This window comes from Mesocricetus auratus, unplaced genomic scaffold (genome assembly GCF_017639785.1).
Source record: "Mesocricetus auratus isolate SY011 unplaced genomic scaffold, BCM_Maur_2.0 Super-Scaffold_100008, whole genome shotgun sequence".
Lineage (NCBI taxonomy): Eukaryota > Metazoa > Chordata > Mammalia > Rodentia > Cricetidae > Mesocricetus > Mesocricetus auratus.
The window spans coordinates 58291625-58433123 of record NW_024429192.1 but is presented as its reverse complement, the minus strand read 5'-3'; the positions used below and the strand labels follow the sequence as shown (position 1 = coordinate 58433123).

At 47.0% G+C, this 141499-nt stretch overlaps 3 protein-coding genes, 3 long non-coding RNA genes and 2 pseudogenes across 23 annotated transcripts; 4 read left to right on the top strand and 4 right to left on the bottom strand.

Annotated features, from left to right (window-relative positions):
* Window positions 1–5843: 5843 nt before the first annotated feature.
* Window positions 5844–12718, bottom strand: LOC121141963. Its single transcript, XR_005878948.1, has 2 exons — window positions 11410–12718; window positions 5844–6080 (listed from the first exon to the last, which is right to left on the bottom strand). It is a non-coding gene; the product is annotated as an uncharacterized LOC121141963 (long non-coding RNA).
* A 32-nt stretch (window positions 12719–12750) lies between these two features.
* Window positions 12751–26428, top strand: LOC121141962. Its single transcript, XM_040750922.1, has 5 exons — window positions 12751–12913; window positions 13108–13190; window positions 17404–17751; window positions 19588–19807; window positions 26229–26428. Exons 2-5 carry the CDS (start codon window positions 13183–13185, stop codon window positions 26379–26381), a joined length of 729 nt encoding a protein of 242 aa, XP_040606856.1. The 5' UTR covers window positions 12751–12913; window positions 13108–13182; the 3' UTR covers window positions 26382–26428.
* Window positions 26429–33341: 6913 nt separating this feature from the next.
* Window positions 33342–33596, bottom strand: LOC121142059 (annotated as a pseudogene).
* A 17099-nt stretch (window positions 33597–50695) lies between these two features.
* LOC121141961 lies at window positions 50696–57308 on the bottom strand. Its single transcript, XR_005878947.1, has 2 exons — window positions 56915–57308; window positions 50696–50843 (listed from the first exon to the last, which is right to left on the bottom strand). It is a non-coding gene; the product is annotated as an uncharacterized LOC121141961 (long non-coding RNA).
* A 61-nt stretch (window positions 57309–57369) lies between these two features.
* Tfrc (transferrin receptor) lies at window positions 57370–79867 on the top strand. The gene is made up of 19 exons (XM_005071554.4): window positions 57370–57508; window positions 61998–62056; window positions 62746–62947; window positions 63500–63695; window positions 64973–65113; window positions 65315–65417; window positions 66297–66410; window positions 66746–66844; window positions 67141–67280; window positions 68495–68652; window positions 69825–69944; window positions 70892–70977; window positions 71159–71222; window positions 72024–72091; window positions 73034–73092; window positions 73244–73325; window positions 73895–74116; window positions 75388–75528; window positions 77127–79867. Exons 2-19 carry the CDS (start codon window positions 62021–62023, stop codon window positions 77367–77369), a joined length of 2274 nt encoding a protein of 757 aa, XP_005071611.1. The 5' UTR covers window positions 57370–57508; window positions 61998–62020; the 3' UTR covers window positions 77370–79867.
* A 9993-nt stretch (window positions 79868–89860) lies between these two features.
* LOC121142058 lies at window positions 89861–90412 on the top strand (annotated as a pseudogene).
* Window positions 90413–95522: 5110 nt separating this feature from the next.
* On the bottom strand, window positions 95523–97148 carry LOC121141960. Its single transcript, XR_005878946.1, has 3 exons — window positions 96763–97148; window positions 95825–96000; window positions 95523–95618 (listed from the first exon to the last, which is right to left on the bottom strand). It is a non-coding gene; the product is annotated as an uncharacterized LOC121141960 (long non-coding RNA).
* A 3198-nt stretch (window positions 97149–100346) lies between these two features.
* Tnk2 (tyrosine kinase non receptor 2) lies at window positions 100347–140354 on the top strand. 18 transcript variants are annotated; one of them, XM_021228044.2, is made up of 17 exons: window positions 100347–100991; window positions 114227–114364; window positions 122379–122559; window positions 123663–123733; window positions 125689–125910; window positions 126349–126501; window positions 126947–127224; window positions 127781–127907; window positions 128242–128388; window positions 128484–128578; window positions 132273–132467; window positions 134796–134887; window positions 135494–135538; window positions 136165–137513; window positions 137606–137701; window positions 137851–137978; window positions 139602–140354. In XM_021228044.2, the coding sequence occupies exons 3-17, from the start codon at window positions 122397–122399 to the stop codon at window positions 139606–139608; spliced, it is 3168 nt and encodes a 1055-aa protein (XP_021083703.1). In that variant the 5' UTR covers window positions 100347–100991; window positions 114227–114364; window positions 122379–122396; the 3' UTR covers window positions 139609–140354. The 18 variants fall into 18 exon arrangements, with proteins under 18 accessions (XP_021083703.1, XP_021083704.1, XP_021083702.1 ...); XM_021228045.2 differs by lacking the exon at window positions 114227–114364 and having other exon boundaries at window positions 100347–101000; XM_021228043.2 differs by lacking the exon at window positions 114227–114364 and having other exon boundaries at window positions 100349–100991.
* The last annotated feature ends 1145 nt before the right edge of the window (window positions 140355–141499 follow it).

The following is a 141499-nucleotide window of genomic DNA, read 5'->3' as shown; positions in this document are numbered from 1 at the left end:
TCCGCATCCTACAGCCCAAGAAAAAGGTGCAAATGTGGTCGGAGGCCTTGGCACACACCTTTAATCCAAGTCCCCGGGAGGCAGGCAGAGCTCCAAGAGTCACAGGCTAGCCTGGTCTACAGAGTGAGACTCTAAGAAAGGGTTGGGGGATGGGAGAGCAAAGGAAACCAGCAGCTGAGGAAGCTAGTCCAAAGTCACACAGTCTGGCTAGCTCTTAACCACAGCACCCTTGATCTCCCTTCTGCCCACACCACCACCCACCCCAGCAGGGTGAGATGCTGTCAGAGGTTCTGCAAAGCAGGAAGGGAGAAGGCAGTCTCATGGGCTCCCGGGCCCCTCTAGCAGACGCTTGTCACGTACCTAGAGGAGCAACATGGCCTCCTGGGTTGGAACGACAGGTTCTCTTCAGAGTTGGGAAGTCTTAAGGAGACAGGGTGTTACTATTTAAAAAAGAAATGGAGGAAAGGAGTCACACCACACAACAAGGATCACATGGGAGGTTTATTGGAAGAAGAAAGATAAGGAGCAGAGAGGGGTGCTAGAGTCGAGTCCTTGGGGACAAGAGTGCCAGAAGAGAAAGAGAGAGAGAGAGCAAGAAAGAGAAAGAGGGCAAGGCCCACCTTTTGAAAGGGAATGTAGTGAGTGTAGACAGGAGGTGCTGTCAGTGGCTGCAGCTGAGGGTGCATCCTGCCAGGACCCCAAGGGCAGGCCAGTACAGATGCCTGAATACTAACACAGGGAGAGGAATACTATAAGTGTCTTGAGAATACACGCTGAAGTCCTGATCCTGGGTAAAGTGTTTGATTTTGTTTGTGAATAAGGAGAAACTCATACAGGATTAGAGTGAGCCCCAAACCCAATAAACAATATCCTTGTTAAAGGAAGAAAAAAACTGGACACAGGTAACTTTATAGTGTGTTTCCTATTGCTGTGATAAACACCATGACCAAAAGCAACTTGGGGAAGAAAGGGTTGGTTTTATCTTACAGCTATACTATGCTTCATCAGGAAAGGAAGTCAAGGCAGGAACTCAAAGCAGGACCCTGGAGGCAGGAGCTGATGCAGAGGCCATGGAGGAGCGCTGCTCACTGTCTTGCTCATCATGGCTTGCTCAGCCTGCCTTCTTGTAGATCCCAGGACAAGCAGACCTATAGGTGACACCACCCAAAGTGTGCTGGACCCTCCCACATCCATTGTTAATCAAGTCTTGCCTATAGACAAAATGATGAAGGCAATCTTTCAATTTAGGTTCCTTCTTCCCAGATGACCTTAGTTTATGTCAAGTTGACAAAACAAAGCAAACAAAAAACCAAAACCACCCAGCACAGGGACTCAAGGAAGACAGAAGCCATGTGGAGCTGGAGGCAGGGTTTGAGCCATGAGACTGTGACTGAGAAACATGGAGGATGGTCAGCAGGCCACAACAGAAAAGGCAAGGGAGGATTCCAAGAGCACAGCTCTGCTAATGCTTGACGTAGGACTTCTGGCTCCCAGCACTATGAGAGAACGGATTCTTGTTGTCTTAGACCATGCGTCTTGTGCCGGGGAGCTATTTGGTTGAGTTGCTTCAGAGGTTCTTGGGCAATCAAAGCCAGGATAGTAATTACTGTCAACATGTCATGTGCACCCGGTAATGGGCCGATGGGTTTTATCTTTGACCCTAATGTATTTTTATTATCCTCTTAGATAATAATAAAGCCTGCCAGTCAAATTAGTGAGCTATGTAAAACCCAGAGAGGTTAGTAATGAAGTTGGAATCTATGCAAAGACACCTTGAACTGCAAAAGTAGGCTAAACTTTGAAAGTCGCAGCTGAACAAGGACAGAGCCCTTTGTTTAGGTTCAAAGAACCAATTGTCTGATTGCAGGATTTCTCACCCTGGTGATAACAAAGGGCACCGCCTGGGCACTGAGTGGATACGTTGCAGCCATGGGAAAGGCAGGGCTTCATAGTCCACGAGACAGAAAACTGGTATCTCAGGAGCCTCTGGGCTGGCCAGACCACATCTGGAGCTGCCTTCAGCCCTTGGTGCCATACATCCGGGACTCTCGGCAGGAAAGTGAGGACTTCATAAACTGCTGTGTAAGGGGCAGTCGGGACACTGAGGCTGTTTCTCCTGGGACGCCATGGGAAGCTGGGACATATTTAAACACCGAGAGCCTTTTTGTTTTGTTGTTTTTGAAGCAGGCTCTCACTGTGTAGCTCTGACTATCCTGAAACTCACCATGCAGACCAACTTGGTCTTGAACTCACAGATAAACCTGCTCCTGCCCCCCAGGTGCTGGGATTAAAGGCATGTGTCATTATGCCCAGTGGTGTTTGTGAAGCAATGGGGACAGGCCAATTGTGTAATACTCAGGAGAAAATGGCTCAGTGGTTCCAGGATGGGCACAGCTCAGAGTTTGCCAGTTAGAGATAAGGGCTGTGTTCCCAGTGGCTGTAGCTGTCAGTTCAAAAACAGTCTTTTTTTTTTTTTTTTTGAGATCCAAACCAGATCAACTGTTATCCATTGCAGGCATTTGGCTGTACCTAGCAGGAAACCAATCCTTCCCTAGGTGTCCCTACACTGCAGGATAGAAGCCTGCAGCCTTCAGAGGGCGGCTGGCTGCAGTGAATTCACATAGGAGATGGAGACATGAGGTGGAGACAGAAGGTCCTTCTGACACTACGTGCAAAAATGTCACAGCCAATGTTTATTGCACAACTTCTAAATGTGGAAATTATGGTAGATTTTAATTTAGTGAGTGTGTGCGTGCATGAGTGTGTGTGCGTGTGTGTGCATGTGCGTGCGTGTGCATGTGTGTGTGCGCGTGCGTGTGAGAGTGTGTTGGCAGGTCTGTATGTGCACCACATATTTGCAGTGCTTCTAGAGGCCAGAAGAGTGCATTGGGTCCATTGGGACTGGAGTTCCAGGAGGTTTTGAGCTGCTCACTGTGGAACTTTATTGACTTTTTGCTCTGGATGACTGGATCTGGCTTTTAGCTTTCCCTGTCTCCACTACACAGAACATTTCCTGTCTCTGCTTCCTCTTACCTTAATTATGTTGTAATTTTATTTAGATCAATATTCTCTGTTTCTGCTTTAGAGCCATGGATCTCAACCTGTGGGTCATGACTCTTTGGGGGTCAAATGATCCTTTCACAGGGGTTGTATCAGATATCCTGCATATCATCTATTTAAATTATGATTCATAACAGTAGCAAAATTACAGCTACGAAATAATTTTATGTTTGGGGGGGTCACCACAACATGAGGAACTGTATTAAAGGGCCGCAACGTTAGGAAGATTGAGAACCACTGCTTTAGAGCATCCCAGAAGGAATGGCTTTTCCTACACAATGTTTTTATTTCCCTACAGTTAATAACTCTCTTCCTTTTCTTGCTTGCTAGTGTTCTGATGTCTGTTACTAGCTCAAGCCCAACCCCTCTTCCATTTGTATAACCAGAGTCAAAACACTTAAGCCCTTAGGATCCATCTTCCTGAACCTTTGTTCTAGAACCTTTCAGTTTGCTTTGGTCTAGACTGGTACTTGCCAGACCCCAGCCACAGCAGCTTCCTGAGGGAGCCTTTTCCATCTGCCTCAGCTTCAAAACGCTCTTGTATCAGCTCTTGATTCCTGGGACCCATTTCTTCTCTGGGTTAGTGCCGTCATTTTGATAGAGCACATTATGGCTTCCTGGGAGAAGTGAGTGTGTGAGAGGACAGAATTCTTTTTACTTCATGGTTTTGAGACAGCGCCTTGATATAAATCCTGGGCTTGCCTCGAACTAGCAATTTCTCTGCCTTAGCCTCCCAGGAGTTCAGATTCTAGGTATGTGTCACAATGCTTGGCCTATTCTGCCTGCCTGCCTGCCTGCCTGTCTGTCTGTCTGTCTGTCTGTGCTCCAGATTAAGCCCAGGGCCCCTTACACATGCTAGGCAAACACTCCACCACCGACACTCCAGATCAGGAGGAACCTTTTGTAAATCTTTTTACACTTAGGCGTTGGATGTTGTTTTTCCCTCACAGTGATCCACCTGCCTCTACCTCCCCAGTGCTGGAATTAAAGGCATCCACTACCATTCTCACACCCTGAGCCTCCTTTTCAAAAACGTTCTCAAGCCTTGTCAGAGCCTCTCCTTGTTCATTTGAGCTGGCTCAGCACATATGGAGAAGAAGTCACAGTGTCCAAAGTACTCCAAGCATGGTAGAGACACGTGTATTGTATCGGTACAATAGACCATCCCCACAGAGAAAGGCTTGGAGCAGCGGACACTTGCTTCATTGTTTTCTTGCTGTGCTGAGGATGTAACCTGGGTCCCCTTGCATGCTGGGTTCCTTCGTTAGGGTTTCTATTGCTGTCATGAAACACCGTGACCAAAAAGCAAGTTGGAGAGGAAAGGGATTGTTTCCCTCACAGGTCCACATTGAAAGAAGTCAGGACAGGAACCAGGAGGCAGGAGCTGATGCCGAGACCATAAAAGGGTGCTGCTTTCCTGCTTGCTCCCCTGTCATTTAAGAAAATGCCCTACAGCTGGATCCTATGGAGGCATTTTCTCAGTTGAGTTTCCCCCTTTCAGATGACTCTAGTTTGCGTGTCAAGCTAATATAAGACTAGCCAGCACACTGGGCAAGCACTCAGCCATGGCCGCAGTCCCTGAACAATAATACCTCATGGGTGTGTGAAGCAGGAATCTGCTGGATGCTTCAGACTCACTCCATTGGAGTGGTGCTAGTGACATCTCAGAAGTTTGGCAGGGCAGAATCTCCTGCTGAATTCACTGTTGGGTTACCTGTCTCAAGTCCTCACTAGAGGTTGGCAAAATACATCTGTCCCCTGAGCCAGCCCACTCTGAAGTAGAGGGCACAACCCAAGGAGAAGTGCCAAGAGGCCTGGACAAGTTAGTAAGGGCACAAGGCTAACTGAGGTGCTCATTAACACATCAAAGCGAAGCTGGCCTGTTATAGTCCTGACTAGTCCTCAAGACCGCTTAGCTCTGCCCCCTACCGTAAACTTCTCAAGCCGGTTCCCTCCCCTCCCTTCCCCTCCCTTCCCCTCCCCTCCCTTTCCCTCTCCTCCTCCTCTCTTCCCCTTTCCCCCTTCCCCTGCCCTCCCTCCCCTCCCCTTCCCTTCCCTTCTCTTTCTCCAGCTTCTCTTTCCTATATAATTCAGTCTCTTGGCCTCCTGGTTCTCTCGGTCCTCATTCTCTTGGTTCTTCATCCTCTCCTGGTCCCCTTTCTTATCCCTCTCTCTTTTCTTGCCCCCCCCATCCTTTCTCATGGCACAGTCTGTTTTGCTGGCTGTGTTCAGTCTAGACTCTTCTGGATGCCTCTGCCTGTTCTCTCCCTCATGTCTACAATAAAAACTGTCTCCTCAACCTTACCTAGGTGTAGTGATGTCCACACTCTCATTCAAAGACCACAGACAGCCCACCTGCTAACAACAGGCAGATGGGCTGCTCAAGCACTTGTGTTGATGAGAGCTGAGTACTGGCTGTCACAGCTGCCACCCTCTGCCCGAGGAGGGTAGCCCGGTAGCAAGCGTCTATCCTTAGAGGATAGGTGCTAGTAACAGCCCAGGCCCTCTGCAAGAGCAGTAAGTGCTCTTAGCCATTGAACCATTTCTCCAGGCCTACTGAAAAACTTTTAAAAAGTTTTGTTGTTGTTGTCTGAGACAGGGTTTCTCTCTGTAACAGTCCCAGCTGTCCTGGAACCCTCCCCCCAGAAAAGCATGCACCATCACTGCCCAGCTTGAAAAACCCTTAAAAACTACAATAGTAAATCTTATGTGCATATTTTACCACAGTAAAAAGTGTTAATTTTAGAAAATAAGGAAATGGGCAACTGCATAAAGAAGCTTTGTGTTGAAAATCATTTTCTTTTTGGTTTTTGTTTTGAGATCATAGTCTTGCTACGTAGTGTAGGCTGGCCTGAAGGATGAGTGGAGATCCTGAGGGACCAACTGGCGGGAGGCTTCTCACAAGAGAAAGGAGTTACAGAAACTGCAGTCGGGAAGAGCAGGTGAGTCTGAGAACAGTGTGGCTGGAGCAGGAGAAGGGGTGAAGGTAAAGCCGGCTCTGTCCGCAGGGACTTCCAGACCTGAGGAGGAGAGGTCAGTGGGGGAGCAGGACGGATGGGGCTTGTGTCGCAGTCCTTTTCAGTTGCTGGGTAAGTGGCAGGGGAGGGGTGGAGGACACAGTGATAAGGTGGTAAGGGTGGTGGGGGAAAGACAGATTGACAATAGGTAACTGAGTGGTAACTCCGACCCACAAGGCATCCGTCTGTAGGATGGGCCAGAGTAAGTGTGTGGGCAAGAGGACTAATTTCCATGGTGAGAAGACTCACTCCACGGATTCCTGTTTACTGGAGGGCGCTTGGCTCGGGAGAACTGTGCAGTTATCCTGAGAGCCTGGGGGAGATGTTGACTGCCACTTGGGGTCCAGGAGGTCCACCTCTGCACCGTGTACTGTTCTTGACCATGCTGCTGAGATGCTTCCTCTGTGTCTGCATTCATGGCTCAGCCTCAGGGCCCTCCAAGGGCATCTCAAATCCTCCCCAGGACTCACTCCACCAGTCTCTTCCAGAGCCACACTGGCTCTCACCCTTCTGAAGTTCATGAAGACCTTACGACCTTGAACTGAGCCCGTGCCACATCCTCGTAGTCTTGGTCCTCTCCCCTGTATGTGACCACAGTGTGAGCGAGCCCCTTCATTTACATAGAGGAGATGGGATCTCTGCTCCCCACAGTCTCTGCCAGCGTCATCTTGCAGGCATTCTGTCGGCTTCTGCAGGCTCCGGTCTGTTTCTATAAGGATTTCACATTCCTGGGGGTGGCCCATTTTCCTCCCCTCCTCTGCCTGGGCCTGCCCTGGGGGCCAGCTGGACTTTGATAAGCTCTCCTCCTCATCTTAATTCTGCAAACCCATTGTTAGATTTGGTCTTGTTCCAAATGAGCACTTAGACACTAGGGCTTCTGGGTCCTGGTCTAAGACCTTCCCAGCACACCATGAATCATTGACTGGACAGGGTCTTCTAGAAGTCATGTGGCCCTGTTCTCCTCAGGGCAGGAGTTCATCTGCTGTTGTCTTTGAGTAGAGGCACCGGGGGAAGCGTCACAGGTTCAGGGTGAGCTCTTGCCTTGCCCAGCCTACATGATGCCTCATTCCCAGATCTAGCCCGAATTCTCCAGGGATTCCCGAGCAGAGATGGAGGACTGTAACACTCCTGGGTGGGGCAGGCAAGCCTGGTCTGTCTCTCTCACATCCCTCAGAGACCCGGTCTGACTTCCGGGAGGGAAGGGAACTCACTCTCTTACCTCTGCCCTCTTTGGCTACTCCTTACCTGCAGCCCACACCTTGGACCACAGCTGCAGTTACCCTTGGCACCCAGAGGCTGGGGATGTTTTACATAACAGAACTTGGCCAGACATTCTGGTTTGGCAGGTACAGCCTACAAGTTTAAAACTGTTCTGAAAATGTCACGTAGCTGCGGAAACACACAAGGTGGAGAGGAGGCTTTGGGGGCAAAGGCCACAGTTAGCAGGGGTTGAGTGTGCCACGGGGACTTTGGGCTCAGAGATCTGACTCCAAGAGAGACAGCAAACTCAGTTATTTCTGTTTTCTGTTCGCTTCTCTCGCGCCACACACCTGTCTCCCGGAAATGGGTTTTGTGACCTACCACCTTCCAGCTATGTTCTCTAGAAGCAACTGGGCCTCTGCTGGCCTTGGCTTACTGGGTTCGCCTCTAGTCTGCTCCGCCCTCTGTTCCATACCCTGACTGCCTCTGAGGGATGTGAGAGAGACAGGCCAGGCTCGCTTCCTCCACCCAGTGAGTGCAGGGTCTCTTTCCTGTTTTCTGTCATTCTGTACACACACTTTAGACACATCTACCCTCCGATTTTGTTCCTCTTCCTCCTTGTTCTCCTTTTCCTGTCTGGCCTCTTTACCCTCTCTAGGTAAACCCTGTGTCTTACTTCAAGCCTCCGGTGGAGGGAGACAGCCATTAACCCCTCCATCTGTGACCATGGGCCCCCAAGTTCTCTGTCAAGTGGGTCAATAATATCCATGTCCTTCTGCCTCATAAAACACCTCTGTCCACAGAAATAGGAACCGTAGACGTCATGCTGCCCTCCGTCCCCCCACCGCATGCAGGGTCTCTGTGTCCCAAGACCAGTCTGGAGGGCCTCAGATAGTTCTGAATGCCCTAAACCCATTGCTCTTCCTGCCTCACCCTCCTGAGGGCTAGGCTTTTTCTCTTATTTACAATAACTTGCTGGCCACTGTGGTTGGATCTGGGATTTATAAAGAAGAACTAGGAACTAGGCAGGCGGTAAAACACTTGCCTTGTAAACATGCGGCCTGGCTTCAGATCCCCAGCACCCATGTCTGAACGGTTCAGCTTCCTGCAGTCCCAGTCTTGGGAGGTGGAGATGGGATTCCTGGGGCAAGCTTACTAACCAGACCAGTAAAACCCTGAGCTCTGAGTTCATGGAGAGACCCTGCCTCAATACGTAGGTAAAGAAACCTAGAGATGGCTCAGTGAGTAAAGGAACTTGCCAACACCGTTGACCTGAGTTTGACCCCAGGGACTCACAGGATGAAAGGGAAGAATCAGCTCCTGCAAGATGTCTTTCTCTTCTCCACATGGGCATCAAGTCATACATGTGTTCCCCCATCACACACGCACATAAGTAAACGTAATAAAAATCATAAGACAGTACGTGAACAAGGATACCTCCACCTCCCCACATTCTCTCTCACACACATGAATGAACATGCATCTCTCACATGAGTAAACATGCACACACATGTACACACCACCCACATGCACGCACACTCTCTCTCATGAATGAACATGCACACACATGTACACACCACCCACATGCACGCACACTCTCTCTCATGAATGAACATGCACACACATGTACACACCACCCACATACACGCACACTCTGTCTCATGTGAATGAACTTGCGTACACAGTGCACATCACCCACATATACACACTCTCACATGTATGAACATGCATAGACACGTGTACATACTCACATGTGCACACACATTCACATGAATGAACAGGTATATACATGTGCACTTATCCACATGCACACACATACTCACACTCTCACATGAATGAACATGCACACACACGTATGCACATATCCACATGTGCACACACACTCACATGAATGAACAGGCACATATATGTGCACACACATACCCTTCCTCTCCCTAAAAAAAAAAGAGAGAGAAAAACAAAAGCAGAACAAAGAGGCTCACAGAGTGGACCCTACAGAATCTTGTGGGCTTCGAAACAGAGGAACTGCCAGCCCTCCATTTGAGCCTGCGAAGGTGGGTGGAGGCCTGGCTTCTCTGTGGCTGCGGTGTGGTGTGAGGGAGAGAGGAAGGAGCTTGATGCTGTGGGGAGCGTGAGGATGTAGTGCATCTCTGGAAAGGACTGGGGGACAGGGGTGGAGGCCAGAGACAGGCAGGCATCAGTCTTCCTCCTGCTTCTTGCCTGGCTCTGCCCACACACAGCTGTTCCCAGCCTGGGCGGTGATAAAAAGGAGCCACAAAGGAAACACAGTAGGTGTGCCCATTTCTGCGCTATGCAGGCCTCCCTCAGGAGGGGTTCCAAGGCAGCTTCCTCACACACCTGCCCTGTTGGCTGTCCACAGACTCCTCAAAAGTAGTCCTAGGTTTTCTGTTTTATACACGGTGCACACACACACACACACACACACACTAATCAAACACACATATAGGATTTGTATAATTTCTTTAAGTATTGATTTGGTGTTCTGACATTTGGACACCTGTTCCTGAAATTTTAAGGTTATGCTCATTAAGAAATGACTAGTCACTTAGTGGTGGTGGTGCAGAGGTAGGCAGATGTCTGTGAGTTCAAGGCCAGCCTGATCTACACAATGAGTTCTAGGACAGCCAGGGCTACACAGAGAAAGCCTGTCTTGGAAGAAAGAAAGAAAGAGAGAGAGAGAGAGAGAGAGAGAGAGAGAGAGAGAGAGAGAGAGAGAGAGAGAGAGAGAAGGGAAGGAGGGAGGGATTAGTCAAAACTAAAAACAAAGCTCTAATGACTCCAACTCTAGTGATTTTGCATACATATTTTAAAAATTTGTTTTGTTCTGTCCTTTTAGATTTTGAAACTTTTTTTTAATGTGTAAGTGTTCTGCCAGCATGTATGTATATGCGTCACCTGCAAACTTTGTGTTCTCAGAGGGCAGAAGAAGGAGTTGGATCCCTGGGCCTGAAATACCAGATGGCTGTGAGCCACCATGTGGGTGCCGGAATATGAGCCTAGGTCATCCTGAGAGCGGTGGATGTCGCCCTCCAGCCTGGTGTACCTATTTTTAAAGCTCCAAGTGTCTTTTAGGATGACAGTGGCCTGTTCCCATTCCTCCTCCCTGCTTCAGCGTCTCTTTTATTGACTTCAAAGCAGAGGAACGTTAGTAATTTTCACCTGTATTCTGGACTAGAGAGATGACTCAGCCAGGCATGGTGGCGCATGCCTTTATTCCCAGCACTCAGGAGGCAGAGGTTGAGTTCTAGGCCAGCCTGGTCTACAGAGTGAGTCCTAGGACAGTCAGGGCTACACAGTGAAACCCTGCCTAGAAAAACAAAACAAAACAAGAAGAATCAGAAACTGCTGAGGAGAACATGGACGCTACATGGGACCCTGAAGTGCTCTCATGTCGGTAAGCTATCACAGCAGACCGGGCCTTGAGAGGGTGTAGAATGGAATGAGTGTGAAGGAGATGCCTGAGGCTGCAGGACAACCGAGCCTGGGAGGCCCCCTGCCTCGGAGCTTCCACCTTAGGAGAACTACGTAAAAGTGGAGCAAATGGTGAAAACAAATCCCATACAGCCATGCCCCAGCCTCAAGAAATAGTCATGACATCTTAGCCACTTAGCCCCCCTCCCAGTTGTCCCCAGTTTGCTTGACGTTTTTACTAGCAAATTTGAGAATCAAGTCAAATTTTCCATAGACATTTCAGCAAGCATGCTAACTGGTGAGATTTTAAAAGTGCGTGTGTGGTCACCTTCTCATTTTGTTTTGGTTTTCGAGACAGGGTCTCTCTGTTATGTATCTTTGCCTGTCCTGGAACTCTAGTTGGTCTTGGAACTCACAGAAATCCACCTGCCTCTGCCTCCCTAGTGCTGGGATTAAAATCGTTTAAAGGAGAAGTCAGGAAGTGGGTAGAAATTTGGAGTCGTATAGAAATATACCCTCACACCATTCCCTTCCTCTCCTGAAGTCAGGTGCCCACGGACCCTGGTTCGTTCTTCCCTGCTCATACCCAGGAGAAAGGAGGTAAACATTACAGTCAGAACTCGCAGGTCCTGGTGCCTCGTGCTGTAGAAGCAGTCAGGCCTATGACCCCTGTCCCATCGGAGCCCTTTGAAAACCTTACCTCAGTCTTACCCTCCCCATAACTCAACGGATCGGTGCTGTTGTCCACATTTTCTGGATTTGGGAGCTAGGAAACTGCCCTGGATCACACAGTAGGCCTACTGCAAAGGTAAGCTTAGATCTCTGTTCTGCGCCTCTATGTTCCATTCAGTGCTGGGTTCTCTGGACAACTCTGCCTTGAGACTTACTGTGCAGTAGAGTGCACTCCCTCTCGGCAGTGCAAACCTGCCTAACTGTTGCCGTGTGCCAAGTTCTGCCCTACCTCTGAGGACAGGTATAATACAACAAAGCCTTTTGGCTGTTGACCCAGAGACTCACAACTGGGTCAAAGTGCAGAGATTCAGTGTCAGTGGAGTGCTCAATCCACCACAGCCCCTTTCCCAAGGCCCTGGGACCATCGCAGAAGAGGGAGCAGAAATATTGTAAGAGTCAGACTTGGGGGGAGACTGAAAGAGCCCTCTCTGGACACGACCGCACGCTGCACTCATGAACTCACAGTGCCCTTGGCTGCTGCACAAGATCGAGCTAGTCCGCATTCCAACACGGAGAGGGGAGAGGGAGGCTTAGGAGCTGAACCCTTATGCCTCAATGAAAACCAAGTGACAGTTGATGGCTTCTAGGCAGGGAGAGTCAGTTTTCTTTAAGAACGTGGCCCCTGGTAGGTCTGTTCCAGTGGCTGACACCACATCCATGTGTTTATGGACAACACAAATTGAACCAGGTGGGTGAGGGGGAGCAGGGAGGAAGGAAGGAAACAGAGAGAGAGAGACAGAAATTGAGTTGTGGGTGGGGCAGTCTGGGAGAAGATGATGAACACGATCCAGATACGTCGTATGTGGGCATTAAAGTCTCAAAGAATTAGCTGTATATATAGTTATACATATAATCACACTCATGCGCACACACACACACATATGTATATGTCATACAAAGGGAGAGACACACATCAACAGAGAAGTGTTGCATTCAACAGGTACACCCTGGGCCATGCTATTTGAAGTATTTATTTCTTCACATTCACTCACTCCTATTGCCTTGTTCTTGCTTTATATGTTTAATCACTCGATCTTTGTTTTCACAAGTTCCTCAAGAATGGGCAGTTTTTCTTGTCCAGCTCTGTGTTTCCAGGGCTTTGCACCAAGCACACACTTCCTGATGTGGCAGGTGCTGTAGTAAATCTCTGTATAGCAGCGCAGTGCAGGAACCCAGAGAATGAGTTCGGAAGGAGGAGACGGAAGCCTCGCCTGGGACACTCTGAGAAAGGTGGCGTGGCAATGCACAATGCTCCTTTATGTTTTGTTTCCTTTTGTTTTGTTTTTCCAGACAGGGTTTCTCTGTGTAGTCCTGGCTGTCCTAGAATTCACCCTGTAGACCAGGCTGGCCTCAAACTCACAGAGATCCACCTGCCTCTGCCTCCTGAGTGCTGGAATCACACCCAGCGGCAGTGCACTTTTATTGGCAAGAGGTCATGAAAACAATTAAGATTCTTTGACCTAGGAAGAGAGGTGAGCGTGGTGATGGAGTTGCCGTTAGTGGACTCAGAGGTCCTGACAGCAGCCCCCCTCAAAGGAGCAGAACAGAGGCCACAAGCTCCTCTGGACGGGCCCTTCACATCCCCAGCTCCTGAGTGTCACAAGGCACAAGACAGGCTCGGGGATAATAGAATTAGAAACACAAATTGCTTTTATGTCTGTTTCAGGAGTATCACTCTGGGGAGAGATTGACACACCCCTCCAGTTACTGTGGGCCCTTCTAGGCCCTGGGACATCTGTCCATGCTGAGGTAAGAAGGGTGGCGGGCCCTGTCCCCTGGGGAGTCTTTTCACTCCCCACCCAGGGAGGTCTTCCTTATGCCAAGCCAAACTTCTGCCGTAATACTTACAAATAGAATAGTTTTGTTGTTTTCCTTTCATTGCAGAACACTAGAAAGATAGAAAAATGCAGCTAGGTGTCCTTAATCGTAGCACTCTGGGGCAGTGGCAAGTGGATCTCTGAGTTCAAAGCAGAGGTCTACAGAGGGAGTTCCAGCACAGCCAGGACTATGTAAAGAGACCTGGAAAGGGTGCTAAGTTGCCCAGGGCAGCTTGACCCAGTCTGTAGCCTAGGCGGGCCTTGATCATTAATCTTCCAGTCTCGGCTTCCTCACTATCGGGAATTACTCAGGGTTTGGCTCCATGCGCTTCCTCTTGTGCTTTTTCTCTACCGTGACTTAAGTGTAGGTGTGATTGCTTGCACTCTCCATCCCAGCTCCAAGGTCCCTGAAGGCAGGCTCCACCCCTTGTCCTGGGTCCAGCATTTTACTCCTGATTAGAGTAGTCCTCAGAAGAGACACGGGTCTCCTCCTCCTGGCCGTGGGCTGTGCCAGAAACCCCTGGAGAATAGGAGCGCCTTACATGTGGGACACAGGTGCTCACGGGAGGAGCACTTCCAGGGAAAGACAGGGAACTAGAAGGAAGGTTCATTTGGAAAGTCCCTATAGCCATGTATTTCATAGTGTTGATTCGTGTAACCAAAACAGCCTCCCATACCACAGTGACAGCTACCACACTGTCACGCTTCAAGGGAGGCAGCAGGCTCTGTACCACCTCGGAGCAAATTTCCCAGGATCCTCCTCACCTGAAGTTCCAGTGTCCCAGGAAGACTGTTGAGATTAGAAAGACATCACCACCACAACTAAGTGCTGGACATGGCAAACGGCACCCTCTCTTTCTGTTTAAAAAGATTCAGTTTTCCTTGGTTGTTTGCTTGCTTTGGTTTGATTTTGAGACAGGGTTTCTCTGTGAGTAGCCTTGGCTGTCCTGGAATTCGCTCTGCAGACCAGGCTGACCTTGAACTCACAGAGTCTGACCCTGCCTCCCAAGTTTGGGCCACTACCACCACCAGTACTACTTTTATTTAATTAATTTATTTATTTAAGTTTTTGTTTTGTTTTGTTTTGTTTTAGAAAGGGTTTCTCTGTGTAGCCCTGGCTGTCCTGGAACTTGCTCTGTAGATCAGGCTGACCTCGAACTCAGAGATCCACCTGCCTCTGCCTCCAGAGTGCTGGGGATCAAAGGTGTGTGCCACTGCTGCCATCAGTTTTACTTTTAATTGTGTGTGTGTGTATGTGTGTGTGCCTGTGTGTCTGTGAGGGTGTGTGCATATGAGTGTGGTTGTCTGTGGCTGCCAGAAGAGGCTTTTGGATCCTCTGATTCTGGAAGGACGAGTGGTTGTGAGCATCTGACGCCGGCACTCAGAACCGGGCTCTGGTCCTTGCAAGAGCGGTGCTGCTCTTAGCTGCTGAGCCACCTCCCCAGTCCCGAGGACTTTACTTTTGATCAGGAAGGTGCACTGGAAGAGTCAACACCTGAAGACGGGAAGTGAATTGGGTTTTCATTCTAACTCAGGTGGTGGCTGGGTCTTTTCTATCCACTGAGGTCTAACGTCAATCTCACTCAGTTAGCACAGGAAACGAAGGGGGAAGGGAAAGAGTTCACTGCACCAAAGAGAAAGGGGTCACTTAACATTCTCAGAATGGAGTGGCAGGCCTTTGTGTAAAGGAAGGTTTCACTAGACAGGGAGGATTAAAACCTTTCGTGAAAGTCTTACCAGGTCAGGGAGATAAAAAACATTTCATTTTCTTGTCCCCTTGGGCTTTTTGAGACAGGGTTCTCTGTGGCTTTGGAGTCTGTCTTGCCAGCTCATGTAGACCAGGAAGGTTTCGAACTCACAGAGATCCGCCTGCCTCTGCCTCCCAGGTGCTCTAAACCCAAGTTTTATGGTATACTTGGTATCTGTTACACTTTACTTGGCTTGTGCCTGGCTCCCATTCTAAACTCCAGATGGTTCTGATGCTTGCATCTCAGTAAACTCTGATGGGTGGGTGCTGGATGTTAGGAGCCTTGCTTAGCTTTGGAGACCCGAGGGAGGGAGGATCAACCTCTGTCCCCATCCTGGGGCTGCCAGCACATGCTGTCCAAAAGAGGCACATGTCAGACCCACCAGTCCAGGCTCTGTAAGCCCAGCAACCACCCTGTGATCCTACAGAGGCCAGGGCCCTTCCTCACTGTCTCTCTATGTGACCGAGGCTGCATTGCCCAAGAGTCTCCTCCAGCCATTTTAACACTTACACGTTCACTTTCCAGCTGCCCCTGCATAGCATCCCAGGAAACCCAAGATCCTTGTGTAAGCTGCAACATCGATCAAAACCTCGAAATGAGAGCCGCGGGTGTGACTATTTCTTTCTGTTTTGTGTGTGGTTTTATTTTTGTTGTTGTTTTGAGGTGGGTTCTTTCTATTATGTAGCTCTGCCTGTCCTGGAACTCACAGAGATCCACTCACCTCTGACCTGTGCTGGGATGAGAGGTGTGCACCATGCTCGGCTTTTTAAAACCTGTGAAGCTTTATTATTTTTAGATGTGTGAGAGAGAGATGTGTGTGAGAGTATTTGTATGAGTGTGTGTATATGATTGTGTGTGTGTATTTGTATGAGTGTGTGTATATGATTGTGAGTGTGTGTGAGAGTATTTGTATGAGTGTGTGTATATGATTGTGTGTGTGTATGTGTGTGTGAGATATTTGTATGAGTGTGTGTATATGATTGTGTGTGTGTATGTGTGTGTGTGTGAGAATATTTGTATGAGTGTGTGTATATGATTGTGTGTGTGTATGTGTGTGTGTGAGAGAATATTTGTATGAGTGTGTGTATATGATTGTGTGCGCACCTCAGTGCAGGTGCCCGAAGGGGTCAGAAGAGTTGTCAGAACCTCTGGAGCTGGAGTTACAGGCGGTCGTGAGCAGTCTGGCAGGGATGCTGGGAACTGAACTTGGGTCCTTTGGAAGAGCAGTACCTAATCACTGAGCCATCGCTCCAGCCGCCATCACTTTCTTGATGAGGTCCACTTTACCCTCACTCCTGACATGCGGTCCACATTCTGTCAACACTCCTTCGTTGCTCACCCTGCTGTATACTTTGGATATGTTGCATAATTAACTCACCTACCATGCCTACTTTAGCATACTCCTCTCCAGCAGAGTGCCAGTCCCAGGAGGCACCCCTGGCTGTTTGTTCTTTTATATATAACAAGGGTTTAGAATGGGGCCCCCACAAAGTACGTGTGTAGTCAACAGTTACCCAATGAATGATGAGCTAGTGAAAGGCATTGATTTAGAACTGGCATGTAGAAGAAAATTCCTTGGGGGAAGGTGTTTATGCACTAGAGGCTAGAGACGGAAATTATGTGATCACGTATTCCTGACCCCAGCTTCCAGGGTTAGGAATCCTCTGCTTTTTCTCTCGTCCTGTCCATTATGGAAAGGAGAGAAAGTGCTGTGTGTGAGCAAAGTGTGTCTTCCTAGCATCCAGTGCCTTTCAGGACATTTCTAAAACAAAGGGACAGAGATGCCCATCCATGATCCTTGTGATGGGCTCTACAGAACTGCACTGTCTCCCTGGACTCAGTGGGTAGTGTCTGGCCATCAACCAATACCCAATAAAAAAAATGAATGACTTGAATATATTCCCAAAGTTCATGAGGACAGAACGTGGTAGAAAGAGTGTAAGCCTTGCTGGGAGGTGATGGTGCATACCTTTAATCCCGACACTCAGGAGACAGGGGCAAGTAGATCAGAGAGAGAGAGAGACAGAGAGAGAGAGAGAGAGAGAGAGAGAGAGAGAGAGAGAGAGAGAGAGAGAGAGAGAAGAGAGCCTTAACTATGTAGCCCTGGCTAGTCTGGAACCCATCATTTAGACAAGGCTAGCCTCAAATTCACAAAGATTGTCTTACCTGCCTCCAAACTGGGGTTAGAGATGTGCGCCACCTGGTTACAGCAGCGGTGGAAACTGAATGCCTCGAGCCTCTGTTTTCTCAGCTGTGAAATGGAAGGAAGTGAGTGTCCGCCTGCTGACTGGTAGCCGCAGGTAAAGGCAGCCAGAGAGTGGCGTGAGGCATGAGGCTGGAGTTGCTCTGATTGAGTGTTCCACTCGCTAGCCAGAACAGGCTTATCTCTCTTCCCAGAGTGAGGCAAAGAAGAAAACACTCAACTGACTGCTTGGTACACACCAGGATGCAGGGAACGTTCAAGAACTGTGGGGAAGGTGAACAGGTTCAGAAGAGCCCTTCACTCTCTGTTCTGAGAAGTCACGCAACCGTTGCCAGACTCAAGATGAAGGGAGGCGGCTTTGGGGTGAAGATAAAGCCTGGTCCTCCTACACGAATTCAGAAGCAGAGAAACACGCCAGGGACACCCTATGCTCCTTCAGACTGGGTCCCTTCAGATGCTTCATGCACGGGAGCGATCTCCACACCTGCCAGCAGCCCTCTTTCTGCTCTCCCTCCTTCTTTCTGTTCTGTCCTGGTGGGCAGGTGAGTAGGGGACTGGTAATTGACCTCACACGGGACATGGAGGATACAGTGCCCTACGCTGAACCCAAAAGCACCAGGGACTGCCTGTTACCAAATTATCTGCTAAGAAAGCGCAACCCCAGAGGTTCCAACTCCAGGCTAGGGGTGTAGCTCTGAGGAGCTCAGCATGGGCAAGACCTGGGGCTTGATTCCCCCAACACTGTGAAAACAATACTGCAAAGCAGGGGCACTATGGTGGTCTCCACGCCTTAAGGAGAGCCAAGAGCCACACATGTGGTTGACTTCGAAAGTGGGCCGGGTGCCATAACTTGTGTCCCACTCCCAGCAGGCGGCTCCACTTCCCTTGGGAAACACAAGCAGTGGTGGTGGTGCACGCCTTTAATCCCGGATTTGGGAGGCAGAGGCAGACAGATCTCTGAGCTCAAGGCCAGCAAGGTCTATAGAGCGAGTTCCAGGACAACCAGAGCTACACAGAGAAACTCTGTCTCAGAAAAGTAAAGCAAGCAAACTTAGAGGTCATGGAACCCAAATCTTTTGTCATACACTTGGGGATACTGGAGCACAAATGGAAGAATCTTCCATCACACAGGATAATGACACCTCAGTCCCTTTTTCCTGAGCGGAATTCACTCTATGCACCCAAGCTGGGGCCAAAAGCAATTGTAAGTCTCAGACTGGCCCCAGCCTCCCCATCCCCCACAGTAGTTGCAGTTTTAGAGCTTGGCTGGGCCCAAGCATCCCGTTTATTGGGAGCCAGATGGGCTTATCACAGAGGTAATCGGCCTCCTGAGGTCAAGTAAGAACAGCCATACTTCCAGACATTCATTCGTTTATTTATTATTTATACCACACCCACTTCCAAAAAAGTGTTTGAGGTGGCTCACCATAAAAGCCACGAAAACAGTGGCATTATTCAAAAGCGAATAAATGTCTAGACGGCTCATGATCTCAGACTCCGGTGGAAATTCTGTTGTTTTGTTAAGGATAAAAGAGGGGTTTTTGCTTTGTTTTGAGACAATATATAACCCATGCTGACCTCAAACTTGAGATCCTCCTGTCTCAGCCTCCCAAATACTGGCACCTACAGACTTGTGCCACCAAGACTGGCCCTACAAGGAGCCTTTGATCTCAGGTACTTAAGCAGGTCAGCATTTGAGTGTGACCATTGAGGGGACCCGGTCATTTCAAGTAAAGTGAGGGCACTGGCAGAGTGGACACATAGGTACTGAAGGTAAGAAAAAACCCAAGAACAAATGTTTGAATTCACCCCCTCTTCCCACCTTAGCCTGTCTTCTGTTGCTGTAACAAAGTGCCCGAGACCAGTAGTTTACAAAGGAAAGAGATCTAGCAGGATATGGTGGTACAGACCTGCAATCCCAGTGCTTGGGAAGCTAACCAGGAGAAAAAAAAAAAAAAAAAAGACCAATTTGGGGGCGGGGTGCGCTGGAGAATGGAAAATGTCACTGATGACTCAGGAAACCTGGCAGATGACACATGGTGGAAAGCAGAAGGGAGGCAGGTAGATGTGAAAGACACAAAACCCAAGGCTTTGCCTCAGCTTGCTAGCACCTACCTGCTCCTGCAGATTGAATCCCACCCCTGGAGTCGGGGGACACACCCCTGTAGTTCCTCTTCCGGGCCCCATCCCAACCAGCGAGTACCAACATGCATTTCACTAGGAGAGGTCCTGATCATATGCTTGAGGCCCTGGGTTTGATTCCCAACAACAGAAAAGCAAAGCAAACCTGTAGCATCATCTACTTAAGCAGCACTATTCAGGTCAACTATGTGCTGGGCTCTCCACGGAGATTATTAAAATATAAAGCCTCCTTCTAGGAGTGAAGAGGGCTGCGCAGGACACAGCCCCTCCCTGTTTCCCAGACTGCACCTGGAGCACCAACGGAGCAGCACATGCAGCCTCCCTTCACCCACCCTGGCAGCTGTTGGCCCTGGTAGAGCCGGTCTCCACAGGGCTTCCTTTCTGCCTCCTGTGGCAGATGTTGCCACGCTGCTGCCAAGGCCTACCGGTTCTGGCTCCCTGATCCTTCGGACACTGGTAAAGTACCCTACAGCAAGACATAAGATTGATTTGGCTTCAAACAGAGCAGAGTATGGTTAATTTGGTGGCTCAGTCTTTGATGGATGGGGAGATGGTGGTGAGAACCAGCAGAGAGGCCAAGTTTCCCTGTTTCTTCTCTGCACAGATACCAGCTGCGTCTCCTTACATGCTGCCGTCATGCCCTCTTTCCCCCTCCCTTCCTAGCTGCACTTTAAGCCCCAGTAAAAGTACTGGTCCCTGAACTTGACTCCAGTCCCTTCCCCCTTTTCTTTTGAGACACGGTCTCACTGTGTAGCCCTGGATGACCTGGACCTGGGGGTCACTATGCAGACCAGGCCGCTTTCACACTCGGAGATCCTCAGCCTTTTTTTCCCCCGTGTTGGGATTAAAAGGGTACACCTTTTGGGTGTTTGGGTCTCTTTTTTAGGACAGCCCCTTCAGACTGGAGATCTTACCTGATTGCTGAGGCACAGGGTAAGGCCCGAGGCTGCACTGTGCCGAGTTCTCAGTTGACATCAATGCTGCTGGTTCAGCAAGGCAGTCTAGGGGCAACAGAACCAAGATCCCTTCCTAAAGTTCATTCTGTCTCATCTCTGGACAGAACACTGATGGCTCTGTATTTGCCTAGCCTGGGGGTGGGGGTGGGGATGGGATTCACACTTGCTAACACTTTCTGAAAAGGAGAACGATTTTGAAAAAGAGACCATCCGGGGTAAAGGCAATGCCCCTTTCCTTCGTGGATGCTGCAGGGAAAGTCTGTGCTATTCTTAGCTGGAACCACAGGCTGGGAGGGGGCTCAGTGGGTAAAGAGTTTGCTGGGCAAGCATGAGGACCTGAGCTTGGTTACTCAGAACCTATTTGAAAAAGCCAGGTGTAGTAGAGATAGCCACATCCCAGGAACTCCCTGATCAGCTGCCTAAGTAAAACGCTACTCCAGGTTCAGTGAGAGACGTGGTCTCCAAACAAGCAAACAAAGAAACAAACAAGCAAACATAACAGAGTGGAGACTGTTGTGGTTTGAATGAGAATGGTCCTCCTAGGTCATATATTTGAATGCTTGGTCACCAGGGAATGAAACTCTTTGAAAAGATTAGAAGGATTAGGAGGTGTGGTCTTGTTTGCGGAAGTGTGTGAGCTGGGGTTTCAAAAATCCATGCCAAGCCAAGTGTCTCTCTCTTTCTCTGCTTCCCTGCCTATGCATCAGAATGTAGCTCTCAGCTACTGCTCTGCCGCTTGGCTGCATGTCCCAATACTACCCACTGTGATAACAATGAACTAACCCTCTGAAACTGTAAGCAACCCCCCAATTAAATGCAGTGGTCATGGTGTCTCTTCATAGCAATAGAACAACCAATAAAGAAAGATACTCTGAAGTCAACCTCTGGCCACATGAACAGGCAAGGGCACCCAACACACACACACACACACACACACACACACACACACACACACACACACACACACGAGAGAGAGAGAGAGAGAGAGAGAGAGAGAGAGAGAGAGAGAGAGAGAGAGAGAGTTAAGGATGACCTAAGGAGGAAGGTTCTAAGTCTTTGGTGACACAGTTGAGCTGTCAAACTAACCCCCAAGAGTTCATGGTCAATTGCTTGACAATTCAATGTTCCTATTGTTTAAGCCATTAATAGGCAATGGGTCACTTGTTCTCAAAAGCCTCCAGGTGATAAGATGACAGCTGCAGAACACGATGAGCAAGAAGTCAGAGACAGTGAAAGGACAAGCATGGCCTGAAGTCACCTCAGCAGGCTCCTGCCATGCAGGCCTCCTTGGAGCTTGCTTCGCAGGCCAAGGGAGAAGGGGACCTCGGCGGTGGCAGAGAAGGTGAGGTGTGGAGAGCAGAGGGAGGATGTGGGTTAGAACTGAGAGGAGACAGATTTGGGGAATTAAGGAGAGCAGAGGGTCCAGGAACCAAGCAAGGAAGTCTCATGGGTTGAGTGGGAATTAGGGGGCCAATGAAGGAGGTGCAGCTAAGGGAGAGAGGCCAGCCCAGAAGAGGTCAGACAGGATACAAATTTCCTGTTGAAGGGTGGGGCTTTGTGGTAAAGTACTTGTCTGTCATGCCCAAGACTGCAAAATAAATAAATAAATGAATAGATAGATAAATGAGTAAACAACATATTGGGCTGGGGAGATTGGTCAGCAGACAAAGTGTTTGCCTTACAAGCAGGACACACATTAGAACCCTGGATAAATCTGTCTCCTCTCAGTTCTAACCCACATCCTCCCTCTGCTCTCCACACCTCACCCGAGGTCCTAGAACTGGAGAGGTGGCAGCAAATCAGCCAGCGTCGCCTATTTTGTGAGTTCCAGGCCAGTGAGAGTCCTATCTAAAGAGACAAGGTATGTGGGAGGGCAGACAGGAGCAGAATGGCTCAGCAGGCAAAGGCACTCGCTGCCAAGATGTGCTACCTGGGTTTGATCTAGGGAACCCACACCGTGGGAGAGAGAACTGTTAGGAAGCACCACCCAGCCCCACTCCTCTCATTCCAGAAAGCCTGCCATTGGTGGCTCCTCCCCTGGAACTGTTCAAGACCACCTTCCTGGCCTTAGATCTGCTGTGTGCTCTCCTGTTCTCTCTCTTGCCTCCCTGAGAGTCCCCCAGGAGTGTTTGCTTCGCTTTGCTGATTAAATCTGGACATATTAATTTGGTTTGATTTGGCTTATTGCATCGGCAATGGAAGAACCCAATAACCGGGGATCCAACTCTTGAAAAATGTTCTCTGACCTCTACTACTGAAGTGTGGCATGTGGGTCATCCCATCCTTGCAATGCACAGACAAATAAATGCAACTAAAAGTTCTCATTTGTTTTGTTTTTAACAAGATGGATGACATCTTGTGATGGGGCCAAGGTTCTTCATCTTGTTCCTGTTGTAGCCATCTAAGGTCTGACTCAAAGATGACACACATAGATCTCTTATGGAAAAGTCTATTAGAAAATTACCCAACGCTGTCCCAGGGACTTGAGATCAACATGCCCCAGCTAACTGCTGATTTTGCTTCTGTTATACTGCTTGCTTGCTCTACTTCTCCCTGCAACTGCCAACTTGGATATGGTTTTTGCCTTTAAATGATCTCTGTAGAGCTGGGCAGTGGTGGTGCACCCCTTTAATTCCAGCACCTGGGAGGCAGAGGCAGGCAGATCTCTGTGAGTTCAAGGCCAGCCAGGGCTACACTTAATGCTTATGAAATTGGAGGACTGTGTGTAGCATTAGGAGAAACCAGCTATTTCTATGCTAATCAATCAGGAATAATTAAAATCTTGCCATGGCTAGAAAAAGTATCAAAAAGAGAAAAAACCAGAGACATAAAGCAGACCACTGGTGCTAGTCTCTGGGCCTCTAATTCTCTTTCTCATTGGCTTAACATAGCACCTTGCATCTTAAACTCAATGCACTATTTTGTAAAACAGAGGGTTAATTTGGCCAACTCAATTGTCCTTAGGACAAGCTACACCATTTCAGAGCAGGATGAATCTGATTTGACTAATTTTCCTTAGACCAGTGGGGAATGTGACAGGGCCACTAAGGTTCCTCCATCTTGTTTCCACAACAGCCATCCAAGGTCTGACTCAGAGCTGACTCTCCCCTAGTACCCATCCCAATCTCTCTCTCTCTCTCTCTCTCTCTCTCTCTCTCTCTCTCTCTCTCTCTCTCTCTCTCTCTCTCTCTCTCTCTCATCACACACACACACACACCTCTATGAAAAACTTAGAAAATTACCCAACCTTGTCCCAGGGATTTGAAGTCAAAATGTCTCAACTAACTGCTGATTTTTGCTTAATAAAGGCTCTCAAATTCAGACTGTTGTTTTGTGGCCCTTTGGGTCTTTGCCACCATGACAGTTTGAGAAATGAGACACCCCAGGTTGTTCTCTGACTTCCACACACAAGTTTGTACATGTGTACTCACATAGATATGAACATGTACACATATACATGTACATGCACACAACAAAAAAATGAATAAAAACAAAACAAAACGGATGATTGGGCCACAAGAGGAAAGGTGAGTAGTGAGAACGTGTGTGTGTGTGTGTGTGTGTGTGTGTGTGTGGAAAATGGAGACATGGGATGACCCAGATGCAAAAGGAGGAAATCTGAGTCAGTAACAAGGCTTGCTCAACAAGCATGCTACAACGTGGTTTGGGCTTTCTCTGGGGACTCCTTGTCTCTTTCTGCATGGCCAACAGAGAGAGTCACTAGCTGTGAGGAAAATCTAGGCAGAGAGCACACCCTTCATGGCACAGATGAGGGAGCTGAGGCCCCAGGAGGCCTGAAGTCATGCCACAGAGTGAACTGGAGGCCAACACGTTGAAACCTGGAAGCTGCACCCCACTCCTGACCCCCACACTCAGCCCCCACCCCTGTATCCCCAACCCCTGCAGTCCCTTTCAGAACCACAGGTGCCAACAATCAAGCAGGACAAAACAAAAAACCCCTGGGCCTACCTGGCTAGTACAGCCTCCAGAGAAAAAATGAGCCAGCGGTGTTTGTATCAATAGGGCCTGTCCCCCAGAGTGAGGAAGTTAGAGATAAAATTCCTTAAATACTTAATGCCTTGTAACAATCTTCCAGAATTCCCAAGAAACTAAACTTTAATTTAGAATAAATAAATACAGGCCAGCTTTGAAGTTGTTGGAAGTAAGGGATGTTTTATGGGCCACAGAGGTGAAGGAGCTCTCCATAGTTTGAAAGGATTTTCACAATAAGAATTTTACAAACTTGTTACCACTGAGCCAAGATGACTTACTCTAGCCTTGGTCTCCCAGGTGGCCTGGGTTCAAATCCCAGCTTCATCTCTTACCTGCTTGGGAATGTCTCCAGAGCCTCTTGGGCTTTAGATTCCTCGTTTGTAAATAGAGCAACAGCAGTCACCTGCTCCCAGGGCTCTTGTGAAGACTAAATGACATTGCCTAATGTGGGCAGCCCTGGCTTCCATCTCTAACACACACACACACACACACACACACACACACACACACACACACACACACACAAAATAGTCATAGAATTAAGTGAGTGCCCCAGGCACAGAGTACTGGCAGCTACCCCTGTAGACCCAGCCATCTTGGTGGGGGGAAACAGCCCCCCTCCCCAGCGTGACTGGGCCTCCTTGCCTTTAGGTCACTCTTTGGGTAAATGTACATACACTCTTGCTCAGAAATGTGGTACCTAGCTGTCATGTGGGATGGTTAGGAAGCTGAATCAAGGCCCGCCCAAACCTACAAAAGCAGCATCCTTACTCTAAAAAGATTCCTGGAGGGAATTCTGGCCAGTGTGAAAGTCTAGAGAATTCTGGAACGGGCCGCTGAGAGGCCTCTGACGCTCTTCATTCCCTTAGCAGCCAGAACCCGTCTTTCTGTGGGCTGTCTTCCCAAGCCCTTGCCTTCGGTAGGACTGTGTGTCATCTACTTCTCTGGCTCCTGTTTGCTCTGGCAGGTATAGGCCCAGGGGAGACCCCGGCCTTATCCTAGGGTGACCAGCAGCAGGGAACTGGTGGTACATCTTTGGTGAGGTCTCAGCTTTGCCCTCTGTGTGATCCTCTCCAAATCCCTGTGGTTTACAGCTCCAGAAGACCAGCTCCCCACCAGAGCCGGTCACGGGGCTGGCTGTGAGTGACTAACTCTCAGCACCCAGTTCTGAGAAGCTGAGATCGGCTAACCCCTCAGTGAACCAGGGGAGGCCCCATCCATTTGTTGCTGATAATTCTCTCCACTGACAGTTTTTCTAAGTGACAGGACTTACCAGCATCAAGTGGCCTGTATGCTCTAGAAGCTTAGGGAAGTCTCTATGTTGCCACTTAACAAGTCCTTGGCATCTCTGGGCTCTCATGGAACTAGATGGAAAGTGAGATGAGCTCTCTATGGTTTCTCTGCTTAGGATAAGCATGCCTGGTCAGTTGGAAAGAAAGATCTGGAAGGTCAAGCTGGGGCATTCAGACTTGGTGCTCAAACTTCTACTAAACCAGAAACCCTATGAACCCTTGAAGTATGCCAGCAAAGATCTGAGTTGTTCTCAGAGTATAAAATGCACAGCACATTGTAAAGGCTTCAGAAGCAAAACAAGGAACAACAGCCAGGCAGAAGTGGCGCACGCCTTTCACCTCAGCACTTGGAAGGTAAAGGCAGTGAGTTTGAGGTCAGCCTGGTCTACAGAGTGAGTTCCAGGACAGCCAGGACCATCCTACAGAGAAATCCTGTCTCAAAAGCAAGCAAGCAAACAAACAAACAAACAAACAAAAAACAATGAAAACACTGCAAATCAATGTTAACTGTCTGTTGAAATGGTAATATTTTGGACACATTGGGTGAAATAAACTACTTCATTAATCTTACTGGTTTTTCAAGAAACAGTATTTTTATTTTATTTTTATCTGTGTTTACTTGTGTTTTACCTGCAGGTATGTCCGGGCACTACATGTATGTCTTGTGCCCTTGGTGGCCAGAATTGGGTGTCAGAGACCTATGAAATAAAGTTGCAGACAATTATGAGCCACCATGTGGTTGTTGGAAATCAGACCTGGGTCCTCTGGAAGATAAGACAGTCCTTTTAACCACTGAACCATCACTCTACGTCTTGGTTTATTTTTATTTTCTTTATTTATTTTTGGTTTCTTGAGACAGGGTTTCTTTGTGTAGCCCTGGTTGTGTTGAAACTCAATCTGTAGACCAGGCTGGCCTCAAACTCATTTGTCTGCCTCTGCCTCTGAGCACTGAGATTAAAAGTGTGCACCACCATCTCCTGGCCCTGGCTTCTTCTAAAAAAAAATTGAATGTGTCTCCATATTTAAAATATACTAAAATACACTGGCATTGAAAACTTCTCAAAGAGTATAAGGGAAGAACTAGAGGGAGATATAGTTTTATTTTGTTTAGAGACAAGGTCTCTCTATGTACTACTGGCTGTCCTGGAGCACACCATGTAGACCAGCTGGCATCAAACTCAGAGAAATCCTCTTGCCTCTGCCTGCAGAGTGCTGGGCTTAAAGGCACTCTACCACACTTGGCTGAGATGTAGTTTGGATTGCTGCTCTGTTGGGGTCACAGATTCACCCTCAAGGAAAGAACTCACCAAGGAAAACATCAGGAATAATTCAGAGGTTTTTGTTTGTTTGTTTTTTTAGAGATCTCTCCAGTTTTCAAGGCTGACCTAAGATTTCTAGACTTGAGAAATCCTCCTGCCTCAGCTCCCAAGCAGCTAGAACTACAGACGTGTACCACTGGGTCTTACAGGTTTTGCCTGTAGCCCCCAACTAAGGGCAGCATTTAAGTGTATCACCTGTTGAACAACAGTTATTTGGGACATGACTTAGGGTTTGTTTTAATCCCAGTTAGTTGAGCCCCAAGCCCAGGTCTCTGTGGTGTAAGGATTATTCTTCATGTCCTACTTAAGTCACATGACAGAAAGATAAATAAAGGCCCAGAGTAAAGAGACACGGTAATCCTGAAAAGATGTTGCAATATGTTTTCCCAACACTGTGAATTTCCCCCATGGCTCAGAAAGCTTTGTTCATGTGGCTTAATGACTAGATGCTAAAGAGAACATTAGCAATGGCGGACAGGAAGAAAGCAGGCCCCTCTTCTGTGAATGGGCTTCCTCCCATGGAAGCCTGCAACCATTGGCCGTGTGGGTTTGGGGGATGTGGGTGTTCATGGTTTGATTGCCAGTCTGGCTTCTGGTGACTTGCCAGCCAAGTGGACCCAGTTCTGTTGCTGTCTCCCTTGAGTATGTCCAGCCCTTGCTCTGACCAGGTGTCTGTTTAGGCAGAAAGCCAGGATGACAGTCAAAGTGAAAAGGCACAGGGTTGAGTCACTTGCAAGAGCTTGAGCTCTGGGCTTCCCATGGTCCCAGCAGCAGCCCCACGACCACCCATTGTTCAGCAGCTCCAGAGGGGTCTCTACTCTAGGATTTGCGGTCCAATTCTCTTTTTGACTGTGAGAGAGGGGCAATATGTCATCATCCCAGAGTTCCACTCTGTTAGCTATGTCCCACAGTGCATGGCCTGTGTCCTTCGAATGGATGTTGCCTGAGCTGTCTAAATAATCCACCCTGTTTAGTGTTTTGGAGAGGGACCAGACTTCCTTCCCCTAAACTCTCACAACACAAGCAAACAAATCTCCCCAAAGCCCTAGCATTAAAGGGACATGGAGAGGAGGAGAGATGACCCAGTGGTTAAAACACTGGCTGCTCTAGCAGCCACATGGCAGCTAACAACCATCTGTAACTTCAGTTCTGGGGCATCTGACACCCTCTTCTGGCCTTTGTGGGCACTGCACACACAAGGTGCATATACATGCAGGCGAAACACCCATCCACACAATAATAATAACCATAACAATAATAATAATATGTTGATGGTGATGGTGATGAAGATATACTTTTGGAATGAAAAGTTAAGACACTGGATCTGTTAAGACACTGGAACAGTTAAGAACATGCTTATCTTGGTATGGCAAGGCTCACTGAGTTTTTTAATGGAAGCCTCTTGGTTCTGAACTTCTACTAGGCAGGGGATCTGTGTCAACTCTTCCCTGGGAGGGATCCTCTGCCAAGAGTCCTGGGCTTTCTCACCTGATCTGGACTGAAAATAGGTTTGCTTACCCCTATATTAGGTTCTTCCACCAATGCAATAAGCCAGATCAAGCCTAATTAAAAAGACTAGGTTTATTGGGTCAAGCACACCTGGATGTCTTTCCAGCTCCCAGAGGTGAGGCGGTGGAAGGGAGCAGGAGAAATCTTTTCCCCTGTCCAGAGGAAGGGGCTTAAATGCCCCATAGGCACCATCTTGAGTTTCAGGGAAGGAGCCTGGGCTCTTGGCAGATTTTCGGAGAGGGTGAGGTCTGGAGAGGGAGGAGTGGGGTTAAGAGGAGTTTCCGGCCCCACACTGACCTGACGTTTTAGACTGATTTCAGCCTCTTCATCGAAGTTCTTTGGGAGCAGGGGCACCAATCCTTTACTTTCTATTTTTTATTTTACTTGATAGTGGAATTAAAAGAGAAAACAATTTAAGAACATGCCTATAATTTGGGGGAAATTTCATGATCTAATTGTGTTTGGTATTAAGTTTCTGGTTTCAGTATGGAAAAGTATTGGGGGGGGTCTAGTGAGTTGTTTGTTTGTTTTGAGACAGGGCCTCACTTTGTAGCCCTGGTTGGTATGGAGCTTCCATGTAGACCATGCTGGTCTTGAACTCACAGTGATTCATCTTCCTCTGCCTCCGGAACACTGACTGGCACTAAAGTGTCGTCCCCCCCCCGTGAGGTTCCTTCCCATCTCTGGGTGATTCTACACCTCCCTCTGCACTGGACAGTCTTGCTGAATGTGCTATCTTCTTTGCGATGGCTCAATGTCAGACAAGTACAATCCACAGCCAAAACTGATGTTCTTATGTAATGAAATGACTTGGGAAATATGTGCATTTCCATGGCACTAACTCTGCAGTTTTTAGCCACAACTGGATATGAAGAACTACATCTGTGGTTACTAGGGAATGCCAGCATTTCAAGCTGTAGTTTCTGTTACACAGCAAAGATAAGAAAACCATCAAACAAAGAGACCCACAGCTTCAGACAAGGCAGACGTCAGGACAGCCCATGAAAACAGCTGCTGCCTCCGTGAAGGAAGGACTGCTGGTAAAACCAGTGATAAGACTGCCAGAGGCACCGGACCCCAGCTTGGGGACCAGGTGTGCTCCTGTTGGGGAACCTGCAGGATGCACTGGGCAGCATTAGCCATGTCTCTGCTGGCTGCACTGGCCAGAAACTCTCTTTGAATCGGAAGACACGCTGCTCTGGGCTTCATTAACTACTGTAGGGCTCTCTCCAGTGCTAGCCTCTGGTCAAGGTTACACGGATAGAGAAACTAGCCTCTATGCAATACGATCCAGCTCAGGTAGCAGGCGAAGACCTTGGCACTGACGAACTTCTTTTCCTGGCACTGTGCTGTTGGATGCGGGTCATGGGCTAGGCTCCTCTCCTGCTTCTTCTCTTCCTGGAGGTTGCTGTGGCAGAGGAGGAAGTAGCAGGGCTTTTTTTAAAAATCACGGGTTCTGAGGATCAAACTTAGGTCCTCATGTTTACAAAGCAAGCACTTTACCTACTGGATTACTGACACCCCCTCCCCCCACACACACATCCCCCTTTTTACTTTTTAATTTGAGATAGGGCCTCACTAAGTTCTCCAAGCTGGCATTGAACTTGTGACCCTCTGGCTCTAAAGTAATTGGGATTACAAACCTACACTACCAGGCTCAGCTACATGATATTCTCTGTTGTTTTTTTAAAAAATAGATTAATAGTCTAGCTTTTCACATTTGTATCCTTAAACCACCTATAATTCTGTCTTGCTTTGTGTGAGGTAACAAGGGGTGGTGTACCACTTCTCCGCTACCTTAGTTATAATGCCTGTACTACACAGACAAACAACAAAGCTTATTTCTTGCTTTTTTCTGTCTATCATGTATGTATGTATGTATGTATGTATGTATGTATGTATGTATGTATCCAAGGTCTCTCTATATAGTCTTGACTGTCCTGTTAGTTGACATGTAAAACAGGCTGCCCTTGAACTCGCAGAGATCCTCCTGCCTCTGCCTTCATTCCCATCCAGCTTTCTCCTTTCGATTTCAAGTTACAAGATTTCATTTAGCATCTACTGTGGGTCTATCTAGAAGGATGGCCTAAATAAGAAGGAGTGTGTGGGGGAGACATAGGAGGATGGTGAGTTTGAGGCCAGCTTGGGTAGTTCCAGGTCAGCCTGAGCTACACAGAAAGACAGTTTCAAAATAAGGAAAGAAAGAGGAGAAGAGAGGAAACAATGGGTTGATAATATTTTGGATCGTGACTAAAGAGTGTTCTGTTGAGGAGACTGCTTATATGGTAGCTTCTGTATTCATTGTTTTCTCATATAAGGGAAGTTTACCTGAGTTCTGTGAGCTGTAGGGGATTCCCACATTTACTTCCTCAGAGCTGAGACTACAGAAGGTTCTCACACTGTGCTGAGGTGAACCTCGGCCTCTTGTTTTCATCTTATTTTGTTATTCGCCCTCCACCTCAGGGCTTAAACGGTTTACACACATTTCTCAAGATCTTACAATGTTCCTCTACTTTAGTGCAAACCCGGTGAATTGTCTAAGGACAAGGACAGAAAGCACATGACCAGACATGGGTAAACCATTGGGGCCACTTTTGAGTGTCTAAGCCCAAGGTCTGGCTTCCAGGAGCCTGATACTGTCTCACTCTAGTTCCACTCAGCTCCACAGCTTCTCACACTGGAATCTGGAGAGCCAGTTATGGAAGTCTTTTTTTTTTTTTTTTTTGTCAATATGAAAACTTCTTCTTTTTTTTTTTTTTTGTCAATATGAAAACTTCTTCTTTTTTTTTTTTTTTTTTTTTTTTTGGTTTTACGAGACAGGGTTTCTCTGTATTGTTTTGGAGGCTGTCGGTCCAGCCCTGCCTCGAACTCACAGAGATCCATGCGCCACTACCGCCCAGCTGAAAACTTCTTATTTTAGAGACACTAGTGCATAAATTTAATCAGAAGTTCCTAAAATCTCTTGCAGTTCCACAGCACCAGATTCCTATTGTAATAATAATAATAAAAAAGACATTTTAGCCAGGCATGGTAGCACGTAACCTAAATCCCAGCACTCAGGAGGAAGAGGCAGGAGGAGCTCTGTGAGTTTGTGGCCAGCCTGGGTCACAGTGAACTCCAAGAAAGCCAGGAATACATAGAGAGGCCCTGCCTCAAACAAAACAAAACAAGATATTTTTAAAAGTATATAGGGCAGGGGTGTAACTTGGTTGGTAATGAGCTTGCCTACCTAACATGCCCTGACCCCTGGGCTTGACCTCTAGCAACAAACACACAATAAATCTTTAAAAAAAAATCTTAAGTGTCCTTTCAGGAATACGTTTAAGATTATGCAACTAGGTGGTGATGCATGCCTTTAATCCCAGCATTTAGGAGGTAGAGGCCGGCAGCTCTCTGTGAATTTGAGGCCAGCCTGATCTACAAAGCGAGTTCCAGGACAGACAGAGCTGTTACACAGAGAAATCCTGTCCCCAAAACAAACAAACAAAAAAAGAATATGTGCACATGAAACTGTTACTGTCCATCCCTATAATAGAAATGTGATAATATTAAATACCCCATCTTACAGCTTGCTTTGGAAAATTGTGCCATAATTTATACACCACAAAGTTTACTACTTTTTTTATTTGATAAAAGCGTATGTGTGGAGGTCAAGGGACAACTCTGTGGTGTCTGTTCTCTCCTCCCACCTCTGCGTGGGTTCTGGGGATTGAGCTGGGTCCCAGACATTTGTAGCAGGCGCTTTCCCCACGGAGCCATCTCACTGGCCCGTTGGCTTCTTGTTTGTCTGTTTGCTTGTTCGTAACTGGATATACCCTGAATGTGACAAGTTACCAATGCAGAGTTCTACGTCATTCTATTTTTGGTTTATTTTACTTTGTTTCTTGAGGTAGGATCTCATATTGTCCAGGATGGTCCTGAACTCCTGATCCTCTTGCTTCTACTTCCTACGTGCTGGGATTACAAGCATATGCCATCATGACAAGCTTTCTATTAACCTGTCTGTTTTTTAATATTTCTTTCTTTCTTTATTGGGTTTTCCAGACACGGTCTCTCTATGTATAGCACTGGCTGTCCTGGAACTTAGCTCGGTAGACCAGGATGACCTCAAACTCAGAGATCTACCTGCCTCTGCCTCCTGAGTGCTGGGATTAAAGGCACCACCACCCTGAGATTTTTAATTTTTAAAAGTACATCTATTGGGGGGGAGAGATGTCTCAGCAGTTATGAGCATTTGCTCCAGAGAACCTGAGTTAGGTTCCTAATATCCACATCAGGCAGCTTATACCCAAGCATTTGTAATTCCAGCTCCAGAGGATCCCACACTTCTGGCTTCCAAGGGCTCTTTACATGTTCACACCCCATGTCCACACTTGTGCATACACACACCAGTGGTGTACAAATGCTCGAGAGACCAGAGGTATCAGGTTCCCTGGAGCAGTTGTAAGGTGACTGATATGAGCACTGGGTCCTGTATAAGAACAGTGTGTGCTCTTAACTGCTGAACCATCTTTCTAGTCATTGATCAAATAGTTTATAACCGTTGTTCTCAACTTCCCAATGCTGTGACCCTTAATACAGTTCCTCATGCTGGGGTGACCCCCAACCATAACATTATTTTCGTTGCTACTTCATAACTGTAATTTTGCTACTGTTATGAATCATAATATAAAAATTTTTTGGAGATAGAGGTTTGTCAAAGGGGTCGCAATCCCCAGGTTGAGAGCTATTGGTTTATAGGATCTCTTTCAATTGATCTGTCTGATACTTTTCTCATTAGCCTGGGCTTAGAGCTGGAGAGAGGAAAACCACAGGGGTAAAGCACTGTTTGGTCTCATTATCTCATCTTCATCAAGCATTACATAACATGCTACATATAATATAACATACTGCATATTCCCCTAGCAGAGGTAGATGACCATTATAGAGGAATATTTTCCATTAGCCCAGAAAATGCTCTCCTTAATGTTCTCCAAGCTTCCAAACTTTTGGACACATAGTAATAATTGCCACCAGACTCAACTATCTCCTTCCATCAAAGCCCATCTGAATGGCAGTCAGGCAACTCTTTCTTCCTTTCTCCATTAGTGAACTTGTGGGTATAGGCAGTAGTCACCCGAGGGATGAGCAAACACACACCTGTGATACCCAGTCCAGGGAGAATCTTGAACCGCATTTCCACACAGTGAAACAGACTAACACCCTATCCTTAAGCTTTTCAAAGCTTTGGTTCCCATCCAGAGAGGCCTTGCTTGGAAAACTTCTTTACCAAAGACATGTCTATTCTTCATTTATTTATCTAACCCATCATTTATTTATATTAGTAAGGTCTCATTTGCTGTCATTATTGTTTGTTTTTTGAGCACAGGTTTCTCTATGTAGCTATGGCAGGCCTGAAACTATATGTAATTGTACTACAAAAGCTATACCACCAACTTAGACACTATCTTGTTGCTTAAAGAATGCTTTCCCTTTTGTTTGGTTGTTGTTGTCTTTTTTTTTGAGACAGGGTTTCTTTGTATAGACTTAACTGTCCTGGAACTCTGTAGATCAAGCTGACTTTGAACTCACAGAGATTCACCTGTCTCTGTCTCCCTGAGTTCCTGGAATTAAAAGCCTATGCTATGCCCAAAAATAAACATCGTTTAAATTGTCAAGCCCAGTTTAATTTTGTGTAACATTTAGAAAAGGAAAAAGCAAAACAAAAATAAACACAAACAACAACAGTCAGGAAAAAATCCTGATTTTGTTAATACTCGATTTTTAATTAGTTATCTTAAATTAGACATACACTTTTTTTTGTTAAGTTAATCACTGTAAATATCACCTAGAGCAGACTACTAGCTTAAGTGAACTCAATTGACCAGGAAGTAGAGGCGCACGCCTTTGATCCCAGCACTTGGGAGGCAGAGGCAGGCAGATCTCTGTGAGTTTGAGGTCAGCTTGCTCCATGGATCTAGTTCTAGGACAGCCAGGGCTACCCAGAGAAACCCTGTCGAGAGAGAGAGAGAGAGAGAGAGAGAGAGAGAGAGAGAGAGAGAGAGAGAGAGAGAGAGAGAAATGTGAAAGTTTCTTGGCTGGCTAGGTTCTGCCACCCTTCTCTGCCCCAATGAAGCACACAGACATTATATTAATTATGGAACTGTTGGCCATTAACTAAGGTTTCTTATTTGCTAGTTCGGTCTTAATTATTCACCCATTTTCTAATAATCTATGTATTTCCACATGGTCTTCTCTTATCAGAGAAAAGTCCAGGGACCTCTTACTACTCTGGCATCCTACATATCGACTTTTCAGCATCTCAGCATTGAAGAGAGAAGAGAGAGAGAGAGAGAGAGAGAGAGAGAGCAATTTCCTGTTTGTCCCTGCTTATATTCTGATCTGTCCAGCTATGCCACTTCCTGCCTGGCCAATCAGTCAATTGGTGTTTTATTCATTAACCAATAAGAGAAGCATATACACAGAAGGACTTCCCCATCATCTCCTCTTTTCTTTCTAGATAAAAAGAAAGGTTTTAACTTTAACATAGTCAAATTATATATAACAAAACAGTTATCAAGTAAGAACTATAGTTACAATATTTAGTTCATTAACCTTTAGCAAGATTTAAAGAAAATATTCTATCATTTATCCTATCTTTGTGAGTCTAAAGTCTTATATGTAACTTACCTTTTATCATAACTAAGGAAAACTATAATCATGATTATCTGTGTTCAACTTCATCAAAGACCACAAAAAGATAATATATAAAATCTAGAATTGACAGAGACAACTCGCTGCCTAATCAGTCACCCGATGCTACTCTGTAACTTTGGGGCATCCATCTTTGGCCCATAGTGTGTCTCGCAGACTCCTCAGCAAAGTATTTTAAACTGTCTGCCTGTATGGGCAGTTTGTCAGTCACTTTTCTCTGTGTCCTGCAGAATGTCTAGCAGACTCTTCCATGAAGCAGGAACCCTTTAGGACTTTCCCATCAAGTTCAGCAGTTACTTTCCTGAGGGTCCTGCATGTCCAGTTTATACAGCAACAGCAAAACAGTCTATGCAAGAGCAGTTTCTTGCCAAAATGGTTAGTCTTGCCATATTGAAAGCAAACGAGTTTCTCTGATGCCCATTTTCCTCTCAGATGTAATTGGTGTTCCCAGGAGCAGTTGTGTCTCACTGTCATGAAAAGCCCTAAACCATTTTAAATGCCATATTCTGAAGGTCTTTGAAAGGTCTGAAAACTATCCATTTGAAATATCTCTTTATATCTAGAAAAATCTAGCTAACATAAGTTTGACTATTATAGATGACCATCATCTTATTTAATTATACATTACATTTTTGGTTGTGAACCTAGCCTTTAATGGCTGAGCCATCTCTCCAGCCCATAAACGTTACATTTTTAAAAGAGCTGTATAAACACAATAGCTAAACAAGAGGAGAAATACACATATAACAAAATTGACCTTAAATTTGTATCAATAAATGAAGATCCATGCCAATGCAAAACATTCATTTCTGTATTGAGAGAGAGAGAGAGAGAGAGAGAGAGAGAGAGAGAATTTATTGTGTCAGCTTTAAACAGTAACAACAACAAAATCATATCTGAGAAGCTGAGAACCTAGTAGTGGGTCCTTACAGCTGGATGCCTGAACAGTGGGAGTGGTCCCACAACAGCTGTCTCTCATTGAGGGGTGACAACTAGCAGTTACTCAGCCCACAAGGTGGGGTGCCTCAGTAGTCCTAATCTAGCACTGGAAGTCAGGAAGGCTCCTGGGCAGCAGCTGGTCCCTCGTCTAAGATGAAGACTGGAAATGCAGGTTCTGCTATCAACAAAGGAATCAGCAGCATCAGCAGCAACAGGGCAGATTAACTCTGAGGGAAAGCCAAGCAGGTCTTTGGAATTACCCTTTTTATGTGGGCTGCTACCAGAAGGTGAGTCCACATCAGTCAGTAACTGGAACACTTCTTCAGGTTAGGTTCCCTACACGGTGATTCTAATTTGTGGCAATGTGACATTAGGTCAACCATAATACTGATATAGGAGATGCATTGACCTTATCATGTGGCACTGTGGCCTCCCAGAACACATTACAGACTCCTTCTTGAAAAACAGCGTCTTAGTTAGGTTAGCACAGATGTAGCCAAGGACAATACATACAAGACAGGAGAGAGTGGCCAGAGGTGTGTAAGAAGGAATTTCATAGTCTCAACCCAAGGAAGGTGTGCACTTATTCCTTACCACAGGGTGAAGAGAAAGGAACTCCAACTGTAACTGAAAGCACCAAAGGATGGTCACTGGGGTCCCTGAACCATCCCTCAGCTTCCGGGGTCTTGGTTTTGCAGGCTGTTGATAGGCCAGAAGCCCAGGAGAGAACTCAATGGGAGGGATGAAGGGTGCCCAGGATGCATCTCTGCTGGGAAAGAGAAAGAATCCTACAGAATGGAGGACTGATGGTTCTGATGACAGAGCAAGTCCAATTGTTGTTTGAACTTTTCTAGGTCTTTAGGAATTTTAAAGTCAAAACTACTGCTTTCAGGCCAGAGGCGGTTGTTTATCAAAGTTATTTTGGCCAAATGGCATTACAAGAGGGAATAGATTTTTAAATCTGATCTCTCACTTCAAATAGAAAAGTTCAAGACTGTGAACAGGTTGCTCAAGTGGGGAGGAATCCTTACATGGGCAAGACTGGGGAAGAAGCGGCCCCAGGAAAAGGGACAGATAATAGACAAGCGTCATTGTGAGCCTCGGTCTATCCTTTCTGAGATGGGTAAACTCTGAGGTTACAACTGAGATCCTAACATCTTAAAATTAGGGGCTCATGGTAATGGGCTCAGATCTAAGACTAGTGGGGAGTCCCCATCCAGGGCTGGGAATTTTGGCTCATCAACCAGTGAACAGGGGTCCTGCAGAAACCAGGGCCCTAAACCAGGGAATGAAGAAGCCCTGGGGAGGGCAAGAGCCTAGAAATGGGGGGGGGCAGAACCCCAGGGGTCAGGCAAGAGCCACTAAAGGGGGGCCACTAAAAATCCAACAGTCTGAAAAATGTAGGGATAGGTCAGGGAAGGAAATGGGAACCTGTGGGGCCTTCAGAGCTGGCAAGCAAAGAATGGGGTGGGAGAGCAGTTGAATAGGAACCGGAGATGAGCTGTCAACAGGAGGGACAGGGGAGGGTGTGGCAGAAGTGGCAGGAGGGCTGAATGTTAGGGCCAGGCCTGCAGAGGATGGAGGGATAAGATAGAGGAGACAGAGGCAGGGAAAGGGACTCCTCATTATGAGGAGGCGGTAGCAAGAGAGGGGTCTCAGCAGAGACAGGCCGATCTCTGTGAGTTCGAGGCCAGCCTGGTCTACAGAGTGAGTTCCAGGACATGCTCCAAAGCTACAGAGAAACACTGTCTCAGAAAAAAACAAAAACAAACAAACAAAACTTTTAGTGGAAAAATTGTGGTGCACACCATTAATCCCAGCACTGGGGAAGCAGAGGCAGGCGGATCTTTGAGTTTGAGGCTAGTCTGGATTATAGAGTGAGTTCCAGGATAGCCAGGGCTACACAGTGAAACCCTGTCTTGAAACGCCCCCCCACAGAGAGAGAGACAGAGAGACAGAGAGACAGAGAGACAGAGAGACAGAGAGACAGAGGCAGGGAGGTCTCATCTGCAGGATCACAGTGGGAAGAGGAATGTAAATTAGGAGCGGGTTGGATTTGAAAGGAGGGAGATGGGATTTGGGAGCCTGCCTGGGAGGATATAGATAGGTAGAGGACCCAAGGGTGAGAGCAGGCTAAACAGGAAGGCAGGATGGAAATAGATGAAGGAGTGAATGGTCCTCTTCCCGCTGCCCTGGAGAAAGTTTCCAAGGTCCTCAAGAATGTGGAAGTTGAATGCACCAGTTTGGGGCCAGCAGTGACTGTTGTGGAGGGAGGATCATGGTGGCCAGGCCAAGTGACAGTAGAACACAGAACATCATTTGTTTGTTTTGCTTTGTTTTGTGTTTTTGTTTTGTTGTTGTTGTTTTGTTTTGTTTTGAGACAGGGTTTCTCTGTGTAGCCCTAGCTGCCTTGGAACTCACTCTATAGACCAGGTTGGCCTTGAACTCACAAAGATCCTCCTGCCTCTGCCTCTTGAATGCTGAGATTACAGGCTTGTGCCACCACTGCCTGGCTAACATTTGGGTTTAATAGAACCTTCTGGTCTCCAGGCTGATAAATTTGTAAAGAGATATGAAAGTCTCTAGGCATTCTAGAGGACTGTTGGTCTATGACTGGGGAGAAGTGGGAAAGCAGGTCTTTTTCCCTGGAAAATGGAGCACTGGGCACTGGACCTGCTGGAGTCACTGCAGGGGAAGGGGTACAAGGAGCTAGGAGGATAGAGAGGAAGGAACAGAGTGGAGATCCCATGGGCCGGACCACACCCTCACCCCATGACTGCCAAGTGTAAGGTAGGAAGGGAAAAGACAGACAAGGAGCAAGTGACTCAGCTATGACACAGGCTGAGAAAGGGGAAAAGAACTAACAAGGGGTCCCCGGTGTGACAACCATTGTCGTCTGCTTCTGGGCTAGGGTAGTCCTAAGGCAGAAAAGGAGAAGGAGGAACTGAATGTTTTTCCTTTTGGCCTGGGGTAGCTAGGGAGGTAGGGTGTGTAGTGGGCTAATGAATGTCAGGTGACTAATAAGCATCTGTGTGGTGTGGGGGCCATTACTAGGGTTGGTGGGACAGGGAGGCAAGAATCTAGGAAAAACAACTTGAAACCAAGTTACTTTTAGTTTGGATAATTACCATTGTTTAACTGAAATGGAGAAGCATTACAAAACAGCACGGCTGTTAGGTTTCAGGAGCATTTAAAAACACAGAAGTCAGACAGAGACCCTGTTCTGACCTCAACAGGTGAGACTGTGTATATTAGCACACACAGCAAAGGGGGTGGCCTCTCCCTTGGGAAATGGAGGGGTCTGCAAAGGGAAAGGGCCGACCGGAACCCTTTGAAGGGGGCAGCTGAGGGACTCGGGAATGAGGACATTGTTGCAGCCACAGGGGGCTGTGTGGGGGTCTGCAGTCTCTCCCTCATGAGACTGTTTGCCTAAGGCAAAGGCAGATTATTTGAGGAGGCAGACTGTCTCAGTGGACATTCCCTTCTGGCTGGCCATCATGGTTGAGCAAGGTCAGCTGTAGTCTCATAGGAATCCTATTTTTACAGCTGAGACACTTTATCATTCCATACTCTGAAAGTATAGAAAAGGGCGGAGAGTGGAGGCACCAAAAGGAGCAGGGATCAGGGCGACAACTCTTTCTTAAGTGCTTCAAGCTGACAGGGTCCTTCTTGCAGGGGGCCAGTTCTGGGTCTGTTGAAGAGCGGTCCTCCGGTAATTCTGCAGAATTTTCACTTAGTCAGCTGTGATGAATCATACAATTGCCACCATGCACTCTTTGTTTGTTTGGGACAGTGTCTCACTGTGTAGCACTGGCTGTCTTGGAACTTGTTCCACAGACCAGGCTGGCCTCAAACTCAGAGATCCGCCTGCCTCTGCCTCCTGAGTGCTGGGATTAAAGGCGTGCGCCATCTCTGCCATACCCTCCATCATGCATTTTTTTTGAGACAGGGTTTCTCTGTGGCTTTGGAGGCTGTCCTGGCACTAGCTCTTGTAGACCAGGCTGGCCTCGAACTCACAGAGATCCACCTACCTCTGCCTCCTGAATGCTGGGATTAAAGGCGTGCGCCACCAACGCCTGGCTCCATCATGCATTCTTAAAGAAACTTTTGAAAAATAATAACTAGAGGGCTCTAAACAGGTGGTTTTGTTATAGATAAAACTGAGTGGTTGCCCAGGAAGGTGGAAGAAGGGAATAAAGGCGAGAGACAGAGCGTGAGCCCAGGAAGTGGGTATAGTTAATTCAGAGAGACGGTGACTAGCTCCACTACTGTGACCTAAATGAGCAGAGGCAACAGGAGCTGCTTAGATGGACCCCCTTCCCCATTTTTTTTTTTAGTTTTTAGTTAGTATACCCAGAAAACCCTGAGGTCTCTGCCATGCAGTGGTGGCCCAAACAGAGAAACCCTGTCTTGAAAAGAAGGAGGAGGAGGAGGAGAAGGAGGAGGAGGAGAAGGAGGAGGAGGAGGAAGAAGAAGAAGAAGGAGGAGGAGGAGGAGGGAGGAGGAGGAGGAGGAGGAGGAGGCAGCGTAGTGGCACACTTCTTTAATCCCAGCCCTCAGGAGGCAGAGGCAGATCTCTGTGCATTTCAGCCCAGCCTGGTCTGCAGAGTGAGTCCCATGACAGCCAGGGTTGCATAGAACGAAAAGTAAATAAATAGGGCTGGAGAGATTGCTTGGTAATCAAGAGTAGTTACTGTTTTTCCAAAGGACCAGAGCTTGGTTCCCAACACAGTTCCAGGGATCCAAGGCCCTCTGGCCTACTTGGGCAGCATCCACACATGATACACATAAACTCACATAGGCAAAGACACATAAATAAAAGTAAATGGAATATATATATATATTTATATATATAATTAACTCTTAAAATGTCAGCAGCAGATGACAGGACACTATCTATAGGACAAGACTGTCCTATATTTTTCTCAGATCTCCAATAGACAATTATAAAGCACACAAAGTATTTTTTTAACAGCTATCAGTATCTACCCACTATACATTTTAAGTGCCAACTGATTAGTCTCCTTTTTCAGCATCCTGAGGTCTCTCTACCTTTGACAAAATAGTTAATGGATGACTGGGAAAGAGAAAAACAAAAATTTAAAACCTTAAAAAGAAGCAGGGGGCCCAGAAGGTGGTGGCACACACCTTTAATCTCAGCACTCGGGAGGCAGAGGTAGGCAGAGACCAGCCTGGTCTACAAGAGCTAATTCCAGGACAACAGCCTCCAAAGCCACAGAGAAACCCTGTCTCGAAAAACCAGAAGAAGAAGAAGAAGAAGAAGAAGAAGAAGAAGAAGAAGAAGAAGAAGAAGAAGAAGAAGAAGAAGAAGAAGAAGAAGAAGAAGAAGAGATTGTCCTATAAAACTAGTTCCAAGACAGCCAAGGCTGTCTCAAAAAACAAAGATCATTCATTCCTCTGTGTGTGTGTGTGTGTGTGTGTGTGTGTGTGTGGTCATGTGCCATTGTGTGCACGTAAATGCTAGAGCAGGATATCAGACACCTTCCCCTATACTGCTCAACCTTATTGCCTTTTGGCAGGATCTCTTTCTGGGCTAGATTTTAGGGTTGCAGGCACATCCAGTCATGCAGACTTTTACCTGGGTGCTAGGGATTCAAACTCAGATCCTCATGTTTGTGGAGCTGGTGCTCTTGTCCACTGAGCCATTTCCCAGCCTTGAAAAAAACAAATTCTTAAACACATTTTAGGCATCCATCATCTACACTTTGAAATTTTAAAGACTGAATTACATTTACCCTTTAACCTACAAGAACTTTCTTGTTTGTTTTGTTTTGTTTTTGTTTTTATTAAGACAAGGTTTCTCTGTGTAGCCCTGGCTGTCCTGAACTAGCTCTGTAGATCAGGCTGACCTCGAATTCAGAGATCCACTCGCCTCTTCCTCCGAGTGCTAGGGTTAAAGGTGTGCGCCACCAACACCTGGCCACTTACACTACACTTTTAACACATTAACATTTTAAAAGTAATCTTGATTGCCTGAGAGTTCTAAGATGAACTAACCCCTCGGCTTCCCCACGTTGCTTTTGGTCACGGTGTTTATCACAGCAATAGAGAGCAGCATAGCACAATTTATCAGCTAATCCTAGAGTCCAAATTTATGACTCTTTTTAATCTTACTCTTTCCTGTGCTAATGGATCTAAGGTCATGGGAAACTGTAGAAAAGTAAGGGTGTGGCTGAACAAGAGATATGGACCCTTTAATTTCATAAACAGCAGCACTGAAATTAGACCAAGGACAGCCATTCCTTTCTTCTAACAGTTGTAGGGATGAAGAGGTCTTTCTTCACTAAATCGGTAATGATAACATCTCTCTCTCTCTCTCTCCTCTCTCTCTCTCCCTCCCTCCCTTCCTCCCTCCCTCTCTCCCTCCCTCTCTCTCCCTCTCTCTCTCTCTCTCTGGCTTTTTGAAACAGGGGTTCTCTGTGTAGCCCTGCCTGTCCTGTAACTCTCTCTGTAGACCAGACTGACCTCAAACCCACAGACATCCACCTGTCTCTGCCTTCCGAGTGCTGGGATTAAAGGCGTGCACCACCACTGTCCCACTTATTTCCATCTTTTATAATATATTTATACTAGTTTAGCCTGGTCTACAGAGCGAGTTCCATTATAGCCAGGGCTACAAAGAGAAATCCTACCTTGAAACAAAACAAAACAAAAAAGATCCATCTGTGATAGGAGCAAATAAATATGGTGCTGAGATTTATGACTTTAATGAGATCCCAATGATTGACAGGTGTTGAGACAAGCATGAGGAGGGAGATAGAACAAATCACACTATATTCTGATTCAATGGCCCTACTCAAACTTGTGGCCGATCAACTCTGTCCATTTCACAGGTAAGAGTTAAGCAAGACTTCAGGGCTAAAGTTGTGCTCAGGTCAGTACCTCCAAGGCAATTAGAGAACTTAAAATGAGTTTCCAAACTAGGCTCCTTTGGTCCCAAAGCTGCCTTGAATACCTTGTCAACTGCAGGGGTGGGCGTTGGTGGTGGGGGCTAAATCCTCGAGGCTGGCCTCAGCCTCCTCCTCAGACCACAGCCTGTGTTCTACAGAGAGAATCCATCACACAACACAAGCCAGGCCACGTGAAGCCTGGCCAAGCCAATGTCCTTGCACTTCTCAAGAAGTGACCTGAGATGACAGACAGGCTGAAGTATCAAAACAGGATGTGCCAATGTCTCATTTCCTTTTGTGAAAGTGGGAACCCTCCCCAAGAGAGTGAAGATATTGGGCTCTGTTGGATGCTAAACACTAGTGGCTTCCAACCTTGTGACAGTCTCTCCCTTCAGGGCCTCTGATCTGAAGAAGTTACTGACCAATGAGCTTGTTTGACTTATCCCAGGCCACAGAAGCTCCATTCAAGAACCATTTATTGAAAACCTAGAGATGGCTATGGGGAGAGACTCCAGGATTGTAAAGATTGTCCCCTAAACCTGCAAAACATGGATGGAAGCAGAAAACACAGGTTGTAGGTGTACCAGCCTTGGTAAGCAGGATGTTTGGCTGTCTTTTGGGGCAGGTTGAATTTGACTGGGTCACCAAGGCACCTGAGAGTAAGGCTTTGGAATTTAGAGAAAGACACCAGAGTCAGAGAATCCCATATGCATCACAGATCTGAATGGGTCTTGTGGTATCTGGCTTTCAGCTCATCACATGCCTTCCCTTAGGCAATGCATGGTGTCTGTACATCTCATGACTAGTTTGTTTCTACAAAAGCTCTTGGAAATAAGTCATTATAGGAGATGTTCGTGGACCTTCTATCCGGGCCGTTTATCTATGACGTCTACTCATCAAACAAGAATGCTTCTCTTAATATTCCAAATGCTTCTCATGCTGGACTAGAACGGCACACTTCAGAAAGACCTCTCCCCTGTAGGAACTTGATGGACACATCGTCAGAGACAGCTGAAGGGTTACTCGGGAGAAACTTGATTTCTAGTGCTCAACATAGCCTGCTGCACTGTAGACACCTGATGGCTATTTTACCCAAACACCAATGAACAAGAGGGAAGAGGATGGGGGCATTGGCTATGAAGGCACAGTCATTCTCAGGCATAGAGTCTATTCTGTGAACAAGTGGAAAATCAGAGGCATCCCTGAGACAGGAAGTAGGGGCTGGACAGATGGCCCCAGAGCAAACTCCAGTTTAGGAGCAGGGTGAGGCAATACAATCTCTACAGAGGCAGTGATCCAGTGCACACAAGCACTGGGCAGGTACCCTCTGCCACTCAGCATAGATTTGGATGCAGCCCAGTGACTGTGATCAGCATCCAGAGAGAAACTGGCCAGGGCCAAAGACTGGACCTTCAGAAGCTAACTGCCTAGAGATACCCAATAGGTTGGAGTGGTATCTGTAGATATAGTTCTTGGGAAAAGTTTGGAGAGAGGGAAGGCTGCTGATTGGAGTGTCATGAAAGGATTATCTTTGAGTCTGTGCTAGGCAAGAGCTGATTGGTTAGAAGTTCTAGCACCTGCCCTCCCTACCTGAGTGACTGTTTCCTCCCTCCCACCCTCCCTCCCTCCCTCCCTCCCTCCCTCTCTTCCTTCCTTCCTTCCTTCCTTTCTTCTCCCCTCGCTCCCTCCCTCCCTTCCTTCTTTCTTTCCTATCCTTTCCTTTTTTGTTTCAGAGACAGGATTTTCCTGTGTGCATCCCTGGCTGTCCTGGAACTCACTCTGGATCTACCTGCCTCTGCCTCCCAAGCACTGAGATTAAAGGCAAAGGCTTGCACACACCACTGCTCTGGACTGAATTATCTTGCTTGGAATAAAGAACTGGAAAAGAGGAAGTGGGCCAAGTCTGGTGCTATACTCAAGGAATCTTTAACCAGACTCTCAGTCAAAGTTCTCCAAATGTGCACTTCGAGATCTGTTTCCTTCTTGTCTTGTGACTATATAAGTGGGTGGGGGCAGGGAATAAAGATTTTTGTATTTGTTTCCCAGTAGGAGTTTTGGTGTTGTTGCTATTTATTTCTTTGATATTGGGACATTGATGGTATTTGCTTTAGAAAAAATCCTACCCTAGCTCTAGTCCATGACCTGTCTGCAGGAGAGGTTCCAGAGCGGGGCTGTGGGGACTATCAGGTCAGCAGCCATTTCCTGGGCTCTTGATGGAGTTCACAGGTTGTTCCTCTGGTTTATAGGGCATGGAACATTGACTTGTAAGGCCACTTTATTGGTTTATACAGAGCAGAAGAGAACCAGTGTGCTCTTCAGAATGAATCGGGTGTCTTCTCAGGAGGGAAAATCCTCACAAGAATAGGACAGGTGCATTGCTGGGTAATTGGTACAGCTCCAGCAGAGGTACTTAAGGCTTTTTTCACTTAACTTTGGGTGGGATAGCCTCAGGAATTCTCAGTGTCATCAAAAAACATTGTGGGATAATAGACCACACAGCTACGGGAAAACAGCTGCCAGGCAGCTACCATGCCAGCTGGCCACACAGTGTGCCCTGTCTGGGGAGGATAAGGAGCAGCTAATGTAACTCCCTTCCCCTGCAGCCCAGCAGCCCAGCCATCACCCATCAGCTGTGTTATAAATGCAAAGTCATCCCCTACAGCTTAACCTTCTAAATCAGAATCTGCTTTTTAAAAGCTCTACATGCACATTAAAGTTTAAGAAGTTCTGGGCTGGAGCCAAGGCTCCTGTGGAAAGGGACTTTCATCCTGACTCCTGTGGGGAAATGTGCTCTCTTGAAGTCACGGTGAGAGAGCTCCGTCTTAGCCCCAGGTTCTCCTGGAATGAAGAGGGCAGGGGCAGTCTCAGTAGGGTGGGCTCCTATCACAGGTTCTCATTTCAGTCTCGCTGTTACGATCACTCACACTGACTTCTGGATTTGACTTTATTACAGAAGTGAGGGTTATAAACAAAGCTTCAGATCTCACTGGAGCCGTTTCAGAAGCTGCACTTTTTCTTGCTTTCTTTTTCCTTTCTTTTTTGGGGGTGGGGTGGGGGTAGTTTTTTCCTTTTGTTTTGTTTTTTTGAGACAGGGTCTCCCAGTAGCTATGGAGCCAGTCCTGGAACTTGCTCTATAGACCAGGCTAGCCTCAGACTCACAGAAAGCCACCTGCCTCTGCCTCCTGAGTGCTGGGATTAAAAGTTTGTGTACAGCTCAGAAGCAATACTTTTTTTTTGGTAGGGTTTCTCTGTATTATTTTGGAGGCTGTCCGTCCAGCCTGGCCTTGAACTCACAGAGATCCGCCTGCCTCTGCCACCACCGTCCGGCAATACTCTTTTTTTTTTAAAGATGACTTATTTTTAATTTTTGCACATTGGTGTTTTGTCTGCATATATGTCTCTGTGAGGGTATCAGATCCCATGGAACTGGAGTTACATGTGGGTGTAATGTGTGAGTGTTGGGAATTGAACCCCAGTCCTCTGGAAGAACAGCCTAAAGACAGATTTTCCCACTAGGTCCCAAAGTCCTTTAGGCCCAAATAAATACACAGAGGTTTATACTAATTGTAAACTGTTTGGCCAATGGCTCAGGTTTCTTATTGGCTGCCTCTCTCTTAATTATTAGCTCATTTCTATTAAACAATGTATTGCCATGAGGCTATGGCTTACCGGTATCGTCCTGGCATGTTACCCATTTGACAGCTACATGGCATCTCCCTGGAAACTCCTCTGTGTTCCTTTTCCCAGCCTTCTAATTTGGTAGCCCTGCCTATACTTCCAGTCTGGCAACATCCTGCCAGTCTATTGGCTGAAACAACTTTATTCATCAACCAATAAGAGAAACATATTCACAGCATACAGAAGGACTTCCCCCATCTACATCCAGCTTTTTTGGTTTTTGGGGTTTTCTTGTTTGTTTTCGAGACAGGGTTTCTCTGTATTGTTTTAGAGCCTGTCCTGGAACTTGTTCTGTAGACCAGGCTGGCCTTGAACTCACAGATATAGAGTTCTTCCTGCTTCTGCCTCCTGAGTGCTGGGATTAAAGGCATACGCCACCAGTGCCTGGCTCACATCCAGCATTCTTAACCTCTGAGCCATCTGTCCAGTCTCCAGAAGTAATACTCTTATGCAAGCTGGGTGTTGAGTTGTTATGCTTATACTTTAGGTTGACTGCTTTTAACCATGGTTTGGTCAGGAGGCATGAACCTTCAGCTCATTAGTCAAGCTGATTATAAATCCCTCTGCAGTGGAGGCCACTTCTAGGGAGCATTTGGGAGAGTAACCATAGGCACACTTTTGACCTGTTGACTTGGGTTTTTTATTGTTGTTGTTTTGTTTTTAGGAGGAGCTTAATTGTGACCTTGTCATCAAAATCCCAAGATGGACAGTTATAAAGCTCAGGAGCCTAGGTGTAAATCCTTCTATAGTGAAAACAAAGCTTCAATCTTTTTTCTTTGTTTTTCCTTTTTTATTTTTGTTTTTTTGTTGTTGTTGTTGTTTGGGGGGGAACAGGGTTTCTTTGTGTAACAGCCCTGGCTGTCCTGGAACTAGTTCTGTAGACCAGGTTGGCCTCTAACTCACAGAGACCCACCTGCCTCTACCTCTGAGTGCTTGGATTAAAGCAAAGCTTCCATTTTTTGTCTTCTAAATTATAATTTAAATAATTCAGTTCCCAGTATATAGTGAAAAGTGGTTTTAAGACAGAGTCTCAAGACTTCAAAGAATCTTAAAGTTGGGCTCTGCTGTTAAAAGTTTTGTCACTTGTAGCCAATTATTTGTCATCTTCATCTATAGAATGGGTAGACTTCCCAACTTACAGAATTGTTGGAAGCCAGATAAGAGGACATATACAAGCACCCAGCTTTGAATCTGCATAGTTTAGGAACTCGGTTGACTTGAGATGACCCTGGGGCCTGGGAACCCCAGCCATGGAATACAACTTTTCCCACATTTAGGACTCAGGTGGCATGAACTAGAGGAAGCCAGGCCAGCCCTCCCAGATGTGACCACCATAAAGTTGCCTTTTGACCACATTTCCATGTCTAAGAAATGAAAGTTTGGGCAGAACTGTTTTTCCAAACAGGAAAATTCTGTCTACTATGCATATTATGCCAAGAAGACCAAAAAAATGATGATTTGATATTTTCCTGCATGTTGAATTTGCTGACTTGGGATTATTTTTCCTTGTCTTCTTGTAGCCTCTTCGTGTGTGTGTGTGTGTGTGTGTGTGTGTGTGTGTAACAATTTTAATCAAACTCCGGCAGTCAGGATTGGCAGCTAGCACCTTTACATATTGAGCCACCCTGCTGAGCCAAGTGACTTCTTTCTTTATACATTTGTTCATTTTCCCATTATATCAACTGCTACAAAGTTCTTTTCAAAGGCCTCTTCTTAATCTAAACAAATAAACAAACATACATGCAAAACCACGCTCAGCTTAGTCAATGTTTGAGCACATGCTACACAGTTTATCAAAAGTATTGGACATCAGATCTCAATTATGGAGGCAGAAAAATTCAGATAGATGAAAGAGTAGATAAAAATGTGAAAAGCTAAAGTGGCTCACTGACATTTTAGAAACAAAATTAACATAATTCTTTTAGTTCACTGGCTGTCCTCAGATCCTGGGAGTGTAAAGAAATCAGCTGTCAAGGAAGCGGAAATAGGGTTGCATGAGGTTGTCAAATGGGACCTTTTGCAAAGTTACAATGCAAAGTTGAAGTTTTTTAGAATTATCTGGCCCAGTGGGTAAAGATACTTGCTACTTCTCCTGATGATCTGGTTTTGATCTTAGAGTTCCTCATCATGGAAGAAGAAGGGGGTCTGGACACTCAGCATGAGAAGGATTTCTAGGGACAGCAAAGCAATCTTCAAATAGCATCCAGTTTACTGAAAATAAAGGAGGGAACACAGCTCTGGAGAGTTAAGACCCTTCTTTGGTGTGTGCTGGTTAATATCTCTGCCATTGTGACAAAATATCCAAGAATGACTAAAAGAGGACCTATTTTAGCTCCCACCATGGTCACCTGGTAATCTCTTTCTAGACTTGTGGTGAGACAGCACATCATGGTCAAAGGGCACAGTGGAGTGAGGCTGGTCACCCCACAGTTTTCAGAAAGCAGTTTCCTCTAACTAGCCTCACTTCCTAATAACCAAATCAGCTGTGAACATTAACAAGTTTTATGCGCCCCCACCCCCATAATAAGTTCCTCTGCTGAAGCAGAAAGCCTGATCAAGTCACATTGAAAAAGTGTAGCAAGAGGTTTATTTGAGCAAAGCAACTCCTGGGTGTGTGTGTGGGGGGGGGTTTTCCAGTGCCAGAGATTGAGGCTGGAGATTCTGCACTTCCAAACTAAATCAGGGAGACTGTATAGGTTGTAGGCAAGGGGTGATAACGTGTCTGCCATGAGCTGGGTTTGTACCCAAAGATGGTCAAAAGTTGAACACTTTAAGCAGTGAGGTGACTTGGGCAGCTGGCAGCTTTGGGGAGGAAGCTACAATGACCGCCAAAAGTGTGGAACTGGGTTTTTTGATGCCTTTCCTTTGTTTGGAGACTCTCTGAGCAGGCAGGGTTTGGAGAGAGAGAGAGACAGAGACAGAGACAGACAGAGAGACAGAGACAGACAGAGACAGACAGACACAAAGACACAGACAGAGAGACAGAGACAGACAGACAGACAAGAATGGTGCTTTCCAGAATCATGCAGGAGTGAGCTGGAGGTTCCAAAAAAACAAACATATGAATATATTCACCCAATAATGAACTTAATACACTATCTAATCACCTGGCAATAGTATCACCAGCCAGGGACCAGGCCTCCAACACAGGATTGGGGAGCTTCATACCTAAACAACATAGTTCAAACTACCCAAAACTCTGAGACGAATTTTCTCTCTGATTGGGGAAGTAAGAGAGACCCTAGCCACTTATTTGAATAAAGTAGTGGTATTTAATGAATCTACCTTTCATTTACTGAGCACTTACTAAGGTCAAGGCCAACAAGAGTTAATATTGCTCCAAACTGAAAATTCTATTATGAAATTAATTCTGTCTTACCCAAGTGTGACTAAATCTCATGCCTAATATCTTCACATCATTATACTGGTGGGTATAAACATCCTTATAATTAACTATAAATTAATTACCTTGCTTTCCCCACCTAAATAACCTTGGACTTTGCTGTAAAGTGGGGCAGACTCCTTCCTATTAGCTTGGATATTGCTTCTGTTCTATAATCTTTTGTGAGTTTACCTTTTGCCCTGGGGAAACAAGACCATAATGTGGCCGTTAGTATAAGGACAGAAAAACAAAGGGCTCCAAGTTAGTATCGGAAGAAAAAAGGAGATGGGGAAATAGTACCACCCTGGAGAGTATGAGCTGCTCTCTGGACCCCATCCTGCTCCCAAGCACCAGAGTTTCACATCTTAGTTTTATGAGTCTGGATCTAAAGTTGTTTCCCTGGGCTTCGGTTCCACAGAAATGAGAAAGGAGACAGCATGTTACCCAGGCGCTGTGGTCAGAACTCACTGTGGGTGAGAGTGGTCTAGAGGCCTCTAGGAAGACCTGCTTAGCCATCACCAGCCAAAGCATGTGTCACCACTTGAGAGCCTTTCAAAAGGCTTCCTGCATCTGTCTTTCTGCCTCAGCCTCCAACTCAAAGCCTAAATCAATATTTGTTCAAGTGCAGCGTGTAGAGAGTGGAAGCAATGGGCAGAGGACCCAGGAGAAACCTTCACTTTAAGTAAGTCCTTTATTCTGCTCACTGGGAAGGTTTGTTCCCGAGAAAGAGGGCCTTGAAGCTCTTCCTTATGCTTTCATACCCAGGTCACACAGCCCACCAGGAAGTCAATCGAATGGATTCAAAGCAGCATTTTATAATCTGGATCATGAAGAGAGTAGGAAACTTCAGTATGTTTGTACATAGTATGCATATTGTCATGAAACTCATGTGCGCGCGCACACACACACACACACACACACACACACACACACACACACACACACACACGCACGCACGTACTCACACGCTTTTCCATGGTGCACAGTTAAAAATGCTTGAGAAACACTGATCAAAGGGACTCTACTACTGACTTGAGCCACACACAGTACTCCATAAGGAACATTTATTAAGTGAACAGACAAATGCTATTTGTGTTTGGTTGGTTTTTTGGTTTTTTTTTAGTTTGTTTGTTTTTTGAAGGGGCAAGAAGGTGTTGAGACAGGATCTCACTATGTAACCCTAGCTGTCCTGGAATTCACTCTATAGACCAGGCTGGCCTTGAACTCACAGTCTTTCAGTGCCATCACACCCAGCCTGTTTTTTTATGTAATAAAATAGAACAACAAAAACATATTAGTGTTTTAAAATCTCAAAACTAGGCCAGGCATGGTAGCACATACTTTTAATCTCAGTACTTGGTAGGGAGACAAAGGCTGGTGGATTTCTATGAATTTCAGAATAGCCAGAGCTACATAGAAAGATTCTGTCTAAAAAAAAAAATCAACCAGTTAAAACAAAACAAAATACCCAATAAATCAAACAATAATGAAACAAAGCCAAAAAACAAAATGAGACAAGGACAACAAAAAAACCAAAATTCCAAAATCCCAAAAGCTCAAAGCCTTTCCCCCCTGTGTGCCATCACCTGGCAGATCTGTGTTCTCAACGCTTCCCCTACCCAACTTGGTTGCTTTTTGGTACCTAGTCTGTAGCTCACATGAGATGTGTATTAGGACTTTGCTCTCTGAGGGCAGGGAGTAAAGGTCCTTTTTTAGAGCTGGGGTTGAGAAGGAGAAAGTATTTTCATTCAGTTTTACTTTCACATTAAAAACACTGAGGGCTACAGAGATGGCTCAGTGGTTCAGAGCATTGGTCTCTTTTACAGACGACTCAGGTTCAGTTCCCAGCACCCACTTGATGGCTCACAACCATCAAAACTCCAGTTTCAGGGATCTTACTCTCTCTTCTGACTCTGAGAGCACCAGGCATGAAGGTGATACACAGACCTACAAGCAGGCAAGACACATACACAAAATCAAAAGATAAATAAATCATCAACAAAAACATTGGAACTGGCCAGATGTGGTGATGCTTGTCATTATCCCATCATTCAGAAGCAGAGGCAGGAGGACTGCCAAGTTTGAGACTCATTTGGTCTACATAGCTAATTACAGGACAGCCAAGGCTATAAAGAAGGACCCTACCTCAAAATAACAAAGACAAAATAAAGAAAAAAAATAAAAACACCCCTTTCTGGCCTCGTTTTGTACAGACACATATTAACTACAATCTACGTAATCATTTGGAACCAGATAGAGCCACAGATGAGCCTCTATGAAGACAGAACAAGTTTTTTAGTTGGTGCATTTGGCTGTCACAGACTGTTGTTTTTTTTTGTTTGTTTGTTTTGTTTTTTTGTTTTTGGTTTTTGGTTTTTACAAGACAGGGTTTCTCTGTATTGTTTTGGAGGCTATTGGTCCAGCCTGGCCTCGAACTCACAGAGATCCGCCTGCCTCTGCCTCCCGAGTGCTGGGATTAAAGGTGTGTGCCACCACTATCCTGCCAGTGTGTAATGTTTAGATCAATTTAAACACTAATTTTGTCTTTATGGCAAAGCATTCAAAATATTTTCTAGAAGCTGATGTCACAGGTTAGCTTTGAATTCCCTGCGTAAATCAGACTGGCCTGGAACTTGAGATTATTATTATATGAACCTTACTGTGAGAAATCACACAGGAACCCCTTGCACCTATATCCTCTTAAAACACTTTCTCCTGTATATATGTAGTGTGTGTGTGTGCATGGGTGTGTTTTCATGTGTATGTAGATGCACGTGAATATGCATGCCTATGGGTGTGAAGGCCAGAGATCAACCATTCTCCACTTGATTTTCTGACAGCGTCTCCCACAGCACCTGGAGGTAGGCTCTCCCACTAGTCCAGCTTGCCCCTCTGCCTCGGGAATCCCATCTGTGCTCCCAAGAGCTGGGTTCACAGAGAGGCCACATGCTCACCCAGCTTTCGTGTGGGTTCAGGGATCTGAACTCCACTTCTGACCTCTGGGTGGCAAGCGCTGTCTTCTCAGCACTTCTTGTTGCTGCCTATCTGTCTCTCGGTTTACTGATCAACGTTTTCCCACTCCCTTTCCTCTCCTCAGACTCGGTGTCCACCATTGTACTCCCAATTTCCATCATCCTGTTGCAAATGACAGAATTTCTTTTTTTTTTTTTTGGTTGTTATTTTGTTTTTTCAAACAGGGACTTTATATGCAGCCCTGGATATCCTGCAACTTACTATGCACACCAGGATAGCCTTGAACTCAGAGATCCTCCTGCTTCTGCCTCCTCAGAGTGCTGGAACTAAAGGTGTGCACCATGTCTGTCCTGATAGGATTTCATTTTTCATGGCTGAATAGCATTCCACTGTTATACACACTCACTTCTGTCATAGTTGCTCTTTAAGTACATATTCTGCTGTTTGGCTTTTTGGTGCTACAGACCCCCACCCCATTCTTTGCATATCTTTTCCCATCATACAGCATTACTCAATACATAATAATGCTGTTACCTCTGTCAACACAAGACCCGGCTCTCACTTCAAAGGAAAAATGAGTTTAGTTTTGAACCGAATATGAGTGGCCATGGCCCAAGGAGTGAAGATTCTAATTGTCCCAAATAACACATTCCTCTGAAAACAACTCTGTGATATTTTTATAGTTATAGAACAATAACAACAAATAATAAATGAAGGCATCTTTTACAAATACAGTGGTGGAAACAAATAGGTGGTAACAGTGGAATTTTTAATTAATTCACATTATTTTAAAATTCTTTTCTGAGTATTTACTTTGTCTTTATGTGTCTTGAGTGTTTTTGTCTGCATGTATGCATATACCACCTGAGTGTCTGGTGCCAGAGAAATTTAGAAGACAGATCTTCTAGAGATAGGAGATTGAGAGTCCCTTGTGAGTGCTGAGTGCTGAGAACTGAGCTAGGGTTCTCGACAGAGCAATAAGTGTCCTCAACCACTGAGCCACATCTTCAGCCCCATTTTATTTATTTATTTTTTTTAAATATTTATTTATTGTGTATACAGTCTTCTGCCTGCATGCCAGCAGAGGGCACCAGATCTCATTCAAGGTGGTTGTGAGCCACCATGTGGTTGCTGGGAATTGAACTCAGGACCTCTGGAAGAACAGTCAGTGCTCTTAACTGCCGAGCCATCTCTCCAGCCCATCCAGCCCCATTTTAAAAAATGTAATGTTTATGGTGTTTTGCCTGCATGTATGTCTGTGTGCCAACTTCATGTCTGGTACAGATAGAGGAGGTCATAAGAGGGCACTGGATCCTCCAGAAATGGAGTCACAGTTGGGTGTGAACCTCTGTGTAGGCAGATGCTGGGAATCAAACAAGGGTTCTCCAGAGGAAGGACAGTCAGTGCTCTTAGCAGCTGAACCAACTCTCACCCAAGGAGTAGAATTTTAACCTGACACTAGTCTCTACTCAGAGTGGAGCTGCGCTCTGACTGGTCTTCTGCCTCCCATGATAAGTTTCTCTGCTGATGCTGTAAGCCAGATCAAGTTCAATTGAAAAAGTATAAGAGGTTTATTTGAGCAAAGCAACTCCCAGGTGGTTTCTCCAGTCCCAGAGATTGAGGCCAGAGGAACTGCACCCACAAATAAAAGCAGGGAGACAGTATAGGTTGTGGACAAGGGGAGATGATGTAGTAGCTTCCAAGAATGTGGAACTGGGCATTGTGGAGTCTTTCCTTTGTTTGGAGACTCTTTGAGTGGACCAGGTTTGGAGACAGAGGAAGGGAGGGAGGGAGGGAGACATCGAGCAAGAGTAAGGAACTGGGCTTTCCAGATCCTGCAGGGTTGAGCTGGAGGTTCCAACCACTCTCCAATGGAATGTCTTGTTCCTCTCCATGAGTTCAAATCCTACCTAGTTCTGTAGACATCTTCCAAGTCTGCCTCACCCAATACACCCTGTAAACTGCCTCCACCTATGCTGACCTAGAGTCTACAATGTGCCAGTCATTTTCAGTAACTTTTTCTCCCCAAGACAGGGTCTTTCTGTATAGCCCTGGCTGTCCTGCAACTCCATCAAGATCCGAAGTACGATCCCAATTGGTCTTATCAATAAGAACCGGAGTCAGTTATAAGGGAGTGAAAGCTGAAAGATCACAGAAGGAAAGCAGTCAGCCACTACAGTTCTTAACCTACAAAATCTCAGACTTAAAGGGCCAAAAATCCTGTCTCTGCCCTGCCTTATCACTTCCTGTCTCCTCTGTATAGACCTCTACACCTCTATGGTAAACTAGTAGCTAGCTCCACCCTCTAATCTCCAGACAAGCTTTGTCAGAACACAAAATATCTCACAACAGAGATCTGACTGCCTCTGCCTCCTGAGTCCTGGGATCAAAGGTCTGAGCAGCCACATTCAGTTTCAGTAGCTTTTTACCTGCCTTAGCTTATTAAATCCACAGAAAGGAAAGCTCAAGGCTTAAGGCAGTTGAGAATTCCAGCATTTGGACCCTCCAAGCTTTAAGCTATTAACCCCCAAACTCAAACTCAAGGTTATGGGAATTTTTTTTTTCCTTCAGCATGCTGAAATTAAAGGTGTGTGCCACCAAGCCTGGTTTCAGTAAATTTTGTGAAAATTCTAGTACATGTGACATTATGTCTATGCACACTTTTTGAGGAACTGTAAGAATTCCTTTGTTGGCTTTTATTTTAAAAGCATTTTGTGGAAGGTTGACTTTTGAAAATGGATAGTTTAAATAAAAATTACCCAACCATGTTTAGTCTCCCCCACATCCCCACCCCAGACATTCTTACTATGTAGCTCTGGCTATCCTGGAACTCATTATGTAGACTAGGCTGGCCTTGAACTCACAAAGAGCCACTTGCCTCTCCCTTCCAAATGCTGGGATTAAAGGCATTGAACATTACACATGGCTAACCAAATCATTTTTCATTGTAAGCTTGTAAGCTACTGAGCCTCCTGAAGTGGGAAGAGAGAAAACTATTAGTAATGATAACAAGGCAATCAATGTTTGTATGGAATAGGAGGCAAAGGAAAATTGTTTCTTAGTATAAATAGGCTTTATAACAAAGAAGAATGAATTCACATTTATTTTCTTAAAGTTTCAGGGGAGGAGGAGCCTGCAAATCTCCAGTCAAAAGGATTAATAAAGGATTTAATTGCATCGAGTCCCCTGTCACTAATAAAGGCATCAAAAGAAAAAAATGACTTCCTCTTTGGTGTTTACATTATTGTTTCATGTTAATTAATATAAAACTATTATTTGTAGCTGGGCAGTGGTGGAGTGAAGCTTTGGTCCTATCACTTAGAAGGCAGAGGCAGGCAGATCTCTGTTATGAGATATTTTGTTTGTGTTCTGACAAAGGCTTAAAAATGGTGAGCAACTTAATGCCTGGTTTATTGTTTGAATTTCAAAGAGATCCCTTAATGGCTAGCGCAAGAAGTTGATCTTCTAAAAATTTACAGTGGTGCTCCAGATTATAAAGTTATTATATATTTTGGGAGTGGTACATTTTGGACACGAGTACGTTATAAAGGGACCAGCAGTTAGCAAATCCTAAATACTTGTTGCATTTTTAGAACAGATAAACCAAAGGCCGAAGCGGTGGAGGCTGAGAAGTAGCACTTTTTAAGACATTTCCAGGGCCCTAAGGACTCTACCAGGGAGTCCTTTATCTGTAATCCTTTTGTGGTCTAGGACACACTCTCCTTGTAAATTCTTTGTAAATTTATCTCAGGCTGGACAGTAAATTACAGATAGGAAGAAAAGGGTGTGAATGTTTGCAGTTTTAACGGAACTCCTTTTATTTGCTATGCATTGCAACAATCCTCTAACAGCAACAATGGCGATAAACATACTAGTTAATCTACAATCTTATCATAGGTTTCTATTTTCCCCTCTCACCGGCTCATTTTATTAAGCGTGGGAAGCTCTTTGCTGGGCTCAAGTGCTGCCTGTGAAGATCTTCTTTTTAAAAAAACCTGCATTTTACATAAAAGTACTTCCTTTGTAAAGCATTTCGAGGCTGCAAAACACGATATGGTTTCAGCGGAGACCAAAACCTGCATTTCACCGCCTGCAGGAACGTTTTAGAGTAAAGGCTAACACTTCTGACCTTGAATGGCGTGGCCGACGGTCGGTCACAGTTGGGGGGGAGGGCGACCCGCCAGCTGCGGCGACACCGCGGGGGAGGGGCGCGGTGGAGAAAGGCCTAGCCAATCGCGGGCGCCCTCCCGACACCTGCCGCCTTGGCGCCTTTTCCCTTGAACGCCGCGGGCACGCACTAGCTGCGCGAGCGTCTCGCTTCCAGTGGTTTTTTTTTTTTTTGCTTGCAGCGAGCACCTCGGTAGGTGTACGTGCGGCCGGAAATGGCGTAAGCCCGGAGCGTGCAGGCAGTGGGCGGGGCCGGGCTATAAGCGTGGCTTGGCAGGCAGTTGTCCCTGCAGAAAGCGCGTGGAGCCCGGGCCGACCCAAGGCCGACTGCGAAGGCGCCTCAGCGTAAGTGACTCGCCTGTCAGTGGCGCGGCCCTTCGTTTTCCGCGGGCTGCGGGCGGACTAGAGCGAGAGGTCAGGGCCCGCGTTCGGCGTGCGTGGAGGCTGCGGGGAACTGCGGAGCCCGGGCTGCAGGTGCAGAGGGGTGGGTGTGGAGCCGCCGTGCCCCGCGCCCTCCGGATCGGCGCCGCAGGCCGGCCCTAGACCGCGGGTTCGAGAGTGGAAGGGCCACCACGCCGCGGCGCAGGCTCGGTCCGCTGGGAACACGTGGTGGCGGCTCCAGGAAGTCGCCCCAGGGAACGGCTGTTGGGGTGCGTGGGTGACCTTGGGGCTCCTCGCAGGCGGGCGTCAACTGCTGAACAGGTCAAAGCTGTGCTCTATTCGGTTACTAGTGTCCTGGGCACTTGGCGGGTTTCCAAGACCCGCACATTGGAACTGCGGCACCACCTGGGTCGTTCTTGCCAGGCTCTCCGCCTCTTGGCCCTGCGTGTGGAATCTCATTTTCCAGGGCAGAATAGATCTGACGTTGCAGGTGACTAAGAAGGTCGCTAGCGGCCCTCAAGCTGAGAGACTGTAGGAATAAGTCGTCTTTGTAAGAGCTATTTAGAAATAACTGTAGAAAAGTCACCGTGCTCGCAGTGTTGGACAGCTCTCTAAAAGAGAGATGGAGGATAAGAAAACCGTGTTTGCTAACTCGTCACTTAACACTTAACAATGAAATGATCTTGCTGCATTATTTATCCAGAGGACTGGACTGTTTAGTGTCTTTGGCCTTTTTTTTTCTTAATATGAGGATTGAAATGGGAAATAATCGTGTTGCAGAAATTCTCTCGGCTGCCTGATACCTTTATTCTAGGATTAGATGGATTTGGAATGCTAGGTGGCTAATGCAGTTGGCTCTGAATTATGAAATATGACCTCTTTGAAGACATTTAAGCTGATTCAGGGCTTTATCTGCAAAGAAAATGGAATTTAGCCTCTCCAAAGTGTGGGTCCTCCTCTTAGTTTTTTGTTTGTTTTTATGTTCGGGATTATAATAAAATTCTGCTTTATACAGGAATCCATTATCATATTTTTAAAGGGTTTTATATATAACATAACACTTTAAGGGAATGCTGTCAAGGAAAGGTGGGTTGAACCTACCCTGGTGACTGTGGACAGAGAGATCAAGTGTGGCTAACTCCACCCTAAGGCTAGGCAGTTATGTTTGTGGCAATGTGCTTATCTATAATGGAGCAAGGTTCTTGGCTAACCTTGAACTAAACAACAATAAAAGTAACTTAAAAATGAACCTCTGGCCTCCCAAATGAGTGCTATTCAAAATAAACTTGAGTGACCCCCAAGTGGTTCTGACCTTTGAGTTTCTTTTCAAAAAGCTGTGTGGAAGTGAAGGCCGGCCATCTTTATTCTCGTTTCAAGCCCATAAAGACTTTCCCAGTGAGAGTCACACTATGATCCCATGCCTCTCCTGGGACCCTGAGATCCACCTGCTCCTGCTACAGAATGTTGGGAGTAAAGGCGTGCGCCACCACACCCAGCTAAGTTAGGCTCTTAAAACAAGACCATAACATGGGGGCATGGTGTCACACACTTTTGATCCCACCATTTTGGCAAGGCAGGGGCAGATGGATCATTGAGTTTAAGGTCATTCTGACTGTAGTGTTTTTTAATGTCAAAGAACAGAGAAAGGCTGGGTAAAGTCAGGGACTGGATGCTGTCTAGTTTTGAGGATAGTGGGCAGTGAACTTACAAGGGACAGAAGATCTGGATGAAAGGTTTTGAATGTGATTCATTATCGAATGAAGTGTGCTTGTCAGAACCAATACATGACTTACTGTTTCATGGTATTTTGGTATCTCACTTTGCCTCTGCCTCACCCCACCCATCATCCCTATATTAATTACAGAGCCCTGGTTTGAGATTATTAGTTTGGCTAATATCTTTGCTTGTCTGCCATCTCATAGCTCAAAGTTAAAGTCATGGATCAAAATGTGAAACTTGGTTTTTATTTTATCTTAAATTTTATCATTAGAATTGAATAGGTTTCCTAATCTTTGGGAACAAAGATGTATAAGTAGCTAATGTGAGAAAAATTAAGATTAATTTTCTCTTGTCAAAGATTGTTGGCATTGGTGAAATCTTGGGATAATAAGCCAAATGAGAATTGTTTTGCTTTTAGGTATGACCCATTAACAGCTACCAGCTTATAGTTGGAATGGTGTTTTAGCTGGTATATGTCACTGCCATGCTTGCAGAATATAGATTCAGTGATTTAACTTGGAAGAAAATTCAAAAGAGTTTCTTATAAATAAAGCTATGTTGCTGAGCATTGAGGGCACTGCTCTGGGGAGGCAGAGGCAGGTGGATCTCTTGAGTTCAAGGCCAGTCTGGTCCACAAAGTAAGATCCTGGACAGCCAGAGCTGTTAACAGAGAAACACTGCCTCCAAAACCCCAAAATTTAAAGATGTGAGGTTTTAAGTGAGTGACTTAAGTTTTACACATAACTGGATTTGTTTTACCTGAGGTCTGGTCCTTTGTGGCTATTTTGGAATTACTCTGGTGTTCACAAATGTAAGAGTTTAGTGATGGGGTTAAATTTCCTAAGATAATTTTTTGACCTTTTTTTTTTGGCCTTTTTTTTTATTATTATTTTGAGACAGGGTCTCTGTATCCCTGGCTGTCCTGCAACTCATGGGGATAAACCTGCCTTTGTCTCAAAAGTGTTGGAATTAAAGGCTCTGGCTTGATTTTTTTTTCTTAAATTTTGATTCTGTAGATTAAAATTGAAATAGCACATTTCTTGGGGGGGGAATATGTACTTGGATTATGATTATACAAAATCAAATTTAGTTAATACCACCAGCTTGTTTTCTTCAAACTCAAAATGCTCAATCTTATTTATTTAGGTCACTTATTTAATTAAATGTTATGTTAATGGTGAAGCAGTAGATGACTTACCATGGATAAAGTGTCCTTCCTTGGTTGGATCCTCAATATAGCAAAACTAAATAGATGTCAACTTAAGATTAGTATAGTTTGGGTGACGAGAATAGTTTAGGAATAGCTATTTCAGGCAAACATTAATGAATGATGGATAATTAAAATTGGCTCAGGGTGGGGCCTTCTAGTTCTGGCTCTAGCAATTGGGTCTGTTGGTGCAGTGGTAGTGATAAACTTGGTAACAGAAGGGGCAAGAGATTGTGCTTCTGAGAACATGTATGATCACTTGCACGTGACTTAATCATTGAAGCATGGGGGTTCAAGAATATTGGTGAATAGATTTTTAGGAATCCCGTGTCTGTCCAAGGCCCCCTCTCCGTCCCCCTACACACACACACACACACACACACACATACATACATACACACACACACACACACACACACACACACACCTGCCACCTGAGTGCTGGGATTCAAGGCCTGGAAACCACCAACCTCCCAGTACACACTCCAGCATGGTTTTTGTTTGTTTGATTGATTGGTTTTTTTGTTTGTTTGTTTGAGACAGGGTTTCTCTGTAGCTTTGGAGCCTGTCCTGAAACTCTCTGTGTAGACCAGACTGGCCTCATAACTCAGAGATCTGCCTGCCTCTGCCTCCCTAGTGCTGGAGTTAAAGGCATGCTCCACCACAGCCTGACTGTTTTGTTTTTGAATACAGGGTCTGCATATAGTTCAGGCTGGCCTTGAACTCACCATCCTCCTCCATCCTTCTAAGCTCAGTGATTACAGTCTGTGTTACCAGGCCTCACTGTTAAAGAGAATGACAGTCTTGACTTAATTCTCTTAGTTTCTGGCTTTTCTACAATTTTTTTCCAGGGAATAGTTTGTCTTTGAATTTGTCCCTTTGGATACCAAGTAAGACTGAAGAAGCGGTCACTACTACCCCTTTTCTCTTTTGATTACTTGAACACACTTACAGGTGATAGTATTCTAACTAGTTTTTTTCTGTAATTTAGGTTCTTTTTTGTTTGGTTTTTCTGTGGTGTTTGTTTTGAGACAGGGTTTTTCTGTGTATCCCTGGCTGACAGCTCAAACTCAGATCTGCCTCTGCCTCTCCAGTGCTGGGATTAAAGGTGTGCATATCACCACCCGGTTGATATAACGCTGGATTATTAAATTCTTCAACTTTTAGTCTAAGAACAATGATCTGATAATACATTATATAATAACATTAGCCATATTCAGATTTCTTATTTGTCCCATGTCCCAGTTCTGACCTTTATAGCTTTCCCTCTGCTATCCAGTAAATTATAAACGCAGGTGATGTGGTTCATCCTTGTAATCTCAGTTCTGGGAAGTTGACATAGTAGGATCTCAGTTAGTGGCCAGATAGAACTCCCTAGTGAGATTCCAGTTTAGTAAACAAAGCTTTTCTAGTATACTTAGGAGCAAGTTTGATATTGCAATTCACATAGCATAGTAATGGAAGGCCCTCATTAATCTGATGCAGCGATCTCTATCTCATTATATTAATTCTCTGTTCTAATATTAGGTGCTTCCTTGTGGCAGCTCAGAATGATGGATCAAGCCAGATCAGCAATCTCTAACTTGGTAAGATTTTCATTTATCTGTAAAAATGCAATAAAGAACATGATTTCACCCAGTGTGCAGAAAAGAGCATCCCAAATTCTTACCAGGCATTCTTTTATCTGATCTAGTGGTCTTGAGGTATGATAGGTCTCACAAAAGAAAGGAATACTTTGAGACAGGGTTTTGCTGTGTAGTCTCAGGTTGTTCTTGAACTCAGTCTTCCTTTGTTTCCCAAAAGCTGAAAATAGAGGTAGGTGTCACAACACCCACATACAAAGATGTTCAGTTTCAATTAAGATTAATTGTGGGTAACGCTATAAGAATAGGGTAACTTTGGCTATTTGGGAAAGGTTATGTAGCTAGGTAGAACTAAAACGTGCTGATAGTTTCAGTTACATTGGAGGTTGAGTCAAGAGGATTGCTTGGGCCAGTCTGAGTAACATGGTAAGACCCCCATCTCTTTAAAAAAGGTTAGTTAGAAAGGTTATAGGAAACTTGCAAACTAGAAACCCTGAAAAGACTGAATGAAAGTGTTAGCTAACCTTCATCTGCCATTGACAGAATTGGGTACAGAAAAGAGTATTAATTGGGAAAGGTAGCTTCCCTTATGAATGTATGTCATAGTATATTATGTATATAGTGTATGACCAAACTTTGTAATGTATTAATACTTTTTGTATTACTTTCTTTTTCAAAAAAAAAAATATCAGTTTGGTGGAGAACCATTGTCATACACCCGGTTTAGCCTGGCTCGGCAAGTAGATGGAGATAACAGTCATGTGGAGATGAAATTGGCTGTAGATGAAGAAGAAAACACTGACAATAACATGAAGGCCAGTGTCCGAAAACACAGAAGGTTTAATGGAAGACTCTGCTTTGGGACAGTTGCAGTAGTCATCTTTTTCTTGATTGGTAAGAATGTATTTTAAGAAATTCAAAAGTATTTCTTATAATCAACTATTAGAAGTCTTATTTCAGGCTAGGAGATAGTTTATATTGTACAGTTTTTTAATTTAAGTTATGGATGTTGTGTTAGAAATATACACATAAGCCAGGCAGTGGTGCACACGCCTTTAATCCCAGCACTTGGGAGGCAGAGGCAGGTGCATCTCTGAGTTTTCGGCCAGCCTGGTCTACAAAGCTATACAGAGAAACCCTGTCTCGAAAAACCAAAGAGAGACAGACAAGTTCAGAAAGGGGGGCGGGGAGGAGAGAGAGAGAGATACATCACAGGATATTTGGAACAGTTCCAAGGATAGCTTCTAGTAAGTGAAGGTGTTCTCACATATGTCTTGAACAGGTCACTGTATGAACTAATATGACTTATTGTGATAATTTAAAATTCCATAAAACTGAGATTCAAGATGTTCTTTCAGACCCTTAGCGTTTAATTAAAAGGTAACATTTTCAGGGATAAGTTACAAATGAAGTCTGTGAACTTAGCTCTAAAACTTCTGTCTTTAGGATTTATGATCGGCTACCTGGGCTATTGTAAACGCGTAGAACAAAAAGACTGTGTAAGACTGGCAGAAACAGAGGCAGACAATTCAGAAATCTCCCAAACAGAAGACATTCCTCAGTCTTTTCGCTTATATTGGGCAGACCTCAAGAAACTGTTGTCAGAGAAGCTGGACGCCATAGACTTCACTGACCCCATCAAGTAAGCCTCCTTGCCAAGCTTGTTATCTAAACAGTTGGTTGGGCAGGGCAGACTTGAAAGACTTTCAGAGGTCCCCTGCCCTTGAGTGTAGGGAGCTCTGCTGATAGGGAATTAGAACTCATCTAGAGAGTCTCTTTTCTTTTTCTTCAGAATCATTTTGTCACCTGTAGTTTATTGTGGGCTGTCAGGTGTTCTTCTGTTCTAATGTTCCCTTTCTGAAATAATCTTTAAATTTAAGTTTTTAAAATTTATATGTGTGAGTATTACCTGCCGGTGTGTGTGTGCATCATATTCATGCCTGGAGCCTACAAAGGCCTTATGGATGGTTGTGAGCCACCATGTGTGTACTGAAATTGAAACTGAGTCTTATGTAAGAGCAAGAAGTGCTATAAACCACAGAACCATCTCTCTAGCCCTCTTTAAGACTATCCTTTTTTTTTCTTGTTTTTAATTGTTTTTATTTCACCAGCGTTTTTAAATTTTAAATTAGATACAAGCTTGCTTCACATGACAATCCCAGCTCCCTCTCCCTTAAAATTTTTCTTGATTTGTATCTGTATGTATGTAGGGAGCAGTACTTCTTGTGTTCATCAATACTATAAGCTGTTTGACCTTGCTTCTTCAGGTCTTCTGGAAACTCTCCATTATTTCCTAAAATACACAGTTAGGTTGAGTCTTTTTTGTTGTTGTTTGTTTTGTTTTTCAAGACAGGGTTTCTCTGTATTGTTTTGGAGCCTGTCTTAGAACTCTCTCTGTAGACCAGACTGGACTCGAACTCACAGAGATCCGCCTACCTCTGCCTCCCCAGTGCTGGTATTAAAGGTGTCTGCCACCAACGCCCCGGCCTTAGGCTGAGTCTTTTAAGGGAATCTTCATGGTAATAGATTTTTGTTTCTAAAACAAACTGGAAGGAATATGTTACCCAAGGCATTGATACATTTTATTTCTCTCTGTAATGGCTTAATCCAGCAGTTTTGAGTCATAGTTCATTTATCCTGACTATGAAGAATAATGCTTTTAAAACAATTTGTTTGATCCTTGAAGTAAATGTTTATTTAAAATAGGTATTTTAATCACAACCATACCACCCTGAACGTAACCATTCTCATCTAAAATAGGTATTTTAATGCAGGCATTTTTAGTTGGCTGGTGGTATATGTATGCCTTTAGTCTCAGCACTTGGGAAACAGAAGCAGACTAATCTCTGAGTTCTTAGGACAGCCAGGGCTACATAGAAACCCTGTCTCATAAACAAAGCTAAAATCTTTTTCTTACAGGCAGCTGAGCCAGACCTCTCGGGAGGCTGGATCTCAAAAAGATGAAAATCTTGCCTATTATATTGAAAACCAGTTCCGTGACTTTAAACTCAGCAAAGTTTGGCGAGATGAACATTATGTGAAGATTCAGGTGAAAGGCAGGTATGTTGAAATATAGTAGCTTATTTTAGAGAAGTAACTGCTTTTAGATATGTTCAGTAGATCAGGCTTTCAAAATGAAAATCAAGGTTAAAATTTAGAGATCAGTTTCCTTAAGCTGATCAGTATATATCAAATGCTATGTGTACTAAAGCTATTAAATTTTTCTTCAAGGATGGCTTTAACTTTTTTATTATCTTTTAGTGTTGCTCAAAACTCAGTGACCATAATAAATGCAAATGGTGACTCGAACCTAGTGGAGAATCCTGAGGGCTATGTGGCATATAGTACAGCTGCATCAGTTACTGTAAGTAACAGTAGTGCATGTGACTTTTCCCTGTCTCTGTTAAGGAAATTAGGTCCAGGTATAGGCTAACTGATGATGAGGTTCTCAGTCTGTTTAATGGTTGTCACTACTAACAGGGTAAGAACCGCTGCCCTAACTCTTGCTCCTTCTTGCTCAGACTGCTCCCATTACATTGCTGCTATTCGTGTGCACACATCCAAGCATGTTCCACCTAAGGAAAGGCTTTATTACATCTCCTTATCAGTCGCACATCAAGGAAACAGCCTACAGACATCCCTGCAAGGTCTCTTCCTTCAGATGACTCTGGCTTCTGTCAAACTGAGAAGCTGAAGAGCACAGTATCTACAATACCTTAGGTTGACCTCCAACACACAAAATTTATTTCTGTGTGTTTTCAGCTGCTTGAGATTCAGATGTGGAAATATGTAATTGGTGCTTTCATGTCTGACCTGTTTCTGTTTATCCTGGTATCCTTACTCTAGACATAGCTGGAACAGTGAATGTAAAGGGGAGATGAGACATAGAAAACATAAGGCCAGAAATCTTGGGTTTTTGCTTCCAATAACACTGCTTAGTTTTTGCTTTAGAACTGTCAGTTTAGGATTTGATTTTTAAAGCCCCCTTTTTTCTTCCAGTTTCTGTGGTGTGTGGGGGGGTGTTTTTTTTTAAACAGGGCTTCTCTGTATCCCTGGCTGTCCTGGAATTCACTATATAGACCAGGCTGGCCTCAAATTTAAAGTTCCGCTTGCCTTTGCCTCCTAAATACTGAGATTAAAAGCATGCACACAACCCCTTCGATTTCCTTTCTTATGATTGGTCTGTCAGATTATAGTAGTTTTGATACAATGATTCTCATTATACCTAATGTCTTTATCCTAGGGTAAACTGTTCCATGCTAATTTTGGCACTAAAAAAGACTTTGAAGATTTAAATTATCCTGTGAATGGATCTTTAGTGATTGTTAGAGCAGGGGAAATCACTTTTGCAGAAAAGGTAAGTATGGGTTTTAAATATGCAGGTCTTATTCTTATTTTTGTAGGTTATTTCCCCCTTCCATTTCATTACCTCAAACCTACCTATATGCCTTTCCTTGATCTTTTTTCGTGTCCTTTTTTGCATAATTTTTGGGGGTGTGTGTGTCTAAATATATAATTCCTGTGTCTGCACTTTTAGGACTGGCCATTTGGCATGCATAACTAATTGGTGTGCTCTTCCTTGGTGAAGAAGATGGCTCTCTAATAGTTTACCCTTTGGCATAAATTCCAGTATGTGTTAATTTTCATGTTGTATGAACAGATTTTCATGCCCTGCTTTTCTGTGTTCTTCAGGTGGCAAATGCCCAAAGCTTTAATGCAATTGGTGTCCTGATATACATGGACCAGACTAAATTCCCCGTTGTTGAGGCAGAGCTTTCACTCTTTGGACATGTGAGTTATTTCTGGAGTCAGTGTTCTCTAGATGTTCCTGCATTGCATCTACTTTTAGTCAAAAAAGAAGATAATTGCTGAATGCTTTATTAATAATATATATAATATATAATAACCTTAAGTTGAGGTTTTTCTGTATACAGTATTTTTTAAAGCTACATTTTATCGAAATCCTTAGATTTTGAAGCTTTAGGGTTCCTAAATGGTTTGGGCTTTATATAGCCTCAAACCATATCTGAGCCTTATGGGCAACTTCTTCACTAAGTGAATAGAACTAATTACTCTCTGTTTACTAGGCTCATCTAGGAACTGGTGATCCATACACACCTGGGTTTCCATCTTTCAATCACACTCAGTTTCCACCGTCTCAGTCATCCGGATTGCCTAGTATACCTGTTCAGACGATCTCAAGAAAGGCTGCAGAAAATCTATTTCGGTAAGTGTGTCAGAAAGCTCTTAATATGATAAGGTTGTAATTATGTAAGAATGCTAATAGCCAAAATTTATGAAATAAACATAAAACAGTTGGCTATAAAGTTGACATTTGGAAATTTGGGGATAATTAACTGCTAACTTGTATATATGAGAAAAAAATTCCCCTAGTAAAGTGATCTTGATAAGGGACTTGTAAACTCAGGTCACTCAGTGATCAGCTTATGTGGTGTGTTTGCTTGAAACATCTTATTCCTATACAGTTACTGTAGAAAATTAGTTGAATTCTGTTGACCTAACATCTAAATCTACTAGATAACCATTAGTTCTGAATTTTCATTTAGCAGCACAGAATTATTCTAGTGACAGTTTGCAACTGCTTTATGGTTTGCAGCTGCTTCTGGTTGCCCTCCCTTGTGTACAAGTACCTCTTTCTAAAACCAGAACCTAAGCTGGGCATGGTGGTACATACCTTTAATCACAGCACTCAGGATGCAGAGGCAAATGGATCACTGAGGTCAAGACCAGACAAATTCATATAGCAAGGCCAGCCAGGGCTTCATAGTGAGATAGATCCCTTCTCCAAAAAAGTATATCATTAAACTTTATCTTGACTTGTTACTTATATTATCTAGTTTGGATCCATTTTCAAGATCTTGCTTATTGTGTAACACGGAACAAGTTATTCTAACCCCTCTGATCTTGTTTTTCTTTTCTTTTTTTTTCAATTTAGTTGGAAAACTAAAATATATTAGTGAATAGAGTGGCCAAAAATAAGGAGCATTTTTATTTATGTGAGGGTTTTGTGAAGCACTAGATGGCTCAAAATCCTGAGAACCTCAGTGTTTGATTCTCAATTACTTGCTCTACCCAACACCTGTCTCTGAACCTTTGGAGTGTCCTGCTCACCATCTTCCTCTGATGTACCAAGGGACTTACGCAAGTCAGACCTGTTGGAACACCTGGTACTGAATGGCATGAGGTGGCTAGGTGAAGATCCTTACAATCAATTCATGAGTATGTTGTAAGAATACAAAATAACCTTCATGAAAACAGATTCGTGTGAGGCCTTCATTATGAATCCATCTTTTCATATATTTTAAATGTAAACTAACTATAGCTATGTCTTTTAATGTAGAACCTTTTTGAACAGATTACAGATTTGTAAATCAGAGAAAAATACTAGCTCAGGATGCTAATGCCTCTTTCTATTTCTAGACACATGGAAGGAAACTGTCCTCCCAGTTGGAAAACAGATTCTTTGTGTAGGATGGCATCTTCACAGGATAAAAAGGTGAACCTCTCTGTGAGCAACGTGCTGAAAGAAACAAGAATACTTAACATCTTTGGAGTTATTAAAGGTTTTGAGGAACCAGGTACAGACCCTGCCTTCTATTTTTCTTGATGTTTTGCTTACTCTAGGTGTGTCTAGGAGAGGAAGGAAGAAGGATAGGATGCTGGCTTGAGTTGCTTTTTGGAAGTGCTAAATCTTGTTTTCCCTAAAGGGAATTTTGTGTGTATGTGTTTGTGTGCATACATACATATATGTAGAGACCAGAGTTCAGCATCAGGTATCTTCCTCTAATCATTTAAAAAAAATTTTATTGTGTTTTATGTGTGTGTGAATGCATGAGTGTCACAGCATGTGGAGGTCAGTGGACAAATTGCAGGAGTTGTGTCCATGTGGGTCCTGGGCACTGAACTGTTGGAATTCAGGCTTGGTAGCAGTTGTCTTCTGTGTGTCTGCCACACTAAAGCTAGTTAGTATTGGAAAATAACAAGGCCTTGTGATGTCAGCTTGTTGAAACTGACCGTTAGGGACAGAAGAAGCTCTGCTTCATAAATAAACATTTTTTCTTTTTTTGGAAGAGTGGTTTTCTTAAGGGATCATATACATTGAAATGATCAGCTATCCAGTTCTGCCTATGAAGCATAAAAACAGCATAACTAGTATGTAATAGATTAGTGAACAGGGTACAGTCTCTGGGATAGATAACATTAAACACAGTTACAATTGATTAATATGGAAGTCCTTGAACTTCAGTTATTATGAAATGGCTGATGTGGTCAAAGAGTAGTAGTGTGAATGACTGGGGAGGTAGTAACTGTCCTGTGACTGTTTTGGTTTTTGAGACAGGTTTTCTCTGTAGCTTTGGAGCCTGTCCTGGGACTCTCTGTAGACCAGGCTGGTCTGGAACTCACAGAGATCTGCCTGCCTGTCTGCCTCTGCCTCCAGAGAGCTGGGATTTAAGGTGTGTGCCACCACAGCCCAGCTGTCCTATAAATTTTAATCCCTGGAATCCTAAATCATCTAAAATTAGACTTTTATCCTTTGTACTGACATGCTTATTTTAGATTTCATTAATAGAACCAGTTTGAAATTAAACAAAAAACAAATAAAGCTGGACATGATAGCATACCTATAATCCCAGTGCTAGGAAGCTGAGGTGGGAGAATCCTAAACTGGATGCCAGTCTGTGCTACTGGTGAGGCCTTGTATCAGAATAAAAACAGTGTGATCGTGTGTTTCCCTTTTTCTGTTTTTCAGACCGGTATATTGTAGTAGGAGCCCAGAGAGATGCCTGGGGTCCTGGTGCTGCAAAATCCAGTGTGGGAACAGGCCTTCTGTTGAAACTTGCCCAAGCCTTCTCAGATATGGTTTCAAGAGGTACAATAGAAAAGTTCTGACCTTGACACAGTGTGAGCTCCATGTCATTCTAGCAGTTACATTCTGCATTGATGAATTTAACTTGTAATCTTACATTCAGACACGTTCAGGGTAGACATTTTACATCCTCTTATGGCAGGCTATTTAAACAATCTTGTCTTCACTGATTCATGACTTGGAAATCTTTCTCCACTAAGTGTCTTCATTGAACTAGCAGTCATCTAATTCTTTGAAACTGTATTTAGTATAAGCTGTAATTCTTAGTCCAACGTGTACAGAAAAATAAATCTAATCTAACATAACTCTTGAGTAGTTTACTTGAAAATAACCCCATACTTTTATATAATGTACTAAGATTAACAACTTAATTCTACTTCCAAGACATTCTTTTATGTTACCTTGGTACACATGCATGCAATGTAATTGAGGTCTAAAGTGGCACTTTTAGACAGAATGTATTAATGTAGAAAAAAATAAACGAGTCAGTTGGTGGGCTGTGGGACATGTACTGCCTAAAGGAGTTGTCAGAAAGTATGTCCTCTGGAGACGTCCTAAAACTTAATTATAGTCTGGCTTTGTGGTATTGTAGTCCCAGCTACTTGAGAACATAAAGCAGGGGGGTTGCTTGTGAATTTAAAGTGAGTCTGGATACAGTAGATTGTCTCAGAATAAGGTAAATAACCCATATTTTTGTGACTTGCTTCTAAACACATTGTCCTCAAAGAGGATATATACATCATAACTCCACTGCCACTCAATAACTGTCCAGAGGTTGAGGGAGTAACCACCAATAATGTATGCCTGCCGTGTGCTCAAAATGTTGTAATATACAGATGCTGTTCTACAAAGATTCCTTTTAAGATTCTGTTCTTACTGAGTTTTTGAATCTTGAATTTAAAGTGCCTATAACCACTCCCAAGGGGAACCTAATTTCTTGTCTCTTCCAGGTGGGTTTAAGCCCAGCAGAAGCATTATCTTTGCCAGCTGGAGTGCAGGAGACTTCGGAGCTGTTGGTGCCACTGAGTGGCTAGAGGTATTACATATGCTATGACTAGAGTGAGCCTAAGCTGTCCTCCAGAACCTGTCTCAGGTCCTACTTAAGTCTCAATGGAATTCAGGTTTAAAAGTAGATCCTTAACAGTAGCTTTCTATGTGACAGGTAAATGTATACATTAATAGGTGTGAGTATATTAATAGTGTCTCTTCTCTCCTAGGGATACCTTTCATCTCTGCATTTAAAAGCTTTCACTTATATTAATCTGGATAAAGTTGTCCTTGGTAAGCATCCCTTCCTGGGTTTTTTGTTTGTTTGGTTGGCTTGGTTTTTTTTTTTTTTTTTTTTTTTTTTTTGCTTAGGGAACAGCGGACCTTTTATTTTTTGAGGCAGGGTTTCTATGTAGCCCTGGCTGTCCTGGAACCTGCTCTGTAGACCAGGCTGGTCTCAATCACAAAGATCCACCCGCCTCTACCTCCTGAGTGCTGGGATTGAAGACGTGAAGATAATTGAGAGTTGGTTCTCTCCTTTTCACCATGTGGTCCATGAGATTGAACTCGGGTTTTCAGGCTTGGCCACAAAAACCTTTATCCACTGAACCATCTCTTAGACCATACTGAGTCAGAAATTGGAATGGCGATCCAAAAAAGTGTTTAGATGTAGAACCAGTAGTGTGGACTATGTAAAATGCAGATGTAAATCAGATGTGGTGGCACACACCTGTAATCCCAACACGCAGGAGGCAGCGGCTGGTGGATATCTGATTACAAGATTACATACTGAGATTGTCCGGACATGATTTAGTAGTAGAACATAAGGCGCTGGGTTCAAAACCCAGTACTGCCAAATAAAAGTCTCTAATCATGCTTAACTCCTAAGTATTTTTTTGTTGTTGTTGTTTCTAAGGCTGTTTCTCTATGTAAGCCAGGCTGGCCTCTGCCTCCTGAGTGCTGAGATTAGCATGTGCTACCACATTCAGCTGACTTCCTAATTTAAATGTCCACTTTATTAATGGTTATTGTATAAAGCCACAGACCTAGGGTGTTTTTTGTCAGGGAAAAATGTTAACAATGCTTTCTTTACAGGTACTAGCAACTTCAAGGTTTCTGCCAGCCCTCTGTTATATACACTTATTGAGAAGACAATGCAGGATGTGAGTATACCTAGTTAAAAAACCCAAACATAAAACATTTATCAGTAACCAGTGATAGGAATTGATAGTAAATTCTATAGTGGGTATTAGTTGTGTCCTTGGCTTATTGATCATCAGTCTGCTGTACTGAACTGAGAGATGGAGTATATGAAAGATTCTAATACATCATCTTTAGACAGTTATCCTCAAGCCTGAACTACTGTAGGTACTCATAGGAGATTGTAAGTCAGAATGCTAAAGGAAGGTTTGAAGGATTCGAATAACACTAGAGAAAATTCTTACTGGAAAAAGCCAATTGTGATTCCCGTTTTGAATGAGGAAATACATTGAAGAGAATACTTGCAGAGACTCTCTTCAATGTAGTTGAAGAGAATGTTGGAGTGATTAAAGACTGAGGGAAACAACTAGATATTGACTTTGTACCAGTGGGATCCTATGGTCACTTTAGGGTCTCAAACAAGATAGTAGTGTGTTTGCTCGTTAGTTTGGCAGTCTAACATGTGCTACAGAGAAGTGAGCTGGAGAGATGGTTCAGTGGTTAAGTACACTAGCTGGGCTTCAGGGGTCCTGAGTTCCGTTCCTAGCAACCATAAAATGACTCACAGCCGCCTGTAATGAAATCTGGTGCCCTCTTTTGACCTGCAGGAATACATGCAGACAGAATACTATATACATAAGAAGGCAGGCATGATTATGTAGGTGTGAGCGGGTTTAGAAAGTTTGTTTGTTCCACCTATAAGTTGTAATTAAGAACTGTATCACAGGGATGAAAGCAGAAAGGCAGGCAGGCATTCAGAAGAGACTTACACCCTTCCTAAGGAACTGATAGTGTAGCCAGGTAGGATAACTGAGATTTTTAAGTATTTGTAAAGAAAAGAATGTGACTAGCCTGAATTATAAACAGAAAAATTAGGTTTTAATGAACTATTTGTCATTTTATAGGTAAAACATCCAATTGATGGGAGACCTCTATATCGAGACAGCAATTGGATCAACAAAGTGTACGTTGAGAAAAGTAGATGGGGCTCTAAGAAGCCTACCCTATCCTAAGCCTAGTTCCACCCACAGGGACTTGGTTAACAGGGAGGGGCGCTGCCTGGTAGGTCTCCGTTTCAGAATACTTGCTAAAGATTACTCTTGTTCTCCTTTCAGTGAGAAACTTTCCCTTGACAATGCTGCTTTCCCTTTTCTTGCACATTCTGGAATCCCAGCCGTTTCTTTCTGGTTTTGTGAGGTAAGACTGAAGAACTCAAACATTTTCATTACATCTTGTAATAATTGAAACCAAATTTCTCAGTATTTTGATGTTATTCAACTTGTAATTAGTTTAGATACCCGTTGAAAGTATTCCAGGTGCTGAAAAATGTTCTCTTAAGCAGCAACCAAATAAGTATAGGGTAACTGAGACAGTATTGAACTGATGACATTGTTATAAAAGCCAGTGAGAAGGCACTGAAAGCCAAGCAGAGCAGACAGAATTATTAACTATCAGTTATTGATCCAGTAGAGGCCAGGACCCAAGTGGGCTTGAATCACTTTGGAAAGTCTAGTACCTGGATTTGGAGATTGACATGGCTGGGATTTATTTACTTATTTAAGAAAGACAATTACTGTGTTTGTGTGCATATGTTTGGCCTGGTGTGTATGGGGGTCAGAGGACAACTGGCGAGCTCTTTTCGCCATGTGAGTTCTGGACTAGAACATGGGTCTCTGTGCTTTCTTACATGCTCTCTTACCTTTATGGTACACCCAGAAGGTAAGGCCCCTCACCAGTGCAACAAGTAGCCTTTCTTTGTCTTCTAGGATGAGGACTATCCTTATTTGGGCACTAATTTGGATACCTATGAGAAATTGATTCAGAAAGTTCCTCAGCTGAACAAAATGGTTCGTGCAGCTGCCGAAGTGGCTGGTCAGTTCATAATTAAACTCACCCATGAAATTGAGCTGAACCTGGACTATGATATGTATAACAACAAGATTCTGTCATTTGTGAAGGAGCTGAACCAATTCAGAGTGGATATCAAGGTAAGCAACTCAGTTTTAACTGGCCTATATTTTACTCCGCTCTAGTGTCCTCCCCCCCCCCGATCTGGTAACTGTCATTCTACTCATCTGTGAAATTTGACTGTGTGCGCACACAGTTTTCTGAGGCAGAATCTTGATTCAGCCTAGGCTGGCTTTGAACTTGGAACAATCATCTGCCTCAACTTTCAAATCTTGGAATTACAGCTGTGTACCACCAGTTCCTGCAGCTTTTTGCTTTTTTCCTCTAGCATAGATTGTAGTAGCATCTTCTTGTCCAGACTGCCAGCCTTCAAAAGTGACATGGAGACTTTTTTTTTATTAACTATAAGAGCTTGAGCTTTATCTTAGGCTTGTCCCCAACTAGCTCTTATAACTTCACTTGTTTCTGTTAATCTACATTCTGCCACATGGCTTTTTATCTCTTACCGTATGTCTGACTTAGTATATATATCACTGCTGTCTCTTTGCATGCCTGGATTCATCCTCTCTGACTTGCTTCTCTGTGCCTGGAAGTCCTGCCTAGCTATTTTGACCATTCGGCTTTTTATTAAACCAATCACAGTGACACATCTTTACAGTACACAAAAAGATTATTCCACAACAGTAGATTCCATTACAACACTTGACTAGATAAACTTCTTTTTGGTTTTCTAGATAGTGATCATCTCTTTGTGTAGCCTTTGGCTGTCCTGGAACTTACTATAGACCAGGATGGCCTCAAGGTCTGCCTGCTTCTGCCAGGACTAGGAGTCGATCTTTTAAACCCCTTCAAAATGGTGACTGGATCTTAATTATGATGGGTTTTTTGAAATAAACCTTTCAGAAAATGCAACCAAATAGAAAAAGATTTTTAAGTACATATCAAAGTGTTGGAAGTTTCCCCCATAGGGAAGTTAAACTGGAAGCCATATATGTTTTTTCTTAATTATGCTGAATTTCATATTTTTTTCTACATGAGGTAAGAATAGATAACTGTATTATCTTGTCTGGCTCAAAGATGAATTTATTACCATGGGTCTTGAATTGACATGGGAGTCATTTCTTTTAAAATTAATAATTGTCCAGTCTAAATTGGGAAGATATTTAGAAATATAATTTCTACAGTAGGTTGTGTGGCTCATATCTAATTCCAGTACTCAGGAAGCTGAGGTAGGAAGATTTCCTGGAGTTCTAGGCCAGCCTGGGCAACTGTAGTGAGAGCTATAGAATATATGATCTGTGCCCTTAAAGAAGCATGACATCTAATGAACAATTTAACCTGTCTTTGACAGGCAATGGGTCTGAGTCTACAGTGGCTGTACTCTGCTCGTGGAGACTTTTTCCGTGCTACATCTAGACTAACGACTGATTTCCATAATGCTGAGAAAACAAACAGATTTGTCATGAGGGAAATCAATGACCGTATTATGAAAGTAAGTATGTTCTTAGGAAAGAAGGAACTAAAGTGGGTAGTTTTTTGTTGTTGTTTTGGTTTTGTTTGTGTTTTTGATTTTTTTTTTTTGTTTTTTTTTTTTTTGTTTGTTTGTTTTTTGTTTTTCGAGACAGGGTTTCTCTGTGGCTTTGGAGGCTGTCCTGGCACTAGCTCTTGTAGACCAGGCTGGCCTGGAACTCACAGAGATCCGCCTGCCTCTGCCTCCCAAGTGCTGGGATTAAAGGCGTGCGCCACCAACACCCGGCATGTTTTTGATTTTTTGAGACAGGGTTTCTCTGTAGCTCTTGGATCCTGTCCTGAAACTAGATCTGTAGACCAAGCTGGCCTCGAACTCAAAGATCCACCTGCCTCTGCCTCCTGAGTGTTGGGATTAAAGGTTTGTGCAATGCCTTGAGGCTTTTTTCCCTAAGTAGATAGTCTTAGTTAGCAATGCTGTCTACATATAAGTGGTGAGTATTGGGGGCCTAGCATCCTTTGTTACTTTAGAATTGAACATAGAAGGGCTGGAGAGATGGCTCAGTGGTTAAGAGCACTGGCTGTCCTTCTAGAGGTCCTGGGTACAATATCATGATCTCAAAGTAATAGCTAACCTAGACATACAAGAGACATTAATTTTGTGTTTTTATGCTTCAAAAACATTTAGAAACAGCAAAGAAAGGTCAGTAGTAGTAAATTTTATGTGTATGAGTGTTTTTCTTATATATACATATGTATACCTGTATGTTCCTGGTATTGGAGAAGGCTAGAAAAGGTTGCTGATAACCCTGGAGCTGGAGTTACCGCAGTTTGAAGCTACCATATGGGTTCTGGGATCCACACCCTGGTCCTATACAAGAGCAGCAAGTGCTCTTAACTTGTAACTACTGAGCCATCTCTCTAGTCCAACCCTAGTAATTTTTCAGAAGAAAGCTTTAGTATTAGCCATGAGTGAAACCTTACTAATTATCCTAATCAACTTGGGAGAAACTGGATGTGTTACAAGACTTATGTTAATTAGGAATTAGGTTGGGCATAGTGGTGTGCAGGTTTTAATTTTAACACTGAGGCAAGTAGATCTGAATTGGAGGCATACATAGCAAATTCAGATCATCTATGACTATAAAGTGAGACAGTGTCTCAAACAAAACCAACGACACCAAAACCTAAGAGACAACTCAGCAGGTAAAGGTGAGAGAATTGGCCCCACCATGTGGAATGTATACTCAGGCATACAACACATGTATGGTCTCACTGTGTCACCCAGCTGTCCTGGAACTCACTCTGTAGACCACACAGGCCTGAACTCAAAGAAATCCAACTTCCTCTGCCTTCTAAGGCAAGCAGTTGGTACTCCCCAGCTCAGTACCAAACTCGCTGGGTGGTAATAGGCAGCGGCAGGAGGATCTCTGTGAGTTTGAGAGCAGCCTGCTCTACAGAGTGAGTTCCAGGTCAGGCTTCAAAGCTACAGAGAAACCCTGTCTCAAAAAACAAGAAAATAATAATAATGTAACTGAGCTCCTAGTAGTCTCAGGAATTTAACATTCAAAAGGAGAATGAGTCACAAGTTAGAGCACTGTGCAAGCTGCCTTTCTTTTGTAGGTGGAATATCACTTCTTGTCACCCTATGTATCTCCAAGAGAGTCTCCTTTCCGACACATCTTCTGGGGCTCCGGCTCTCACACTCTTCCAGCTTTAGTGGAGAACTTGAAGCTTCGTCGGAAAAACAGTAGTGCTTTTAATGAAACACTCTTCAGAAACCAGTTGGCCCTAGCTACTTGGACTATTCAGGGAGTTGCAAATGCCCTCTCTGGTGACATTTGGGATATTGACAATGAGTTTTAAATGTAACATAATTAAATAAGAGCAGAGCAGTTTGTTTCTAGACTTGTACTGGTTGTGCTAAATTTTCATTAGAGCTCAAATCTAATGTTAAAATTCTACCCCATCATCCTGATATTAAATGTCTTTAGGCAGCAGCTTTTAGTGCAGGGTTGGACCTACACTTGAAGTTACAATGGATAACTCTCCGTGTTCATGATATCGCCTCAGATTATCTTTAGAATTTTGAGTCCTTTGTAATAACTTCCTCTTTGCATTGTGTTCATGAAAATGTGGGAACCAGTTTTAAGAACATTGCTCTAAGTCTTGAGGGCATTAGCTGGTATCTTTAGGTGGGAGGACAATGGATGCTGAGGGTCAATGTGCTACCTGGATGTATTTGTTCCCCACTTTCATCTGATCCTCATTGGGATTCTCCAGATGAGCTGTGTGCCCTTAGGATTAGCTGGTTTCCATTCCCTAAACTAGACAGTTACTTTCACAAGAGATAGTACTTGTTTCTGCCAGCAAGGTTGACATAGGTCCTTCTGATGAAAGGAAGTTTGTCTGCTTACTGCAGGAATGGGCCTTTCTGGTTAACCTTACATTATTTATGAGGAGACCAGGAATCAAAGACGATGTCGTGTTTTCTCTCCTGGCATCTGCCAAGTAGTCTTTAGTTCTTCGTTTTGTTTTTCCCAACATTTTCTGAAAAAGAGCAAGGTTTAGACTCAGTTTGTCAGACTTTAAAGAACACACTGCCAAATTTTGGCCAAAGTGTTAGTCTTTGGGGGAAGCTCTCTATCATTTTGGCACTGAGATATTTATTGTTTATTTATCAGTGACAGAGTTCACTATAAATAGTGTTTTTTTATAGAAGATAATTATCGGAAGCAGTGCCTTCCATAATTATGACAGTTATACTGTCGTTTTCTTTTAATAAAGCAGCATCTGCTAATACGACCCAACAGATACTGGAAGTTTTGCACTCACGGTCAGCACTTGCGGGCTTTAGGAGAAAGTCATAAGCCAATTAGGTTAAGATAAGAAATAGAAGAGAATTGAAAGTAACAAGGGATTCCTAATCCAGTTAGACTTTCAACTGTCCAGAAAAAAGATAGTTCTCCTAGGTGTAGTGAGTTATGGCCAAGTTAAAAGATACATGCCATTTTTAAAGGCTGTGGTGGTAGTACTTACATCTGCAAAATTTTACAGCTAAATTTATTCAAGATGTAACTCAAATTCAATTTTGCAAAATTTCCAGTACCTTTGTTACAAACTTAACTCACATTATCGGGAGCAGTGTCTTCCATAATGTATAAAGAACAAGGTAGTTTTTGCCTACCACAGTGTCTATATCGGAGACAGTGATCTCCATATGTTACACTAAGGGTGTACATAATTATCGGGAACAGTGTTTCCCATAATTTTCTTCATGCAATGACATCTTCAAAGCTTGAAGATCGTTAGTATCTAACATGAATTCCCAACTTCCTGTAACTCCTTAGTTTTAGTTGCAGAAGCATTTGTGGTCATTAAGCATTTGGTGGGTAAATTCAACTGCTGTACAGAAAAATCATTACTTCCAAGATCTTTTTTTTTCCAATTTAATGTGGGTGTTTTGTTATTTCTGGTTTCTCAAGGTTTTCTGTTTATGTAATAGAAGCAAACATTTGTGATGTTTCCTGGTGACAAATGGATTTTAACTATCTCCCTTTATTTGCATGTTATTTCCTAAATGTAGTTCGAGAAGATTTGAATCCATTTTTTGCTTAAAGTATGAGAATTTTGGAAGATAGGGAGTAGGGGATTAAGGGTGTTGGGAAACAAAGCTTGCTAAAGGGTCTTGATGTATCTACCCATCACTGTCAGTATGGTGGCTATAAACTATATGGATATGAACAAGATTTAAGATCACGTTAACAAGGACTAATTAGCCATCTGCATCTCATCAGTTTGTCACGGGGCAGTTCAAAGCTGTAACCTAAGAGTCACTAGGATCTCAAGGTTCTTGGCACTACTCACCCAAGTGACTTTACAGCCTCACTGAATTGTTTTCTGTTCAAGTCTCTTCATCTTCACAGTGTTTCTCTTGTACCGATATTTGACTGTCATCATAACCTTAATGGGATTTCAAGGCACATGAATAAAGGGCATGGGTTTTGCCATTAATCTCTTTAATAAAAATAGCCTTTACTGTGGTAATGGTTGTTTCTCATCAAAGCAGTGAGCTGGTAAGAGGTTTCATAGTCTTAGGTAAAATGTGTATCTGAGTGATAACCTGTTACTCATCAGGTTACTCTGGTAGACTTTGATAAGAAAGGAGTGAGCTTTTGTCATGATGCACTGCCTTAGGGTTAGCATGACCTTCACTGTGTTAGCTTTTGAATGTCCTTTGAAGTTTGAACTTGTCAACCTGCGCTCAGCTGTCTTTGTAGATAGACATGCCCTTATAAATGTGTACAGCCGGTATGTAACAATGTGAAGATTCCTTACCTGACTTAATAAAATGCTTGGATATACTGAGTTGTCAGACTCTTCATTTCATAGCAAACCTGGACATAGAGTTCCCATGGGCCCTAAGTCTGCTATATTCCTCCCCCACGATGAACCCCACTCCAGAGTGGTAGTTAGACAGTTATCACCCAAAGACCAGCTAGTTACTTTATTGTTTCCTATTTGTACACATTCTGATTTAGCTCCTCATCTTTAGTGTATTTAGGTAGATTCCAAAGCAACAAAAATTGGTCTAAAAGTTGAAGGCTCAAAGCACATACTGCTCTTGCAAGGACCCAGGTTCAGACAGGCATTGGTGGTAGGAGTGTGAGGTAACATTGTTTCTAGTCAAGAAGTAAAGGTGAGCCAGGCAATGGTGGCAGATGCCTTTAATCCCAGCCCTCGAGAGACACAGACAGGCGGATCTCGGGTTAGTGACCAGCCTGATCTTTGAGTTCCAGGACAGCTAGGGCTACACAGAGAAATCCTGTCTCGAAACTCCCCTCTCCCCTAAAAAGAAAAGACATAAATAAGAAATAGAGGTGAATGCTGGTGCTTAGCTGATGGCATATGGGAATATCCTTCAGGACAGCCACATCTTGTAGCATTAAATTGTGCTCACCTGGAAAAGAACACCCCGGCTGAGCATCCTCTCAAGTGGGTGGGAAGGGTCATTGTTATCCAGCAGCTCCCTGCAACCTTTATTTCCAGCTGTCCCTTAACTACAGGTGAAATAGGTGGAGAGACTGGGGCTTTCATCTCTGCTGGGGTTTGGCGGGGTCAGCCCACCCCAGTAACTTCTCACCTATGCTCTGTAATTGGTCCTCCAAGTAAATTTTGGTGAAGTGGTGCCATAGTTTGTGGTCTGGACCTTAGGAGGAAGAGATGCTTACACCTTCCCCAGGGAAGGAGTTGTAGCAACAGCTGGCTTTATCCTGTGTCCTTTTTATAAGTCAGTTTTGGACAACTTCCATAGGATAATGCTACCCACATTCATGATAGGTTTTCCCTCCAGGTAATCTCAGGAAATTGCTTCATGGGTAATGCCCAGAGATGATTTTGAATCCTGTCAAGTTGACAATGGAGATTAGCCACTGTTCAGTTACTTTGTGACCTCTGGCTCCTTTAGTGATGTAGAAAGAAGAATGCACATGTTCGTGTGAAGGTCAGGAGACAATGTTTGGAAGTTCTCTACCTTGTTGAGGCAGGGTCTTTCTTGTTTCTGCCAGTCTGGTACTCCAAGTAAGCTTCCTGGCAAGCCTCCAGGAGGCCAACTCCTACAGTTACTGAAGCTTCTAGAAGCATGGAGAGCAAACTTATCAAGACAAAGGGATTTGATTACCCTGATTCACTTATTGTGAGAAGCAAGGAATTGGATGACTGTATGCAAAGCACTTTTGACAATTTGTGAGAATAATGATGCCGGCTGATTGCTTCTAGCATCTCTAGATAATGATCAAGGACAAGCATGAGCCCCATGATAAAATTAACCAGCTTCTAGCGTCTCAGGATACAGTAAAGAAAGACAATGAACTCTGATAAAATTGACCAGGCTCCAGATACACATGCATACACAGGCTAAAGGGTTTTTGGTTGGTTGGTTGGTTGGTTGGTTGGTTGGTTGGTTGGTTGGTTGGTTGGTTGGTTGGTTGTCTTTTCAAGACAGGGTTTCTCTGTTACTTTGGAGGCTGTCCTGGAACTAGCTCTTGTACACCGGGCTGGTCTTGAACTCAGAGATCCACCTGCCTCTGCCTCCCTAGTGCTGGGACTAAAGGCATGCATCATCACTGCCCTGCCAGTCTAAAGGTTTCTAAATGTGCCCTGAAAGAGAATCTTCTCCAAAAGTCACAATAGCTCTTTTCAGAAAATCAAACCCAAACCCTCAGTAAGATTGGCCGAATTAAAATGAAAATTCAAGCCACAGCCTTGGAGGCTGTCAGCAGTTAAATATACTGACTGGTAAGGATCGGGATGCTGTCATAGGATACAGACCCATGGAAGACCCTGCTGAGGCTGGAGACTTGAAATTCCCAGATTCTCAAGGCTTTATCTCACCTCAGGAAGAAGTCTCCACCCTCTTGCCCAGTCCCTGAAGTATTGCTCTCCCAGCCTTTTTTTTTTTTTTTTTTTTTTTTTTTTTTGGTTTTTCGAGACAGGGTTTCTCTGTATTGTTTTGGAGACTGTCCTGGAACTAGCTCTGTAGACCAGGCTGGCCTCGAACTCACAGAGACCCACCTGCCTCTGCTTCCCAAGTGCTGGGATTAAAGGCGTGCGCCACCAACGCCCGGCTCACTCTCCCAGCCTTTGCCTGCGGAAATTAATCCTTCATTGTCTGCCTAACTAATGGCGACTTTCCTTGAAGGAGATGCCAGACAAGACAATCTGATGTCACTGAGGGTCCACCAACAGTTGTCTCTAGACTTATAACCAGACTTAAGGCTAAGCAGGTTCCTGGAGGGGAGGCAGAAAGTGTAGTCCGTGAGTAGGTGTGCTACACCACTAAGGAGCTTAGTGAGTTTTCCAATTCATTCAAGCAAAAGTCTGGAGAAAATGTGTGAGAATGGATTTTTTTAAGGGTGTGGGATAGTGGGGAAGGAACATAAAACAAGGTCAGGCTGATTTTATTGATATGGGTCCACTAAGTGGAGATTCTAGGTTTAATATGGAAGTTTGCACAGTTAAAAATGATGTTAAGGAGAGATGCCTCAGCGGTTAAGAGCTCTAGCTGCTGTTCCAAAGATCGTGAATTCAATTCCCATGCAATCACATGATGGCACACAACCATTTGTAATGAGATCTGGTGCCCTCTTCTGGCTTGGAGGCATACATGCAGGCAGAACACAGTATACATAATAAATAAATTTTCTTAAAAAATTTTTTTAAGCTTCAAAATGGTTAGAGGGCACCAGCACATTTGAAGAACTTTGTCATAGCTCTTTTCCTTGTGCCAGACCTTAGGGTTGGAGATGCTGCTGCTCAGTTGGATAAACTAAATACAATAGATTAATTGGGCACCGAGTAAGGGCCAGGTGGCAACCCTGAACTACCAAAAGCGAGATGATTGTAGTAATGGCCACCATAGGCCAATATCCATAGTGGCCTGACCCATTAGTGGTCAGCACAGGAAAAGTGATTTTTATGGTGGCACGACTCCTACATACATTTGGCACTGGCTTATTAGTCGTGGTTTATCTAAGCATGAAATAATAAGTCTACTGAATTTTTTGTTTGCTATGTATAAGCAAATAAATTCTCACACAGATGAAAGAAAGATGTGTTGCTTTTGTTCCACCTTGCCCACTTAAGGCACCTGGTCAGTCTAATAAAGAGCTGAATGGCCAATAGCTAGGCAGGAGAGGGCTAGGCGGGCCCGGTGGGCAGAGAGTGAATAGGAGGAGAAATCCAGGCTGGAAAAGAATGAGAGAAGAGAGGAAGAGAGGATGAGGCAGATGCCTGGAGCCAGAAGCCTGGCAGCTGCCAGCCTGCAGACATGGAGTAAGACATAAGAAAGAAAAGATAAAAAGTCTGAGGTAAAATGAAGATAAAGATAAACAGGTTAAGTTAAAAGAGCTAGCCAGAAACGAGCCTAAGCTAGGCCAAGCATTCATAACTAATAGTAAGTCTCTGTGTCATGATTTGGGAGCTGGTTAGTGGCCCAAAAGGAAAAGCCTGGTGTACACAGATGCACACCTGTTTTGGTTTGGTTTTTCTCTAAAAATATTTATTCTGGGTCTGAAAAGTTGACTCAGCAATTAAAAGCACTGGCTGCTCTTCACAGAGGACCCAGGTTTGATTCCCAGCACCCATGTGGTAGTTTATAACCATCCATAACTCCAGCTTCAAAGAATCTAACGTCCTGACCTTCAAAGAATCTAATGTCCTGACCTTCAAGTGGAACTGAACCCACACATGGCGCAACACATAGGAACTACAGGCGAAAAGCTCACACACACAAAAATAAATAAGGAAATCTTGGAGACGTTTTTCATGAGGGATTATAAAGTCTTCTATGATTGAGCTTCTCTGGAGTCCCCTGTTTGAATATCCGGCTGTTTGGACTCTGTTAATTTAGTCTTCAACACTGTGTTCTGGCAATTTGATTTATGCTAGGGGAGAGTTTTTCAATTTTGTTTTCTAACTCCCTCTTGAAAGTTTTGCTACTATAATTTTAACTTTCAAGAACTACTTTCTCTCTGAATATTGCTTTTTACACCCACCTATTTTTTTAGTGTAGCATGTGAATAGCGTTTTTTTTTAACATTTTCCCCACTCCCCCTCTCCCCTCTCCTCTCCTCCCCCCACCCCCCCACCCCCGCCCCCTCAGTTTACTCAGGAGATCTTGTCTTTTTCCCCTTCCTAGGCAGATCCATGTATGTCTCTCTTAGGGTCCTCTTTGTTACCTAGCTTCTCTTCTCTGGGGTTGTGAACTGTAGGTTGGTTATCTAATATCCACTTATGAGTAAGTATATACCATGGTTTGTCTTTCTAGGTCTGGGTTTCCTCACTCAGGATAGTTTTTTTCTAGTTCCATTCATTTGCCTGAAAATTTCATGAGGTCATTGTTTTTTACTCCTGAGTAATACTCCATTGTGTAAATGTACCACAATTTCTCTATCCACTCTTCAGTTGAGGGGCATCTAGGTTGTCTCCAGGTTCTGGCTGTTACATATAATGCTGCTATGAACATAGCTGAGCAAGCATCTTTGTGGTATGATTGAGCAAAAGTGGTATTGCTGGCTCTTGAGGTAGATTGATTCCCAATTTTCTGAGAAATCACCATACTGATTTCCAAAGCCGTTGAACAAGTTTGTACTCCCACCAGCAATGGAGGAGTATTCCCATTACTCCATACCCTCTCCAGCATAAGCTGTCATCAGAATTTTTTATCTTGGCCATTCTGACAGTATATCCACATATTCTTGTATCATTGGTGCAATTTTATTTCATCACTGAGTATTAATGTATGTTTGAGGCATTCTCCTGTTTTTGCATGTCACTTGCCCTAGTTTGTTCATTTTTCCTTTTCCAAATGTGTGAACCTTTTCCCCAAGTATGTGGAGTTTGGTGATCTGTTTATATTTGAGGAGGAGGATTAGTAGGAGGAGGAGGAGGGGGAGGGAGGGAGGGAGGGAGGGAGGGAGGGAGGGAGGGAGGGAGGGAGGGAGGGAAGGAGAGAGAGACAGAGAGAAAGAGAGAGAGAGAGACAGAGAGAGAGGGGGGGAGAGGGAGATGCATTTGTCTCCCTGAGAACCCCTCAGTAGAGTACTTGGCAGGGCTCTGACACTTAACTGGGCACTTAATATCTGCAGGACTTACTCCTAAATGTGTCTGTTTTTCTAGAGAGGAGTTTCTGGGAAACATTTTTAGATCTAGGGTGGTGATTCTCAACCTGTATGACCCCTTGGTGTCAAACGACCCTTTCACAGGGGTTGCCTAAGGCCTTTGGAAAACACATATGAAAAAGCAAGAAAAACAATTTTATGGCTGGGGTTCACCACAACATGAGGAACCTGTTGATAAAGGGTCACACACAGCATTAGGAAGATAGAAAAACACTGTTCTAGGGAATTATAAATTTATTTATTGGTGATCTGGGTCTGAGGGCGCAAGCCTACTGCCTAGCCATTTGCTATGGAAGCTATAAATCCAGGCTTTGAATGGGGTCTCTTGACCCCGGTCCCTCACCCCAAGAACCTTCAGTTTCCGGCTGTTCATGGTCAGTCTCTGGGCATCTGTAGGCACGACAGGGAAAGGGGTCTACAGACCCAAAAGTTCCTATCTGTTTAGACAAGGTCTCACTCTGTGGCCCAGATTGGCCTCCTGCTTCGGACTCCTGAGCGCGGCTGGCATTACAGGTGTCGACTCCCATCCCCATTCCAAGGGCACTGGGTAAAGGCTTTGACTCATCCGCAGATGAGTGCTACCCAGGTCGTAGTCTTCATCCCCTGTAAACCTCCTGTGGGTCCTGGTCTCCCCATTAATGGTATCATCTCTGCTCTGCCTCACCAACAGTGCTTTGAGAGTTTCTAACCCTTAAACTGCAGAGCTGTCAGTTGCCCTGAGGGGAAGGGGGTGTGTGCCTGTTTGAATTCCTACATCAAAGTAAATTTCCCATAAATTAAAGATTCAAAGTTGAAAAATAGAACCATAGAGGCTGGGGGGGGGAATGAGAGGTGTGGGGGAGGGATAGTGTGGGTGTGGGTGGGGTGTGTGTAGGTGGGATGTATGTGGGTGGGGTGTGTGTATGTTTGTATGTGTGTGCGGGGGTGAGGGTGGGGGTGAGGGGTGGGATGTGTGCCTTTGTGTGTGTGATGTGTGTGTTTGTATGTGTGGGTGAGGGGTGAGGTGTGCTCAGATAGGAAAGCACTTGCCTTGCAATAAAGACTAAGCCATAGATAACTTTCTCTCTATAAACCCCCAGGAGTCTTTTAAAATATTTGACTTCCTTCCCCTTTTTTTCTTTTTATTTATTTATTTATTTATTTATTTATTTATTTATTTATATTTCATGTGCATTGGTGTTTTGTCATGGGTGTCAGGTTCCTTGGAACTGGAATTACAGACAGCTATGAGCTTCCATGTGGGTGCTAGGAATTGAACCTAAGTCCTCTGGAAGAGCAGTCAGTGCTCTTAACCACTGAGTCATTTCTCCAGCCCCTCCCCTTTTTTTCAATTAAAAAAATGTGTGTGTTTTAATTACTATTCTGTTGCTGTGATAATATACCATGAGAGATAGCTTGGTGGTTACAAGCACTGGCTGTTCTTCCAAAGGACACAGGTTCAGTTCCCAGCACCCATATGGAAGCTCAAAACTGTAACTCTGGTTTAGGGGATCCAACACCCTCACACAGACATGCTTGAAGTTGAAACACCAATGTATGTAAAATACAATATATGTAAAATACCAAGACAACGTATAGAAAGAAGGGTTTATTTGGGATTTTGATTTCAGAGGGTAAGTCTATCAGTCAGGGTTCTCTAGAGGAAAAAAACTTATAGAATGGATATATATATATGGAGAGAGAGAGAGAGAAAGGGAATTTATTAGCATGACTTACAGGCTGTGGTCCAGCTAATCCAACAATGGCTGTCTACCAATGGAAGATCCTAGAACCCGGTAGTTGTTCAGTCCATGCGGCTGGACGACTCAGCTGGTTTTCAGTGTACACTGGAATCCCTAAGAAGTTGGCTCTAATGCCAGTGAGGGGGTGGCTGTGCTAGCAAGAGTGGGAGCGAGAAGGCAAAGAGCGAGCTCCCTTCTGCGAGTCTTTACACAGGCTGCCAGCAGACGCTGTGTCCAGATTCAAGGTGGCTCTTCCCACCGCAAATGTTTAAGTAAGTAAAACCCGCTCACGGGTGCGCCCAGCCCTTCGGGTTTTAGTTCCAGGTTGACAGCCAAGAAGAGTCGTCACAGAAGAACCCATCGTGACGTGACGTGGCAGCAGGTGGCACGGTGGACGAGGCCATCTGACCTCACAGACTGATGCCAGTGACACCATACTCCTCCTGTGGCACACCGTCCCCAGAAATACTGCACCCCCTAGGACTTCCCAAACAGTGCCACCAGCCAGGGGCCGAGTGTTCAGACGCTGAGACTGTGGAGGAGGTTCTCATACAAACCAGCAGCGTATGTGTGTGCACCATGCTCATTTGTGTACATGTGTATGGAGCTGCATATTTACATATGTGGAGGCCAGCATGTTCCTCAGACGTGGCCACCTTGGTTTTTATTTTCCACAGTCTCTCATTGGCTTGGTACTTATCAAGTAGGCTGGGCTAATAGCTGGCCAGGGAGCCACAGATATCTACCTGGAGAAGGAGCTGAGAGTTCTACTTCTGGATTGGCAGGCAGCGAGAGAGTGACACTGGGCCTGACTTGAGCATTTGAACCCTCAAAGCCCACCTCCAGGTGACTCACTTCCTCCAACCAGTCCACATCTACTCCAACAAGGCCACACCTCTTAATAGTGCCACTCCCTATGAGCCTATGCAGGGCCATTTCCATTCAAACCATCATACCCATTAAGAGTGTACATTCCAGTATATGGGTAACACAAATTGGACTTTGAGGGGGCCGGGGGAGGTCACAGAGGTGAGGGGGGTGGGTATGGGAGGACCTGGAGGTGTGATCAACGTTCATGATGTGAAATTCCTAGATATTCAATAAAAATATTTTTTGAGAAGTGTATGTTCAGGTCTGGAGAGATGATTCAATGGTCAAGAGCACTTGTTGCTCTTGCAGAGGACCTGGGCTTGATTCCCAGGACCTACACGGTGGTTCACAATCATCCATAACTTCAGTTCCAAGGGATCCAATGCTCTCTTCTGACCTCCCTAGGCACCAGACACACATGTGGTACACAGACATACATGATGTTTACCGCCGTATTTGGTATGTATGGACCTGAGAGCGAGGTGCCTAAAAAATGAGGGAGACCATCAGACAGTTCATACTCTGCGAGTTAAAAGGGCTCACTTGAATGAGGTGTGCAATCACAAGAACAAGCTACACATGGCAAAAACACGATTTTCTGTGGAGGCACATGAGTGTAACAACAGCTGACAGAAGCTCACTCCTATCTGCTGCACCTGGGGGCAGCGTGGGAACACATTCCAAGACTAATTCTGTGTTCTGAAGACACTGCGGTCACAAGACTTGTTTTCTTGGAGTTTTCTCACAAACACTCAAAGTTCTCACGTGACATCATTCTTGGACTGTGTTCTGACAACTTGTTAACATAAAATAAGCCTTTAAAAGATTTAAGAGAGTATTTCTTTTCTTGTTTTTTCGATACAGGGTTTCTCTTTAGCTTTGGAGCCTCTCCTGGAACTCTCTTATATATACAGGTTGGCCTCCAACTCCCAGAGATCTGCCTGCCTCTGCCTCCTTAGTGCTGGGATTTAAAGAGTACACCATCACCACCACCACCACCATCACCACCACCACCATCACCACCACCACCACCACCACCACCCAGATGAGGATTTCTTTAAGCCCAGATTCAGTTTTTGTTCTTTTAGGGTGCCTTCATGGGACAGGGCTAGGGGTGTTGCAGTTGGTAGTGTGCTCGCCTGACATGTGTAAAGCCCTGGGACCCGTCCCCAGTGATTCATACACTGGGTGCTGGGGTGATGGCACACCCAGAACTCAGAAGTTTGAGGCAAGAGGTTAAGAAGTTCAAGACCATCCTCAGCTACCTAGAGTTTAGCCGCAAAAAGACAACCTGGATCGGAAATCAATGCCCGGCTCAGAGCAGCCTGAGGTCCCTGGTTAGTGCTGTTTCTGCCTGTCCACAAGTATATTGGTCAGGGTTCTCCGGACTCACAGAACTTACAGAATGAATCTCTCTATATTTCAAAAGGGGATTCATTGAAATGCCTTACAGACTGCAATCCCCCTAATCCAACAATGGTTAGCTGTGAATGGAAAGTTCAAGGATCTAACAGTCGCTCGGTCCTCCGAGGTTGCGTATCTCAGCTGGTCTTCTGTGTATGATGGGGTCCAGAAGAAGTAGGCCGCCATGCCAGTGCAGGACTGGATGTGCTAGCAAGGGCAAGCAGGCAAAGAGCGCAAGCGTCCTTCCCCTGTGTCCGTGTGTAGACTTCCAGCAGAAGGTGTGGCCCACACTAAATGTGTGCCTTCCTGCCTCAAGAGCTAGATTAAAGGTGTGAGTCTCCTTCCTCCAAGGTCAGGACTACAAGTGGATTCACCCACTTCAAACCAAGCAGAAAATCTCTCTCAGGTGTGTTCTCCATTTCTGGATTACAGCTCATTCCAGATACAGTCAAGTTGACAACCAAGAATAGCCTTCACTTTAATCCCAGCACTCGGGAGGCAGAGGCAGGCGGATCACTGTGAGTTCGAGACCAGCCTGGTCTACCGAGCAAGTTCCAGGGCAGCCTCCGAAGCCACAGGGAAACCCTGTCTCGAAAAACCAAAAAAGAAAAAGAAAAAAGAAAAAAGAAAAAAAAAGAATAGCCTTTACACCTAGTGTGGGGGATTTCTTTGCAAACTTCTTTAGCAAAACAAAATGTGCCTTCCCATGGTAGGCCTGGCTATGGCAGGAAATGAAACAGTTCTGTACAAACTGAAGCTGGCTGAGGTCGTGACCACTGTTCTCATCACTGGCTCCCACCTGGAGGCCACTGGGGTAAATAGCATCGTCTTCACTGTGTGGGATGCCGGTGACTTGGGACAAGGTCCAGCTAATGTGGCCCCACTACTTCCAGAACACTCAAGGTTTCATATGGTAGTTGACAGCAATGGCAGAGAGCGTGTGAATGAGGCCCATGAAAAACTCATGAGATTGCCGGCCAAGGATGGGCTCTAAGATACTGTTCTCCTGGTATTTGCCAACAAATACCACAATGCCAAGAATGTGGCCAAAATCACAGATGAGTTGGGGATGCACTCTCTACAGGGACAGGCACATCAGGTCACCTATGCCACCAGCATGGCTGGGCTTTATGAAGGACTACGGCAGCTGTCCAATCAGCTCAGGCCCAGACCACTCTCTCCTTATTTCCTCCTCTCTGTCTTCTGCTTTCCTTTCGTGGAGCAAATGATGTGACTCTGTGGTCAATTGAGACAGCTTCTGGTACCCCTGTGCAATATGGCTTAGCTTCTTTTTTTATTGTAAAAAGAAAAGTCAACTCACTCTTAGTGCCAAGTGGGGATTTTGGTGTCTGAGTGCCTGGCCTCTGGAAGGCAATGGGCTGAAGATTGGTATGTGAATCTGCTGGTTGCTTTTTAAAACACACTCAATGTATTTTTAAAAATAATTAAACAAGACAGTCAGGGGCTGGAGAGATGGCTCAACAGTGCTCACTGCTCTTGCAGAGGACCAGAGTTTGGCCTCCAGCAGCCCATGCCAGGCAGCTCACAGCCACCTGTTAACTCCAGCTCCAGGGGATATAGTGTCCATTTCTGAACTCTGTAGGCAAACACACACACACACATACACACACACACACACACACACACACACACACACACACACACACAAACAAATGAAAACAAAACTGTAAAGCGATGCTAAAAGGCTGGGCATGGTCCAATATGCTTTTAATTCCAGCACTTGGGGAGCAGAGGCAGGAGGAGCTCTGTGAGTTCAAGGCCAGCCTGATCTACATAGTGAGTTCCAGGAGAGCTAGGACTACAAAGAGAGAGATCCTGTCTCAAATACATAAACGAAAATAAATAAATAAAGCGATGCTAGATGTTGCATGGTGTTCACCAGAGAAGAATGCTCTGACATGGGTTTAACTCAATAGCAAGTCTTTATTAGCTAACTGCCAACTACAGAGGGTGTTAGGGATCCCAGTGTAGCTCTGAGCCTTTCCCAGGGTGGGCTTTTAAGCACAAAACCATGTCTTGGGGTGATACACTTCAGTTAACAAGAACAAGTTGGTCAGAAGCAGAACTACAGAAGCTAAAAAGCAAGGTTAGTACATTAGAGACTTTCCCAGAACGGCATGGACTTTGATGGATTAGGTCTTTGTTTTAGTTTTGGCAGGAGGGGAATGGTACCTCCAACACGGAGTTAGTTGTACTAAGGTCTGGGGCCTGTTACACTAGAGAAGAAAACTTTGATACATAGAAGGGTGACTGTGCCTAGTACAGCTTTTGCCATATAGCCTGAAGCTAGTCCATGGGGTTGGCTATTTTCCTGTGGGAGTGAACTACCATCCACTTCATGGTCACAATGGAGCCTTCATGACTTGCTTATCTTTGGGTCACCTGCATTCTATAGTATTGTGTTTGTAGTCATGCTCATATGACTACCTAGGGGTGAGCTGGAGACCTCTGTGAGGTGCAGGGCCCAGCCTTGTCTTTGATTAATGAATGACTGGGCAGCAGAATTCCCAGCTTGCTCTTAGACATACTTGGAAATGCTGCCAGGAGGCCTGAGTCTCACCAGCAAGAACACATGCAAGCTGGGAGGCTTGGTTCACTCAGAACCAAATCCTTGAGTGTGCTATCTCTACCTGTGAAGCAGTTTCTTCCCTCAGCCTGAAAGAGTCTGATTTACTGACTGGCTTAGTTAGGGTTTCTATTGCTGTGAAGAGATACCATGACCAAGGAAACTTTCTAAAGAAAATCTTTATGCCAGAAGAGGGGACCAGATCTCATTACAGATGGTTGTGAGCCACCATGTGGTTGTTGGGAATTGAACTCAGGACCTCTGGAAAAGCAGTCAATGCTCTTAACCTCTGAGCCATCTCTCTAGCTCCATGGAAAATCTTATAAAGGAGAATGTTTAATTGGGGTGTCTTGCTTACAGTTTCAGAGGTTTAGTCCATTCATCATAGTAACATGGCAGCATGCAGGCAGACTTGGTGCTGGAGAAGGAGCTGAGAGTTCTACATCTTGATCTGCTGACATCAGGTAGTAAACTCTATCACTGGATATAGCTTGAGCATATGAGACCTCAAAGCCCATGCCCACAGTTAAATACTTCTTCCAACAAGCTCACGCCTTCTAATAGTGCTACTTCCTATGGGGGTCATTGTCTTTCAAACCGCCACCCTGACCAAGGATGTCCTCTACGCTTTTTTCCTTTGTATATGTTAAGCACTGAAGAAGCTGGGGCTGTTACATTTATCTAGGGAACTGTAGGCAGGGTTTTCTGTCCCACCAGCTAGCTCCCAAATAACCACACAGAGACTTATTATTAATTTTAAATGCTTGGCCCATAGCTTAGGTTTGTTACTAACTAGCTCTTACAACTTAAGCTAACCCACATTTCTTATCTACGCTCTACCATGTTGCAGCACCTTTTTTCAGCATAGTATGTTTATCTCCTGCTTCCTCTGCATCTCCAGGCAACTCCACCTTCCTTCTTCCCTGCAGTCTTTTTGTCCACAAGTCCCACCTAACCTCTTCCTGCCATTTAGCCCTTTATTAAACCATTCCGAGTGACAAATCTTCACAGTGTACAAAGGGATTATTTCACAGCAGGAAACCTCAGAAATGGTTTACTTGGGCATTGTGGACCTTTCCACTGCTTTCAATAAACAATTAGTAATCAACCAGTAAGCAGACAAACACAGGACACCTGTGTAATCTTTTCCTCTTCATTCAATAACCTAGAGGTGCCTCTGGGGACCTGTATCAATCTGTTTACCCTGCAGACAGCCTCCTGAGCTTGAGCAGCTGCCCTGATTGTCCCAGCTGGTGTTCCTCTTGGCCTTACCACCAACACTAAGTCGTCTTGGATGTCTAACGTGACATTCCAGGAACTTTTTGTCTTGTCAGGGACACATGTCAGCACCCTCACTTTTGCTGTCCACCACCCTGATTTCTGACACGCTGATCACCTTGTCTTCTGGAAGCCCGATTTCCTAGAGTGGTAACTCACAGACCTGTGTCAGCTTCTATTTTCACACTGTTGACCCCTGGGTACCTAATTTCCCACTGTGTTGCTGTGGTGAATCAATCCCCGTAGGTTTTACCCCGCAGTGATTTACCAAACACATGGGGATTACTAGGGAGCAGCCATAAAGTTGTTAAGTAAGAGGGAATGTGATGAAATCCAGGTTTTAGGAAGATTAACCAGCAATTACCGAGAAGGCAGAGAGTCTGAAGTCAGCAAGGTCATCCGGAGAACACTCCTGGTAATGACACCAATCAGGGGTGTGGATGTGGCAGTATTATCTCTTCTAATCCTTACATCCCTCCAAGAGAGGATCTGAGAAACACGCTGCCTGGGCTGGAGAAAGTGTCTTCCACTCATCACATCGGGCATGTCAAAGGTGTGTGGCTACCATCTGAATGAATGCTGCCGGAGGGAAAGCCTGGGCTTCAGACACGGGATCTCTCTAGGTGTCCTGAAGCCGGTGAAGCAAAGCAAGAGGATAGAAGTCATGGGACCGAGGCACTGCTGTGGTGCTGAAGGAAGAACTGGCTAAAAGAAGCCACCGAAAACCAGAGTCTGACCAGGCAGCGGTGGCGCACGCCTTTAGTCCCAGCACATGGAAGGCAGAGGCAGGCTGATCGCTGTGAGTTTGAGGCCAGCCTGGTCTACACAGTGTGACCCTGTCTCAAAAACAAACAAACAGAAACAGAATTTGTTTTCTGGGTCAGTGAGAGAGCCTTGGGGTGGAGTGAGATGCTGGATTTGCATTCCGGATGTTGCTAACGCCTCAGATCCATGTGACCAAATAGAAATGCCCTGCAGTAAGCTGAACATTGTTAGGGAGATTGCCAAGGGTGCAGGGAGAGCTACATATGTGAATCTAAATACCTCAGGTGTAGTAGGGTGGCAGAGTGGAAACAAGCTTTCTAAACTAGAGAGGGAAGCCAAAAGAGATGGTAAGAATGGGCTGGCCTGGGATGGGCACTATGGGGCAGCAGGAGAAACAGTGAACGAAGGATTGTGTGGTGTCTCCATTTCAACTGAGGACAGCTGAGCAGAGAGAGGTGCCGCAGAAAGAAGAAAAAGAATACCCCACGGACACTCAGAACAGTGGGGTCTGATTAGTCTTGAATTTCCAAAAGTTTCTTTGTTGTTTGTTTTGCTTTTGATCGTGTAGTTTTGCTGTATGAAACAGTGTTTCTTATAGTCCAGGTTGGCAGAGGATGACCTTAAATTTATCCTCCTGCCTCTACCTTCCAAGTGCTGGGATTGCAGGCAGGGCTCATCACACCCAGTTTTCTCAGTGCTGGGGACTGCATGTTAGGCAAACAACAATGCTACATCCCCAACTGCTTGATCCTGACAATGCCTGACACTGCTGGACCACAACTGGACAGTTGGTGGAGCATCAGCCTAACTCTAGTTGTCCAGCAGAGGGCGTCAGAACTCAGGGCTCCTAGGTATTTCCTTTAGGAATACAGCCCATGTTGACCTCAGGGTTTAAAATCTTTGGACGTTTCTGGCTCTTACGCCAGCTGGGCAGAGGAGGCAGGCATGTGGGAGAAGCTGGCAGCAGACCGCTCCTCCCTATGCCCTAGTATAGTTTTGAAAACTGAATTCCCCGGGGGCGTGTGAACAGGGCCTGCTGAGTATCAGCTCCCAGGAGCTCTGACCTACTGATAGGTAAGGGCACAGTCTGTTCTTGGTTCTGAGAGGGTCTGGCCTGGGTTATTAGACACTCCCGTGCCTAGGGAACCATCAGAGTTCCTTCCTTCACCTTCTTCTAATGACCTTTTCCTGACTCCCCTTTGCTTTTGTCCCATCCAAGCATTGACTCTGATACCAGCATCTCATTTCCTAGGGACCTCAGTTCAGAGTTGTTCCAGGCAAGGGCGCAAAGACCAAAATATCTGTTCTCTCTGCCTCCCTACCCAGTTTCAGCAAACATGCTGGCATCACCTGAGGAGCTCTTAAAGGCGCTCGAGTTGAAAGCTGAGATGCTCTGGGAATGGAGGTATAGGTTGCAAAGCCTGAAGAGCCCACACACCCCTGATTCCACATAGTAGAGGGAGAGAACCAACTCTGCCCCTTGTCCTTTGGTCCCTGTGTATGTAAATTTGTGTACTTACTCACACATACCTGTAGAAAAAAAAGGAAGCCAGAGATGCTGAATTCTATGCCAGAGATCACAATTTAGTTATGCCAGGGTACACAATATTGTTTACATTTTTTTTGAGAGAGATGGCTTAGCAGTTAAGGATATTGATTGCTCCCAGCACCAACATGGCAGTTTGCAAACATCTACAACTTCAGTTTCAGGGGATCCAGTGCCCATTTCTGACCTCCTCAGACACCAGGCACACATGGGGCGCATATACATACACAGAGGCAAAACACTGGGGCACATCAATAGATAAACCTAGAACAATCAAAAATAAAAATACAAGCACTCGGGAGGCAGAGGCAGGCGGATCTCTGTGAGTTCGAGACCAGCCTGAACTACCAAGCGAGTTCCAGGACAGCCTCCAAAGCCACAGAGAAACCCTGTCTCGAAAAACCAAAACAAAACAAAACAAAAACAAAAACAAAAAAAACAAAAATACATTGTTTCCCATGGACCAGTACCTGAAAATTCGATGGAAATGTCAAGCCTCCGATTACCTTTCCAACCTGCTGAACGCAAATCTGCCTCTCTCAACAAGATGCCCAGGTGACTATGAATCGCTGCTCTAGTTAATACACCATTCCCTTCACTCATAGCTGTGCCATGGCAATGACTGTCTGAAGCTTTTCATTGTGACCTACAGAAAAAAACAGATTTTTACATCAAGAATCAGAACACATTACTATATATATATATATGTATATATAATTAAAATGCCATAAAAACAATATGCTCCCTCCCTATGCCACACACTCATCCATTCCACAGACATTCTTGGCATCTGTGTTGTGTTAGGCATTATTCCAACTGCGTGTGCATAGAAGAAAAATTCATGTTGTGGTGGAGTTTATACTTTGCTGGGGCGGGGAAAGGAGAGTGTTAGGCGGTCAAAAAATAAGCCATGAATATGAAAGGCATGCTGGAAGATTAGTAAATCCCTTTATTAAGAAACGTCTTGAGGAAGGCTGACTAGAGCTGGTTACATTCCAGAACTCTGATGTGAATGCCCTTGAGAAAGGCCAAAGCTTTTGGATTTCTCTGGGTCCATTTTTGTACATTTTGTATTTTAAATAAGAAGTCAAAACAAGCTCTGTTTTGGTATTGTCATTTGATTTTTTAAAAAAGCCAAAGCAATTTTCACTGGATTAAATTCAGGTCCTGCTGGCAGCCTGCAACAGTGGTTTTACAACCTTGCTCTATTCAGAAAAATAAGGGGGTGGGTGACAAAAAACAAAACCTTGGGGGCTGGAGAGATGGCTCAGAGGTTAAGAGCACAGACTGCTCTTCCAGAGGTCCTGAGTTCAATTCCCAGCAACCACATGGTGGCTGACAACCATCTACAATTCAATCTGGTGTATATGTAATAAATAAATAAATTTTAAAAAACAAAAAACAAAACCTTGGTACAATGATTCCATAGCATCTTCCAAGTTTGGGCTGAGTATCTGTCTGCAGGTGTGAGCCAGGGTGCCTGTCACCCCTGCTTGGCCTTCTTTCTCAGAATGGAGATTCTTCAGGGAACCACTGACCCTGGAGCAGGTTGGCACACTCTGTTTTCAACTAGACCCGACAAGCCCTTCTCCCTGCAGAGTCACTCTGCTGTAGGCAGCTCTCTTAAAGTTCCAGGTCTGGGGAGAGTCTGGGTCAGGCACCTCCTGAGTCTCCTGAGCCTTCAGCTCCTCATCAGAAGCTCATTTCCTCCATTATGCCATCAGCTACCCTGGTGACAGAAATGTCCCAGTACAGTTCCAGCACTGGACGCCCTGGTGAAGAAGAGAGCAGGACAGAGGAAGCAGGAAACTTCCGGTACTCTCAGGTAACCATGCACTGGGGATGTGTGAGGGGCACAGATCTTGCTCTTGTGGGTGATTGGAGGAGAGAAAGAAGAAAGTGGGGATGAGTTTCCGTAAGAGAATTACCTATCAGGACCTTCCGGATGGAGCTGTGTTGACCCCTTGCTCTGTTTGATTTGGAGCTGGATTTACTGGCAGGGGCACTTTGGCCAAATCAGTTGTTTGCATCTATTGACCACGAAATCTAGTAAGTCCCGATGTTTCCCTGCAGCACAGCCCCTGCACTGTTTTATTGTGCTTGAGTGGTTCAGAGAACGGACTATGAAGTCAGACAGTGAGGTTGATTTCTGGCTTTACCACTGTGGACTGAGTTGTTCTGAACAAAGTCACTTAGCCACACAAGGCCTCCATTCTATCACTGCAACCTGAGCATGGGCGCTTGTGGCTGTGGGGTGAGAGGAGAATGAGGCAGACTTCAAGGCTGCGCTCATAGGCTCTGCAGATCCTAGCCGCTGCCATTGCTGAGGCATACAGTACCAGGAGGTGAGGACAGAGTCTCTATCAAATGAGCTTGATGAAATGATTCAGCATGTTTCTCTGTTCACCTCACAGAGCAAGCCACCACCACCCAAATCCACCCAGACCAGGCTCTGTCTAGCTTATGTGGAACTCATCTTCTTTCTGGTTGTCCTACCTATCCACCTCCTTGGCCATAGCCTTTGATCTCAGTGCTGGACAAGTAAAGTGCAAAACACCACCAAGGCCACCTGCCCACTCCTGAAAGCCTAGCACTTAGGAGTCAAGGGCTGATGGGGAGGAAAATCAAGCTTATTAAAATGCTTACCTTCTGATGAGATGAATAGAACTATCATCCCCCCAAAATGATTAAGTGCACAAAAGAGCTGCTATCATCATCATCATCATTTATATATTTAATTTTGTTTTTGAAGATAGAGCTTATCTGTATAAGCCTGGCTGTCCTGGAACTCACTCTGTAGACCAGACTGGCCTCAAACTCACAGAGATCCACCTGTCTCTGCCTCCTGAGTGCTGGGATTAAAGGTGTGCCACCACCTTTTACAAGAAAAGAATAAAAGGGGACTGGAGAGATGGTTCAGCAGTTAAGAGCATTGGCTGCTTTTCCAGAGGACCTGGGTTCAATTCCCAGCACCCACATGGCATCTCACAACTGCCTGTAACTCCAGTTTCAGTGGATCCGACTCTCTTCACAGACACTTGAAAGACCAAACACAAATGCATATGAAAAGAAGAAAAAAATTAAAAGAAAAAAGGGCAGGTCCTGGTAAGGGACCAGAAGAACTCCTCCTCATCCAGGTTCTTTTCCTGCTTCTTTCTTCCTCCTGCCCCCTCCCTCTCTTCCTTCCCTTCCTCTCCCTGTGGAACATCTGGCCTTAACTGTCTGGAGTTAGTTCCTGTAATTTGTTAGACATACGACTTTTCTGCAAGTTAAGACTCCTAGCATTTTGCATGTTTTTTGTTAGGTGACGCACAGGCCTAGAATAAGGACTTTATCAGAGGGTCACCAAATGTGGAGTTTGTGAACCTAAAGTATCAGTCAACATCTTAATCATTTAGGGTTAGCTTGACTGGAAAGCCAAGGCTCACCCCCCCCCAAAAGGACCGTTGCTTACTCCTCCCCTCATGGCTGGTCGTCATCCTTATTGTCTTATGCCCACTTTATAGATGAGGTGAAGACGATGATGGGGCTCAGGGGCACTGAGCCTGTGGGTTCTAGGTCTCACTGTTCAGGCCTGCTCCCATTTGGATTAGATCACGTTGCATTGGCATTGAATTCCACTCTGTTTTTGTTGTTGTTGTTGTTGTTTGTTTGTTTTGGTTTTTCGAGACAGGGTTTCTCTGTGTAACAGTTCTGGTTGACTACTCACTCTGTAGACCAGGCTGGCCTCGAACTCACTGACATCTACCTGTTGCTGCCTCCCGAGGGGATTAAAAGTGTGTGCCCCCACCACCCGGCCCCACTCTGGTGTTTCTTCCTGGGGAGAGAAGGGCTGCACACTTGCAAGGAAAGAGAGGAAGGAACAGGGAGGGCGGATGGATGGGTTGCTTGGGTGCACTTTCTACACAAACTCCCTTGTTCTGGAATCCCTCCTTTGGTCCCCAGGAAAGAATGGTCCAGTTTTTGTTTTTGTTTTGTTTTTTGGTTGTTGTTTGTTTTCGTTCTGTCTGGCTGCTAGATCAAAGCAGAAGCACTTGAGAACAGGTGGAAGTAAATCTGCAGCAGCTGAACCGCCACTAGAATATCAAACACTCAGGAGGCAGTGACAAGGTGCATTACGAGTTCGAAGCTGGCTTGGGCTGCATCCTGAGACCCAGTCTCAGCATGTCACCCCTCCCCCATTCAGAAGCTTATTCTAGGACTTCCGCTCACATGACTTTGTTTATCCTAAGTTTTCACCTTTCTTTCAGTCTCGTGTGTATGTGTGTGTGTGTATGTGTGAGAGAGAATGTGAGTGTGAGCGCGCGCGGGCAATAAAGGGTCAGGCCCCTTTAAGAGGGCGGAGCCACTCCAGTGGGCCCCACCCCCCGGGGCGGCGCAGGCGCGCGCGGGCTCTGGGAACCCGGCTGGAGGGCCGCCGGCTCGCGGGGCCGCAGCACCTGCGGCGCGGCGCCGGGGTGGCCGTGGTTGACTGCGGGAGGCGGGGGCCGGACGCCGGGGCCCCTCAGCCCTCTCGGGGCCGAGGCGGAAGCCGCGGGGCGGGGGCGCGCAGGGCAGCACCATCTGGAGGGGCGGGAGCGCGCGGCCTCTGGGGGGCAGGCGCGTGCGCGGCGCGGCGGGCTCGGGGGGTCGCCGGCGGGGGGCGCAGGAGGAGCGTGGCGGGGTGAGCCCCGCGCTGCCGGAGCAGCAGCCGGCGCGCGTCGGGCGGCTCAGCTGGGGCCCGCAGCTTCTCCGCGGGCTGAAGCTCGGCGTGGAGGAGCAGGGCGGGGTGGGTCCGGCGGTGCAGGAGGAGGGCGGCGTGGGGCTGGGGGTGCAGGAGCGGGGCGGCCGCGGTCACGAGCCCAGCCTGGGGGTGGTGTGGGGGCCGCCCGGCGCCGCGGACTGGAGGCGCCCGGCGCGCTGGACGGGCTCTGCCGGCGGGCCAGTGGCGCAGGAGGAGGGCCTGGGGCCCCGGAGGCAGCAGCAGGAGAAGGGGGGAGGCGGCCCCGCAGTGCAGGAGCGCGGCGAGGCCCGTGCCGGGGTGCAAGAGCGCGGGGAGGGCAGCCCACGCAGGCTTCTGCGGCAGCCGGAGGAGCTGCCCGAGTTGGCAGACGGCTCCTGCCCGCACACGGAGGAGCTCGAAAGTTCGGACGAGCGCAGCTGGGAGAGCTGCGGGCACCTGGGCAGGGAGGCGGTAGTCCTGGGAGCATCCCCCGCGAGTGGGGACAGACTCGAGCTGTTGGGGAGGGCCAGGCCTGTGGGACCCCGGGGGCCTGAAGGAGAGGGTCGCTGGGGGGTGCAGGAAGCAAATTGGCTGCCCGGGGTGCAGGAGGGCCAGGTTGCGTGGGCTGTTCAGGAAACGTATCTGAACGGTAAAGGGTCCCCAGGGCGAGAGGAATTCCAAGAGGGACACAGGACCCGCAGGCGTAGACGGCGGAGGAGGTGGTAATATGCAAGCTACCTCGCTGACATCAGTAGTCATCCAGTGCGAAGAGTAATGCAGGAGGGTGTAAGGGTTTGGGGAGCAGAAGAGCGCTGTGAACCTGACCTTTGGAAGCCATTGCCGGAGGGTAGGCACTGGCCTGCAGGATCCTCTCTGCTACCTCAAGTTTGAGCATCCTGGAAGCTGTGTCTGCCTCGGGGTAGCTGAAAACTCAGGTAAGAAAGGTCAGTTTTGTTCTCAGCTGGAGTTGATGTGTTTGGAAGCACCGGAGAATGGGCTCCTAACAGCATTCTACTAACCCGGGGAGCACCCCCACACACACACACACACACACACACACACACACACACACACACACACACACACACACACACACACACACACACAGAATCTAGCAGCTGCTGTAGTCGAGTAGTCACCTCTTTCAAGTCCTGACGGGATGTGAAACCGTTTGAGTGGCTGAGGGAGAGGAGGGCGGGGTAGCCCCAAGGCTAAAGTTGGAGGGAAGAAGTCATCCCCTCTACCTGTCTGCTGGCGGAGGTGGGTGTGCCTCCGTGCAACAGCTGGCTGCTGTGCAGTCTGTGTTGGTGGCCTCACATCCTCCAGAAAAGGGAAGTGGGTAGTGTTGCATTATCAGTGCCTTATCTTGTGGTCCTGTGGGTCACGTGAGGGTGGCAGTCAGTAGTGACTTGGGCACGAGCCTGACCTGCGTCTGTCACACGGTTTTGTCACGGTTGACTATGCTATGGGCCAAAGGTATCGGTAGAAGAGCAGAGCAATTGGTGAGGTCTTCTCCAAAAGCAGCGAGAGGAGGGTGTACCAGCGGCTGCCACCCCCTCTTTGGCCCAGGCCAAAGTGAATGTGGACGGTGGCAAATAGGAGGCTGTGGTAGCCTATGCAGCCCCTTCCCACCCCCACCAGCCCCTAGGCTTTCTTGTCACAGCCTGGAGGTGGAGCCTACAAGGGCCAGGGTCAGTGACTGACACACGAGCCCACCAGCTCCTTCCTGATCCACGGTGGGCTTAGCGGGCAGTTTATAGACTCTTTCTTTCCCAGCCCTGGCAAGAGTTCTTGCATCTCTGCCCCACCAGTGGGGATCGATCCAGAGTTGCTGTCTCCGAGCCTTAACTGGGAATGTCTGCTCCAGCCCACCGTGTGTCTGTGAGTCAAATGACTCTCATACCCCGGTTCTGAACCAGCCTGGGTGGAGAGAGGGTTCTCCTGTGGTGGTGGCTAGGACTGGCAGAGGAGCCGGTTTGCCGGCTCTGGCAAGCTCAACCTGTCTGTCAGCTTCCTCTCGTCTAACATTCTGACACCGGAAGTTTAGCTGCTGTGTCCATGGTGCCACGCGCTCCTGGAATGACTAGAAAGGTTCTGGCTCACTGGCTTCAGTGGAGAGAATTGTGCTCTAAGTCTTCACACTTAGGGTGACTTTCCTGAACTTTCGGATGAACAGGAGAACCACCTGAGCTTATAGTACCTATCGTTTTGTGTGAATGGGAATCAAATAGTGACTTTTTAGAGTATGGCTTCTTTCTCTTTTTTTTTTTTTTTTTTTTTTTTTTTTTTTTGGTTTTTCGAGACGGTTTCTCTATGGTTTTGGAGGCTGTCCTGGAACTAGCTCTTGTAGACCAGGCTGGCTTTGAACTCACAGAGATCCGCCTGCCTCTGCCTCCTGAGTGCTGGGATTAAAGGCGTGCGCCACCACCGCCCGGCTGAGTATGGCTTCTTTGACTCAGCATCATTATTTCAAAACTCACTCATGTTGTTACATGTATCGTCAGTTCATTCCCTGTCATTGCTCAGTCTTGAATGGGTATGCCATTGTCTTTAGATCTATGTACCTGGTGATGGGTAGGTTTCAGACTTGGCATTACAGATATAGCTTCTTTGGATGATTGTGTTAGTCTTTGTGGATATATGCTTTCATTTCTGCCAGGTAAGTTCTTAGTACTGGAATGTTTGCATCATATTGTAGGTGAACATTTATTTAATCTTTAAGGAACTTCTAGACATCACATAACCCCATTAGTAGCTGTCATATTTTCATAAACCAGTTAAAATAAATTTAAAATGTTTGTTAAACAAATGAGAAAATAATATTAAAAATAAATAGCTGGCCATGTGTCATGTACCTGTAGCCCCAGCTACTTTGGGATGTTGAAGCAAGAGACTTACTTGAGCCCAGAAGCTAAAAACCAGCCTTAGCAACATAGCAGTACCCTAGCTCAGCAAATAAACAGCACCCCCCCAAGAGAAAATCCCAGACCTACCAGATAGGCTGTTTTTTGAAGTGGTTGAGCAATTTTATAAACCCACTATACATTGTATGGTGGTATTTTTTAGACATCTAGGAGGTCTATAGTGTATCTGATATGACGTGATTAGTGTTCCCTTAGTGACTAATGTTGTCATCTCTTCATGCACTTATTGGGTGGGGTGTCTATTCACATTGGTCACCCATTGTTCAGTCTTCTTTTAAATTGTTTTAAAGAATTGTATTCAGCATGTAAATGTTTTATCAGATGCATAATTTGTAGATAGTTTCTTATAGTTTATGGCCTGAATTTTAGACATTCTTTCTTTCCCTTTCTCCCTTTCTTATCCTCTTTGCTTCTTTTAAAAATTACTTATTTTTATTTTGTATGGGGTGGTGTTTTGCGTGCATGTCTATGTGAGTATGCCAGATCCCCTGGAACTGGAGTACAGACAGTTGTGAGCTGCCATGTGGGTGCTGGGAATTGAACTTAGGTCCTCTGGAGATCCACCACTTCTCTTAATTGCTGAGCCATCTCCAGCCCCTTGCTGTTGTTTTAATTTAATTTTATTTACATTCATTTACTTAATGTGTGTATGTTCATATTTGTGGAAGCCAGAGAAAAACCTTTGGGAGTCAGTGTTCTCCTCCTACGATGTGGGTCTAGGAATCCAACTCAAGTGCCTCTACCCAGTGAGCCATCTTGCTGGACCTTTTATTTTCTTTTTATCTTTATACAGGATCTTATGTATCCCAGACTTCAAGCTCCCTCTGTAGCTGAGGATGACCTTGAACCAGTCTGGTGCACTTGTGGTAGAGACAACTGTCTAGATTAGGTTATCTTTTGCCACCTATGGGATCCAGATCTTGAACTCAAATTGGCTTTCAGTTCTCAAGCCTGCATCGGTGCTGAAACTCCAGATGGGTATTGCACCTGGTGACCGTTGATGTGGAGCCTGAATCCAGAAACCTCCCCAAACTGACTTAGTTCTAACACCTTTTAGCTTTTCTTTGGAGGATCCACTGCATTTTCTTGGTAGTCTCCATGTTATCGGCTAGCAAAGACAGTTTTGTTTTTCCTTTCTGACCCCTGTGCTTGTAATCTGTTTCCTTTTCTTGCTGGTTCATAATGGCTGTGTCATGTGGTAGATACCTCAGTGCTGATCCCAGAGGAAACCATTAATTTAAATCTTTCACCATTTAACATGCTGTTAATTGTAGGTTATATTTTTTATGTACAAAATGGATCAGTTTGAAAACTCTCCATCTGAGCCTATTGGTGAGAGTTTTAATCATAATGATTGTTGGGTTTTCTGTTTTGATTCATTAACATGAATTACATAAGAATCAAGAATACACACACACACACACACACACACACACACACACACACACACAGATTTTTCTACCTGTAAGGAATTTGTTAAGGTTTTTGTTTTACTGTGTTTTTTTTTGTTGTTGTTGTTGTTGTTTTGGAGGTTGGGCATCTACAACCCAGAATGGCCTTGAACTTGTAGCTTCAGCTGGTCTTGAACTCTGTGCAGACCTCCTGCCTCTGCTTTCCTAGTGCTGGGATTACAGGTATGTACTACCACACCTGGATTGTTAAGATCTTTTGTGGAGTCCGACATAGTGTTGCATGCTGGTAACCTCAGCACTCAGGAGTTTGAGGCAAGAGGACCAGGGTAGCCTGGGCTGTATATGGAGCGACACTCAGTGTCCAAAAAGGACTTGTGCATCTATGTTTAGAGATGGCTTTTTTTGCATGACTGCAGCATTCATCGTATGCCTCTTTTACTTATTATATTTTACCTTCAAGTGATATTAGTATAAGAACCTTAAATGATATGCTTTCACTTATCCCTCTTATAAACCCCATACTACGTCGATACTGGTTTGTTTAAACACTCAATGTATCTTTTAAACTGTTGTAAATAATAATGAAAAAATACTCTAATTATTCGTGCTGGTGAGAGCAGGTGCTCTCCTGGTATGTGCAGTACTGTTCCCTTCTTATTTTGGGTGGTCCTTTCCCCTGGTCCTCACAGGCATGAAAGTGGTGCCCAGTGGATCCTCGAAGGGACCTTTGGCACAGATCTCTGGGGCTGTCTCCTTTCTGGCATTCTCTCAATTGTAAGCACCTGAATCTTCCCTGGTGTCTGTGCCCCAGCTTCTCAATTTAGGACATTTTAGATCTCATTTTGCTCAGGCTAGCAGCTCTTTATTTTCTTCCTTTTTAGATTTTACTTATCTTTATGCGAATTGCATGAGTGTTGTGGCTGCATGTATGCTGTATACCACACGTGTGCCTGGTGCCCATCAGAGGTCAGAGGGAGGCATCTTGATTCCCTGTAACTGGAATTACAGACAGTTGGAAGCTGCTGTGTGGATGCTGGGAACCTGACCCAGGTCCTCTCTCTGTAAGAACACCAAGTGCTCTTAATGGCCAAGCCATCTATAGCCCAGCCCCCTTTTGCAAAGAATTTTATTGTCATACTTTTTTACTCCCTTGAGACAGGGCTTTATTATGTATTCCTGGTTGGTCTGATATTCACTCTGTAGACCAGGCTGACCTTGAACTTAGAGAGATCTATGAGATCCATTTGCCCCTGCCTCCCAAGTGCTGGGATTAAAGGTGTGCATCACCATGCTTGACTTTTATTTATTTATTTTTAAGCTCATTTGACACATTCAGTTATGCAAAGAAAAATGTATGCATAAAAAGAGCCACACTGTTCTATTACTAAACACAGAGCAGTGGTTGAAATAGAGAACTGTAGAGTGGGCTTCAGGATTTAATGCAAAAACACCCTGTACAGAAAGGTTTCAGGCTTCTAACCAAACTGAATCTCCAGTATTGTGGTGCTTTAAATAAAAATGGTCCCCATAGACCCATTAGGAGGTGTGGCCTTGGTGGAGGAAGTGTGTCGCTGGGGGTGGGCTTTGAGGTCTTAGAATCTCACACCAGGTCTGGTGTCTCTCTCTCTCTTCCTGCTGTCTTCTGATCTGGATGTAGAACTCTCAGCTCCTTCTCCAGTACTATGTCTGCCTTACTCTCCACCATGATGACAGTGGACTAAACCTCTGAACTGTAAGCCAGCCCCAATTAAATTCTTTCCTTTATAAGAGTTTCAGTGGTCATGGCGTCTCTTCACAGCAATAAAACCCTGAGACAAGTATTAAACAAACATTTCTTTTTTTTCCTGAGATAGGGTTTCTCTGTGTAGCTCTGGCTGTCCTGGAACTCACTCTGTAGACCATACTTGCTTCTGCCTCCACAGTGCTGGTATTAAAGGCATGTACCCTGGCTGACCAGGGTCTCATTATGTTGCAATTGTTCAGGAGATAACAGCTTATCATAGGGGTGGGGAAGGCATGGTGGCATGCTTCAGGAAGTAGAGACCACTTGGGCTGGAGTTGGGGCTGTGAGTCCCTGTTTCCTCTAGCTAGACCCTGTCTCCTAAAGGTCCCACAACTTACCAAAATTGCATCACTATCTTCCTCCCCTTGACGGTTTTGGTAGCACATATCCTCTGTAGTGTCCTGGAGAGGAATGAGTATGAGCCAGCGATTGAGACTACACTGACCTATACTTACTCAGTTGGAGGTTACGTGACTATAGAGATCTAGGTCAGAAACTGCTTCCCTTCCATATCTTGAGGGTGTGAGCCTTTAGGTTTCAGAGTTTGTGCTTATGTTAGTCACTTTATCATTGTGGTAATTACCTAAGGAAACCAACTAAAGGGATGGAACACTTTGATGGTTTCAATCTGGTCTTGGCCGGTTCCATGGCTTTTTGGCTATAGTGAGGCAGTCTGGCATGGCAGAGCAGTGCTTCCAACTTCATGGAGGTAGGAAAATAGGCAGGAAGGGACCAGTGTCAAAAGCGTACCCTCAGGGACATAATTCCTCTAGCCAGGCCCATCTTTATCTACTGTCCTCAAATTATGACTTCATCAAATGATTAATTCATTGACTAGGTCAGACACAACATGATCCAGTCACCTTTCCATAGCTCCACAAGCTGGTGACCAAGCCTTGACACAGGAGCCTTTCTGGGAACACTTCACATCCAAACCACAAGAGTGTTGAAGTTTAAGGTAATATTGGGCCTTTATGTGGTGTGAAGAGCTGTTGAAACTAGACTGCCTCATTAGCTAGTTCATAGCTCAATGGAAGATAGTTTCTTTCCAGAAAGGAATGACTTGTCGAGACTTGGAGGTCTGTGATTAAAAGGTGTTTTTGAAAATTCAGGATAAATGCAGGAATCTAAGAAGGGGGGAGATTCTCAGAATAATTATCTTTGCATGTTATCAGTTCTTCTCCACTGATGTTAATGAGATGTGACATTTAGAATTATCTGAATAACAAGTAGGTCTGCAAGCTTATTTTCATGACATGGAGAATATTTTTAAAAAGCATGCCATGTCGGGGCTGGAGAGATGGCTCAGCAGTTAAGAGCACTGGCTGGTCTCTCTGAGGACCCAGGTTCAATTCCCAGCACTCACATGGCAGCTTATAACTGTAATTCTAGTTCTAGAGGATCTGGCATCTTCATACAGACATACATGAAGTCAAAACACTAATGCCCCCCCCTCCTTTTTTTTAATTTATTGTGTATACAGCCTTCTGCCAGCATGCCAGCAGAGGGCACCAGATCTCATTCAAGGTGGTTGTGAGCCACCATGTGGTTGCCGGGAATTGAGCTCAGGACCTCTGGAAGAACAGTCAGTGTTCTTAACTGCTGAGCCATCTCTCCAGCCCATGTACATTTCTTTAAAAGTGTGTCATATTAACAATGGATGCAGTATTTGAAAATGGATTGGTTTGACCAGAACAAATGATTGTGGTTCTTAGCCCGAGTTCAGATCCATTTGAAGAGGCTTCAAGACTGCCTAGACCAATTTGATTAGAATAATAGGGCATGGAGCCTCAGTGTTGATATTTTCATAGCACCCAGATGATTCTAATTCACAGCTAGACAAAGAAACCCTACTCTGGAGCTAGGAGAACCTTGCTTTCAGATAGTATTTAGTGGAGCAGTGGCAATGATGTCTCTCAAGAGCTTGTTAGAAATTCAGACACAGCTGGGTGGTGGTGGCGGTGGGAGCTTCAGGGGGTGGTGCACAAAGAGCCAGGCAGATTCTTGAGTTTGAGGCCAGCCTGGTCTACAGAGTTAGGTTCCAGGATAGCCAGGGCTACACAGAGAAAATCTCAAAAAACCAAACAAACAAAAAAGAAAGAAAAGAAAAAGGAAAAAAATGCAGAAAATGTTTTAAAGTCAGCCTTCTATCTGTGAAGTTAGAACCTGCATTTGTGACTGTGTGTACGTTAGATTTAAAAAACAGTGACCTATATTTAGGCATGCCTGCTGTGAGTTGGGAGTGGGACTATTCACTCTTTTCTGCTTTCTTTTTCTTTTCGTGTGTGTGTGCGTGTGTGTGTGTGTGTGTGTGTGTGCATGTGTGTGTGTGTATGTGTGTGTGTGTGTGACAGTGAGAACATACATGTGTTGTACATAGTACATGTGTGAAGATTAAAGAACAACCCTAGTCTTCTACCTTATTTGGAGACAGCATTCTCCTTTCGTGGGATGCTGGGTGTGCCACTCTGACCAGCCCAGTGTCCAGGGATTCTCCTGTCTCATCCCACGTTGCTTGCCTGGCTTTAAGTGGGTTCTGGGAGATTTGGACTTCTTTTTTTTTTTTTTTTTTTTGGTTTTTCGAGACAGGGTTTCTCTGTGGCCGGACTTCTTTTTTGAGACAGTTTCTCTGTGTAGCTTTGGAGCTTGTCCTGGCATTCTCTGGTGACCAGGCTGGTTTCCAACTCACAGAGATCTGCCTGCCTCTGCCTCTTAAGTGCTGGGATTAAAGGCGTGCACCACCACCATCCAGTGAGATTCAGACTTTATTTTTAGATTTATTTACTTATGCATACAATGTTCTGTCTGCATGTAAGCCTGCAGGCCAGAAGAGTGCATCAGAGTGAGCCACAATGCGGTTGCTGGGAATTGAACTCAGGACCTCTGGAAGAGCAGCCAGTGCTCTTAACTTCTGAACCATCTCTCCAGCCCGAGATTCAGATTCTTTATGCAGGGTTAGGTCCTTGCACTTTTGCAGCCATCTACCTGGCCCACTGCCTGCTTTAAAGCATGCAAGCACGCGCGCGTGCGTGCGCACTCAGGCACACATGCGGGCGTGTACTTGTCTGGAGGTCAGAGATAGCTTGTTTAGGTTGGTGCTTCTTCCACTCTGTTTGCTAGGGTCAAACTGAGGCTTGACCTTAGGTGACCAGGCTGGGAGACTGGCATGCGCTTTAACGGTTGAGCCACCTCCACAACCCAGTTGTTTTTGAAACTTTGTTACCCTGGTTTAAAAACAAAAACTCCTGTTCTTATTTTGTGGATACACTTTATCAATTTGAGTATTTTGCTGAGAGTTATCTGTGTGAAGGTTTGGCTTTCCTTTGTTACTTGGTAAAATTTTGTTGTCTGCTTCTAATCAAGGAAGATGTTTGTGGGAACGATGGTGCTAGGTGTTGAGGGTGGCTGGTTGACAGTTTTCTATGGTGACTTAGATAGGCCATTTATTGGAAGCCTCTGGTTTGGGTGTCTTTACATCTTTCTTGTCCTGGGCGGAGTCCAGAAAACATCACTTGTTTTTTGCTGCATGGAGGCTCCAGGTTTCTGGAGCAGGTAGAGAAGGGAGCTGTCATCTTGGCATTTACTGTGTGCTCTCCTTGTTTTGAGAAGTTGCTGTCCCTGTTGTCAGTGATGCCCCTGGGATACTGTGCAGAGAAGTAGTGTGCTTCGCTATGGAGAGAGAAGAGCCTCTGCAGGTCAGTGGAGGGCCAGTCACCTGGTGACTTTGTTGGGAAGGTAGACAGAGATGTATTGTTTTCCTTCCAACCCATCACCTCTTTTTCAGCACCGTCTCTTGTGTTCTCTCTCACCTCTTGGTATCCACTCCTGATGACCCCTTTCATGCTTTGAACCAGAAACACCCCTTGCCCATTCAGAATCTGTTTGCTTGTGGTCAAACAGGCAGGATAGGATGTAAGCGTTTTGGTTGGATCAGGTTGGGATGGGACAGGTATTCTGGCACTCGGGAGCCACAGAATACTGAGTGTTACACAGCTCAGATGGAAAGGTATCCTGGAGCTCGGGAGCCAAGGATATTGAGTGTTACACAGCTCAGATGGAAAGGTATCCTGGAGCGTGGGAGGCAAGGACCACCACAGATTGCAGTAAGCTTAGCTGCTTACAGACCTGCCTCAGGGAAAGGTTTCCCAAGTGTATTGGCTCTGCTCTGGCAGGAGAGGGTCTTCTAGCTGGGGATGTTTGCCCATTATAGCAGTTTTGCTCTAGCAGGAGGTTTCCCTGGGCGAAGTTGCTACAGTTCAGCTCTGCTCCTGGAGAGAGGAGAGCGGAGTGTAACAACTCGGCTCTGCCAAGGGAAGGTTTCCTCGGCAAAAGTGTTACAGCCCAGCTCATTCTGCTCTGCCCAGGGTCACTTCTGCTCTGCCGCTGTGCAAAAGAAGATCTTCACCCAAAGCTCATCGAAGGGGTTTATTGGAAGGAAACAGCCGGACCGGCCAAGCTGAACACACACAGGGTTTATATAGGGATTCTTGTGGGCGGGGGTAGTTTTTCCAGGGTAGGGATTGGTCCAATTTCAATGCTGAGCTCAGATTGGCTAGAGCTCCTGCCCAAGGATTGGTTAGTTTTCTGCACAGGATTAGGGTCAGATTTGGCTCTGGTTTCAGGGCCAAAGTGTGTTTCTTTTTCTGGTCCTTTTTAGCCTTTTGGCTCCAATTTTAGGGCCAGGGTGCATTTCTTCAATGACTCTCATTCTAGGGACAAAGTGTGTTCCTTTTGCACTAGTTTCAGGGTCAGGGTACATTTCTTTGGTTCTGGTTGCAGGGCCAAAGTGTGTTTCTTTGGCTCTGCTCAGGGTGTGTTTCTTTGATTGGCCCGTTTTCTCTACACAGGATACAGTGGGATTTGAAGTACCCTGATGCTTCTACCCCCAGACTCTCCTGGGGCTTCAAGCCTGCAGTGGCTCCCATGTTCCAGATGCTGGGGCGTTGGTCGGAAGGGTGTGGACAGTGCATGTTGCACAGTCAGTGTTCTGCAGTGCACAGCTCTGGTGCATCTATGCTGTTGTTCCTTTCCTCACCCCGCTTCGAGGGCCTAACAATAGGCCTCTTCAGCTCTGGACTATTGCTGAAGGAGTGGGGGTGGGCAAAGCTAGAGCCAGAAGTAGGCAGGGTGGCCAGCTGGGTGGCCCTGCTCAGCCCTGGAAGACCTCTGGCAATGGCTGACTCTAGTGGCTGACTGCATTGTCTTTTGACCCCGCTCTTTTTCCTGGAGATGTGCTGGGTCTTGGCGCCATGAGGGTGCCTGGACAGGACAGTGGGTGACAGGTCTGCAAGTTGGTATCCAAGCTCTGATGTAACAGTGTGTGTCCCACATGGACAGGAAACCTGGACAGCTGTAGGGATTTGTCCCTGGTCACACACCGTTAGGGAGAGATCAAACAGCATGATAGGACTCTAGGTGGCCTGTGGTTGGTGTTCTTCTCTTTAGCTGACGGAGCACAGATCATAATCAAGAACGACAGGTGGGGTGTTCAGTGCAGGCTGAGGATGCAGACCCCCCCCCCAGTTGGAGGGTTTCCATGTCCAGTGCTTCTGTACCTTATTTTCTCCTCCTTGCACTCTGCTCTTCCTTTCCCTTCCCAGCCCACCAATAAGGCTGGGATCCTGATAGATTCAGGCCTCCATATGGTCTACCTATGTAGCATTCTGAACCCAGATGTTTCCCTGCAGTCCAGTAAGAAGACTTTCCTGTGAAGGCTGGTTCAGACTCTCCTCTGGCTGAGTTGTCCTTGGTTCTGAAATGTCTGTGGAGCAACAAAGTTTAGTGGATGGAGCAAAGTCTTGCTAGGTTCTGGCTTTTACCAGGTACTAACCTGTTGTAGGATTCCTGCCTGGGTCCCGTCACCGCTTTAGCCCCAAATAACACGAGACACTATATTAATTATGAAGCTGTTGGCCATTGCTATGGTTTCTTAATGGCTAGCTCTGACTTAATAACCCATATATATATATATATATATATATATATATATATATATATATATACACACACACACACACACACACACACACATATATATTTATATAAGGACTTATCCTTCCGAGGACACTCTCCTGATGCCTCCTTTCCTCCCAGGATCACATAGTGACTCCCTATTCTTGACTGCACTTCCCAGCATCCTCCTCAACTCCTAGTCCCGCCTATCTTGCTTCCCTAATGGCCAACGGTGCTTTATTCATCAACCAATAAGACAACATATACACAGAAGGACTTCCCCCATCACTAACCACATTAGAAGCCTGGACAAATGGCTACCTAAGTAGAATAATATACTAACCTAAGCAGTTACACAAATAATGACTGAATATTTAAGGACTGAAATATGATGGATAATATTTTTTATATGTGTGGGCATTTTGCCTGCTCGTATATCTATGCACAGTACATCACATGAGTGCAGTGTCTACAGAGACCAGAAGAGGGTGTCAGATCCCCTGGAACTGGAGTTACAGGCAGTTGTAAGCACCATGTAGATATTGGAAATTGAATGAAGGTTCTTTGGAAGAGCAGCTGGTACTTTTTTTTTTTTTTAACGAGACAGGGTTTCTCTGTATTATTTAGGAGGCTGTCAGTCCAACCCGGCCTCGAACTCACAGAGATCCGCCTGCCTCTGCCTCTGGAGTGCTGGGATTAAAGGTGTGTGCCACCACCGCCCGGCTTGAGCAGCTGGCACTTTTAAACACTGAGCCATCCATCTATCCAGCCCCATGATGGATAATTTTAAAAGATATTTTTGGTTCTTCCACATGATTTTGTTCTCTTATTTATATGAAATTCCTTCAATGAAACAACAAGGGGGCTTGATAGGAGCAGCCATTTGGGGATAAAAAATGGGGACTTAGAGAAATGATAGCATTTGACTAAAGGTCTTAAAGGTCTATAGGAGTTCATCTTGACATTGAAGAGACTGGGTGTCACAAAGGAAGCTCTTCAGTGTATGATCTATTTGGTGTAGGTGGGAGGAGTGCTGAGGAGGTTGAAGTAGTGGGTGGTGGCCTGAGGGAAGGAGGAGTCATTGCTGCTGGGGGTGTGGTTTCTGGCCTGGGGGTGCTGTTTGCCATTGGGATGCTGGCAGGTATTGGAGTAGCTGCCATCAGGAGGAGGAGTAGGCAGCACTAGCAGGAGTTAGCATGGGTGGACCACTTTGTCAGGCTATGCAGACTATGGTACCAGGGCATCATCCTGCTGCAACTACTGTGTAAAGTCTGACATAGGAGTTGAGAGCTGCAGGAGCTTCCGAGTGAAGACAGTGTAGGATGGCAGTAGGACCTAGGACTGAGGACGTGCCCCTCAGGGAATTAACCATTCAAGAAAAGAAGGAAGGGTGAGGTTTAAAGTCTTTAGAAATAGCAGTTAAGAAGGAGAATAACAGAAGCTGGTAGGGATGGAGAGTCATTTCCTCTGGGGTGTGGGGTGTGGCTACTGGTAGGTTGCTCATACCCCAGTGGATGCTCAGACCCATGAGCGTGTGGGCAGCACTAACTGGATTCAGTGGGTTGTAAAAAATAAAATAACAGAAGTAAAAGAAATGCAAAGGCTCAGAGAATGAATTTCACTCAAAAAGGATATAGTAATTATAAAGACAACCTATCTTAAAAGTCAGGAATGCTATTTACATTCTAATACAGTGCATGCTTTAATATTCTCTAATTCTCTAAACATTATTTCGTTAATTAGATTTCAAGTAAAATATTTTTTAAAAATATAAGAAGGAAGATGAGCCAGGCAGTGGTGGCCCATGTTTTTAGTTGCACCACTCCGGAGATAGAGGCAGGCAGATTTCTGTGAGTTCCAGGATGGCCAGAGCTACAGAGAGGGGGGACAGGGGAGCAAGAAGGAAGGTGAAGGATTTCAGACTTGGTCTGTGGGCCCAATATCCCTAGGGAAAATAGCTCAGCCTGGCCCAACCACGGGATCTCAGCTAGCCACCTCCTTGGGGGTGAGTAGGCCCCTTGTCCCTGGAGATGGAAAGGGTGTGGACAACCATGGTGTGTGTCTGAATCACTCCCTTCTCTTCCTTGGCCTTTGGCCAGCTGCCTCCTCAGACCAGTGATGTCATACCACGCTGACCTGAAGGTGTGGGGTTGCCTGGTACAGTCCCCTCTGGGATGAGGTCTTGAGGGGAACCAGCCTGGCCTTGGTCCAGAAGCTTGGGCCCTGCACACATAGAGGTGAGTTGAGCAGATCTGACTTGGTGGGGTTCGTATGGGAGGTGAGAGAAGGCTGTGGCTGGGGAGGAGCTGCGGGTCTCCATTTCTTCCCTAGTATGTTGTTGTTCCCGTGCTTACTGGAGAGGAAGAAGGGGAAGGGGGAAGCTTGGTTGTTGGCTTGGCCTATATTCCCAAGAATATGGTAGATTGTTAATTTGGGGGGGCAAAACCCTCTTGATAGGAAGTTGCTTGTCATGTCTACTTCTCAGTGTGAATTTGTGATTTCACTAGGTCTGTTGGAGAGGCAGGAAGGTGGGTGGCTCCTTTTAGTTATGAGATATGGAGAGAGAAGGGGGAGAGTGAAGTACAGGGAGGGTATGTATGTGGACTGGGTACCCAGATCTCAGAGGTAGTTTGGGTTCTGTGGATTGTTTTGAATAAGACCTTCATTCGGTCTCTTTTCTTTGCCTGGGGACTGATTGCAGGGATATCTACATGACTCTCTTCTCTGCCCCATCCCAGGGAGGGGAAGAGTGCCCTGAACTTAGCTGAGCTCTAAATACCTGGTTGGAAGGAGTCAGAGGATGCCTCAGATGCCATAGGAATGAGTGTGTGTGTGCACGCACACGCGTGCGCATAAGAGAGAGCGCGCGCATGTGTGTGTGTGTATGTGTGTGTGTGTGTGTGTGTGTGTGTTACCTTGGAACCCTGAGGGTGGAGGAAAGGAAAAAGCAGTGGCACTTCCTTGCTAGCTGGCCATAACCTTACCCAGGGTTCAGGGAAGCAGCCTTTCCCAGGATGTGTTGGAGCAGCTTCTCCAGCAGTCTGGGCACTCCAAGGCTGAAGTCACAACAGTCTGGCCCCAGTGCACTGGTCTGCTTAGCATGCTCAGGCCCAGTGTTGTCTCACAGCTAAGGGCAATGGGATGTGCGGGTCTGGGCAAGGTTGTCTGGGTCTGTCAGCCTTTCGGGGGTGGGGTGAGGACGACAGACAGACTGATGGGCAGTTGGTCGGGACGTGGCTTCCTTGACGGGGTGAGGAGTGGGTTAGGGAGTTTAGAACTTGTAGGCCTGCCCAGCAGGTGGGCACCAAGCATTCTTGGAGTGGAGTAGACTTGGAGGTTGAGGAGGATGGAGGAAGATGTTTGAGATTGCTAGGAGGGACTCAATGAAGTAAGAGACAGGCTTCTGTGGCTTCTTAAGTGACTCCCATATTATTAAGTAGCAGGGTGTTTGGGTCCCCGAGGTCCTAATTGGTGGCTCCGGAGCTTGAGTCCTGGAGGAGTCCTGAAGTGCAGAGGAGCAGTGCCTCTGAGCCTCTCCTCTGGCATCCTAAGGGTCGTGGCTGTCACTGCTTGCTGGTTAGCTGCTTGAGGGGCAACTCTACAAAGAGACAAATAGAAACTGGGGGAGGAGGCTATGGGGAGGGGATACCCGCAGACCCAACCGGAGCAGCAGCTGTGATAACCTGCTAGTTGTAGACCTGGGCCTTTGGGAGTTCATGCAGGTGCCCGGATTGGAGCCTTTCCAGCCGAGGCGCTTTAGCAGCCCCTCCCCTCCTGAAGGATGCTGGAGGCCCGCCCCCGCCGCCTCTTCCCCCCCCTCCCGACGCAGGGGAGTGACGCTGCTGGTGCTGCTGCGGGTGCCGCTGGAGGGGCGGGGGCGCTGCGGGCAGCACAGCAGCGCTTCCCTCCCAACCCCAACTGTGGGACTTTGGGTCCAATGGGGGAGAGGTCTGCTTACCAGCGCCTTGCTGGGGGCGAGGAGGGACAGCAGGTAATGGAGCTCAGGCCTCATCTGGTGGCGATTTGTGGGGCCCAGTTCTCTGTATCCTGAGCTTCCGAAGAGTCCAAGGTGCCTGTGCTTTTTTCTCTCCGGCCCATCCCTCACCTCCCAAATCCCTAGGGCTAGGAGGCACTGTGTGTGTGTGTGTGTGTGTGTGTGTGTGTGTGTGTATGTCTGACTGACGGTGGTGGTGAATTATTGATGCTGGTGTCTGACTCAGTGAGCATGAATCGCTAGGGGACCAAATAAGCTACCCTTTGGGCTTCCTGCATTGCAGGCTAGGAGCCTAGGAAACACTAGGAAACACAACTTGTATTCGAGTACACTCTGTTATGGGAAGAAGCTGTGTTTTGGGCGTTCCCATTTACCGGCCTGTTGAGTATGTGTATCAACCCAATATCCCTGTGTGCTTTGGGAAATGGCACGGTATTCACGGGGCCGTTTCCTTCCCCTTACAGATTAAGCACTTTCTTTCCTAGCCGGGAGAGGGCAGTAGCTGGCAGGAGAAGGGAAATGTGTGGTAGTTGAGAGGCAGAAAGGTCAGGGCTGTTTTCCCAGGCGAGGAAGAGGTCCAGAACTGATCTGGCTTCTGACCGACAATATACGTATGTCGCCACTCTTCAAGCCTCCACAGCTGGATTCTGGGTAAGCTGCCAGGTGTTCTTCTTACCTAGACACCGAGGGAAGGACCAGGCATGGGGTCTGGTGGATTTGGGGTATGCCTTTAGCTTTTACATTGACCATTCTAATCAGCCTCAATTTGCAGTAGAGGAAATAAAGTGTTTAGTTTACTGACAGGCCCAGGCCGTCTTCAGGTCGTATCTTCTGGAGGCTAGGCTGTAGCCTTCTCCAGTCTGAGGGTGTGGCTCCCCAACCTGTGGAGAAAGGCAGTGACCGTGTATCCTCAGCCCGACCTTGCCTTGACCATTAGCTTTGACCTCAGTCCTCACAGTGACTATTTGCTAAAGCCCAGAGAGAGGCTGGATCTGGCAGTCCACAGTCTTTGTACAAATGATGGCAGTGGGGAAAGGCTGTTACTGGGACACCCCCTGCCCCAATCAGAATAGGAAATGGCTGTCCTTCCAACCAGGGAGTTCAAATACTAGAAGAGAACCTGGAAAGAGACTGTGAGATGCTGACTCCCCAAAACTCTCAACCTTAGCTGCCTCCCCCATGAGCCAGCTGTGGCTCTCTGAACTGGCAGCCAGCTGGGCAGGGACAAGAGAGTAGTGTACAAGAAACAGGGACTCCTTACACATGGCTTAGGGGGATGGTGCTGGGATCTGGGGAGCAGAGAGGACTTCCTGCAGCTGTCAGGTGTATCTGGGAGCTGCAGTGAGGGGGTGTAGAGCAGCTGGTACCCCTGAGGGGCAAGGGACCATTTGTCAGCTGTAAGAATATGGGGGGCCCACAGGGGCTTGATGGAGTGCCTCCAGAGCCCCCCTAAGCCGAGGTTGTTATGTGTGTGCAGTGCTGTACAGGATCTATCCTGCAGCCTGAGTTTTTACAGCTTTGAGGTAGGAGCATCTCAGCAGAGGACTTGGGACATGTTTGTTTATTTGGAGAGAGTCTTGGATCTTTGCCTGCTAATCTGGGGAGTAGGCACCCTGGTTGTCGTAGGTAGTACACAAGGCGATCCCAGGAGGGGTGGAGACTCCCCCTGCCCCTTGGCTGGACTGTCCCACTCTGGCAGGCTGCCGGCCTCCTATTTCCATCGGGCACCAGGGTAACAGGACCACATTAGGGTCTGAGCCAGAGACATCCAGCCAAGGTTGGGACGTGTATGGGGGAGGGTCTTTGAAGGATCTGTCTGCAGGATCCAGGAAAGACTCTTGAGTCCAAGCCTCCAATTCAGGCTGCATTCAAGTCCCCGTAGATCTAGAAAAGCCCTTATGGGGGCTTGTAATCCCTTTTTATCTGTACTGTTTGGTTCTCAGCCCCCATGCTGAACTCTCAGGAGTTGTCTGCAACCGTAAGGGTTGCAGTGGAAGCTAGAGACAGGGAGCCTTGTGTATGGGGAGTCAGTAGGGCCAGTGCTGGGAGGAAGAGTGCCCCCCCCATTCCTGCTGTCCTCTTGGCAGTGAGTCAGAAAGGTCTTTTTTCAGCCGGTGTCAGAGCCGCTCAGCTGGGGAGGGAGGGAGGGAAGGAGGAGGACAGGCGGGCAAGCAGCAGTGGGGGAAGCCTGCCCGCCCGCCGCCGGGAGTAGGACTAGAGCTGTGAGGGCTGCACTGAGAGGAGACAGGACAGAGGACCCAGCCTGGGGCCAGCTGTGGAGGAGCACAACCACCACTCCATTCTTCTTCCCTGTGTGGGGTTTGGGGGATTCCTAGGACAGGTTCCCCACCCCCTGGCCAGTTTCCTTTCTGGGCAGAGCTTAAAACTCAGAAGCTGAGGCCCCTGCCTGCCCACTTAGATCTAGGCCATAGCTCCTCTGACTTGCTTAGAGGCTTCAGCTCGTGGAGATGCCGGCAGCCCGTCGGTTCCCTGGCCTTGAGCTCTCCTTTCCCCTCCTGGCCAGACTGCGGCGGCGTCTGTACACAGTGAGTGGGGGGCTGGGGGTGGGAATTGGGCTGGCTGTGGAGGTGGTTAGCTCCTCAGTAGCACTTTACAGAGAGGCAAGTAGTGGGCATGGCCGAGGGACACCGTCTTGAGGCTTGATGGGAGTGTAGGCTGATGTGCTTTCCTTTCTAGCTGCTGCGTTCATTCGTGTGTGTGTGTGTGTGTGTGTGTGTGTGTGTGTGTGTGTGTGTGTGTGCGCGCCTGCCTGCCTGCCTGCCTGCCTGTCTGTCTGTGTCTGTGTGATCAGTCTAGCGTGTGCTTACATGGAGGCCGTGGAACCGCATGTATTATACACAGCTGGTGCAGATTCCCTACCATGCAGTGAGCCAAACACGCAAAATTGGAGACTGTCTGAGCTGGGAGTCACTGCTCTAGTGCCCTATGCTTCACAAACAAAGAAACTTGGGCTGGAGGGAGACTTAAGGGAGGTCACTCTGGGCTTGGCAGTGGAAACAGGACCAAACCTCCATCTGACTCCCTTTTCTTCACCAGGATGCCAGTGTTCTTCCTAGGCTTCATGTCTCTCCTCCCTCACAGCTGCTGGGTCCCTGGGTTGGGGACCAGGGAGGGGAGTGTCCAGCTGAGCAGAGAGGTTGGGTAGTCCATCAAGAAGGGGAACAGGCTGCTGCTTTGTAAGTAGCATCAGGAGGGCCTCTGGGTGTCACTGACCCTCCCCGACTTTCAGGGTATTACTTTGAGCTATTGTCTGGAGTCTAGGGAAGAGACTGGGGAGCCTGGGGTCCTAGGGCTTGAGGGTGTGGGAGGAGCAAAAGACCCATGGCTGCTTCTCCATGATAGGGCCAGTCGCTCCTCATCTTGAAGTCCTGCCACATAGCCATTGGGGTCACTTTGCTCCAGGGCCAAGTGAGTGAGTGGTGGAGCCTGGTCCAATGGTTTTTCACTGTGCACCTTTGGGCTTTGCTCTGGAGAGCAGTGGTGCACATCTGCTTAGCTCCACACTTGGTTTGCAAACAGATGGTTTTGTTGAGGATGAATGAGTCAGCAGAGCTAAATGTTTAGAACTGGCATAGCAACTGTAGTTCTTTCAAGTTTATTTTATCTTATTATTTTATGTACATGGGTGTCTATGCATCATGTGTGTACAGTGCCTGAGGAAGCCAGAAGAAGGAGTCAGATCACCAGAAACTGGAGTTAAGATTGGTTGTGAGCTGCCATGTGGATGCTGGAAATTGAACCTGGGTCCTCTGCAAGAGCAACGAGTGCTCTTAAGAGCTGAGCCATCTCTCCAGCCCCAAAATAAAGTTCTGAAGTGTTAATATATTATTTTCTTTTCACAACTAAAATTAATAGAGATGTTACATTTTAGTATATGTAGGCTCAATAAACATGGTGCCAACTGTAAGACATGGAGAAATAAGAGGAAAGTAGTTTGTAACACTTTATGTATTCTGTCCTTTGCTAGAGGAATTAAGAGGGAGCAAAGAGGCTGAAACCCCAGGGGAGCCACTCAGAGTTTTGAGATAATAAGGGTATAGTCTTTACAGTGGACATTTGTTATGTTCCTAATAGAGTAGAATTTTTCTCAGTTTACATGGTAAACAGTTTACACAGTTGCAGCAAAATCAGGCCACATTGAAACTACAAAAGCATCTTCTTGTTTAGATGTAAAATGGAATGTTTGGGTCATTCTAAAGGTTTTCACCTGCATGAACTAAGTTGTGTGGAATTTGTGTTCGGGTCTGTTCTGTGCATTGCAGAATAACTTGTGTTCTTTGTTTGTTTGTTTTTTTGGTTTTTCGAGACAGGGTTTCTCTTTGGCTTTGGAGGCTATCCTGGAACTTGCTCTTGTAGACCTGGCTGGCCTCGAACTCATAGAGATCCACCTGCCTCTGCCTCCCGAGTGCTGGGATTAAAGGCATGCACCTGCACCACCACCACCCGGCTTATAGCTTGTGTGTGTGTGTGTGTGTGTGTTTTTTTTTTTTGATTGAAATACACTTTAATTAGTTCCTCAGTAACTGCAATTTGTAATCTGCAGCTGTGTGGCATCAGGACTTAGATGTTGCTGTGATACCAATTCCCCAGTGCTCTTGAGGCATGTGCTAGACATGGTCTCTTCTGTGGGAAGTCCTTGTGGCAGCTCCAGGGGCTGGATGCGTTTCAAGTGTTTAACCACTTTCAACTCCGCATCCACTGAAGGGATGTTCTTGTGAATTTGAGGGCTATGTGCTTCTGTAGTCCAAGCATCTTGACTGTCTTTTTCCCAGTATGGACGCCTTTTTGTACTTTTTATTCTTGTAACAATGTGCAGTTTATGAGGGTGCTGGGGTTCCCCGCCATATTTTTCATGATCTTCAGGTCTTGGCTGAAACACTTTATCTGGAATTCTTTATCTGGTAAGTTTGTGACAAATCCAATCTGTACCAATGAGAGATTCCACACCTTTATTCACAGTCTGCAGTCTTCCTGGAGGCCTCTTGAAATACTGAGCACAAAATGCCAGCCATAAGTGTAGTAATTCTTCTCTTTAGAGGCAGTGACCGCTCTGTCCAGACTGAATGTCCCCCATAACTTGTGTTCTTAACCCTTATTGCCTACTAAATGTCACTAGCTCTCATCCTCTCTCCGCCACTATGACAAACAAAAATGTTCTCTATCTGGAGGCTTATTCAGTCCCTTAGAAAACCATCCAAATAAAGAGCTACAGCTTAAAGTTTGGAAGCCACCCACTAGCCCAGCTAGCTGCCTGACCCAGTCTCCTTGGTGGAAGAGCCAGGGTTTGAACCGAGAGCTTGTCATTCCCGTCGGTTGCTCTTTGTGCTGCCCTGAGCTGCAGAGAAAGCCTGGACCCTGCTGATGCTGTGGGGCAGGAGGCTCATGCTGGTCCCATTCCTCTTACTGCATCTGTGCTGAGAGTGTGCCGGGTTCAGGAGGGGTCACCTGGCCCCTAACCAGACAGCTGGCCTATGTTGCCATCCCCAAAATATTTTTGAGGATAAGATTTCATACAACTTTAGAGATCTGGTACTGCAAAACTGATAAGTTTTAGTTAAAGTACTGGGCCTCACTCTCTTGTGATAGCTGTTTATGGGAGGTGAGCTCCCGTTTCCTGGGATATCTGTAAACCCTCTCCAGCCCACACCTCCCACTCGTCTCTTCATCTTAAGGCCCTCTAGGCACCTGGGTGTTGCCCAGGGATCAGTGGGAAAGGCCTGGTGATGTCAGGCAGTGAGGACTGGATTGAGATCTTTCTGTGGGGTCTGATGAGGGCTCCAGTGGTTGGATCTCAAAGGGTCATTGTACCCCACCCCACTTTTTTTTTGTTTTTCCAGACAGGGTTTCTCTCTATTGTTTTGGAGGCTGTGCTAGAGCTGGCTCTGTAGACCAGGCTGGCCTCAAACTCACAGAGATCCGCCTGCCTCTGCCTCCTGAGTGCTGGGATTAAAGGCGTGCGCCGCCGCCACCACCACCCGGCTTCCACCCCAACTTTTAAGTGGGATTTTTGGAGTAAGTTGACTGATACTATTAATCTGTGATTCCCAAGGTCCCTGAGTGTTGAGGTTGATCTCAGTTCACTCAACCAGTCTTGACTCATCTCAACTGCCCCATTTCAGCTGTTTTAGAAAGCAAGAAAGTGCTTTGAGTTCTATAGAATGTGGTGAGCCAGGGGGCAGGTCTCCTGCCCCCTGCTTACATCCCCTGGCCCCTCAGCTTTTCTTCCTTTTCCACAGAGGCTGGGGAGCAGCAGCATGCAGCCGGAGGAGGGCACAGGCTGGCTGTTGGAGCTGCTGTCCGAGGTGCAGCTTCAGCAGTATTTCCTGAGGCTTCGCGATGACCTCAACGTTACCCGTCTGTCCCACTTTGAGTATGTCAAGAATGAGGACCTGGAAAAGATTGGCATGGGCCGGCCTGGTAGGTAGCCCTTGGTCCTTGCTATATCCTCTGACCATTTGCCTTATGTCGTTAGCGTGGCCCAGCACACCAAGAATCCCTTTGTCATGGCTGCTTAGAACTTTATCACCCCAAGACCCAGAGCCCCTGAGATGAGGGGGAGGTATCAGTAGAGGTGCTGTTCACAGGGTTCCCTGGGAACGGTTTGTAGTGTAAATGTGAGTTAGAATTTGAGGAGAATGGCCGCTCAGGGTTAATTGCATACACCTTTTCTGACGTTCCCCCCAGTGCTGGGTATTGAATTTAGTATCTTGCCTGTACTACCCAGGCACTCTGACCGTGAGCACATCTCCAGACTCCCGCTCCCCCTCTTATTTAAAGAGCTACTAGGAATTGAACCCGGGCCTTTCACATGCTGGGCAAGAGCTCCACTGCTGAACTTCAGCTCTAGTCCTTTCTGCGCTCTGTGTTTTGAGACAGAGTCTCAGTAAGTTACCCAGAATAGCCTTGAACCTGTTGTTTTAGTTGTGCAGACCATGACCTTGAATCCCTGGTAGCTGGGACTGCAGGCCTTTGCTACCAGGTCTGTTTTCTAGTCCTTCCCCTTTGCATCGGATTAGATATTCATGGGTTGTGTTTCCTGTGTCTCTTTTCTAAGTGTAGAATCGTCTCTTCTGTTTCATTCTGAACCGTGGGCTCAATGCTAAGAGATCTACACTGAGAGAGGAAGACAAAAACTCTTAGATGGGGCCAGAGAGATGGCTCCATGGTTCAGAGCGTGGACTGTTAAAGGAGCTTGCGACTGCCTGTGACTCCAGGGGTCTGACACCTGCCCACATAAGGCTTACACATGCACACTGACACACACAATTCATAAGTGAAAATTAAAGAACCCACCATGACTGTTCAGTGTTGATGAGAAAACACCTCCACCCAGTTTGAGAATCATCCAGAAGTAGAATGCAGAGATTGGGTGAATGAAATTTCTGGTTGGTTGAGCAACTGAGCCGTATCTAATGGTGGGCCTACCGCTAGGAACCGAGGAAGCCTGTCAGGTGGACAGCAGTCTCTGGGCGAGCGTGTGAGCTCTCTGACATCCCTGGGCTCATTTTCCTTCCCTGCAGGTCAGAGGCGTCTGTGGGAGGCTGTGAAGAGGAGGAAGGCCATGTGCAAACGCAAGTCGTGGATGAGCAAGGTGTGTGCGTAAGCTGCGTGTGGTGTGGGAGGGGCACAGCCAGGGCCACGCAGCCAGGGCCACGCAGCCAGGGCCACGCTACTGGCAGCCTAGGACCTTCTCCTGTCCCCAGCAGGGTAATCTCACCAGCTCCCTCATACTTTGTACAGACCTCCCTCCTCTAGGCTTTTATCTGCAGGACACTTGTGAAGCTGCCTGCCTAAGTGTCTGTCTCCGGTACAGATGCACACGTGAACAGCCTATGCAGTGAGGGCTTCACAGCCTCTCTGTGTGCAGGGACAGGGACTTGTTGACAACTGTTCCTTCCTTTGAGAGTCAGGCCAGTGTCCAGCCTGGGGTAGTGGGGACTGCCTGGACACCTTGGCTTTGACAAGCTGCCGTGTCCCCCTTGTTCTCTGGTCTCCAGGCTGCTTTGACATGCTGCCCATGTCCCCTTGTTCTCTGGTCTCCAGGCTGCTTTGGTCATCTGGCTGTGCTGACAGCTTCCTTCCCCACAGTTCCCCCCACCCATCCTAATTTGGGTCTGTGGTGTTGTGACTCAGTGGAACTTTGCCCATTGTCTGGAAGACAATGAGAGAGGAAGTGAGCCAGCCAGGGCCTCCCTCCCCACTCCTGGCCTCAGAGCTGGGGTGGGGGTGAGCAGGACAGAATAGCCGTCAGGGATTGGGCAGTAGAGAGTTCCTGGCTGCAGTCTGGCAAAGGGGCTGTCTCTTGAGAGCCTGTGGCCTTTTCTGGGGACACAGTCCTGGTCCTTTGCCCAGGTTTTAGCAAAGGATGAGTGTGCTGGGCTGATTGGCGGTAGAAAAGAAAATCAGTGTGGGATTTTTGGATCTATACCCAACTCATAGTAGGCTCCTTGGGTGATCAGTGACCCTCTCCAAATTGTCATGTCTTCAGTAAGCTAGCATTGGCCTAATTATCCAGATTACCTTGCAGGGCTGTGGGAAGGGTCCCTCCTGGGTGCAATGGCTGAGGTAGACCTTATAAGCTGAATATTATTGGCAAATATTAGGAACTAGTTACTGGGAGCAAGGGACAGAGTCCAAAAAGACATCCCCAGATTTGAGTGACCCTTTAGCACAGCAGGTAAGGCTGGCCAACCTTTAGGGAGGTGAGAGTCTGCAGCCTGGAGCTAGAGCTTTGGCTGCCCCAGCAGAGGTGGTCAAGTCAGACTACCATGGCCAGGTCTTCTCAGTCTTTCTTTTCCTGTCTTTTGACCTTTGACCCGTTCCTTCTCAAAAATAGGCCTCAGAGACCCTCTAGTCTTCCTTTTTTCTCAGCCTCTGACTCTAGGCGCCCCTCCAGAAACCCAGCTGTCTTCCCAGGCCCTTCTCCAGTAAAGACTGGCTTCATCTGCACCACACACACACACACACACACACACACACACACACACACACACACACACACACACACACACACACACACACCCCATGGTTCAACTCAGACTAAAATTATCTTCTCCCCTGGGCAGGATGAAGGGCAGCCGACTCCCCAGGGAGGGTAGAGACAGACAGCACCAAATGGTTAACCCAGAGAAGGGGCCAGGGCTAAAAATGGACAGGGAAGCGTTTAGAGGGCCCCTCAGGCTTCTACGCTCTCTGTGTGCTGGGGGCAAGAGTGTATGATGGGTAAGAGGTTCATGAAGGAAAGGGTAGGGTGGGGAGGAGCTGGAGACCGGGGTGGGGGGCTGGGTGTACCTAGAGGACTTTATATTATCTCTGTCTTCAGAGACCGGGTGGGAGTGACTTCAGCCACAAGCTGCATTTTATCTACCCCGAGGCTTCAACTGTGGGTTCCCAGTTAGGGTATATACTAAGGGGAAGTGTGGGCCTTTAAAGGCTCCCCCTGGGCAGCTTGACAAAGCCAGGAGCTGTCTGAGGCTTACCAGTGGGGTGGAGCTGAGGGGTTCTGGGGCCCTCGGTTCCATCTGGCTCCTGGCTGCTTTCAAACAGGTGTTCAGTGGAAAGCGGCTGGAGGCTGAGTTCCCTTCCCATCACTCTCAGAGCACCTTCCGGAAGCCTTCACCTACCCCAGGGGGCCTGGCAGGGGAGGGGACCCTGCAGAGCCTCACCTGCCTCATTGGGGAGAAGGACCTGCGCCTCCTGGAGAAGCTGGGAGACGGCTCCTTTGGTGTGGTGCGCAGAGGCGAGTGGGATGCCCCTGCAGGGAAGACGGTGAGCTCACCTTCCGGCCATGTTCAGGGTTAACTAAGCACAGTGGTCTGTAGTTCCCTTGCTTGACTGAAGCAGAGCTGCAAGCTGCTTTCCCTCCACCCTCACCCTGCAGGCGTTTGGTTGGGTTCTTTTAAGATGCATCCCCTTTGCCAGGGAGGCTGCTGTTGCAAACACATTACTGTTCTGTCTTTAGACTGCTCATCTCTTACCTTACAGTCACTGCTTACTTGGGAATTTTCCTAGAGAGAGGAGGCTCTCATTTAGAGGTCAGTCAGCTGCTGTCCCCATGCCAGGGACATAGTATGTAAACTGGTGACATGCTTATCCACTCAGGTGAACAGGTCCGAGACAAGGGTCTGTGCGCTGAGATAGAAGGAGCAGTTAGTGAAGTGTTGGGGACCATGGAAGGTCTGACCTCTGATAACCGTGTGCTGGCAGGTGAGTGTGGCCGTGAAGTGCCTGAAGCCCGATGTGCTGAGTCAGCCAGAGGCCATGGACGACTTCATCCGGGAGGTGAATGCCATGCATTCACTTGACCACCGAAACCTTATTCGCTTGTATGGCGTAGTACTCACACCACCCATGAAGATGGTGAGTGCTCAGGTGGGAGGGAGGGTCAGAGGTCAACCTGCAGGGTCTGGGTCCCCAGATGTGCACTCCCTTCTGCCTGCTGTAGTCTGCCACACGTGTGGAGAAGGGGTTTACCCAGGTCTTGCCGAGTCCTGTCACTTCTAGATTTTCTAGTGCTCACTGACAAGGAGATGTGCCCATAGGAATGGCCGGCCTTTAACTGGAGCTGGTCTTTGGAATATCTAGTGTGAGCCTCTTTGAGGGCTTCTGTCTGCATCTGAGGTTCAGGGGTGGCTGGAGGAACAGGCCTGGGAAGCTGTAGGATTCATGGTAGCTTCCAGCAGACAGGTTAGGGAGGAGCATTGAGTGTGGCTATGGCAGACTTCCAGAAAGAGACTGGAAGCCTTGCCTCTCAGAGACGGACAGAGATCTACAGATCCATTCTCTGTCTTGTGTCTGACCTCAGGTGACAGAACTGGCACCCCTGGGATCTCTGTTGGACCGGCTACGTAAGCACCAAGGTCATTTCCTCCTGGGGACTCTGAGCCGCTACGCTGTGCAGGTGGCTGAGGGCATGGGTTACCTGGAGTCCAAGCGCTTCATTCACCGGGACCTGGCTGCTCGAAATCTGCTGTTGGCTACCCGTGACCTGGTCAAGATTGGGGACTTTGGACTGATGCGAGCTCTACCCCAGAACGATGACCACTATGTCATGCAAGAACATCGCAAGGTGCCCTTTGCCTGGTGAGGGGCAGGTGCTGCCGGCCTGTAGGGCCTGAGCTCCACCCCAGTCTCAGAAGACACACAGACTTCTGGGGACTCTTACCCACCACAGGACTGTGTCTGCCCTGGTCTGTCCTTATCTGTTCTAGGCCAGGGGTGCCTTTCTTATGTACTTACGTGTTTGTACGTCCATTCAGGGAATTCTCCAGGGGGATCCTGGAAGGTACAAGAGTAACTGCTCTTGAGATCCAAAGGGCTTGGTACTTGGTAGGGTACTAAAAGGCTTCCTGGAGGACTTGCTGTTAAATGTAAAACATAGGGAGAGTAGCCAGGCAAGGATGGTCAATGGATGTGTTTAGGTCAAGCTGGCGGCAGGTGGGAATAGATTCTGTAGCATCTTGAAGGCCGTGACTAATGCATCCACCTGCATGTTGTGGTGGTCCCTGGCCTGCCTTGGACCCTGGTTGGACTGGTCCTTTGCTTAGATCATAGGGTTTCCTAGAGCCAGAGGTAGCCAAAGTGGGTAGTAGGTAGTAGTCCCCAAGAAGCCTTCCCTTTGACCGTTGTCTTTTGTTAGGTGTGCTCCTGAGAGCCTGAAGACACGGACCTTCTCTCATGCCAGTGACACCTGGATGTTTGGGGTCACACTGTGGGAGATGTTCACATATGGCCAGGAGCCCTGGATTGGCCTCAATGGCAGCCAGGTGAGGAGCCTAGGGGTGGGGTCTCCACCTTGTTGGCCCTGATTCTTTTCTGATAGACTCTCATCTCTCAGATGCTCGCTCTGTGTTGACATGGCCTCTCTGAGAGCTTAGCCAAGAGAAGGGCTGTTGAGAATGTCACAGGACAGGGATGGGGGTGGGAGGACATGGATGAGAGTTGAGTCCCGGGCCCTGGGGACGGAGCCTCCCTAGGACTTGTGCTGTGGTGGGCAGGCACACGAGGCAGCGCCATCAGCTGCAGGTGAGGTCAGGGAAAGGTAGAAGGTGAGAGGGTGAGAGTCTACTGCCCCTAACCTCTGCACGTCCTGGCCGCCAGATCCTGCATAAGATTGACAAGGAAGGGGAGCGCCTGCCCCGGCCTGAGGACTGCCCCCAGGACATCTATAATGTCATGGTCCAGTGCTGGGCCCACAAGCCAGAGGACAGACCCACCTTTGTGGCCCTTCGGGACTTCCTGCTGGAGGTGAGGGGCAGGTGTGCCTACAGTGGCTGGGAGTACAAGCAGCGGGTAGTCGGAGGCTTAGCCTGGACTAAATAGTAACCTGTTTCTGCCCCCAGGCTCAGCCTACTGACATGCGTGCCCTTCAGGACTTTGAGGAGCCAGACAAGCTGCACATCCAGATGAATGATGTCATCACTGTCATCGAGGGAAGGTAGGGCAGTGGCCTACCCTGGGGCCCAGGATTGAGAGGAACATAAACAGGCTCCTTCGGCCTCCATGAGTCCCGTGGCAGCAGGAAGGCAGGGGTGGGCAGTGTCGGTGACGGACCTAACGCTACTAAGAACGGCTCCGATGGGTTTTCCCTTCTGACCCAGCTGCCCTTTCCCACTAGGCTCCAGCTCTGGTTGTATTAGGGCCAAACTGCCTTTGTGCCAGGGTTAGGCTGCAGCCAAGCCCAGCTTGGCCTCAGAGCTGGAGGCCAGCACCAGAATCCCGAGTGTTTCTGGTTCTTCTCCTCTGGTGCCTCCAGCATAGGATTCTTCCCCTGATTCCACTTTCTTGAGAGAAGGTCTCATGTAGCTCAGGCTGGCCTTAAACGTCTTCTCCTGATGCCTCTCTTCCCAAGTACTGGGTTGTGAGTGTGACCTGCCTTGCCTAGCTGCATAGGAATTTGATACTCAACTTGGTACCTTTCAGACCCCCAAGCAGGCACCCCCTATCAATCCTGTAGAGCTTCCCAGGGTTCCCCAGTCTCGGGACTCCCTCCATCCACTGCCTGGACCTCCTGCCCCTCTCCATTTCCAGGTCTTCTTGGTGAGGACTGCTGTGTGTCTTCCGTACTTGAAACTCCTGTTGTAGCCGACCCATAGTATCCCTTGAATCAGCCTCCTTCCTGCATCCCCCAAGATTCTAGTTGCAGCCCCTGCCCTGGCCCTACCCTGTGCTGGTCTACCTCCAATCATCTGATCCCCAGTGTCTGAGGAACTGGCTGGGGGTGGGGCGTCTTTGCTTTAGCACTGTGGTTAGTGTTGAGAACCAGGAAGAAAAGTGAAGCGAAGGGAGATTTCACCGTGCTCCTCTTGCTGACTCAGAGCTGGATAGATGCCTATGGGGGGGGGGGGCTACCAGGGCTGGTGAGTAGGGTGAGTCCCAGCCTGAGTCACCGGAGTGGGCCCTGCAGCTGGGTGTGTTAGATTTACCTGTGTCCACTGTGGCCCCTGTCCCACTGCCACAGGCCAGGGCTCTCTCGTGTTCCATTCTTGGAACAGGAATGACGTTCTGGTAGGTTGCAGAGAATGGGAGAGGGTGGTGATAGAAGAAAGAAAACCACTGCTAGGGAGTCACGGGGGCAGGAAGGAACCATGGGTGGGTTTGGACCTGAGGGGCAAGTAAGGGCTCTGAGAGGCAGTACTCTGGAAGTAGTCTGAGACAGGAAGATTTGAGGGTGGGCAGGAGACCTCCTTGGAGGTACCTGGCAGAGCCTTAATGCTAGAATTCTGTTGACCTCTAACCATTCCTGGAGCCAGAAAGCCCGGGACCCAACTCCCTGTTGTGCTCCTGGAGCCTCAAGTCTTCACCTGTCTGTCTCTACTTCAGTTGAAGCCTGTGTTCCTGGGGCAACACAGCAGCTTCCTGTGTGTCTCTGAAAGTGTGCCCTGGGTCACGGGGAGCAAAGCAGGCTGCGGGAGGGGCCAGGGCGTGTCTCTTCCTGGGAGGTTGTCCTGGTGCACTCTGTCCTGCCCTTGTGCCCCAGGCTCCCACTGGCTTCAGCTGCTAGTACTGCCGCAGCTGATGGTTCTGCTCCTAGCACACGTCCCTCTGAGTTGCCAGTTCTTTCGTGGTCCCTGGAGCTGCTCAGGAGGTGGGGGGTGAGGGGCACTTGGGTGTGGGCCTGTGTGTCTGTGGTTACCAGAGCTTTCCTCTGCCTCCACACCCTGGATTGCTCTGTTTGTTTGCTGAGTGTCTCCATGTCGCCAGGTACATGGTCTCTTTGGATTTGGTTTGTCCGCAAGGCTCTCTCTTCCTCTGGCTCTTACCTGTCTTCTTTGGATTTCCCTTTTCTAAAGCTGTCATCAATGTTTCCTAATTCCAACTCTAGAATGCAATTTGTCCCAGTGCTCAGACTCTAAGTGCAGTCCTTCTCAGGGTATGGGGCAGATAGAAGACACCTAAGTATTCTGTCTAGATTTGGAGGTATGCAGAGCATGGTGGCACATACCTTTAGTCCTAGCACTTGGGAGACAGAGACAGGAGGATCTCTCTGAGTTCGAGGCCAGCATGATCTACAGAGTGAATTCCAGGACAGTTAGGATTACATAGAGAGACCCTGTCCAAAAACAAACAAAAACACCTAAAAAGTAAAAATAGACTTGGGGATACAAATGATGATGGGACTTTCTCAGGTGTTTTACTTGGAGGGTAGGATGGCTGACTGCCCTTTTGTGTGTTTCTTCAGAAGTGCTATTGGGTGGGGGCAGAGGTTCTTGGTCTGGCCTGCCCTACAGCCTCTGCTTCCTGTGGTAGGAGGGGTGGAAGGCACTGAGTCTTTGCCCTTGGAAGGGACAAGGTAGGATTGTGTGTGTTGTGAGCAGAGTGTTTGGGTAACATTTCTACCTCTGCTGAGTTAAAGAACACCTCAGGAGGTGGGTAGAGTCTAGGGCTAGCAGCCAGGGAAGGGAGGGGCTGCCTTGCGGAGGAGCTGCTGTTGTTGGGAGGACAGCCCAGGGTGCTGGGCAGGCACTGCTGCCCTGTGTTTCTCTGTTAAGGACCTTTCTCTCCTAGGGATGGCTCTGCTATTTTCAGATGAGCTTGTTCCTTCTCAGGGAGTTGTCCTCTCTTCTTCCTTCCTTCCCTGCCCTTCCTGCCCCGAAGGCAAGGAGTAATCACAGGGTGACTGTGGCTAGTGGTGGGCCAGCGGACAGCCTTGGTGACCAGAAGGCAGCTGTGGCCGTGCACGGCACCTCCCCAGCCCCTCTGCTGTGCTGCTTCGCAGGAGGCCCTTCTGGCTCTGGGACAGATGATGTGACAGCGAGGACACAGGGCGGGCAGGCAGGGCAGGCAGTGGTGGTGTGGATATGTCCCAGCAGCGTGACGTGACTGTCAGCACTGATACCTTGACCCGGACTCTGTCTACATCTTCAGGTATGAGCAGCAGATGAGACGCAGCGGCGTCAGCAGTCAGCTTTGGGGCATCTGGAGTGTCCAGAGAGAGCTCTGTTCTTTTCCACTTGTTTGCGTGCTTTGTAGGCCTCAGCCTGGGCTTAGACTGGGTCAGACACGGGTTTGCTCCTGGTGGTGCCAGGCCCCAGGGGAGAGAAGACCTGTGTCTCCATGTGCTCCTACATCTTGAAGATCCGCATGTAAGGGCTGAATAGTAATTGGAAGGCATGGTCTTAAACTCATAGGGCTCCCTTTGGTTGCTGTATCATTTAAAATCTCTGGAACCTGCTGAGGAGAGGATCTAGTGGCCCCAAGACCAAGGCAGGCCTCCATTGGAGGAAGGAAACAGGTGTATGGTGAGCGTGCATTGGTTTTGCAGACACGATCGATTTGAATCCTGGGTCTGTGGCAACCATTCTGGTAAATAGGTTAGTCATGTATGACACTTGTTGGAACTCATTTCCTTGTTTGTAGACTGTAGGAAAAGCTACCCGACCTACCCAGAGGAGCTTAGGGTAAGACTGAGCAAATAGCCAGGCCCTCTTCAGGGAGTGGCAGGTTGCAGGGTTGTTGTTGGACACAGTAGACTGTTGGGCGGCCTGATCTTGAGGTCTTATCTTCAGTGTTCACCCTTTGCCATGGTAGTCAACTTCCATAAGTAGGGACCTTGGTATGAGAAGGGTCCCTTTGCCTGGGGTCACTTGTATCCCATACCTTGTATTCACAGGGTTTTCTCTGTCATACAGGGCTGAGAACTACTGGTGGCGTGGACAGAACACCCGGACGCTGTGTGTGGGACCCTTCCCTCGAAACGTAGTGACCTCCGTGGCCGGCCTGTCAGCCCAGGACATTAGCCAGCCTCTACAGAATAGCTTCATTCACACCGGGCATGGCGACAGTGACCCCCGCCACTGCTGGGGATTCCCTGACAGGATTGATGAGTGAGTACCTGGACAGAGATACCAACCTGACCTGGTCCTGGGCTCCTGAGATTAGCGGCACCTCACCACACCACGCACAAGCTCTCATAGGTTCCAGAGATGGTGCTGTCTGTTACTGGTGACAGAAGGCTGTAAGTGTGCTCTGAATTCCCGTGCTGCTTAAAGCAAAACCATGCCAGGAGTCAGCAAAGAGCATCCCAGAGTCTTTCCCAAGGCCAGGAACGGTCAAAGTCTTACCTTGTTGGCCTTTTTCCAACCAAGTGAGGTCCATCATGAAAGGCCCCGGTTTCAGTTTTTCCTAAAGTGGAAAGCTGTTGGGCTGTGAGACTGCCTTTGCTCCTTGGCTGTAGGTCACCTGCAGAAGGTGTCACCACACTTTTGACGCTTACACACTCTGGTTTCCTAACCCAAGCCCTACAGGGGCGGCCCTCCAGCTGCGCCTGTTCATACTCTTCCTGTAGTCACTGCTTTTCTCTCTCACGACCAACCGCAGGGGCACTGATGCGAACTTTCCCCATCCCTGGCTTATTTGTCACCTGTCCTCGGCTCCTTCCTTTGGTGTGACACTTGAGCCACATACGTTTCTGTTCTGTGCTGTTTCTACTTGCCTTTATGTACGACAGTTGCCCTTTTCCTTGGGATCGCCGCCGCCTGAACTCTGGTCTGCAGGGCGTGTGGGTCAGACCCAGCACTGCATGCTCTCTCTGCAGAGGGGAGGTGCTGCAGCTTTTACTGCGGAACAGCTGTGTAGCTGTGAGTCATGAGTAGGCAGAGGTCTTCTCTGCCCTGGGTCCCTGCTGCAGGTTCTCAGCCTTACATCCTCCTGTGGCCGTCTCTGCGTGTCTTACTCATGTCTTTCCTCTTAGCTTCTTTTGTGCTAGAATCCCAGCTAGCAGATGTGAGTGGCATTTGGAGGTGGGGTGGACAAGGTGTAGGTGCCGGGGAGGCTGTGAGTGCCAAGGGGAGGCCAGGATGCTCCTCGGTGAGCCCCAGCGGTCTCTTTTCCCCAGCACCCCTGCCATATCTGTGGGGCAGAACAGCTCTGTCTGCGTAGTTTTCCAATGTAAGTAAAACCAAGGCCAGGAAATCCCAAGGATGGACTCGTTTTTACTTGCTAAAAAGTCCCTTCACCCATTCAGAGGAGGCACCACCTTCTAAAAAGTCCCCTGTCACCCATCAGAGAAGGCACCATCTCTGGCACACGGGGAGACACTTCAGAAGCAGTTCTCTCGAGACACCTGCTTCCCAGTGGCATTTTCCTTCAGGGGGTTCAGAGTTCTGGAGCTCTGAGCCTATGAAGTCAGGTCTCATGTCTGTACAGGTCTAGAAAGGAGGGAGTTTCCTTCCCAGAAGTGGGCACAGGCCTGGGTGGGGGGATCTTAGGGAGCAGTGTCCCTCCTGTCTATCCCAGAGTCACTCTGTGTGGGGCGGGGGTGAGGGGTGGGGAGGTTCGCAGTCTCCTTTAGGTGAAGGGTGACATCACTGGGAGCCATCTGGGGAAAATACAGGGTTAGACACTTCACGGTTCTTTAGCTACCCCAGGTCAGCTCTGTTAGCTCCCTGCTATCCATCCACCTCGAGGTGTGGTAAAATAGGCCTTTTTTTTCCTACACCCCACACTCCAGCACGGCAGGCCCTTAGAGGGCTCTGCTCAGGCCCTCTGCCTCCCAGGAACCAGGTAAGGTTCTGTGACAGTCAGGGGCGGGCGGGCGGTCTGCGCTCTCTGTCCCACTCCTGTGCCTCAGCCAGCCCAGCCTCATTCTTCCAGGCTTTAATCAGCTCCAGTGACTAAGTCCCAGATCCCAGATATTGGCAGTGAGTGTGGTGCTTGGGTGAGCGGGGTGCCCACCCGGCAGCTCAGCCTCCTCCCCATTTCCTGTGGTTCATCAGGAAGCTGCTTCCTGCCCACCCTTCTAGGGCTGGCAGCAGGTGCTTCTCTCAGTTCAGTCTCCCAGGGGGTCTGAAGAACAAGCACATGCCAGCAGGTAGAAGCCTGCATGGGTCGGGGTGCTGCCGGGGTTGTCAGGGACCGGCTTTGCCCTTGTAAGGTGCTGGAGTCCGCAAAGAGGGTTTTCAGCCTGGGTCAGGTGTGCCGTCCCCCTTGGGAGCCACCTCCGGTAGACGATGATCGATACAGATCCAGGAGTCTGGGAACCTTGTGACTCAGCTTCCTCTAAGATACGTCTTAGTCTTTGCGTGGTCCTCTAAACACTCAGGAAGGTTTTTTGTTTTGCTTTGGTTTTGGCCTGGCCATGGGGGAGGGACCCAGCATCCATCTGCCGGAGGCCTCTGCTATTGCTCCACCTTCCCACCTGGGTCTCTCCACAGGCTGTATCTGGGAAACCCCATGGACCCTCCTGACCTGCTGAGTGTGGAACTGAGCACCTCCCGCCCCACCCAGCATCTAGGAAGGGTGAAAAGTAAGAGCCCTTCTATTCCCTGGCATTCCCAATTCACTGGCTACCTAGAGGAGGTCACTGCCCTAAGCCACCCTGAGCCTGCTGTTCTACTCTGGGGGCAGTTGGGTCAGAGCAGCAGGTGGGACAGCTGGATCCCTGGCTCTGGCGAGCGTGGGGTGGGAGAAGAGAGGCAGCTGTATCCGCAGAGGTGGGTATCGTTGGGTTGGCCCACACAGGCCCTGTAGCCTCAGCTCCGCCCCCCCCTCCTCACCAGGCTGTTCAGATCCTGGCTTCCCTTACTTGCCTTAATCATCTCTTCTCTCCCGAGCAAACGCCCCACACCCTACTCTGGGCTCCAGCTCAGCCAGGGGCCCCCTCCACCTCCCAGATCCTGTGCCTGTCATTCTGGAACACCATTGTTCCATCCTGCCTCCCATCCCTCCCGCCTCCCATCCCGAGTTGGGTTAGTACATTTTCTCACTCCTGTTCACCTCTCTCCCCCCCCCTCCCTTCCCCTCCCTTTCTCATCTCAACTCTTCCCTCTGCCTGGCTCTCTCCCACCTCATCCCTGCCCTGCTTGCTCACCCTCCTTTGCTGCCTCCCCTGTCCGCGTGGCCTTTCTCACAGGGGAGCCTCCGCCTCGCCCACCTCAGCCCGCCATCTTCACTCAGAGTAAGTGGGGCTGCTCGGGGTGCCTGGGCCCCCGCCCCCCTCTCTCCTCTCTCTGCTCCTCTCCTGGAAGGTACAGAGCCCAGTGGCTGGCCTGTGGGCGGGGAGGTGGCTGTGTGCTGTGAGCTTTTGCTGCTGAACTGGCCAGGCAGGCCTGCCGCCCCCATCTGCACCCTCAGAGATGTGTGGTCCTGCTGCGGCTCAGCCAGCCTTACACTTTCAGACCTGCAGAGGTTGTGTCTGGGGTGTCGTGGTGGCTGTCAGGAGCTCTGTCCTCCGAGGGAGGTTCCTGTTGGCCCATGCCTGCTCTAATGGTGTGCCGCAACAGGGTGGAGTGAGGGTTACTAACCAGGCCCTGAGCTAGGAGCTCACGGCTCTTGTGTTATGGAGGGAATGTCAGAGACAGGTGTGAGTTGGGTGTTGAGGCCTGAAGGCAGACAGCTGGTTCTGTCCTGTTTGAGTAGGGACAGGTATGCTCATGGTGCAGAGGCTAACCTATAGGGGAGTTGACAGTGCGTAGTTGGGGATACTTGGCTTTTATTTTTGCTCATCCTACCTTTCCTTGTTCCCATTCATACCTGAGACTGTCTCCCTGTTGGGGTCTCCCTTTTTTTTTTTTTTAATCACAGAACCAACATATGACCCTGTGAGTGAGGACCAAGACCCTTTGTGCAGCGACTTCAAGAGGCTGGGCCTGAGGAAGCCAGCCCTGCCCCGAGGACTGTGGCTAGCAAAGCCTTCGGCCCGAGTGCCAGGCACCAAGGCAGGCCGCAGCAGTGGGCGCGAGGTCACACTCATTGACTTTGGCGAGGAGCCTGTGGTCCCAACCCCCCGGCCCTGTGCGCCCTCATTGGCACAGTTGGCCATGGATGCCTGCTCCTTGCTGGACAAGACCCCACCACAGAGCCCCACACGGGCGCTGCCACGACCTCTACATCCCACACCTGTAGTGGACTGGGACGCGCGCCCGCTGCCCCCGCCCCCTGCCTATGATGATGTGGCCCAAGATGAGGATGACGTTGAGGTCTGCTCTATCAACAGCACTTTAGTGGGTGCAGGGCCCCCTGCTGGGCCAAGCCAGGGCGAGACCAATTATGCCTTTGTGCCTGAGCAGGCCCAGCTGCCCCCTGCCCTGGAGGACAACCTGTTCCTTCCACCTCAGGGCGGCAGCAAGCCGCCCAGCTCGGCCCAGACTGCAGAGATTTTCCAGGCATTGCAGCAGGAGTGTATGCGGCAGCTACAGGTCCCGACTGGCCAGCTGACCCCCTCCCCGACCCCGGGAGGTGACGACAAGCCCCAGGTGCCACCCCGGGTACCTATCCCCCCTCGGCCCACACGTCCACGTGTGGAGCTGTCTCCAGCTCCCTCAGGTGAGGAAGAGACAAGCCGGTGGCCTGGACCTGCCTCCCCTCCCCGAGTGCCTCCCCGGGAACCCCTGTCCCCTCAAGGCTCCAGGACCCCGAGCCCCCTGGTGCCACCTGGCAGCTCACCGTTACCGCACCGGCTCTCTAGCTCACCCGGGAAGACCATGCCCACCACCCAAAGCTTTGCCTCAGACCCTAAGTATGCCACGCCACAAGTGATTCAGGCTCCCGGCCCACGGGCTGGGCCCTGTATCCTGCCCATCGTCCGCGATGGCAGGAAGGTGAGCAGCACTCATTACTACCTGCTGCCGGAGCGCCCTGCTTACCTGGAGCGCTATCAGCGCTTCCTTCGGGAGGCCCAGAGCCCTGACGAGCCAGCCTCCCTGCCTGTGCCCCTGCTGCTGCCCCCACCTAGTACCCCAGCCCCTGCTGCCCCCACTGCCACTGTTCGACCTATGCCTCAGGCTGCCCCAGACCCAAAGGCCAACTTCTCCACCAATAACAGCAACCCAGGGGCTCGGCCACCAGCCCTGAGGGCCACTGCTCGGCTGCCACAGAGGGGCTGCCCGGGGGATGGGCAAGAGGCTGCACGGCCAGCAGACAAGGTCCAGATGGTAAGTACCAGGCCCACTTGAAGGTGAAGGGCAGGGGTCTGAGGGACCCAGAGGAATGGGCCCAAGTGGTGCTGATGGGTGGGTATGCCCAGCTGCAGGCCATGGTGCATGGGGTGACCACAGAGGAGTGCCAGGCGGCCCTGCAGAGCCACAACTGGAGTGTGCAGAGGGCTGCCCAGTATCTGAAGGTACCACACTGCCTGCCTGCTCTGGCGTCCAGGGGCCCTGGAAGCTGCTTCTACTGCACCTGACCCTCCCCTCTGGCCCTGAGCCCTGCGCCTGGCTCTGGTTTGGTGCTCCAGTATCTCTCATGGCACCGCTACCCTTGGCCCCTCAGGTGGAGCAGCTCTTTGGGCTGGGTCTTCGGCCGCGGGTGGAGTGCCACAAAGTGCTAGAGATGTTCGACTGGGACCTGGAGCAAGCTGGCTGCCACCTGCTGGGTTCCTGTGGCCCTGCCCACCACAAGTGAGTGAGTCGCACACTGCCCCAGCTCCCTCTCCCAGGAGCACTACCCTTGGCGTGCACCACTCGAGGAAAAGCTTGCCTGCCTCCTGAAGGGCCACGCATTGGCAGGGAGCCCCCAGCTGGTAGGAGAGAGAGCAGGTGCAGGGCCCCAGAGACAGGCCGTTTGGCTGGAGAAGAACTATGAATTCACCCTGGCTTTTTAGACACTTGGTTTTTATCATGAACGGATGAGTGAAAGAGGCACCCTGGGCCTGGGGTGGAGGCAGCTGGCTTCCCAAGCTCCTCTCAGCTGCCCAAGTGCTTCACGATGCAACATTTTAGTCCTGACTGTTTAACCAAGTATTTCTTCCCTCTTTTATCGTATTGCTGATGACGTGCCACTTAGCACTGAGGAGAAGGGCGGTTCAGTGCAGACGTTGTCTGATGTCCAAGCATGCCAGCCTGAGTGTAAAATGTGAACGCAGCTTGAGCCTTTGTAATCCCATTGCTCTACGGGAGAGATGGGAGGCAGGGACAGAATAACCCCCAGAGATTTAAAGGCCATCTAGCCTGGCATACAGTAGCAGAAAAGCAGGAGAAAGGCAAGCGCCAGCCCCTGAGGTTGTCCCTGACCTCTGCATACCCGCTGTGGCACGTGCACGCCTGTATTCACACACAAACATGCTCACTCACCCTCTCACACACATACCACACACGCTCACCCTCTCCTCACACAAACCCGCTCCACCCTCTCACACACACACACACACGCTCACCCTCTCACATACACACACACGCTCACCCTCTCACATACACACACACGCTCACCCTCTCACACACACACACGCTCACCCTCTCACACACACACACATGCTCACCCTCTCTCTCACACACACGCGCTCACCCTCTCACACACACACTCACCCTCACACACACAAGCTCACCCTCTCTCTCACACACACACATGCTCACCCTCTCACACACACACACTCACCCTCTCTCTTACACACACACTCACCCTCTCTCACACACACACAAACACGCTCACCCTCTCACACACACAAACACACTCACCCTCACACACACATGCTCACTGTCTCATGCCTTTTCCATGTATGTTAATGTTAATGCTTTTTGGAGGAGTATACATCCAAAACAATCTCTTACTAGTTAATATATGTGTGCTCATGTAAAACGAAGCATACAGATTACTGTTACTTGAAACCTTTATCCAGCCCCAAAGTGGCAAAGCAGGCAGGGTGGAGCCCACTTTTAATCCGGAAAGCAAGTGCACTGGGTGCCGGGAGGCAGGCGCCTTGGGGCCTGCCGGCCTGGGCTGCTCTTAGGCTGCACAACTTTGTCTCTAACCAGAGACAATCAGAAACACAGTGGAGAGGGCTCTGCCTCCCACACGCGCCAGTCACTAAGCTTGTCTGCTGGTGGTTGTCCCTAATTTGCATCTCAACATGCTTGGGCTTCCTGTTGCATTCTCTAGTACATAGTAGTACTATTTCCTTAAGTCAGAGTTGATCAAGAAAGACACTTGAGAGTAAGTTCTAACACGCAGGGTTTTCCGTGGTGCCCTGAATTTCCCATTTGGGCCGTGTTGGTGTACGAGCTTTTTGGTTGTTGCCCATCTTTCAGACGCTGACCGCTGTTGGAGAGCAAGGGTCTGCCCTGAAGGAAGCACTTGAACCTGCCTGTGGGGCACGGTTGGGAGGTGCCCGCCTGCTGCAGCCAGGACAGTGAGGCAGACGAGGCAGCAGAGGCTGGAGCCCCACCCTGCCCACCTCACTGGCTCACCCACCAGGCGCCGTTCGTTCTGCACACCTCGACTCGGCCCTCAGTGCCCCAAGCAAGAGGTGGGAAGGAGCCCTGTGAAGGCAGGATGGGAAACTCGGCCCCCGTGTGACCTGCCTCTGCCTCCACGCCAAAGCTGGGCTCGTGGCTAGCGTGCCTGGGTCTGCCCTAGGGGACTGACTGAGGAAGCCAGGCTTGACTTGGGCCAGAAGGATGTGTTGGCCGCACAGAATAAGGGTAGGCCGGCATCCAGCAGGCCCTGCTCTGGGCTGGACCCTTTTCCAGGGAGCCCCTGTAGGCATTTGGAATGTTGGACAGTGTGACCTGTGGCTTCACTGTGAACTTGCGTGTTGGCTGCTCTCGGGACCTTATACCTGGAAGCAGCCCCAAGTGGCTCAGAAGCAGAGGAATGGCGCCAGGTTCTTCTCTGGCAGGGTCCAGGGCCCAAGGCCCCAGGGGCACCAGTACTTTCCTGTTTGACCCCTGCTCTGCCCCTGTTGCTGTTCGATGTGTTCCCATCAGCCTCTGTTGCCAAAGTTTCTGCCCCAGCTATGGATATCTGCTTCTTCCAGAGAAATAAATTCCGTTTCTATTTTATGTTACCCGCCATACCTGCCTGTTTCTTTGCTTGGGCCCCCCAGTCTCCACAGGGGGTTGCTGAGACCAAGCAGGTTTCTATGGCCACCTACAGGCAGAGAGAGGAACTGCAGCCTGGTAGAGCCTATGTACCCTTATAGAGCTAGCCCAACTTGTTTCATCTGGTCTAGGAATGTCAGACTCTGGGGATTTTGTTCCACAAACTTCTGTCAGGCCACACTTCAGGAGACAGTCTAGTAGCTCAGTTAACTGGAGCTAGGTTAATAAGTCCAGGGCTTCAATAGGTCCAAGCTTTTGAAGTGTCATGCATTTGCATAGTTCTTGAGTCAGAAGGTTCTGGAGAGTACACAGCCGGGCACCCACCCCAGCTGCCCACTTCTGCCGCCCTCCCTGCCTTCATCATCTGTTTCTCGTGCATCCCCCTTCTGAAAGTCTCATAGGAATTTGGTTTGGCTATTTGCAGCCCTTAGCAGTTTCAGCCACTGTGGCCGCACACTGGGTATATGGGCTCTCTCCACAGGCAGCGAGCTCTGGGGCGATGCTGCTCAGTGGTCACCCAGCAGTGAGCTGGCCGTATGGTATGGTAGGCAGTCTCCCGATCCTTCCCAGACTGCCTTGAGGCAGATAGATGGTGGTGATGGTTCTCATTTACATGTCTCACTTATGAATAAGGAGACTTCTGAAAAGTAAGTTGGATGGCTGCTCTAGTTCAGTTCCCGGCATCTACAGGGCATCTGATGCCTGGTCTCTGTGATCACCACGCATATATGCAGTGCACATACATCCGTATAGGCAAAATATTCTCACACATAAAAGTAAGAAAATATATTTTTTTAAGAAATTTGAGCTGGGGTGGGTGTTGCAGTGGTAAGAATACTCTCTGTATGAGCCTGTGGACCTGGATTTGAATTCTCAGCACCACTATAAACTAAGAAAAAGCTGAAGCCAGGAATGGTGGTGAATAATTTCAGCATTCAGGAAGTTAAGGCCAGAAAATCATCACAGTTTCCTGGTCAGTCTGAACTGGGCTGCATCATCAGATCTGTCTCAAAAAAGAGAGAAGAAGAGGGGCAGGTAGATGATCCAGTGGTCACAGGCATTTACTGTGTAACCCTGAGTTTGATTCCTGGAACCCACAGTTGAAG

Bases quoted from the DNA above. Each gene is read 5' to 3' on its own strand.
- LOC121141962 (XM_040750922.1), top strand. The intron at 17,752-19,587 runs GTGAGTAGGGGA...GCCTCCTTCTAG, and splicing joins TGTTCTGTCCTGGTGGGCAG to GAGTGAAGAGGGCTGCGCAG. The intron at 19,808-26,228 runs GTAAAGTACCCT...TTTTACCTGCAG, and splicing joins CCCTGATCCTTCGGACACTG to GTATGTCCGGGCACTACATG.
- Tfrc (XM_005071554.4), top strand. From the start codon at position 62,021: ATGATGGATCAAGCCAGATCAGCAATCTCTAACTTG. The intron at 71,223-72,023 runs GTAAGCATCCCT...CTTTCTTTACAG, and splicing joins TCTGGATAAAGTTGTCCTTG to GTACTAGCAACTTCAAGGTT. The intron at 75,529-77,126 runs GTAAGTATGTTC...TTTCTTTTGTAG, and splicing joins TCAATGACCGTATTATGAAA to GTGGAATATCACTTCTTGTC.
- Tnk2 (XM_013114519.3), top strand. From the start codon at position 118,590: ATGCCGGCAGCCCGTCGGTTCCCTGGCCTTGAGCTCTCCTTTCCCCTC. The intron at 128,579-132,272 runs GTAGGGCAGTGG...TCTGTCATACAG, and splicing joins ATCACTGTCATCGAGGGAAG to GGCTGAGAACTACTGGTGGC. The intron at 137,514-137,605 runs GTAAGTACCAGG...GGGTATGCCCAG, and splicing joins CAGCAGACAAGGTCCAGATG to CTGCAGGCCATGGTGCATGG.